This window comes from Anser cygnoides, chromosome 13, assembly GCF_040182565.1.
Source record: "Anser cygnoides isolate HZ-2024a breed goose chromosome 13, Taihu_goose_T2T_genome, whole genome shotgun sequence".
NCBI lineage: Eukaryota > Metazoa > Chordata > Aves > Anseriformes > Anatidae > Anser > Anser cygnoides.
In genome coordinates, this window is record NC_089885.1 from 20107882 (window position 1) to 20247994 (window position 140113).

Genomic DNA, 140113 nt, shown 5'->3' on the forward strand with positions numbered 1-140113 from the left:
CACCCCCACACGCGGCGGCGGCGGGCACCCTCACGGAGCTTACGGCACCCCGTGTTATGGCGCCTGTGCTGCGTGGACCTTACAGCACCCCGTGCAACGGTGGTGCCTGTGCTTCCTTGCACTTCATTCCCCGCTTTCTGGGGGCAAGCAGCGTGGTTTTAGGGCTGAAAAGGGACTTTGGCACACTGAGGGCCCCCCACACAGAGCCGGGCGCTCCCCCCCCCCCGCGCGGGACTGCAGGGGGCGGAGCTTCGCGGAGGCCCCGCCCCCTTTGATCGGAGGGGGCGTGGCCACGGCGCTGAGGCCCCGCCCCGCCGAGCGGAGCCCGTTGAGCGGCGGAACGCGGCGGCGGCGGCGCCATGGTGAAGATCGCCTTCAGCTCCCCCTTCGCGCAGAAGGACGGCGCCAAGAAGGAGGCGGCCGAGGCGCTGGTGGCCGACAGGGTGCGGGCGGCGGGGCTCGGCGGGGGGCGAGGGCCGAGAGGGCGAGGAGGCGGTGAGGGAGGGCGAGGAGGAGGAGGAGGAGGAAGCGGCCGCCGCCATTTTGTGACGGCTGCCGGCGCTCCGGGTGCGGGGTCCCCTCACGGCCCCCTCACGATTTCGGCCGCTCGGGCGGCTTCCAGGCGGCTTCCAGGCGGCTGCCAGCGCCTCCCGGCAGGGCTGCGGGGCCCCGGGGCGCGGCGCTGCGGGTACGGGGCCGGAGCTGCCGGGCCGGAGCTGCGGAGGTTGCGGCGGAGCGCTGGAAATAGAAACCCGGCGCCCTGCGGTCGGCTTTTCCTTCCCGGCCGCCCGCTGTCGCGCTGCTGACTCGCGCTGAACTTTGCAAGTTTGTGGGAGGCTTTGTTTTGGAGGTGCCTTGCGTAGCTGCCAGCGGTTTCAGTCAGCTGGAGGCCGGCCGCTAGGTAAATAAAGCGGTAGGTCTAGAAGAGCACCGCGGGCTGAGTTTATTCCTCTTCGTGGAGAGGAGCTGTTGTGTTCTGGTTTATAACCGACTGGTAACCCAGCACACACCGCCAGGAGCCGTGCCCTCACCTGGAGGAGCCTCCCCTCGACACGGGGAAGGCTGTGCCGTGGCGTTGCTGCCCAGCGGGCTCCCTCGGGCTGCCCGAGCCGTGCCCCGTACGGCTGCCGCCACAGCACCGGCTGCAGGTCGAGGAGGAAGCTGAGAAACTGCGCGCAGAGGGCAAGCTCCAAATTAGAGAGGTCAGCTAGTTCCTTGTGGGACAAACTCATCAGCTGCTCCTCAGGCAGCTTTTGCAGTGCGTGTCTTTAGTGGCCTCTGCCATGCAGCTTCTGAGCATAGCCCTAACGTTGTCTTATGCCCTCCCTTCTATTCTCACGATAGCTAAACTCCTTCAGTTTAGAAGCAGCTTACACCGTTTTGTCGTGCACACCACAGTATTCTCGGTCAGTCCGTGTGTGCATACATGTCTGACTATTTTTCTAATATCTCTTCACTCTGACTTCAGGGCATGCAGACAGCGAGGTCACAACTCTCCTTGAAGACAAACTTGTTCTAATGCTTATTCTTTTGATGGAATATTTGTGGAGAGCAAACAAGCTTAATGGCTAACAATGGTTGAAACAGCACAGCAAAAGTCCCCTAGACTACCTGCACCAAACCCTTGAGCTTGCAGAGTGCTCTCCTTGCGGATACTTTGGAGTGGACTGTGTCAACAGCGTCTCTTGACCTAGCTGCCCATGTTAACAGGAGTGATTTCTTTCCTCCGTTATGCCTAGTTTTCTTTGCTTGTCACTGCACAGCTTAGAACTGCATTTTCCTTGCAGGTATTTTATTGCTCATATTGGTTTTGAGCAGAGGCTGTGTAACCTGTTGGAGCAAAGTCTTGGAATTGTGTTCTCTTATCAGCTCTGTCGACTCGGTCGTCTGAGATCCAGGCTTCTGACATTGCTTTTTAATATGATAAATAGCTTGGCTTTGTTTGAAACAAGTGTGGCGCAAGTGTAGCTACTTAGCCCTTGACATCATCCGAGCGCTGGGACGTCTGTAGTGCTGGAACCTGGCGCAGGCTGCTGCGTTCAGCTAATGATAGGCCTTACTAACGATGAGTAAGGAACGGCGAGGTGGAGGAGATGGCAGAACACGATGAGAACAGAACCAGCCTTGATCTTAAAACCAAGCTAGCTCTGAAAGATGGCTTCCACATAACGACATGTAAATGTGGCGTAATTCTGACATGAAACTAGTTGAGTTTTTTGTTTTGACAAACACTTAACCAGCCAATTGGAGCAGCTTATGTCTTGCTGAACCAACGCTTTTCTGTTTGGAGGATGAGAGCGTGGAATGTAGGAGTGTTGACTTTCACTAAACAGAGTGTTTTTTTGTTTCATTAGTCGCATAGCTGATGTGTTTGACTTTTAACACTGCTATATCTTGCTGAGCATGGAAATATGCACAGCCTTTGTAAAAATACTGTGACTTGTTTTGATCACAGGTCGCTTTGATGTATTGTGTTGTACAGGAGTGCAAATAAGGGGACCAGAATTAGGAATGGCCGTGGAGGCAGCTGTGCTGAATCTAGGAACAGCACAGAGGAAAACCGTTTTTTTTTTTTCACCCCATGTGAAATCTTTTTTTTTTTTTTTTACATTTTGAATTGAAAGAGCAGGTTGTGAAAGCAAACTGTTAAATGCTGTAGTCGTGAATCATTAAACGGACTATGTGCCAAACATGTAGGTTATCTGAGTATTTGTGGCTTTTTTCTTTCTTCATAGACTAAAGAGTTTATTTGTCCAGGTGAATGTCTATTCTGTTTGCCTAGGATTTGACAGTGCTTTTGTTCTTCTCTCAACTTCTCTTGTGTGGGCTTTTTGACTGAAAGCCTAGGAAGGCACCTAAAGAACAGGGCTTTAAAATGTGTCAGATATCGCCCCTAACTCTGGATCGGCATTACACAAGTGATCACCATGTTATGTAATGGTGAGAGTTGTTTCCCTTGGCTGCAGTCCTCTGTCTGAAAGCGCACCAGGAAAAAACAAAGTCAGTGAACTATAGGCTTTTAGGCTGCTATATACAAAACGTTACTCAGCCTTCCACCAAGGGAGCAGGATTTTGAAGCTGCAAGGTAGGATGTACCACAGGAGTTTATTCTTATTTGACATAATTTGAGGCTGTGCTTGAGCCGATGAGTGGTTCTCCTTCACAGTGAATGTGCATATTCTGAGAAAGTTCTGAAACCCAAATGTGGGATTTATGTCAGATGTCTCTTTCCCAACTAACAGACAAAATTGCGTCTTAGCTTCCTGTGTTAGTCCAGCTCTGTTAAGAACAGTAATGCTATTTTTCTTCCATCTGATGGAGGAGGAGAGGATAGGAAGTAGGCTTTGGGAACACTGTGTTCCTGAAAATGACCTTGCTCTACAAATCTTGCTATCCTTGTACAATATTGTGGCTGCAGCGCTGTATCTAATTGTTACAGTTATTTAAATTTCTTACAGCTCAAATAGTTTTTTTTTTCAAATAGCTACAGTTTCTGGACAGAGGTTTGTCTAGAAAGATTATTGCAATGAAGGAAATATCCTCTGTTCAGTGCTGTGTGAAAACACATCTTGATATGATACAGCAGTATTTCGTGGAAGTGCTTTCTTACTTTATGATGCTTGACTTCTCAGCACACACCAGAGGAAATAAAATCGTCGGGTTGTAGGGCAAAGTGAAGCACTTGGTAGCTGTCTACGTTAAATTATGGGCGGCTACACTTTTTCAGTTCTTATCCTTCTCTGTTTAAAGGATCCGGAAGTTGCCACACACGGAGGTGAAAACTCCTCTGGAAGATGTCTGTTGACTCTGCTGGGCTTAGCGTTCATCTTGGCAGGAGTTGTCGTCGGTGGAGCCTGCATCTACAAGTACTTCATGCCCAAGGTAGTGTGAAAGTTCTTTTTAAGCATGGCTAAACAAAAAGTGCAACAATAAATGGGTTACCTCTGTAATAGAAATCTTTTGGTAACTGGGACCTCAAGGCTTCTGTACCCTTTATAAAAGCTTCAGGTCTCAGACTTGCACTTCTTTGTAACATAGGTGGTGGAAGTGTAGTTTTAAAGCAATATTCACTGTAAAAAAATAACTAGTCTTGCTCTTACTTTCAGCATAAGGTGTACCGTGGCGAAATGTGTTACTTTGAAAATGAAAACCGGGATCGTGCTGTGGAACCGTATTTCCTCCCTATTGCCGAAGAAGCTGACATTCGGGAAGACGATAACATAGCCATCATCGATGTGCCTGTTCCGAAATTCTCAGACAGTGATCCAGCCGCGATTGTCCATGACTTTGATAGGGTAAGTATGTGTGCAGCAGTAAGAAATAACCAGTTCACAGCTCACTGGGAAACTAGAGTGAATGCTAGTCAGGATAGCTCCAAGGTTTTCATTCCTGAGACCTGTAAATGCAGGTGATTCTGGCTGAGTGCTCTGCAAAGTTGTATTTAAAAAAAAAAAGGGGGGGGGGGGGGGAGGTGGCAGATTATGTTGGTAATTCTAGTCTCTGCATTTTTTGCACCCAGTGGTAGGGATGAAGTGACTAGGAAGACCTTAATGCTTTGTCTGAACAATTACTTGTAGAGAACAATCACTTATCAGCTGTTGGATTCCTCTTGTCTGTACTGTTCTTAATTGGACTCCTTCAGTTATGACAGCACACTGCCAAGTACTTTCTCTGTAGTGATAGAAACTTTACTCTTGTTAAGAATTAGGACAAACTGCTTTTATAGTCAGCTCCCAGTTCTGTTGTAAAGTGTAACTAACTTGTGATAAGTTAAAGCTGGAAAAGTGATAATAGCGAAGTTCTTACATTGGAGGCTTGTATCAAAGCAGTGCATTCGGCCAGCTGTTCATGATCTTCATCTTTTTGAAGTTACTTCTTAGACTTTGTAGAACTGTGTGCTAATAATCAAAAAGCCATGATTAATCAGTTGAAAACCTTTTTTCCCTCCAAAACAGCTTTTGACGGCATATCTTGACTTGCAACTGGGTAACTGCTATGTGATTCCGTTGAACACATCCATAGTTATGCCACCAAGGAATTTGATGGATCTCTTTGCAAAACTGGCGGTATGTGGAGACTTGGTTGTTTAGTTATGCTGATGAGAGAATTCCTGATAAGAATGCTGGATGTTGCTCCTGAACTACAATCTTTTGCTAGAACAGTCCTCTTGCCATCGAAGTACATAATCCCCCTGGCTCAGTCACTGTACTAAAGTTAAGGCCAGCTGTCAGTGTATATTATGTTGAGTAGGTTCATGGGTAATGCTCTTATTAATACATAGCTTTATGAAAGCTGAAAGCAACTAGTAAATAAGGTTAAATTTAGCTATTATAAAGCAATTTGATGAAGTTCCAAGTGTCATTGAAAGCCTAAACCTCAAAGTTGCCGCTGGAAAGCTCGCTTGCCCTGCGAGTTTTAATGAAAAGAACAATTGTTCTGTTTTACTGGCACTGTAGTTAGGAGCTCACCGCAAGCATTTTGACTGTCCAGTGACTAAAAATGGTATTCTTCTGTGAAGGCTTATCTTATGGGTCAATCTGATAGAGCTTGCTGCTACTTCCAAATTAAATGTGATACTGAACTATTGTGTGTCGAGTGTACTTTTTTAAAACAGTCATCGACTCCTCAACATCTAATGCTAGGTGCCACCCGATGTAGCTTAGCTCATTTATTTTTTTTTTAAGCTTGGTGAAGATCAGGTTTGTGTGTCCCCTTGCCCCTGCTTTTGGGAGTTGATCATGAGGGGTGGCAAGTTATTTCAATAGTGCTATAACATTTTGGTGAAGACTTCATTTTTCATGTTTGAGGCAATTATACCTAATACAAAGAAAAAAACCAGCATGACCTACAAAAGTTAAGTATTATGAAAGTTTCCCTGTTTTAACTGCAAACTTTGTTGCATACAAATAAACTTGAACAGGTTCTCTTAATGTTGACTTCATATGAAGCAAGCAATTTGCAAAGCACTTGAAAGCAGAGTTAAGATTAACTGCACTCTACTTGAATGTAATTGCAACTGTTTGACATGGCCTTTGTCAGTTTTTAACTTCTCTGGTGTGCAACTCTTCAAGACTAGCATATCTTTAATATTAAACTGATGGAAAGCTGAAATCTAGGCTTCAAGTCCTTCCAAAGCAAATAAAAAAAGTAGTGTCAATTGTTACTGTTATAGTATATCTCAAGGTATTTTCTCTTTTTAGACTGGTTCTTACCTGCCTCAGACTTACCTAGTCCGTGAAGAAATGGTGGTTACGGAGGAGATAGATAATGTATCTGATCTGGGTATCTTCATTTACCAACTCTGTGTTGGAAAAGAGACTTTCAGACTTCAGCGCAGAGACCAGATAACAGGTAAGTTTCCTTCTGTTAAAAAACAAAACAAACCACTCCTATTGGAGTAGGGAAAGGGTAAATACACCGTCAGGGTTTTTAGACCTGGAAATCAGCATGTTCAGCATAACTTCTGAGCTGAGGCTACTGTTAGAACTGATGGATATTTTTTTCCCTATTTTCAAATACAAGTCTAAGTTTCAGTCAAGCATCGTGAGAGAAGCTTCTGGTTACAGAGTTAGAAGGTTAAGTGCCCAAAACAGGTTTGAACATAAGCAAATCTGTTCCATTTTTGTGGTTGAAGCCATGGATTAGTTTGGCCTAAAAACTCATACAGCCCATCAGATTATGTGGGTCTCTGTAGGTGTTGATTACTCTTTCACTGTCCTTTCTGAAACTGGGTTGCAGGAGCACCAAATAACAACATCATCTTCTCGTTCATTTGCTCTGAAAAATACTGAACACCTAGATCTGGACATCCCAGACTTCTCCTCTGAAAGAGGAAGAGCACATCATGGGAACTTCTGAGCTCTATTTCTGCTTCGCATGGCTCTTTGTGCCACCCCTAGCCATTCTGTGAAAAAGGAATGAATTTGTGTCAGTGGTTTGACATATTGGAAGGAGGCCTGAAGCGCAGAAATGTGATGCTGTGGATTTTAGTTCATTGTAGCTCTCAAACCATTTAGTCTGCTGCTCTCATCAAATGCAGAGCAAACTAATCCTTTGTCAGTTACTGCCTTTCAGAATGCAAATGATGGGTTTGTCAGAACTCTCTGCTCTAGTTTTCCTGCCAAACTCTTGGGCAAGATTTTCCTCTCCCCAGTTACAGCTTGCAGCGTCAGGAGCCACATCTGCTGTTTGCTGGAGACTACGTCCTGTTACTACAAGACGGAAGGCTCTGTATGTGGCAACATAAAACAGTGGTCCTAAATAGCAAAAGCAGATGAAGAAACAGTAAATGTTCCTTTTATGGGAGGGAGAGGCATGTGTCAGAGCTGTTGTGAACAAGTCTGAACTGACTGCTCTTGTGTCTGAAAGACTGTAGCCTACTGACAGTACTGCAGCGAGTGTTTTGCAGTGTTTCCTTAAGATCGTCTTGCTATAGCATGTTTCAATTCATGTTGCTGACAGCTCTGCTGCACGGTAAATGACTTCCACAGAATACTTCCACAAAAGGATTCTAACAAGCGAACAATGCCCCTTAGTACAGTTTCTTTCCTGTAACTGACCTTGTTTTGCTCTTGGTAGGGGGAGAAACTTCTAGTGAAATGGAGGAATGCTGCTGAGGAGAAAACTGTTCTTGTTCTCCGGATTAGATTTCTAGTACACCTTTCTTCAAGTATGCACAAAACCAGGCCAACTTAAATAATTAGACTGCAGTGGATAAACTCCTGTAAGCCGTGTGGAGAAGACTGTTCACTTAGCTGATGCTGCATTTGCACTCAGATTTTGTGGAGTTTGTGGAGTGCTTTGTTAGATCAGACAGTTCCCTGGAGGCCTAAGTGAAGGCGTGAGAGACTGGACAGGTCTTCCTGACTGTTCGACATGTGTATCCGGTTGGATAGCCATCGGAAACTTCTTAGCTAAGATAGAGGTGAATTGAGGAGCTAATAGTCCAGCTGTTAAGTGTTTACAAAACGAAACAGTACCCTGCTGTGTTTGATTTAGGAGAATGCTTGTGGGCTTCTATGGATAGCTCTGCTCGCATACTCTGAACAATTCTGTGCTTATTAAACAAGCTTAAAGCTTTCTTCTCTAATTCTTGTATACCGATGTGCTTCAATCAGCTTGTCTTTGATTTCAGGACTACCGTGTTCTCTTGTCCCCTATTAAAGCTTCACAGCTGATAGAGGTAAACTGCCTGTATCAGATCCAGTGCTGGCATGTCCCAGAATAGAGAAAATCACCTTAATAGTGTTAGGAAAAAAATTCAGTAAGACCATCAGCTGAGTGGTAAATCCTCATCTCTCTTCCCATGTGAAGACTGTGCTATAGAATTACCCTTTGTTAATGCATACTGGGGTGGAGAGAAGTGCTGATAAAGAACTATTTTTTTAACTTTTTTTTTTTTTACCCCTCACCTTTTTAGAGTTTTTCAGCTCTTTCCCTGTAATTTCAGTTGTCTTTGCCTTACTTTCCTTTGTGGTTAGGAAGGGCTATGAGAAACAATCTGTTCAGTGTTCTGTCACTAAAGTAATTACAGGATGCTAGGTAAAATGACAGTATCTTGCTTTATTCTCTGTCTGTATCTAGCCCCCTCTTAAGTTGTCACTGTTCTGAGAACGGGGGAGGTTTTCTGATGGAAAACCAGCCCGTATCCAGCTCAAATGGTAATTCGTGGGTGTAAAAAACACTCTGCACAGAATGATTGTATTTCATTGTTGTTTGTGATGACTTAAACAAACAAAACCTGTAAATACTTGCTGCAAAGTTACAGGTCTCTTGCTTTACTTAGGCTCTCATCTTGTCTCGTCCCCAGGTCTGCAGAAACGTTCAGCGGAGAACTGTCACTCAATCAGACACTTTGAAAACTCTTTCGTTGTTGAAACAAAGATCTGTCAACAGTGAAAGGCATTGGATGGGAGGTGACTAGTTCACACCTTCATTGAGAAGTCTCACCATTAGATGTCGACTTCTTAAATTAAAATGTGCAGTGATAATCAAAAGCCTTATGCATTTTCTGTGTATTGCTTGTATTTCAGAAGACAGTCACCATTTCAGCTTTCTTTGATCCTTGGTATACCTATTCTTAGTTTTCTGTAGAATTTAAATTTGAGTAAGGTGTTTTGGTTTTGTTTGTTGTTTTTTTTGTTTTTTTTTTCCAAAGGGTAACATCAATTTATCCATTGAATGTGTGTGATCTACAGTAATCTGGGAATGGCAGAAAAACATATATACAGAAATGTTAACCGACTCCTTGGCTGGAACCAGTTTGTTCACCTTAACTTTCACAGGATGATTAATGTATTAATAATCTGTGGTTTGCACATCTTGTGTAGTTCTGTAGAGTAGCTCTGCACTCAGTCTCCTGGCTAAAAACCTCCTGATGCATATCATTAAAGGTTTATTTTAACATCCATGTGTGAAGCATGTAAAATCCAACCTCAGTGATCATAAACCTCTAACACTACCCTTTCTTTTTGTGCAATTACTGTATTGAATTCGTATGTATATTTGGAACCTTCCCTGAGCTTACACTTAATTCTTCTACCTTTGTTTGGTTTTGTGGTATTTAGTTCTTAGATTCAGATAGAGTTGCTCTTAAAGCTTGTCAGTATTTTGGTTATGAGTTGGTTTATCCTGTAACTTTCTATTTCAAGAATCTGTTCTGGTAATAGCTCACTTGTGAACGTGACTGTAGTTGTAAACTTAAACTACTGGCTTATACAAGCTTTTTAGATCAACTTTTTATGAGCAAGTAGCAGTTACTACTGCAGTCAGAGCATTGTTCCTTTTTTGAAAGCTGTAGTATAAAGACAGCGAAGACATAGCATCCTGCAGTTGATGAGAGTTTTATTAAGGGACTTTATATTGGCATAAATTCTGCAACCCTGTAATAAATGTTTCTCTAAAAATTCGGTGTTTGTGTGACTTCCTCGTGCTCAGAAGCAGAGGGCACTGCGCAGGTATATGGGCCGTGAGGGGGAAGTGAGGGTTGTGGGTCTGGGGTAGCATTCGGTTTTCTCCCTTCTTCCCCGTACCTCCTTCAGTCCGTGAAGTCTGATTTCCTCTTCCTGTTAACTGTGGAAATGCTTTGTGGTGCAAAACAAACTTGAGGAACAGAGGGAGGAAGAGATGCATCACTACAAACTTGATCCCCCCTGGTGTAGTTGTTAGTGAAGCTTAGTGCTACTAGAAGTTGAATTACTTACTTTTTGAATTCAGCTTACTAGTTGAATACTGGAAGTTGAATTCAATTCAGAAGTTGAAAGAGGGCAGCACCTCTCAGTTGTGGTATGGTGAAGAAAACTGGGTGAATTACAGCACGCATCTTTCAACGTTGTTGAGGAGGCTGGTGGCCAACAGTATGCTTGTGTTACTGTATTTATGGCTGTGCGCATGAGATGAGTCCTTTCAGTGTATCATAACTCCAAGACAGCAGAGGATTAATCAACATCTTACTGAAGCACCTTTCAGCTTTTTCCAGCTTTAAGCACAGAGCTAGGAGGCAGTGAGGTTTCTATTAGTCTGATTGCTCAAAGAGCTGAAGTATGTATTGAACCCTTCTGGCTTTCCTGGAAAATATGTGACTTCTACAGCTGTAAGTAAAACAACAAGCAGGCTTTCTGCGCTGAGAACTAGTGAGTAAAATGCCACTACAGGAGAAGCTCCTCTGTCATTGTGAAAGTGTGTGGGGGAAAGGAGGAGACCAGCTCTGGGGCAGTAGGGAATTTTGTTGTTTTGTCTTGGAAATTAACACAGCTCTTCTCCCTAGGTATAGGGCAATGCAGAGCACGTGTCCCAAAACCAGAGCTTTGCTCTCTTTGTAATCAGAGCATTTGTCTGTAAAATAGCGAGTGTAGTGTGTTTGTGTCCTTAACTTTGTTACTGAGCTACAGTGCTGTAGAAACCTCTTCATTTGTTAGAGTGCTAGGTGTGTTTTACGGGGGGAAGCAGTAGAAACTTGTCAGTGCGGCTGCAGACTTGCTGTGTGCTTGGACAAGTTACTGTGGGGAAGATTTCCGGATCGTCTGAGAGGATATCGAGGGTGGGGTGGTTGTCTGGGTTGGTTTGGTAGTGGGAAGATTTATAATGAGTTAGTTGCAGAGAGCAAGAGCATCTGACTGCAGCATTAAGCTTTGGCTTTATTGAAAACAGAGACGGTAATTCTTCCTTCCAGCTCTGAGCAGCTGTTTGGGGAGAGCTCTCAGCGCACGAGCCTTTAACCTGCTGCCTATCTTCAGACACGCAGCAGGAATGCAAGAAATGCTTCCAGATAGGCTGCAGCGGTTTCGCTTACCTTTGCCTGGTAAAGACTTTAGAAGAATGAAGTCAGTTCCTTAAAAACCTATTAGATGTTCTAGGCAGTGAGCCAGCGTATTGAGAGGAACGTGGTGTTCTCCTTACCTCCCTAGTGCTCCGCCTTTGAGAAAGCAGAGCTGCAGTTGCAGCCGTGCGGCCCTAAGCGCTTTGTGCTGTGGACAGGCGTCCCGACCAAAGGGCTGCCGCTGCCAGGTGGCTTCTGAGAAGATCCTGGGAATGCTGCTTATTTCCAGATCCCCTATCTTTGAGGAGCTCCTGCGTTCAGCTCTCTGGCCTGCAAGAGTCGGAAGGCCGCCTTGGACCAGTAGGTGGCACAGTCAGCAAGGCCTTGTGCTTCTGAGCTGCCTGGGGCTGGGCTGTAAGGTGCACATAGCGGGTAAAAACTCGGTGCCTCAGCACGAGCTGGGCACTGGTGGGTGACTCAAACTGCCACTGTCCCTATTTAGACTGAAATAGGGGTTTCCAAGTAACTGCTGTAACTAAACATAAACGTGGTTTGGTGCAGGCTTCCTTCAGCTGGTGTTGAGCCTTTGCTTTTAGGCATAGCTCATCTTTACTGAAGAACTACTTGGTAACAGTAATGTGTAAACGTGTGAAATACTACTTAATATCTGAGTAAGACTGTGCTTCAAACATGAGTATCGCAACTGGAGGGATAATATTGCCAAGATGCAAACGCAAACTCATTTACAGTAGTGGCTTGTTTTTACAAGTGTGCTGACTAAAAAAGTAATCAGCGTGCCCAGGACAATCAGCAGCCTCTGTGCACTTGCGTACAGACAATTGTCTTTATGCTAGCTTGCAGGTTATCTTTTATGATATTGTTTTTAAACTAAAGCTTTAAATACCATTACGAATGTTAAAATGGATTCCAGTGCTTTGGATGATTCATCTTCCAGCACTACCTTTGAGTTTTTTTCAAGTTTATTTGTTCTCTGATCAGGAAGACACATGAGAAGACGGCAAGTAAGAGCAAACGAGTTTGTTAGTCGGAGCAGGTGCTGTTGACCATTGCAGAAGCCTGAAGGCTTTCTGTTTGAATGTGACCCGTAAGATGCAGGCAGCTGGTGGTGGTGTGAGTGGCAGGCAGACATTGCCATTCGAGGAGATGCTACCCTACACTAGAACTTCAGGTTCTTCTTCATCCTGATTTTGTGGTTCAAAACAAAACAAACAAACAAACAAAACCATAGGAATTAAGTTGTTTTTTGCTTGTATAAATACCTTGAGATGAAGATCCAAGGAAGGAAAAATGGGGACAGTGATGAAACATTCAAAAGACATACAGAGGCCTCAGCATGATATGAAATTAATTAGAGCTTTAGCACCTCAGACTTGTTAAGCCGTTTGGCTAAAAGTGGGACATATTTCACCATAAGCTCAGCTCTATACCATGGGCTGTTGCAGCACAGCCTTGCTAGCAAGGGTGTGAAAGGCTCGCCTCACAGCTATATCGAAAGTCACGGCGTGCATGTAGGCACCCAGAGAAAAGGAATCTGCTAGGACTTCAGCAAGACTGGGCTGACTTCTGTGGACTTTATTAGTTCTTTGCATCACACGAAAAGCTACCAAAAACACAGGCGTGCTCAGAAGAGTTTATGGTGGGTGATGGCAGAAATATCCCAGCTCTGAAATCAGCACTGAATTTCCCCGAGGAAGTTTTACTGTATTTTTAATCCTCCTCCTGTGCTTGGGATTTGTTCCTCCCCGATTGCTTTGGCTCTGCTTGCAGCAGGGTGGGCTAAACTGGACACTCCTCTTCATAATGGCAGAGCAGGTGCCAGCTTTAGTTTTTGTAGGTGGACAATTTTGTTTCTTGGCCCTTTCCAAAGTGCTCAGGAAGGCTAGAAAGAAAGAAAACGTTATCGTTTTTAGGTAAAAACGTGCCCGATCTGTTGTGTTTAATTTCACATTCTTCTAACGTGCCCCGGGCTAAAAATCCTAGAGCAGAAAAGAACACATATAGGGCCAGATACATACAGTGCGGTTAGTTCGTGAAGTCCCTGCGGGGGTACATGCTAGCCGTGTGGCTCAATTACCGCTTCTGGGAAGAGTGCGCTTGAGGTAAGGCTTGGAGGAATTAAAGCTGCTCTGGCTGTCCTCGTTTTAAGCTGGATGGGGGATGGCTTGGCTGCCAGCTATGGCACGGTGCCCAGATGCTAGCATTGATTGAAGCTTTGAGACTCTGAGCAAAGTAATTATACGTATATATAATTATAGTCACACTATTTCATTAAAATGATTTCTTTATTATGTGTTTATCTTCATTCTATTGCCTAGGCAATAGAACTGGGTGTATTTCCTGTCTTGAGAATAATTAAAGCCTTGCCACCTAGCACTCCACCTCCAAAGGAAATCAGTTCTTATAGCTCCAACTATTTTGTTTACTTAAGCTTGTTTTCTGTCATTTTGTATGGTGGCGCCTCTCCCAGGTTTCACACTGACAAGTGTGAATTTACTGTCTCAAGAGCCATGCTGACTGTGGATGTAGGTGATCTGTGTGTGTTACAGACGTGTTCAGCTTCTCTTGAGCTGTTCCATTTTAGGGCATGCTGACATTTGAAGTTGTTCCAGGTTAAGCCCGTATGTGGACACCTTATTCTGGAACAAGAGCTTCCTTCCTGTGAGCCTGATCCCTTGCTGGAGTGGAGCCAGGTGCTCTCCTGCTGGCGTTAGAAGTGCCTGCCTGTGGGATCCATCAGGAACAGCTCCACCGATAGATAACCCCCCAGTTTGTTTGATGATCAACAATCCCTCGTTTTGGGTCGGCGGTGTGTGTGCGCTTGCTTTCTTTGGGGAGGTGGGGCCCTTTATTTTATTTATTTATACTTTTTTTTTTTTTTGTGAGATGATATCAGTTGTAGCTACGTTCTCATTTGGAGATCAGTAATTCAGTACTTTGGCTTCCCTGGGCTTGACAGCAACAGCTGCTTTGTCACCTCAGATCCTCAGGAGCCCCCCTCACTCGTTAATCCTTAATGCTTAGACAAATAGGAGAGATGTAGGAGCTGCCATTCAGGCCGCCCTGCCCGTACCGGTGTGCCTTATCACCGGTGCAGCGTGAAGCTGGCAGCACTTAGGGCTTTGCCTCCTCACCTAACAGTAAAAGAGGAAGTCAGACTTTTTCACACGAAGTAAATGACAGCGCTTCCGTGGCTGTGATCTGAGTTTATGATCTGAGCTGTAACTGCTGTTTTTCACATAGGTTTGCACCCTGAAAAGAAATGAAAGCATTCATCCTTATCTTGTACATCTGCGCTGCAGTATAAGCTGCTTTCCTTGATGTCCTGAGTTGTTCTGCTCTTGTCAAGACTCTGGTATTATCGCTTTGGACAGGTTATAAGCCATGGCTGAAGCAGGTGGGTAGCTGCGACGCAGAAACGGCCCTCCAAAGATGCCGCCTCCTTCCACTGCTGACGGTCTGAAGGCGCGATCTGTGGTACGGGCTTGCTTGGCTGGAGGTGCCTCGGAGGTAGAACTGTCTATGGGCTGAGAGGAGCTTGCATCTGGAGGTGCTGACTGCCACTGTATTTCTGGGGCCCTGTTTTCGTGGTAGATTACAACCCTAGATTTTTGGAAGGGAAGTGACTCACGCTAACAGGAGGGAAAACAAAGTGTCTGGCTGAGCGCCTCGAGTGTGAGAGAAGGAGCTCCGTATCTCAACAGCTTCTGTATCTCCTATTTATAAACACCCTATTTGCAGGTACACTGGATATTTTCATATCCTAGACTCACAAAATTCATTGTTCCTTAGTGGAGCTAATGGTTTCCCTATACAAAACCTTTTTTTTTTTCTTGATTCTCTTCCTCTTCTGTGTTTTCACCCGTGGAAGAGGCTGCACTGGCTGTGCCATGGCACTGGGGGGCATGGGTGCGTGCTTCAAAGCCCTACTATCTCAGCCTTGCAGCGTTGCTTCTGTGTCCATCCTTTTGCCTTTGGATGGATGGTGTTGTAGTCCCCGTTTGCTAATCCTACCAAGGGTTTGTCGTGCAGAGATCAGATTTTTGTTCTTGCTTTGGGCTGTGCTGCGCTGGAGCGGTGGGCTGAGCGCTGGGTGCGCTCCTTCCAACCAACGTGTTTGGGGCTGATCAGAGGAAGAAGAAAGTTAAGAGAAGGGTCAGGGCTGTTTTCAGTCAGTATTAAAAGGTCTGTTGCCAAAGATCTTAAACTCTTCCAGGTAGGCAACGTGGGGCCTCAAGGAGCAAATGACCTTGGAACAGGAAACCGAGCGCCTGGCTTTGGCTGGAGGGAGACGGTTGTTGTGCCCCAAAGGACAGAGCGAAGGAACTGAGTGCAGAGCATCCTGCTGGGAGAGCTCAGGGACCAGAGATCCAACGACCGGCTCCATCAATGGCCAGCTCTGGAAGCAGTCACTAAAACCAGAGGCTGAAGGCAGAGCTGGTGCCAGGCTGCCCAGCTCCCAGATGCCCACACCGGCAGGCAGGGTGCCCTTGGAGGTGAGTCTTTGGTTCCAGGGCAGTGGGTGCTGCCCCGCCGTGGGGGTTCAGGGCTGAGTTTTGTCTGCAGGTGCCTGACATCTTTATCACTAGGAGCACGAGGAGTTAAACTGCACACCTATCGTGATGTGTTGCCCTGGGATTTACATAGCGTTAATCTGGAGCTTCGCTTGGAGGGCGGCACAGGATATCTCTGGAAGGGTCGCCATGGAAAACCCACCCTGGCAATGGCCACGTCTGGAGCGCTGAGCAGGCAGTGAGTAACCTGACGCGGCTTTCATATTGCAAGCACATCTCTGAGAACAAACACCTGAGTCCCCAAAGTGAACTCGTTCTGCTGAATGAATGCAAATGCAGGCAAACTTGCCCTCACATGGCCCTTGTAAATGCTAACAAATCCCTGCCGAGCTCACCCGGGGGGTTGGCACTGTGCACATCAGGGCCCTGCGCTGGGCTCAGACGTGGCCTTGAGCCAGCACAGGAGTATGTTCCCGTTGCAAAACACGATCCAGAGTAAGCTTCAGAGGTGTGTGGATGTTCAACGGGAATCTGAGGGCAAACCCCATCAGCAGTGAAGTCATCGGCAGGGCTTGCAAACAGGATTTCTTGTGCGTTTAGTTCAGTGCTCACGTGCCAAATTCAGCTCATTTATTTCCCTGCTACTCACTGGGCTGTCCCGTAGCCCGGTGAGTAGCAGGACTATTTGCCCCACACCAAACCATCCTGCTTGCCCATCCACGGCAGCTCTGGCGGTTGTCTCCTGCCTCGGTGACAGGCAGAAGTTCAAGATGGTGCCTCTGGCCCTGGGGCCGAGGCACAGAGGGGTCCTCTGCTCCCCGGCGAGACCATGTCAGCCGCCCCACATCCCTTTTACTGGTAAAAGGGAACTGTTTGACCCTTGCTTGTAAAAGATTTCCTGGAATTTGTAGCGTTATTTCTAAGGATATCCTTGTTCTATGGCCGGTGTGTCCCCTGGAACCTTTTGTAGCCTGTGGCTTGCTTTAAAGATAGCAACGTAATGGCAGGGTGGAGGGTAAATGCCTCCTTTACTGTCCTATAGAGAGAGCTTGGCCCTGTCCCAAGCCAGCGACTGCTGTAGGAGATCCCCCTGAGCCAGGAAGCAGCTGAAGAGCTTTTGAGCTAGGTGCCACCAAGGGTTTAATGTCCCACAGGAGAGCTCTGGGCTAGGTCTGCTGGGCAGATGAACCAAGAGAAACTCAAGGTGAGGTGGCTGGCAGAACGGCACGGTGCTGCTGGTGCTGTCTTTGGGCTTGTGACGGTGCTGCTCCGGACTGCTCGCCAGCGGGACCAGGCTGTGACGGAGGCTTTGATGGTTGGTGTTAACTCAAATAAGAAACCTCTCATTAAACTAGAAACTCAAAGCCATGTGATTCTTAGCTTCTGTTTTACATAGGTCTCCTGGGAACTTTCTTTCTAGCTGCACAGCCCTCTGTCTGACCACAAGGAGTTACCATTTCTTTAAATATCAGCTATGTCATGTAATAGTGGGGTTTGGGCAACGTATCAGCCCTGTGATTCAGTGCCGTTATGCAGGCTTCCAGCAGATTAGAGAACCTAGTCAGCAAAACAGATCTTAGGGGACTCGAGAGTTTGAGATCGATTTCTTCCTTTAGGACGTCTGGAAGGGAAGCAGGGAGACGAAGCTGGGCGTTCGGTGCTTGCAGCAGACCACCAGTGACTGCACGTCGTAGCTGGTAAAAGCCATGACCTTTCCTTACCTGGAGCCCCAGTGATATATCGCCTTCTTGCATCACAGTTGAGCTCACTGGGAAAATGGGTAGGCAGAAGAGCTACGAGATTTGTTAATTCTCACAGTACAATATGAGAACCCATTATGTTACGTTCATCCTACCTTTGCTGGTCGTTTGTTTTTCTATTTGTTCGTATGTTTTCCCCTCCCTGACTTCTAGGTTTAGGGGGGGGGGGGAAAAAAAGGCAGGGGGAGAAAAATTCATCAGACCTGCATTAAAAATTGTAATCCTGACCACTGTAGCTCAACCACCTGCTTTCCATGGAGGTAGCCAACCTCCAAGAGCCTTCATTCTCCCCCTCACTTTAACTTTGTGCTGCCACCTCCGTGTCTGCCCAGGACTGAGCACGAGTTGTGACCAGGTTGAGAACTCCTTGACGCCTCCTGGTGCCGCAGCCTGAACGGGCTCTGGGGACATCCGTGCGTGTTGCCAGCCTGGCTTCCTTGGGTAGCCACCGCTCAGCCATCACGCCCCCGGGGGCAGGGTGGAGTTCCCTTATCGGGGAGTGCCAACTGCCACCAAAAAAACCCCACATCAGCCCTCCCAGCAGCTGGTGCTGTTTACGGATCGTATCCAGTGTTGGTTTGACGCAAGGTACAAAAATAGAGCGTGCAGCAGGAACAAGCACCTTCCCCTTTGAGGAGACAGCACTAACCACTGAAAGTCATGTTTGGGTCTGTTCCCTGTACCCAGCACCAGCTACTGGTCTGTCACCTTTTCTTTTTCCCACTGCTTTGATGTGAGGAGCAATGCGTCCTCATACAGAATGGCCAAGGGCATTTTCATAGCAAGGGAAAAAAGGAATTAAAATCCCCTCTTGGACTGAGGAGGAATTTTGACCACTCCTCTTCGTGTACCTACAAGGAGGGGCAGTGACAGCTTTATCCCTTCTCTGTGTCTTGGGACCAGGACCTGCTCCTTCCAGGGAGATTCAGGTGATGCTAAAACCCCTTTACACTTAAATCTGGGCCTGAGTATATCAGACGGATATGCCTGGCCCTGGGCTAGGCACCCCCTTCTGTTGCCTGAAGATTGCTCTCTGAGCAGAAGGAGGATGACAACCACAAAGGAAGGTGTACCAATGCCCAGAAGTAGTCTGTTACAGCTGGAGATTGTTAAATGCAGTGCAAGGCTTTAATAGAGCAGAAAACAATGAACACTGGAGGAAAGATGTGGTAAGAAAAACAACGATCCCCATCTCTGACTGCATATTTCAACTAGAATGTCATGTTTTCACCCCAAGTTCCTCCTAGGGCCGTCTAGCTTCCCAAACGATCTCCTTTGTGGCACGTTTTTTTAATTTTTGAGAATCCTTGGGGCCTTCTGCTTTATATCAACAGTGTTACCCCTGCAACTTAATTCATTAGTGCAAATCACTATAGAGAAGGGTGAGTAAAGCGCTTTTATTAGGTGGTAGCTGTTGGTCCCAACCAAATCATCACAGCAGCAAGTGGTGCTACCAAAACTGCTGGCGAGGATGTGGTTTTGGGGGCTATTTTATTCTGGATGGCTTTAAGTAAAGGAACATTTTTCAAAGCTGGATCTGGAAACTCTATCTCTTGGCCCCTGGTGTATAGCATATGGCTTGTATTTGCATAGGGCTTGGTTTATCAGCCCAAAATCTAGAGCCCCACCGCCCTGGGTGTTAGCTAGCAGCGTGAACCCAGGCACTGCTGTGACCGCTCCAACTTCTCTGTTCTTTGTCAGGGTATTCATCAAACCACCTCTGATGATATTTTATCTTCTTTCTTGTTTTTGTGTTGGATGGGGTTGATTTGTATCTGGCTCAGTCACTGTGGTTTTAGGGTATGTCCACGAGCTGAGTTCCAGGCTGCCCGGCCAGCGGTGCGGGCTTTTTGTGGGGGTGCCGAGCTGTTCTGGGGACGCCGGGGGCGATGCTGATTTTTGGCCTCTAACAGCAAAGCAAAAAAGGAAGCGAACAGCGAGGTGTCGGAACTTGCTGCTGGTGCTTGCTTGATTGCATCAGAAAAACCTAACGCTGAGTACAGAGAAATGGGGAGCGTTCGCTGGGCACTGACAACAAGATGACAAAATAACGAATAAATGCAGTGCTGATGAACGGAGGGAAGCACATTGGGGAGCAAAAACCGTGCTTAGGTAAAGAACTGTACGGAAGGGGATCTTTGAGTTACGTGGAGAGCTCACAGCGCTTTCTTCAAGCCCACAATCAGCAACGGGCTCCTGGCTCCAGTGGCCCCCGACCTGTCTCAGCCGTCTCGTGGAGGTCTGAAAAGGAGGGCAGGAAGAGGGGAGGGCGCACACAACCCCGCTTCTGCAGCAGCCCTGGCTCGCAAGTGCAGCTTTAAGTCTCAACGTGCAGGAGCCCTGTCACGTCTCTTCCTTTGTGTCATTGTTAGCAGGGGAAGCTGTGCGAGGCGGCACCGGGCTGTGATGAAACGGGCCACGGCTGGGGCAGGCGGTGCGTGGGCTCGGAGGCGCGCGGCTGCGGGGGAGCTGATGGAAACGGGGTGGCGAGACGTTCACAAACCAGCACGGCCAGAGCTGAGAGCTCCGCTCCAACCCATGACCCAGCCATGCTCTTCTCATGCTGGGCTTCCCCAAAAAACCCTGCCTTGGTGCTGCTCCCAACACTCAAAGGTCCCCAAGCATACCCGAGTTTTCCAGGAAAATGCTTTGCCTTCACTTGTGGAGGGTTTGATTTTTTTTCAGGGTGATGGTAAAGGCTCCAAAGCTTCAAAGTTGAGAATAAACTTAATCCAACAATCTGAAGAAAAAGATAAAGTGTGGGGCAGTAGGCATGCCTTCCAGCCTCGGGGTGAGTCCTTGGAGGACTCTTCTTCCATTGCCAGATGAAGAAAAACTCCCCTGAGATGTAACTGCTAGAAATAAGAAGAGGATGCACCTTTACTTTGGGCCTAGCACGAGCTGCACCTAAGCAGGGTGTTGGGAGGACACTGGAGCATCCCTCTGCTCCGAGCCAGTCCTGAGCCACCCCTGGGCATGATGTATGCCTTCTGCTCACCTACGTGAGGCATCGTCTTTGTTCCCCAGGTGTCTGCAACACCGCTGGCCAAGTGCTACGAGGTGATGGAGAGGGCAGCTGAAGCAAACCCTGCCTGGAGCAGAGCTGCCACGGATGGCAGGGCAAGGCAGGCAGAGCACCTGAACCCGGCTCACGCGAGCTACCGCGACCATTGCAGCAGACTTCCTGTAAAAAGAGACCGTTAATAGTAATATGAATAAACCACACCGTGGAGGAAATGGCTGCTCTTGCGCCTACAGTATTTTCTAAGTGGGAAAATTGAAGCACGTTGAGTTTTTTCTCGTCTGATTATTTCTGAACTTCTGACACTCTTTCATGTGATTTCTCTCCCCGCTCCGAAGCTAAAAGTGGCTCCTTGGGGTCGTGCTGGGCCGTCCTGCTGCCTCCCACGCTGCCAGGGGAAGGAGGTCAGTGGTGAGTGCGCATGCGGCTGGCACAGCAGAGGTCGGAGATTCGCCCTCTGGTGCTGGGGGCTTCATTCCCATCCCAAAGAAAACACCACGCAACTCACAGCCTGATGGACCTAAGGGAAAACACTCCGTTTGGGGTGGGTCTGAAACATGTAGGTGTTCATAAAATGGCACAAAAGCTTAAAATTGTGCATTATCTTAAAATACAAGCACTGAACTGATGCGTGCCTGACGTGCCTCAGTCAGCTGGAAGCTGTTGTGTGTGCTCGGTTGTGTTTTCTCCAGGTGCTTGGGAGGCAGCGGTGCTCCAGGAGCTGCCCCGCATGGTTTGTAAGCAGGAACTTACTGGTGATGCAGGCAGCTGAAGGTTTGAGAGCAAGCCAAGAATTGCATTTAAAATTGGGAAGAAAAAATAAAAAAAAAAAAATAAAGAAAAGATTTATTACATGCAACAGGAAATGCAAGCAGATACTGGAAAATAAATAGTTTTTTTTTTATTGTTGTGAACAAATTACAGTGTGCTGCTCGGTTTCTGCAAATTAGTGGTGCATACTCAGCTGAACGCATGTACAGACACAGGCTGGCAGTGTGGGTGGGGTGGTTTATTATATAGAGGGATTTTAAAAGTTTTAAAAAAAAGTCTTTCCGTGTTCCAACAGTCTCTGGAATTCACATCATTTTTCTACAAAATGTTTTCATAAATAAAATCTATAAAACAGTATTTGCATTAAATAAAATCTAATATCACAGTATTTTTACATTTCAAAATGTAACATTTCAAACGTTCACATAACAACAGATTATACAAGAAGGTGCAAATAAAGTATCAGTGGAGCACGAAGCTTCTGTTGTTTGATTTTAAAGATCTTACTATTAAAAATACATCCACATTTGAATATTTCTCTCAGATTTTTAAAGCCACCTGCGAGGTAGCTCCTTGCACTCGGCATACAGTGAGTTCCCATCACAGTAAACTTCAGAAAGCTCGGCTTCCTGTGCCCCGTCTTAACGAAGCTGGTGCTAATGACTTGAACTTCACTAAGGTGGCTTTTTTACGACTACAGGAAGTTATCCCAACCCCAAAATCATCGACTCCTGGACGCAGGGGCAGTTCACCGTAATACTGATGATAACACCACAGCAGGTGTTATGGTGCAGTCTCTTGTCAGTGAAAGGGGAACCGTTTACCCCGTTTTTGGAGAAGAAAAAAAAAGGAGCTGAGAGGCTCACCGGACCTTTACCCTGACTAAATACCCTCAAAGCAGAGCCCTGTGTTTAAGGCTTGTCACAGGCAGCAAAAGGGGCCACTCGTGGCATTTTGCTACTTCTTACCCTGATCCAGAAATGACCTGATGGTTAAAAATGGCTGATGGTAGGGAAAAAAAATAGTGTCTGGGCACTTGATTGGCACTGTGATTTGGGGAGCCGTCAACTGATGCACCCCCAGGATCGAGTCCTGGGTGTTTACTGACGCAGCCAGGCCTTCGGGGCGACCTGAGGCCTCAGGCACATGTAGACATTAAAGTTGTTGTGCCAAAACGTTGCTTCAGAAAAATATAACACTGGGCCACGTGCTAACTTTAGGACTGAATTCTTGCTGGATAGGGAAACTCCCAAGTCTTGGCAGCCTCTTGCGTGGTGCCAGGGTGCGTGACCGGGATGTGTGCGGGTGGCAGCGGGGCAGGGCTGCGCGGCCTGATCCTGCCAAGGCCCAGCTCGGGAGCGGGGCCTGTGGGAATTACATGGCGGTGCTTACACAGGGAACATTTGCAGCCAAAGTATTAAATCATCGGGGGGGCTGGTCAGGCTTTTTTTGTTGTATTTTTAGCTCAGATCCTCCCTGGGGCCAGCAGAAGCATGCCTGAGGAGCCGCTCTTGGTGTCACAGAATCACAGACTGGTGAAGGTTGGAAGGGACCTCCAGAGATCACCGAGTCCTGCTCGAGCAGGGTCACCTGGAGCACGTGTCCTGGGGGAGCAGATCAGCCAGAGGCTAGACCTGCATGAGCACCTGCGGTCCGGGGCCGTGCCCGGGGCAGCCAGCGCTAGCAGTCCGTGGCCTCCTCCTGCAGCGTGGCCTGGGAGTGCTTCTTGCCGCAGCTGTGGCTGTGCAGCTGCACGCTCTCCTGCAGCTCCTGCCGGGACAGCCGCCTCCGGAACTCGTCCGTAGTGAAGTAGTAGAGGATGGGGTCCACGCAGGAGTTGAGGCTGGCAAGGCACAAGGCTACGGCGTGAAACAGGGAGATCACCTCCTGGACGCGGCAGTTTTTAATCTTTTTGGTTTTGACAAAGAAATCCAGTGGAAAGCTGATGTGATAAGGCGCAAAGCAAATCAGAAATACCAGAGCGCAGGTGAGAATCATCTTCAAAGCCTTTTTTTTCTCTCCAAGATCAGGCGAAGCGACATTTTTTTCTTTTAATGATAAGATAGTCTTCCACGAGCAATATACGATGATAAAAAGGGGTGTTATGAACCCCACCAATTCACCTAGCGTCATCATTGCAACGGCGGTGGGAAGGTCAACTTCCCGCACGGGGAGGTCCACAAAGCACTTGTTTGCAACATTCGCTTCTTCGCTTCTCAGCAGAGGGAAAGGCAAACAGCCAATGCAGACCACGATCCACCCAGCAATGCTGATGTACACATCACAAATGCGTTTGCAGTCGCTGAATCTGAATGGGTACATAAGAAACAAAAGCCGCCTCACGCTGATGCAAACCAAGAAGTAGATGCTGGCGTACATATTGACATACTTCAGGTAGAAACAAAGCATGCAGAGGCCTGATCCAAACTCCCACGTCCCAGTCAAGTAGTAGAAAATCCTCAGAGGCAAGGATAAAACCTGCGATAAGTCAGCGATGGCTAAATTGATCATAAATATTACGGCCCGTTTAGTCTCTTTCATGTACCCGTAAAAGACCCACAAAGCCAATACGTTTCCTATTAGTCCAGGGACGAGGATGAAAGTGTACGTAGCTGCATAGTAGGGCTTGAGGTTGGTGCTGTTGGAGCAGGTTGAGCTGTTCTCCATGGCTGGGCTCTAGATTCGTGCTCAGCTCTGGTTCCTTCCCCCAGAGCCCCCAGGGGCTGTGCGTAGATGGCGAGCAGAAGAGCTGCGAGCTCAGAAGCACCTCTGTCCCAAGCCGTTGCCTTCCTGCCTTTCGGGCACTGGTCACCTTTGCTCTTCATGAAGTCTTCTGCTGTGCCAACGTAGGCATGTGCGGTCAGCACTCCAGCACAATAACATGGTCCTCACAAGCACTCTGCAGCCAGGTTGTCCTGAGGTTGTTGGTGCTTAAATAAACAGGTGTAAACCTCCTTCAGCCCTGGTGTTTGCGCATGAGGCTTCAGCTGGGCGATCCTGTCCCATCTGGTGAGGAGCTCTGCTCTGGATTCATTCAAGTCCTGCTTGTATTGTACGTGTCCTTCCTGCTTTTTCAGAAGTTACCCGACCTTAATGCAGCTGCTTGCAGTGCTGGCAGAGCTGAGATCCCCGTGGAGAAATCCATCTTTACGTGTTGAAGCAGTCGACAGTCCAGCGCCAGGTCTGCACCCTCGGTCACCTTTTGGGTGGCATTTCAGCCCCTTCCCTCAGCGCAGGAGTCTGACGGCAGGCGCGGCCCCGCAGCTGAAAGACAGAGAGGTGCAGTTACAGCGCTGCACGGAGCCACGGGTCGCACGCAGCAAAGCCTGCAGGAGGACTGCAGGAGAGGGGGGAACATCCCTCTTTAACAGCAACCCCTCGCTAGCAGCACTGCGGTGGTCAGCTCTTCGCCCCTCTACCCCGCTCCACCTCTCACCCAAGGGAAGCCGGTGTCAAACCACTGAGGAACAGATAGAAAATGGGTTTAATTGCTGCTGCACACAGCCCACCCTGCAGCAGCTCCATCATGGGGCAGATTCAGCTCGTGCCTGCTTTCTGCAGCCCACAGCCCCAGGACCGTCCTCCCCGTGGGTTCGACACTCCCGTGGACTCCGGGAAAGTCCTTCAGAAACTTCCCACACTCACCACGGCTACGAAGAACTGAGAAGATGACGGAAAGAAATGTGCTGCTCGTGTAAATGGCCCTGTGCATTTTCATGTAAATCTTCCATCAGCACAGACGCCGGTGCTGCACCTCGGCGGCGTGGGAGCCCCGGGACGGCGGCTTTCACCAAACCGTCAGCATTTGCAGGCAAAAGGGCGGCGTGGGCGGCGCGGACGGCGGCTGTCAGCTCCCTGCCAGGGCTTTCTCTTGGAAAGGCAGAGAAAAGGCTCGGCCTCCGCCACTCATAAGGTGCACCAGCACAGGTGCTGCCGCAAAGCAGCACGTGTTTTTTTTTTGGGGGGGGGCCAACTTTTTCATTTTTCTTTTGAAAATAAGACATTCGTACTGTAAGCAGGGACAAGTTGCCTGTTTATTAAATGCTTTTTGCCACAGAACAACACACACTTTCTCCCAACGGTGTTTTCTGAGCCTTTCCACTAGCCACCTTGTGAGCAGGCGTGCTGCGGCCATCGGAAATACCAGGTGTCATTTCCCCGTAAACTAAGCTGACTGTAGGATGACTTTGTTTAAAAATCGCATAGTGGGCAGCTGATAATATCTGAATATGTCAGACCAAAAAAAACAAAACAAACAAACAAAAAAACCAACCAACCAACCAAAAACCAGATCTAATAAATATAGAGGGAATTCAGATCTTTGATCGGCCTTTCTCCAGGTCACCTTTTGCTTCAGCATGAAGAACCAAACCTACAGGTCCAAGTGAGGAAGGTGTGCTACCACGTGATGTGCACAAGGCACATTTATAGATTAAAAATTTCATCCTGCTGCAATCCGTGATGCTTGTTCCTGTGCTTTGAGGCACAGGTGCTAAAATACGAACTTTTTTAGTGAGGCTGATGTTCAGCACTTGTCGGTGTGATTGCACCGCAACTTTGGAGTAGCTTTCTGTGAAACTACAAAATCTGCCAAAGGAAACTGTTCTCAGGGCAGCTTTTATGTGCCCATTTATTTTATTTCTCTTGCCATACCATTGAGTGATGAGTCCAAAGACACTGAGATGTTTTCCTCTTTCCAGGGAGCCCACATCCAACTCAGCCAGTAGAGCAAAAGGGCTCAAGAAATAATCTCATTCAACTCCAGAGGCGCCCATTAACGAGCCGTGGGGTCAGCTAGCCTCCTCTGCGAAGACTTTCCAGTCCTGCTATTAATTCTGAGGCTGACCTCCAGGGCAAAAACCTGCACGATTAATTCTAGAAATGTGAGTAATCTCTCAGTCATGTAGGAAAACTAACTGGTGCTTACCTACTCGTTGGTTTATCAGTCATGGGTGGGGAACTGGGGCTGAGGGCTTCAGTTTCCATTTGCTTTACTGGCACCAGTAGCCGAGGTGCGTGAGGATAGGACAGGGTTTTGGCAGCGCCTGGTGCACTCCCGTGAGCTTCCCAGGGGAGGTTCAGCATCGTGCAGCGTGGGTAAAGACCCCTCCAGGACAAACCGTCGCTGGGTACACAAGCTGCCTCTGTAGCTGCCCGTGTTTCGCCCTCCCCACTGCCCAGGGACTTTCCTGCTACCCCCGCCTGGGCAGAGATGCTGCTGCGGCCCCGGGGGCCCCGAGAGCCCCAGTGCAGGGGGGCAGCATCACCCGCCCCGTGGTGGTGAGAAAGTGCTCTTTGGAAATCCCGGGCAGTCACATTGCACAGCGCAGTGGTTCAGCCAAAAGCGCTGCGTAAAAACCAGCAGGAGGCTAAAAAAAGCTTCAGAAAGAGGAAATTTTGCTTCACGTCATCTGCACTCGTCTCTCGTCGGCTCAGGGCGCCTGTTGGGGGGGGTGAGGCTCTCCCCAGGCACGACTTCCTTCTTCCTCCTGACCTTTTTTCCCCTCTTCATTTTGCCAAGGAGACCCCACAGCCAGTCGCTTTAGGGTGCTTGATGAAGACGGTTCGTTTGTACTTAACGAGCCACGAACACCAGGTGAGGTTTGCAGCCAGCCGTTTACGGGCCAGGACATGACAGAGCCGGGCACACGAGTCTGCAAGCTCCACCAGCAAGCCCTGCAGCCTTCACCCCAACAAGCAAAGGCAGCGCAGCTGCTAAAGCCCAGCACAGCTCCTAAAGCCCAGCACAGCTCCTAAAGCCCAGCACAGCGGGGATTTCAGCTGGCAGCTCAGGGTCCTGATGAAGCCATGTGGGTGGAGGTGTTGGGGTGTGCGCATCCCTCCCATGGGTACCAGCGAGGGGGCACAGCATCACTGCCCGGTGCCCGGGCTTTGTACGGCCCTGGAATTGTTGCTGTCCTGTTGTGGCAGCGGTAACCACCAGTAATAACAGTAATAATAGTAATAATCATCATCATCATAAGTAATAAATAAAAATATAAGTTATGCAAATATAAACCCGCTTCTGGGTTTAAAAAAAAAAAAAAAGTCTTCTCTCTCCTGAAGCAGTTTTCTGGTAGACATTTGGGTTTCTACCTCCTTCCCCAGGGGCAGTTTTACCTCCTGCTGTGTTAACTGTGGAAATTTCTCTCTTTACTTCTTTGGTAGCATCTGCCCGCGGAAGCCACAGTGAGTTTTTGTTGGCCATCCTCATGGTCTCATTTACTTTGCCTCTTCTGAAACTTCACCGTGCTTGGCCCGAAGCAGCACAGACCCTGCCTTTCTGCGTTCCTGGTTGCCCTGGCACAGAGCAGACACCTCCAGGGTTACATCAGGAGCTGTGTGCTGCGTCCCAGCCCTGGGTACCGGTGGCCTCCCGAGCATCCATCTGCTCGTGCAGCACCCGTCCTGCATTGAGCACCAGCCGCACGGTGGGTTGCCAGAATAAATTTGCCAACGCCGTGTTTGCGAGGCGATACCAACACAGCCAGCTTGTTTTGATTCAGCTGCAGAGAACCCGAGCAGGTGCCTGTTCATCATCGTCTGTGGTTACTCCAAACACGAGTCACTAAAGTGCTGAATGCTCATTACGGGGAAAAAGCAGGGAAACAGCCAAGATGTTACAGGTTGGGGCTGTGGGGCATTGGCACAGCAGGATGAAGAGGTTTCTTTCTGTTGTTCATCCTTCACATCTTGTTTGCTCCTGCTCAGGGTATCGGTGCTTCCAGCCTTGCCTGTGCTCCCCACGTTCCCAGCCTGTGTCCATGCTGGCTGGGTGTGGGGGGATGGAGAGGTTTTGGCTGTCAGGTAAGCCAGCAAGGTGCCGAAACACCCCTGAGTACCATAAATCCCCACCACGCACTCCTGGGACTCCTTTTGGGAGGGATTGGGCATTTCATCTGCCCCAGAGAGCTGGCTGGAGCCGTGGGTCTGCCGTGGGACAGTCAGCCCGGCCGGCAGGGGGATTTCAGTTGGGTAAATCCCACAAATGTGCAAGAAAACATAAACACTCTGGTTTAATTCCTGGTGACATATACCGCTTGTATCTTTTAACCATCTGCCCAAGCTCTTCTCCTCTTTTGTTGGTATTTATCCCAGCTAAAAATGGAAAATGTACCCCAAGCAGCAGAACAGGCTGTCAGCCTGGTGCCCACACCCTTGTGCCCCTTCCCTGGCACCCACCGATGGCCCTGGTAGGAAGAAGCGACATCGAACACCAAAGCCACAAGTTTTCCACCCAAACTGTTGGTGCACACCCTCGGGGCACAGCCACATGCCCGTGGCATGGAGCTGGAGCAAGCGGAGCCAGCGCTCCCGCAGTGCCGGCTCTATCCCAGCACCACGCACCAGGTTCGCCGGGCACCAGCAGGGACAGAAGCCCTTTTTCCTTTTCCACGAGGTTTTGCCATTGGGTGGCAAAAATTGCTGGTGGAAAGTCAGCATGCTGCATGCTGCATGATGCAAAGAGCAGCCCATTTAGTAACACTCAGACATGCTGAAGTGGGACCTGAAGCAAGGAGTAAATACACCGCTTGTAGGCACGTGCTGGTGGAGCCCGCGCTATATGGTCCCCAAAAGCCCCCCTCGAGCTGTGTCCCTGCTCCCGTCCCCTCCTGGCAGCCACCAGCTCTGCCCAGGCTGGGAATCGCCCAAACCGGGCACAGGACCTCAGGGTGCTCCTGGGGCAGTGCTGGGGAATGGGGCTGGGGACCCGGCGGCTGGGCTGGAGCCATGCCCCTCTCGCTGCCGTGCGCGGGGCCTGCGGCCAGCACTTGCAGGAACTTCTGAAACATGGAGACGGCGAGCGGCTCCTTGCCCTGCCCAGGGTCACTTCCTGAGCACCAGCTCACCTGCCCAGCCCAGTCTCCTTGATTTTCATCGCTTAATTCTGAGGACCCGTGGTGGTTAATTTGGCGCCCCACCTGCCTCTCCGCTGGGCACCCCCAGCCCTCTCTTAATGCAAGAAGCACAAAACCCACATGGCGATAATAACTAAAGAAAGCGCGATCTAAACTTTGAATCGAAGACAACGGGGGATGAGAAGCGTGCTCCTACCTTGGCAGGCTCGGCTGGCTGCGCCCCTGGAGCCCCGCTGCGGGTGCGCGCTTCCACCCCTCCCGGCACGCAAAGCAAAAGTGCAACTGCTGCGAGCGTGCAGCCTGCGCCGGCGCGGGGCCCTCCCCGCCAGCCCTGGTTTATTTCTGCTCGTTGTGCCAACAGGTCAGAGCTGGACCTGCTCTTTTTTTTTTTTTTTGCCCTTTTCTTTTTTTTTTTGTGGTGAAGGGAGGTATCGAGGCGCCGCTGGGTTTGGTGTGTTTTGGAAACTGCCGCAGCGGCGCGGTGGTTCCTGCTCAGCTCGGCGGGGCTGTGGCCCCAGCAGGGCTGGGGGGACCCCAAGGGCTTGGTGGCCCCAGCAGCGCCCCAGTGGCATTGTGCAGGCACCTGTGGGCACCAGCAGGGGCTCTGGGCACCAGCAGGGGCTCTGGGCCAGCACCTTCTTGCAGAACACCCCTTCTGCGAGGACACGGAGCTGATGAGACCGAAAGCTGTACTAGATGTTTCATCACTCAGTTTCTTTTCTCTTTCCCCATTCTCTCCTCTGCCAAAGGAAATTATTTCACTCTTTTTTCATTCCCCACCACAGGGGCCATGGGCACGGGCCAGGGCTGCTTTCCCCGTGGGTTCCCAGCACCGCTCCGCTCGCTGGTGCCCAGCACAAACCCGCCTGGCCAGGGACAAGACTTGTGGATTCACACGTTTCTAATGCAGAAACACTTGCTCATCTCTGTATTTAGTTCTTCTTCCCCCCCTGCTGATGACAAATACAGAAATGGAAGATCTGAAAAGCCATGAGAAAAACGAGCGTGTGTGCTAATTGACGTTTTCTTGGCCCTGGGTGGGCGCACGTTGGGGTCAGTGGGCAGAGGGCCAGTGACCGAGGGTGCAAAGGGAATAAGATCTCCTTATGGGAACTCAGCGTTGGCAAAGGGATTCCTGCCCTGGGGCAAGCAGTGCCAGGGCCAGATCCTGTTGGGAAACCACAGCCTGGTGCACAAGGGGGTAAAGTCTGTGTCACCCCTGTGCCCTCCTGTTCTGCCTCTGCGTCTGGTGCAGGGCACTCAGGAGCCCTTTCCATGTTAGCTACACGGGACGTCATTCTGGGAGGCTGCGAGCCCAGATAACTGCTGCTTTGCAGGGATCTGCCAACATTGGGGTGGCCGTCGGCTCTTCCATGTCCATCTCCCGAAGCAGAAAGGTGGCAGAGCCCAGGTCTGAGCCCCTGTCACCCATGGTATCGCCAGAGAGGACAGTGCTGCCCGTGGAGGTGGAAGGAAAGGGACTGCTGGGGCAGGAGACCCTGCACCCCCTGCATCAGGGGATGCTTCAAAAACTCCTTGTGAAGCTTATCACGGCCCCATTTGGGCTTCCTCAAAAGAAGGAGGTTCTCCAGGGTCATTGCTCTGCTCTGCAAGTGCTGCGCTGAGAGCAGCCTCAGGGACACAGAGGTGCAGGGACACAAGGTCACGGGGACACAAGGTCACAGGGACAATGCTCCGGTCCCTGCAGTGGCACAGCTCCTTGCTGAGGAGCATCACCAGAGCACAGAGGCACTTGCCTGTTTGAGCAGCTCACGCTCCTGCTATATAAAGCTTACAGCCATTGTTTCGGAAGCCTGGTGATTGCTTAATGTGGGATAATTAATCTTGTGTGGGAGCCGCTGCTTTCAGCGCCGTGCTAGCTTCACCACAGAGTTGTTCTCTTGGGCTCTGGGGTGGATCAATCTGCTGCTTCTTTTAGAATAAAAGCACCCGGGAGGTTGGTGCTTCAGCGGGGCTGGTGGCCTTGTGGCATTGCCCCGAGACCCTGCTGAGATGCCGGCTCATTCGCGCTGCTCCCGCAGGGTTTCTGTAATTGCATCGAGCGCTGGGAAGCTTCCCCGAGCGCGCTGCGCCTCCTGGCAGCTGCCTGCGCACGGTGCTCTTCGCAAAGGGCTTTCACCTTAGCAGTTGCAAAAGAACCCTTTTTCCCTCCCCAAAACCATGTGATGTAAAACCGGGCGATCCCCAGGCTTCTGAATCATAGAGCTTGCCGAATAACTGCCTGACAATGGGGCTAGCTGGGCAAAGCGGGAGCCAGCCTGCTGCCGTGTGCTGCATCTCAGCTGAGCTGCACCCCCTGCAGAGCCTGCCCGGGGTCACGTCACGCCTCTGCCGCCTCGTGCTGCGGGGTTTGCTGCTGCTGCAAGAGACAACAAAGCGCCAGGAACAAAGGCAGCACCAAAAACCTCTCGATTCCTGAACAGCGGCCGGGTTCCGAAAATGTTACCTTTCCTTTTCCTGCTCAGATGTGCAGCGGGTGCTCAAGTTTGCACTCTCATTTCTGCGGAAGCCGGCCCGTTTATAAGAAAGCATGGCCCGCCTTTGGGGTGGCAAGAGTGCTTACTGTACAGACAGGCAGCTTGTTTCAAAAACACCTCTTGGAGCATAACCATATCCTGTTTTGCCAGCGCCCCGCTCGGCGCACAGCTGGCGCTCGCGCTGCGCCGTGCTGCGGTCGTCCTTCCCATTTCATGTCACGCTGCAGCCGGCGCAGCCTCACCTTTACCGGCAGCCGAACGCAAGGCTGGAAATTAGGGTGGCTGCCTGCCCGTCTGCCCCAGGGCTGGCCCGGAACACCCAAGGAAGAGGCCAGGGAAGGGCACCCCCGTGGAGCCGGCCGTGCCGCTTTTACCATCCAGTGGCTCAAAAGTTCTGGCTGCGAGTGACTTTCCTCCCCAGCCTCCCTGTCTGCCCACATCAGGGAAATTCTGTCTTTAAAAAAAAATAAGAAATAAAAATCCCCTGTCGGGAGGAGCGGGACTTCAGTGTGGCGGCTCGTGCTGGAAACACCTTGCTGGCAGGATGGGGCTGTGACCGCGCCGCAGCAGAGCTGACCCACGGCAGCCCCGGGCTTGCCAGCACTGGCACAGCCCAGGCTGGGTGGGCACCCAGGCATTTTCCAGGCCCTTTCCCTTCTGCCGTGAGCAGGCATTTGTGGTTTGCGCCGCATCGCTTCGGCCCCGGAGCTGACAAACAGCCCCACATTTCTAAAACCGTGCCACCCCGATAACCATCAGTGACCCGATCTTCAGCTGCTGGCTGAGCCGTGAATCAAAAAATTGGCCTTGGGTGGGATGAAATCACCGCCGTCTGGGAAGCCACTCCCTGGCAACAGCGTTTGCTTTCCGTGCATCTGGGTTACCCTCGGCGCTCAAGCCTGGCTGTGTCTGTTCCTGCGCCAGCCGCGGCACTTTCCCCTCGCTGCAGGGCGAGGACGGGAGGATCACCAAGTGGCCGGGAGCGGCGGCAGGGAGCAGGGTGCCAGCACTCACCGAGCCAGCACTCACCGTGCCTGGGGATCAATCCTTCCCGGGTGTGCAGCGCAGGCTCTGCCACCAGCGGGGTGCTTTTGCAGAGGTGAAGTTGGGAGGCACGCGGTGCCGGAGGCAGGACAAGGTATTTTTAGCAGAGCGGAGCAGCCTTCCTTCCCTTCCTGCGGTGCCCCATAAAGCATTGTGCGCGAGGGGTATCGCCTCGGAGAGCCTTTATTTAGGTACTGGGGAATTTTGTGTGTTTAATTAATTGCGTGTGAATGGAACGACTAATTGCATGTGAGATTTCAGGACACTGCGTTGCCGCAGCTGCAGGCAGAGCTGGGGGTCCCTGGCTGAGCAGCCGGGTTTGCTGCATCCTTCTCATGCCTGCCCGTGCGCCTTGCTGGCCAGGAATCACCGAAGCCAAAATTGTCCCAGACAGCCTGCAGGCTAGGGCAGGCGGATTTCACCTGCGGAGGTGAGCCTGCTGCTATCAGCCTGAGCCCTTGCCCCTTCCTTCCCTTTCTCTCCAGCACTGCGCCTTCCCATTTCAGCAGTTAGCTCGTTCTGGTCCTAAATCTTGCTGGGGATGCCGCAGAGCTGCCGGCCGTGGGACAGGGCGGGCTGGCAGCCACCCGGGCTCCGGCAGGCAGGCGGCAGCAGCCTGCACAAGAAGGGAATTTCCTTGGGTTTGGGCCGGGTTTGGGTAAAACCCAGCACAGCCTTATCTGCCGAAGCAGAACCAGCAAGAGCAACAAGAAAACTTTCACTTAGTTGAAGTTGGGGATGAGAACCAAGTCCTCTCCTGGCATAGCTCTGGTCAGGGAGTTATTAAAGCTGTTATTCAGCAGCAAAATCATTGCTATCCTGTGCGGGTAACCCCCAAAAGGGGGGTTCTGCTCTATTTCCACTGCCAGCCGCGGTGCAGGCAGGGCTGCTCGCAGGAATGGTTGCCGTTATCTGCACGTGACAGCTTGCTGTGAGTTTTTATTTTGCTTTCTTTTTCCTGTTTTCCTCTCGGAGGAAGGGCTGTGTTGCAGAAGCTGCCACAAAGCTGCGCAATCTGCAAACAGACTGGTGAAGCCCCGGCGGTAACGGGAGCTGCTGGGGCAGCTCCATGGCTCTGCCAGGAAGGTCAGAGCTGCCGTAGGGGCTTTGCCTTCGCTCAGCGGGATGTTGTAAATGCCCTGAGAGGTCACCGAGGTCGACCTGGACGTCCACCCCTGGCTCTCCAACGTGCCCCTCTGAAGCAGCTCTTTGCAGCCCTAAAAAGCTTTTTTTTCCCAACCCTCAGTCAAGGGAGGAAACCGCATCCCTTAATTATTCTCTTCTTTTGTGAGAGGAGGAGACTCAGGCCAGCAGGGGACGGTGTGAGCTGGAGCACGGAAAACCCCAAAAAGCATTTCCCCAGGTTGCGTGGGTCTCCCCTCCTCTGCCTTTGACTGGCGAGCAGTGAACTGCACCGCCTGCATGCACCTTGCCAGGAACGCCACATGGGCTGGACATGTGCACCCAATTATCAATAAATCTGTTCTCTATTAAAAAAATCCTCTGCCTACGTTTACTTATGTAATCCTCTGAGGGTTTTTGGCACTGCAGTCACCAACGCCTTAGTGCACGCGAGCAAACCCCGCAGCCCACGGGGCCGTGGTGGTGGGGCTTTTCAGAGCTGCTGGCAGCCCAAGGGGGGCCAGGAGCAGGACAGGCACCCGCTGCACCTCGTGCCATTGCTTTGAGAGAGGTGGCAGTACAGAATTAGCTGATAAAGAGAAAAAATGCAGCTGCCCAAGAAAAAGGTGCTATGGAAATGCTGCCAGGGGGTGGCCGTCAGGGCTCATTGGGGTTCTTTGGGAGCGGCTCGAGTCGGTCCCTACAACCATGGGAGTGTTTGCGAGGGGCAGTGCTGAAAATAACACCCACAGTGCCCAAAGACGTGTTGAGAACATTTTATTTCCTCCCGAGTTTGAAGCCCGAAGGATGCGCTCGGGTCAGGTTTGTAAACGTTTCTCGGTCCCAGCGAGGGCTGGACCCACTTCTGGTTTATGAAGCAGACCCGAGGGGCTTGTGTGACGTCTGTCGATGAGCAGAGGCTTTAGCAACACCCCAAATAACACAGGCTCCTAGATGGCAACACCAACATCTCATCCTCTGCTGCAGTCCCAAGGTCCAGATTTAGTGTTGATTTTCTCGGAGGAGAGAGGTTTGCTCTGCACGCACACCATTACCCATCCTGATCCGGAGCCCGCGGTGTGGAGGGCACAGGCCCGCCCCGCGCCACCCCCGGCAGGATGCAGAAGGGCTGCCAAACACAATAAATGGGCACAAACACTGAAATGACAGCAAAGGCAGGGCACCACACCTAGCTGCAGTCCAGCAGGGGAGAAACACTGATGGTTGTGGCGGCTGTTTGCGATATTTTAGCGACAACACGACGGAGAACACTGTAAGGCGAACGGTCCCTGACACCAACAACACAGCACCCGAACGTCCTTCATCAAAACGTCCTCCTGGGCCCGATCCCAGCACCTGCTGCACACAGGGGTAATTCAGCACGTATGTGGAGACCCAACACGATCTTCACTCAAGCTACGGGAAGCACCTACGCGGAGGGGAACGTCTTCTTTTCAAGAGATGGACTCCAGGAGGAGCTCGTCGGGTGGCACCGGGGGAATTTCCATGCTGTTTATCCGGCCAAAGAGCTTGGGGAGGGACCAAAGCCTGAAGCGCGGCAGGTTTCTCGGCTTGGTGCGGATGTCGTGGCCGGCGTCCGCCACGGAGAAGCTGCTGCGGCTGCGCGCCAGGCGAGCCCGCAGGGCGGCACAGCCGTGCCGCAGCAGCTGGTCCTGGAACTCGGAGGTCATGAAGTAGTAGAGGACGGGATCCAGGCAGCAGTTGAGGCTGGCGAGGCAGAGGGAGATGGGGTGGAAGCGGAGCGTGCTCCTGTGCACGGCGCAGTCCGTGATGATGTTCTCTATCACCATCATGAAGAGGGGGAAGTTGATGTGGTAGGGGGTGAAGCAGATGAAGAAGACGGCCGCGCACATCAGGACCATCCGCAGCGCTCTCTGCTTCTCGCTGGCGTTTTGCAGCTGCGTTTGGCACTCCCGCAGCGACTGCCTCATCTTCCACGTGCAGCAGGCGATGATGCCAAAGGGGATGATGAAGCCAAAGAGCTCCGCCACCGTCACCAGCGCGATGGAGGCTCCCGGCGCCAGCTGCTTCACGGCCAGGTCCGAAAAGCAGGTGTTGGTGCTGTTGGACAGGGCCGGGCTCCTGACGATGGGCAGGGGCAGGCAGGCGGCCCCCACGAAGAGCCAGACGGCTGCGCTGATGGCCGCGTCGTAGCGGCGCTTCCAGTCCTTGGCTCTGAAGGGGTGGAGGAGGAAGAGGTACCGCTGGATGCTGATGCAGGTGAGGAAGCAAATGCTGGCGTACATGTTGAGGTACTTCAGGTAGAAGCACACCTGGCAGAGGAAGCTCCCGAAGGGCCACGTGTGGTTGATGTAGTAATACATCCGCAGCGGCAGCGAGAGGACGTGGGCCAGGTCGGCCACGGCCAGGTTGATCATGAAGATGACGGCTTTGCTCTTCTTGCTGATGAAGCGGCACAGGACCCACAGGGCAGCGCTGTTGGCCAGGAGGCCGGGGATGAAGATGATGGTGTACGTGGCTGCATACAGCGTGGACTGGAAGGCCATCTGCGGGTGGGTGCAGTTCCCAGAGGACGCGTTGCTCTCCATCTCGGCCGAGTCTCCTCGCTCCGCGGCGGATTCAGGCGGGTGGAGGCTTTCTGCGGGCAGCAAAAACAAGCGCTGTGATGCCCCAAACCTCCCAATATTGCCCCTTATTGAATAAATGCACTTCAGGGTGGAAGAACAAGCTGCATATATACAAGGGATTTCAGTGGGGCTGCAAATAAATAGTGGCTTTGAGTGGGCTGATAAAATTGTCCTCTTGGATCCGTGCAGAGGTTCGGGGTAATTAGCCTCAGCAACCGATGGTGCTGGCAGCAGAGCGGAGCAGAGGCCAGCCAGGGAGGTGCAGACAGATCTATCACAGCTCTGGCTCCAGATCCAAGGCTGCTTTCCTAAGCTAATAGCCAGCCGAACGCACGCCAGCCCCTCTGTCGGTCCTGCTAACTCAATTTGGGCGCTCACGGCACACTGTGCAGGCATCGTGTTGTAGCAACAGAAAGGATCTGCCAGCAGCAGCCCAGGCCCTGCAGGAAGACAAATACGCTTGTCTCAGAGCTGCGGCAGGTTTTCTTTTCCCCATTTGCCTGATTCACCTCTCACCACCAGCGCGGGGGCACTGGCGGGTCGTGCGGGGCTCACGGGTACGTGTGGGTCTCCGGAGGGTGACGGATTTGGCCGTCTGGGAGCAAAGCCCCACGCCGTGCAATTTGCCTCCGGGAGATGTGGTGCTGGAAAGGGAGCCTCGGGCAGCCTGCAGGGTGTCAGGACGCCTGTGGTTTCCTTCCAGCAGCCCAGAGCCTGCTCTGGGACAGCCCCAGCAGCTCTGCCATCGCCACCAAGCCCCTCAGCAGCGGTATTTAATTAGGAAGCAGCTTCCCACAGCCCCACACCTGGTGCTTGACACAAGGATGGGTTTCCCAAAGCTAAAGCACCCGCAGCGGGAAGCAGCTCCTGCACACGAGGTGTCAGGGTGAAGGCTCCGACCCTGCTCCTCCTCTGGAGGCAGCTCTGCAGGGGGCTGGCATGCCTCCTGTGCAGGAGGAGGGTGCTGCAGAGAGGGGGTGCTCTAGCCGTGTACAGGGTGCTCCCTCCCTATAGATATATAGGGGGAGAGAGAGAGAGAGAGAGAGGATGCTCCCTCTCTAGATATGTCAGATGATACATATATATATATATAGGATGTTCTCTCTTTCTAGATTTATAGGATGATATATATACATAGAGGATGCTCTCTCTCTCTAGATATATAGGATGATACATATATATAGGATGCTCTATAAAGATACGTAGGATGCTATATATATATATCCCATATCTATATGTTTGTATCTAAAAGGCTCTATATCTTACAGAGTATGCAGGCAGCAGCCTCTTGCTGAGCTGCCCACTGCCCGCACCTCTGCCAGGAGGGTCACCTACCTCCGAGCCCAACCTGGCCGTGGTGCCGGCTGCTGTTTGCTTTCTCCAGGGTTCAGCTGCAAGAACACGAGGCTGAAGTGAAAGCCCGGCGGTGCTGCAGCTGCCACGCTCGTGCACTTTTTGGCTGCTGACCGCACTTGACCCGGCAGCCCCGGGTCAGGGTGTTTCTGCTTTCTCTGCCGAGCTGTGGCAGGGAGCGGGGGCGTCGGGCACGAGGGGACAGCGGGCAGCAAAGCCCCTTCCCTGCGGTCCCTGCAGCATCCTCGCCTGCCTGGAAACCCACGGGAGGCTCGTGCTTGATGCCAGCCTCGCTCCTGGGCTCGTCCAAAGGGTTCCCCTCTCCTGCCACAAGCGTCCAGCCCAAATCCTAAGAGACGTGGGGAGCCGTCTCACCCATTTTCTCCATTTTTTGGCTTTCTGGAAGCCCAGCAGTGTGTGTTTCTCAGCGGGGGGGCAGGACGTTGCTGTTTCAGTGTTTGGTTGACGTCTGTCAGCACCTGGCAAGAAGCAGCGGGGAGCTTTCTGCAAGCCACCGCCAGCTCAGGCCCCAGCCAGAGCTCCTCCAGTGCAATACTTCCTGGCAGAGCGGGGATTTTAATTTATTGGTGCTGGTTTTCTGTTTTCACTGTGTGAGGAGCGTTCACTGCGCCTTGCCCCAGGCCCCTCCGGCCCTCCCTGTCTTTTGCCATCGGTGATGCCAGTTTTGGGGCAGAAACGCTCCCGTGTTTTGGCCGGGCTGTGCCTCAGCGATGGCACCAAGCTTTCACAAAATATTCCCTGCAATTCCTTCATTGTTTTGCTATTCCTTATTTACTTATTTGTTGCTATTGGTGTGACGGGTAAAGCCCTCTCTCAGCCCCAATTCACACACGGCCAGGAGCTGGGGGGCTTTTTTTGTGCGGCAAAGCTGAGTTTTATCCAGCTGTGTGCTGAAATTAATTCCCGTCCTGGCGGGTTTACAGGCTGGAAACACAGAGAGAGAGGGGCAAGGCCATTACTCGTGGATGCAGCACTGCGGTCACTAAGCATCAGTTAGCTTTGCAGTTCTTTAGGACGCTAAGGCAGCTATTACAACACCCACGTTGCCGTTTCCGAGTGTGTTAGCAGTATATTTTTCTGGATGCGTACATGGCTGTCATTATTGGAAATTGCCTGGCTACTCTGAATCACTGCATGCCCCACCCAGCTCTACATTTCTGCGGTATTGCATTTACTGCTCCCAGAGCCACTGGCAAAGGCACCCTCATCTTTTCCACAGGTTTTTTGGACAGACAGTGCTGGACGGGGCTCTGGCCACAGCGGGACGGCACGGCACGGCACAGGACAGGATGGGACAGCAGAGCCTCGCTCTGGTCTGTTCAGTGCTGGGATGCTGGAGGGAAATACAACCAAGTCCAAAAATAAAATAAAATAAAATATAAAACAACGACAAAAAAACTCCACAATTTTGGCTTGGAATAAGTTTTGGATTTCAAGTAGCGGAGGCTTTTTGGAACTTGTGCTTTAAGCAGCAGTTTTGTTTGTTTAATCCAGGCACTGATAGGAAACGCATAAACAGAGCTGATGGGTTACAGCAGCTTCTGTCCGCAACGACAAAGTTTTGGTATTTTCTGTAAAAGAGGCTTTGCCCCGCGCACTGCCACATGCAGCAGCCTCCTGCCCACATGCACACCCCCAGCAAGGCAAGGACACAGACACACCGACGCTGCTGAGGATGTTGCACTAGCCTGTCTGATAAGATCTTGGTGAAAAGAAAAAAAGCCCACCATGACAACGTTGCTCGAAACTGCAATAGCTTCTATCTGCTGAAGAAAGCACGTAGCAGAAACCAAGCTTACCTCCCTGTAGCTCCCATCCTTCAGGGGGAAGACATCCATGCTAGAGAGCAGGAGGAGCGAGCCTTCTGCTGCTATTCCCTACCGGCTTTCGCAGCAGTCCCAGCCCCAGAGGCTCCCCTCCGAACTTCCACATGTTTTCGGAGCGCTGGAATCCTGCCGGCATCTGCAGCCCAGCACGGTGGCTGCAGAACAGGAAATCCTGTAGTTTGTTTCTCTTCGCCACACAAAATGTGTACAGCCTGTGACGTTAAAACAGCTGGAAGGACGATGACATCAGTGCATCCAGTGCCGCGGGACCGAGCCCGCGGACAGGGATTTCTTTCTGTCAGCTCAGAAGTTGTGTTGCACGAATGTGCCCTTCAGTCAAGCTGCTTCTCCTTTTCCCTGCTGTCACTCCCTTGCAAAAAAACTATAAAATACAGAAACAATTTATTTTTCCAGTAAGTACTCACTAAAGGAAAACCAAAAGCTGTATCAGTAGAAACTTACTGAAAGGTAGTAATTTTCTTGCATTTTCTTGGAAGTTTTGTTAACCTCAGACTATTTAGCCTACAGGCTAAATCTTCTAAGGGTTTGGACTTTGTTTCTGAAATAATATAATGGTTTCAGGTTGAAATTTGCCCCTAACTGTATTTTTACAAAAACATAGTGTCCATCATTCCCAATTTCTTTTTTCTTTTTGCCTCCTTTAATTCCTTTCCCATATGTGTAAGTATATATATATATATACACACACACACATCTATATAGATATATATATACTAATTCTTGTACTGCCTGCTGAGAATGACCTTCCTCTTTTGGATTGATGAAAACTGGCCCGCCTGCAGCACAGTGAGACTTCTTATGAGTTGCCTCATTTCCAGCTGACCGATTTTACATGATATACAGTGCCGCAGCTTATGGCCCAGGGCTTGGGAAGATGATACAGCTGCTGGCGTGTTTCCCTTTCCTGTTGTACATAATGTACAGTAGAATATAAGTGTTCTTAGATGATCTTCATCGGTCCCTTTCAAATATCCTATCCTATCCTATCCTATTCATATTTTTTTTTCTTTAATTAGTCCTATGACCCTGCAAAATTAACAGGAACATAACTGTGGAAGAGAAGCGAAAAAAAGGAGCTATCCTAACACGTAACTGCAGTGTAAGCCCCGGCCCAGGGGTGGTGACCTTTCCCCATGGTGTCTGAGCCCTGCCACGAAGCTTCGCTTCGCCACAGCAACGTAGCAAAGGGAGAAGAGGATCCTGCACCTGGAGCTGCCTTCATCTGGTGGATGTGGACTTAAATCCATTAGCCAATGTCCTCAGGAAGGCAAAAGGCAAGGCCACTTTCTACACCAGCCTTTGTGGACATGTCTATGGGCTTATTCATGACTGATTGCTTTCCTTTGAAGAAACCCTACCAACAAATAAGCACCTGAGAAGCCCCGTGTTCGTTGTCTCAGGTGAGAGCAAAGTGATTTGGAAAATGCAAGAGCTGCTTATCATTTATTTTCAATTCCTATGCATCTTTTTTCAGCAGCTGATGCTGACCCTAGGAAGAAATACTGATGCACGAGCATCTGCAAAACGCTGACAGATTTGTAAAAGGGAAGCTGGCCTTCCGCCAGCACATCTCTCTCCGGAGGTGAAAGGTTTATCCCGAAGTGAAGCGGCTGCTTTACCAGGATATCCTGCCTAGGACATCCTCCTTCTGGACTGAGGCTCACAGCCAGCCCTGCACCCAGCCTCCGCGGCCCTATTTTTAGGAAGGTGCCTGCAGGGGGTAACTGGTTCCCGACCAGAGCAAGGGCCAGGCACGTCGGGGCCTTCCCCTGCTCATCGCTCGGTGCTCCTGCAGGAGACAGCAGCCTTCCTCCCTGCTCGCCAGCGCTGGAGGGTCAGCAAGCCTCAAGCCTCTGCCTCAAGCATCTACTGCACCTCTCCGCTCTACTTTCAGCTGCACGTATATTTTTGTCTAGCGTTTCTGCCTCTCTGGCTCATTAACAATACCAAGCATGCCTTTTACTCTGCGCACATTTATGTTTTTAAAGGCAGCAGGCACAAAGGAACTTCCAAATAACTGCGAGACTTTATCTAAGGCCTCCAGATAAAGGCTGTCTTCACTTTTAGACTGGTATCCTGTGGGCAGAAGGCCAAGCGCAGATAATCAGCATCTCTTTGAGCGCTCGGCGTTTAGAAATATCTGACAGGATGCACCTGAAGGATGTATGAAAAACAAGCGTGGGCCATTCGGGAGGAGGAGGAGGAGGAGGCTTTAGTCACACAAAGGGCACCTCGCCCTGTGCTGCAGCGTGCCCGGGGCCATCAGCTCAGGGTCCCTGGGGCTGGGCGAGTCCGTGTGCTTGCCCTACAGAGAAACACATTTTCCTTTGCTCACGGGTGAATTGCTCATGCGCTAGGGGAGGAGCATGCCATGCTCTGGTGCTGCCCAGTTTTCTGTGCCCACAGAGAGGCTGGAGAGAAGGAGCCCTTCTGCTCTGCCCTCTAAGCTGGGATGCAAACCACCAAGGAGGGCTGAGGTGCCTTTCCCCATCGCCGCTCACCTAAGACCCATCTCAAGCCACGCTGCTGCTGGCTGGGTCTGCTCTCATCCAGGGGAAATCCAGCAGGGAAGGGAGGGCACAAAGCCTGGTGTGAATCTTGGGCTCAGATCTTGGTGCGGGTGGCTTGGAGACCTCACCGCATTTCCACCCCGGGCAGCTCCCCTTCAGGATGAGGCCTCGCGTTAAGGTGGCTCCAGCAGTAGGCCCCAGTGGAGCCCTTCAGATCCAGCCTTCAAAAGCCTGCATAGGTGCATCCAGCCTCTTCATCTGGTTAACTCCTGCCTTTGTGGCATCTCTGTTAAAAGAATTTTCTTGTGTTTGCCCGAGAAGCATGAAGACATCTTCTTTCTCACTTGCTGGCAAGTCAGGGCAGCGGGACCAGCGCAGGAGATAATCCAGGAGCAACATCACAAAACGATATTTCTTCCTGCCAAAATAATAAGCACATTGTGTGGTCACAGGAAACGGGGTGAATTACAGGAACTGGAGCTGGGCACATTGTGCCTTGGGTCGTGTGAGAGCGCTGGCAGGCAAAGCCAGCACCTGCAGCACCTCCTAGCCTGAGGGCAGCTGAAATGCTGTCCTCCTCGACCGCTGCGTGCTCTTCTCTTGAAAGACGCTACTGAGAGTTCAGAGGACTTGAACTAAAAGCTCTGAATTTCCCATATGAGTATGCGGAGGACACACTGATGGTCTTTGGTGTGCAGATTAGACAATGCGGTTAAATGGTCTCTTCTGGTGTTGGTGTGTAGGAAAGTTAGTCAAGAAGGTCATGGCAGCCTAGAGTGCAACAGTTCAAAGTGAAAAGAGATTAAGGAGAACTTGAAATTTTCTGAAAGCAGATAGGAAACCAAAGAGGCCTTGACTCGAATGGTTGCAAGTGTTAAGCGTGTGACATTTCTGTACAGGCTGGGGCTGCAGTATGCCACAGGGACCGGCTTTGTGGGAGTCTGAGGGGGCTCAGAGAGAGCAAGGCAGGGGGACGGAGTGACAGCATGAGCAGTTGAGGCTGAGGTGCTCAGGGATGTTGCTGTGGTGACAGGGAACGTTATCTCTTACAGACCTACCAAACTTGTCGGGGGTGTCAGCACTGACTCGCTCATCACAGAAGTCAGGGGAGATAAATGCAAAGTGGCCTCAGAGCAAGCAAGAAAGGAGCGAGTGCTGCTCCCCGCAGGGCTGTCCTCGTGTTGGGAACCTCAGGTCTTGTATTTCCCATGGCGTTCCCCAAACAAGCCTTTCTTCCTGAGATGCAAGGTTAATGATGGGAAGGTCACCCTCATGCTTCAGAAACGCAGAGGCTGGAGCAAGCATTCCCCTGCCAGCTCCACCCTACAACCTGGAGTACGTAGAGGACTATAGTTACCAATTTTTTGGTAACCAATTTTTTACTTTACCTCAGTACCAATCCCATCTTAAATGATGTGAATGCTTCTTCAGGCTGCACAGATCTGGATCTGCAAAGTGATTGCTGGATGAGATACAGAGAGCTGGTTTCCGTGGTCCTGCCTGCAAGTAAAGGCGAGAGCAGCCGCTCCTCCTTACCCGGGTACATCAGGCAACAAAGCTACTCCCACCAAGGATGGGCTGTCCTCTGCATTGCACCCTCCTGTCTTCAAAACACACTTAAATCCAGTGTAAGTGTAATTAAAATAATAATAATAATTAACCACAGTCGAGGGGGGAACGCCTTTCTGTTTTGTATTTAAGAATAACAAACGTTGCTAGTAATCAATGCACTTCACCACATGAACTCTGATCGATGGGAAGGAGGAAGCGATCCCATCCTGTTCTGTAGGTGTGACAACTATGAAACTCAGCTTACACTTGCAAAAACATGTTTATTTTTTAAGCATCAGTTTTGGGAAAGAACAATGTAGGACAAGCTACACAGTTGCCATAACAGTGACTTCAACTTTTTTTCACCTGATAAATGGAGATGAATAGCATGAGAGTGAAATCACAGTAAACAGCTTCCAGTCGCATGCTAGCTGATCAAAGCCTACAAGAATCTTCAAAACAACAGTTGCAAGTAAAATCTCCTTCACTGATGACATTGTACAATGCCTAGCTTATGAGACAATTGTTACCTTGACAAAAACTTCATTATGCATGCTTTACTGTGTACCTGAGGCAACCTCTGCTCACATTTTTCGACGGACCACTTGCAGCATGTAAACGTGTATGTATATCATTGTCATAATCACTGCCAGTTAAATCGGTGAAAACATTTCCATTGACTTCAACAGCAGATGGATTGTTTGCTTACTCTGCAGCTTTCTCACTAGAAGTCTGCAGTAATACTCTCTTAATGAAAGGTACTTCATTCAGATTGGCATGTTTTGGTATTCTCACTTGTCTGTATGCAAGATTAAGTTCATCATACTGTAGACCATAATTATCTTTTCACAAATGGGAAGAGAACTGTGATAGCTTATTGTATTTAATTAATAAGTTTTCACTGCCTTTTCAAGGAAGTCCAGCATTATGGTTATCTAAACCACTCTGTTTGCTTTTTCCCACTTTACTGTGAAACAGACAATTAAAAAACAGTAATATTCAAAAATTTTTGATTAAGTCAAAATGTAATTAGGTGAAATTGAGTAGTTAGATTTCAAATATACCCAGCAAGCGTTTCTGGTATTTTTTCTATTTTGTACTGACATCTAAGATGCTGCCACTGGTGCTTACCGAGAATTTTACATGCTTACTTTGGACAGTCACCAGTTTCAAAGGGAATAAATCAGTTGTATCCCTAGATATCATGAGGAAACCCTTGAAGTTACACAAAGTGGGTGAATTTGACCTAAGAGCTACCACTTATTAAAATAAGGGGTAAATGACATTGTTTCTTGTCACTGCTTTTAACATCTTTATAGCTGATGAAATTATAAAAATGTAAACATTAAGATCAGCAGAGGAGCTGATGGTAAAAATCACAGCGAACAATTTGCTGAAGAAATTAGCCTTTGCTCTCTTACTGAAACCACCTCGGCAAGGGCACCTTTCTCTTTTAAAAGACGCGTCAGCAGAACCCATTGAGAAGAGATTTCACAGCGTGATTCCACCACAGGCACCTCCGGGCTGAAGAAGCCACACACCAAAGAGGGCGAGGACCTAGATGGTACCACTGGGGGCAATAAATCTAACGGGAACCGATGCTGAGTCTGGCTGCACACAACCCATGGTCGTGGCAGTGCTGCCCCTTGGGGTCTGAAGGTGAAGGCTGGGTGATGAAGCCCCCCGTGCTGATGGGGACAGCTCAGAGGGGAAGACGGTCACTCGGAGCAAGGAAAAGTCCCACACTACAGAGTGTTTGAGGAGCCATCAGGAGAACTTGTAGAGGGTGGCCCCCCCACCGCAGTACCAGCTGTAGGTGTAAGGTACAGGATGTGTCCATAATTAAGGAGCAAACTTAGGGCTGGGTGAGGAGGAGGAATTGGTGGACAAGAGTGGGAAAGAGCAAAGCAGAGGTAAGCATGGTGACCAGTGGAATTCACTAAAAGTCAGGAGCAGGCAGCAGCAATCTGGGGCTGCCGGGCTGAAGCAAACAGCCATCCTTCATTTGTCTGCGTCCCTGAGTGGGGAGACCAAAACTGCCATTTTTTTCTACCGGTCACCTTCACATTCTTGCATAGATTGTGTATTTTTAGCAGAGAAGATATTTCAACAGATGTCGGTGTATGGATGAATGGTTGGCTTTGGTTTGACCATAGAGTCAGTGGAGTTGGAGAAATAGGAAAAAAAAAAAAAGTTCCTTGTATTTTTCCACCATTTCCCAGCAAAATCTTTGTCACTCCCTTCTGTAGGTTTTCTGGTCCTGCTAGGTCAGGCATGGGCATCACAGTGATAGGTGTAGTCACACCCGTTGGGTCACTCATCGCCTTCCAACACATTGGTCTTAAAGTTTTATCTTGTACGTATCAGAAGATTTCCACTGCCACAAAACTCCCCTAAATACACGTGCAGAATTTTGGCAATGGAGTTGGTAATCGAGTATCACAGAACAGTCCTGGATTTCAGATGAAATATCTTAATTGCTTTAAGCTGTCTTTCCTTTCATTCCTTAATTGATGAGGCACTCTCTTTGCTCATGAGCCGACTCCTGATGACCATGCTGCTATGTCTTGATATCTGGTCCTGAAACTCTGAAGTCATAAAAAAATACAGGATTGGATCCAAACAGCAGTCCAGACTTGCAAGAGCTAAGCAAAAGGGTTGGGTGTGGAGCGTGATGCTACGCAGGAGGCAATCTGTAATAACATTTTCTTTCACCATCATGTAGAAAAAGAAGTTGATGTGATATGGTGCAAAACACACAAAGAACACAACGGCACACATGGAAACCATCCTTAAAGCTTTCCGCCTCTCGCTGTTGTTTTGCAGTGGTATCTGGAAGTCCCGAAGAGAGTCCTTTGTTTTCCAGGTACAGAACAAAATAATGATGAGGGGGCCAATGAACCCAAAGAGCTCCGCTGTGACTGTCATCGCCACAGTGGCCACATTGCTTTGAATCTGTCGAACTTCAAGGTCCGCAAAGCAGGTTTCGGAGTTGTTTACATAGCTCCGCATGATGGGGAACGGGGAGCACGCCGCCCCGACGAAGAGCCAGACGGCTGCGCTGATGGCTACATCGTACCGCCTCTTCCAGTCCTTGGCTCTGAACGGCTGGTACAGGAAAAAGTACCGCTGGATGCTGATGCAGGTGAGGAAACAAATGCTGGCGTACATGTTGAGGTACTTCAGGTAGAAGCACAGTAAGCAAAGGAATTTCCCAAAAGGCCACATGCGGTTGATATAATAGTATATTCGCAGCGGCAGCGAGAGGACGTGGGCCAGGTCGGCCACGGCCAGGTTGATCATGAAGATGACGGCTTTGCTCTTCTTGCTGATGAAGCGGCACAGGACCCACAGGGCAGCGCTGTTGGCCAGGAGGCCGGGGATGAAGATCATGGTGTACGTGGCTGCGTACAGCGTGGATTTGTACGTTACATTGGAATCAGAGCAGGTCCAGTTGCTCTGCATCATGTTGGGGCTGCTGGAAACATTTGGCACAGGAAATGGAGTGTAGGTCATGCCTGTAGAGAACAAAAACGAGAGCTGTAACAGCAAAGGCACTGCAAAAGTTGTCACTATTCACATTTCCATTTCTTATTTGACTATTCAGTATGAAGCAGAGGCTCAGAAATGTCCTCTGTGAAACATCCCACTACCTTCTTCAAAGCTGCCCCCCCAAAGGTCTCCTCTTATTCGTGCAGAGGAGGTGGGGCTGTCCCCATGGTGTCAGTCCCCTTGCCATGCTCTCTAAATTCCATGGGGAAAAGGATAGCAGGCTTGAAAAGTTTGACAGGTATGAATGCAGCTGCTGCTCCTGAAGCGTGCTGCCGCAGGCAGAGACCTAATCTGATCACCAGCTTCCATTTCTCACTAGCCTCAGACCAACACTTTTTCTTATCAAATAATTTTATTCCTAGCTACTTCTAATTTCTGTCTCTTCTTTAGTTCAGATGAGCAGAGATGTGCCACAATCTAGGCCACCTTTCTTTTGCCAGCTTTTTTAACTGGAACTTCTCTTCAGGAGGGCAACACAGGCAGGAGTTTGGTTTTATAGGGTATTTCCCTGTAGGGTTACAGTTCTTAGTATAGTGATTTCCTTCTATGTCTAATATGATGGTTAAAATTGAATATCAGCTTCCTATTTCATGTGGTGCTGCAGACACTGATTCACTGCTTCTGACTCATTTCCTCACAGCACCACTTGCAAGGGGCATTTGCCAGAAAAAGTGTCTCTGTAGGTAGATATTAGTAACTCACCCCTGTTACTAATGGCTCTTTTCTGCATGTTATGAAGAGAGAGAGAGAGAGAGAGAAGAAGTTAGAGCCCTCAAATGACAAAGAACACAAAAAGCTTTTTGTTCTCAGCTTGTTAACCATAGCAGTACCTGAACTTGGCCGCTTGTACAGACACTGTTCAAGGCTGCTGTGGAAGTGTTTTAATTCAGACCCCCAAAACTCCCAGACGTGGCAAGGTCTCAGCAGAGGACAAAGGCCACCCTCGCTGCAGGTGGCTCTGGCTCACACACTGATGGCGAGCAGGGCCACCACTTAATGTTGGCATCTGCAGGCTTTCCAAACAGGCACTGCTGACAACTTTCTTGCTTTTCTTTTTGTCTCCTTCACCAAGACGGCACGAGTGCACCAAGGCGTCCCAGGCACACCTCCCAGGCTGGTTTGTCCCTCTCAGGCAATCTCTCCAGTCTGTAATTCACTCCCAGTCACCCTCATCCCAAGGTGGCTCTGGGACGAGATGCCCTGCCCTGCAGTGGGATGTCCCCAGCTGCCCCCAGCCCAAGACACCACAGCCTTGCCCCTATCACAAGGCCAGGACGTGTCCATGAGGAGGGAAGAGGGCTCAAAGGACTCTGAAAAGGAGGGGGAAGGATGCATCAAGCCTGTCGCTTTATCTCCACCGGTCTGAGGAGCAAAGCTGGAGGCCTCCCGCTCTCCTTTCTGGTGCTTCTCAGAGGACTGAGGCAGGGAGTGGATGGGGCATGGAGATGAGCGCCGTGGTGTTCTCTCAGAGCATTGCTTCTCAGAGCAGTAAATTTGGGTTACATCCCATTTCTTGAGAGTGCTGTGAATTTCTAGAGCTCTGGAGGTTCGTGAACCCTTTCCTCCTGGTCCATCTGCAGCTCTAGCTGGACACGCTGCCTGCTGCCCCTGTATCTGGTGGGAGCACTGCTCGCTACGCCCAACTTCTCTCCCTTCAGGTGATCTCCCACCTGCCAAGAGGGAATTAAGCAGTCACTTTCATAGTTCCTAGCTGCCTGGATTCCTCTGGAAGACAAGGTTAGGCTGACTGGCCTGTGCTCCTCCAAAGCACAAGCACCAGTTGACCATTGAGACCACAGAGGGCTAGGTGCATTTGCAAAAGTTTCCACTTTAAGGACATGCACTTATTCAAATGCTGGCCAGCAGACACGTGTTCTTCAGTGAGCCTGAGTTCAAATGAGTCATAACAGTTTGCCTATAGAGGTTCCCAAATACATTCATCCTTTTTTATGTTTCATGTGACAAGTCAGGACAAGACTGCAACATCAGCTCTCAAGAATAACCAGGCTCAGGCTGCTGACTCAAACTGGGCCCTGAATGGAGATCTTTAGGGTAAACGTACATGTCCAGGAAGTACCTGCTGTAACATGAGGCTGATGCTGTGTGCACACATTTGACCTCATCACTCAGCCTTCATTCTGATGGCAGATAACTGCACCCAGGCCTGCAGATGGGCACAAGCCTGAGCAACAAAGACTAGAGCGAGCCTGAGCCCACGGGGGAGTCCATAGCATGGAGACGTTCCCCCTCAGGCTTCATCTTCATCTGCTAATTGTCCACAAGGTGTCAGAGTTAATCAAGAGTTTACTCCCGTGTCCTCCTCTTTAAGGCAGCTTTCTAACCCCTACAGGGAGAGAAGGGGCTGGGGCTGGAGGCAGAGCTGGTGGTGTGGGCACGTTCTCATGACTTTGTGCTGCTATCTTCTGGGGTGATCTCAAACTGAAAAACTCGTGTGTTACTGATATTAGTGAAAGAGCACTCCTGGGAACAGGCCTCATATTCCTGGTGTTTACATGGAGGAGGGTTCTGAGAAGCTGGAGACGGGCAGGCTGCTTTGAACCCCCGGAGCCAAAAGGTTACAGAAGCCACCCCGTGGAAAGGCAGGAGATATCCCAGCCCCACCACCCCGAGCAAATATAACGCAGTGACTCGTGGGCAGGGGATGGATGGGCCAGAAGCAGGGCCCGTGGGGCCAGTAAAAGCCTCTCCTCTGCCTTCAGCGACCCCTGGGTCAGGCCATTTACGAAGAGGTCTGAGCAGGATGACCTGGCTGAGTGCAAACGCATAAATGCAATTAATATACACATGGGTGATGTCTGCTGCTCATCAGCACATGGTGCTTTCTGAGAATGGTGACTTCATTACAGAGTCATAAAAATATAATGATATTAATCCTTCCCTTTAACTAAATTGCATCCAGGCACATGCACAGGGGACCACAAAATGGCTGTATGGCTGCACTTCCTCCCACTTGTTCAGATGGGAGAGAAGTCCTGCCCTGTTCCCCTTATCTTCCCGTCTGAGCACAAAAGCAGGCACGCAGAGGTGCCACTGAATGTCTGAAACTAGATTTTCTACCTGCAAAGCTGTTAAGAAGGCAAAGGTATTTGCTGCGTGATGTATGTACAGCACAGGTATAAGGCTGAAATCCTCAATAGCATTTTATCGTTAAATTCTTTATCATTATTATTCTTGTTTACATGCTGCAGGGAGACAGCTCGTAATGTAATATTGTATTCAGAATATGCAATTTCCAAAAAAAAAAATAAAGGTAGTAAATAAATACAGTATTGCCTAACTACAGTTTTGTACACTTAAATCAGAGTCTGTACTTCTGAGGCTGTTGCAATAAGGAAAGAATTAAGCATGCACGTAATTACTTGTAGCTGGATGTTTGGAAACCAAACAAGGCATTTCCAGGAAAAAAAAAAAAAAAAAAACGTTCATCTTGGTAGAACTGAGAAGCACAGGAATGTCATTGCAGAGTGCTGTGTCTTTCTGGTGCCTCCATCAGCAGGCAGGTTGATTTGTTTAAGGCATAAATGCCTCTGAACTCTGCCCTCATTGTATGGCTTTGAATATCTAAGGCTTTTGCACTCATGCTTCAATCTGAAACCTCTGAAGTCAGAAGTGGAAAGTTCTACAGTTATGGGTACTTTTTCTGTTTTTCTCCTTCCACAGAAAAGAAAAAAAAAAAAAAAAAAAGAGCAGATCTGGGTTGTGTGATCTGCTGCGATGTTTTCGTTTCGATGTTTCATTTCGTTTCGATTCTCACTTCTTCAGCCCTGGCAGCTGAAGAAGCCAGGCATGTCCCGGCGGCAGGAGGCTGGCAGCCGGGTCAGGGACAGGGACAAGGGCTGTCCCACACACGGACCAGCAGCACGGATGCTATTCCCTGGGCTGCTGATGCTTGCACCGGTCCCAGCGCTCCCATTGACACATAACCTGACAGCAGAAAACCTGTCCTTGAGCAACATTCTTCTTATTTCACGCAGCCCACTGCTCCAGCGGAACTCCTCTCCTACACAGCCCTGTGGCAGGCTGGTTTTGGCACTGACTCACCTTCAGTGCTATTCCCTTCTGATTTGCTTTAAGAAATCTCAGATTTTTTTTAGACCCAAGATGGATCGTGTCTATAACCGCCGAACTGCCTCTGAGCTGTTTTGCTGTGCTCCCTTCAGAGCTGAGCTGCGAGTGCGGGTGCATGCTATCCCACCGGTAAACCACGTTTTACAAAATACAGTTTAAAAGCGTCAGTCAATGAAGTAAGCTACGTTTTAGCCAGTGACTGCAGCCTGAATTACGATTCGAATCTGCCTCAGGACTCTTGAGAACAAAACCACATCCAAGCCACCTTCTTACATTGTCATACTGACTCTAACAGTAATGTCCCGCTATTGCAATTCTGTCAAAGAGCAGAGCGGATGGCACAAGACAGCATGTAAATTATTTATTTATTTATTTTTGGTGGCAATATAAATTGCTGTTAGAAAAAAAAAAAAAAGAAAAAAAAACCACAACAGATTTGCAACAGTGAAGTTGTTTACTTGACCGTTAAGTATGATTTCCTTAAAGTAAATCTTACTTTCAAGTAACAATTAAGTCTTACTGTCAAGTATGATTTTGTAGTAAAAGATATCCTCTGAGAAACCATGAAAAAGAAGGGATCTGTGCCTACAGTGACACTGGAGAACAGTCAGAGAACCGGTAATTGCCCACGCTATAAAGTTTTGCTTCATCTAGTGACAGCAGCTTCATGCAGCCACTGTTTTCACTCCTCCATGTGTTCACACAGAGGATTGGCGTGCAAGGAGAACTGCTGTCTCGAGATACAAGAGCTCCACAGATCTCCTCCTGGCTCCTAAGCCCTAAGGAAAAGCCCAAGAAGGGCAACGCATTCATAGGAGACCGTAAAGGCTCATTAACGCTTGTTCTAGATCGGAAAAAGAGAGCTTAAAATCAGCCTTACCTTGTCGGGCAGAACCCCAGCGGAGTGCAGCCCTGCAGGCAGGAGGAAGTGTGCTGGCTTGACAGCTCCGCACCAGCCTTGTTTACACCAGCCTGGAAGCCTGCATGACATCGCCGGGTGCTGCAAGGTGCCGCTGTGACTGCGCCCGCTGGCGCGCGTCTCTGCTTGGGTGGGATTTGCTCGCTCAAGCTCCCAGCCCCGCCGAGCCGAGCCCCGGGCAGGCACACGCAACGTTGTCCCCAAACCAGGTCCGCGTGCCTTCGTCCCCGGGGTTTTGTCTGCTGCTGCTCCGCCAGGACGGCTCGGCACCCTCGGGATTCTGCAGGAAAGGGTCCTGAGGGGAGCCGTGTGGGGCTCCCTTCCTCTTCTGCCAGCCGCCCTGCTCTGCACCCTTCCTCCCTCCAAGCACGACTCCAGGCTAACCACGGAAACCCTCAAAGGTTTCTGCTCTCAGCTTTGCCCTCGCCTCCCGACCGAGGGGCTGCGCACACGCATCGCTGGGTGTGAGCCTCGGCTGGTGGTTGCTCTCTCGCACCACCTGCTAACTCCTGTTGCCGATGGAGTCCAACTTCCCAATGGCTTTTTATAGCGCTCTTTTGAGCCTTGCTTGACATTTCTCCTGCACTTAATACGCAGGCTGCTCAGATTACAGATGCTGGGGCTGCTGCCAGCAATGTCAAACGGTGGCACTTCTTAAAATGTTTCAAGCAACGGGGTTAAGTCTGGCCTCACCTTTATTCCAGGGGTTAAACACTTTAGTGAGGCTCAGACCTCACCCCTTAGAGGGGGTCCAGATTTTCAGAAATCCACCGGCCCCCTGCTTGGTCCTCTCCACATCCCAGGAGCAGGGGAAAATGGGGCCAGCCCACAGCAAGCTCTTTGGTTTGCTGGCCATGCCTTGGAGTCCAGCGTGGGCAATAAATTCTCTAACAGGACTTTTCAATTTCATTACCGCTACTGTGGCCCTCTGGGCATCAATGGATCAAAACCTAATGGCTCTAATTCAAACAAGAATGACCCACAATGAACACCCCTTAAAATGCACTGCTGTGCTTTACAGGCGGCCCTGCTTCCATGAATTGTCAAAGGAACTTGCTAGAAGTTGGGAGATTGTCAGGTGTTTATTTTAAAACGATTTAAATGGGCTTCATGAAAAGCAATAGTGAGCTTTTGGCCAATATTGCAGTGTTTATCATTGCATCCTGTTTAGCTGATTTTTAAGTTGGTCGTCAGCAGTGGGAACGTATTTACTGGAATTTATCCAGTCACAGAGCTGTCTTTTACATTCAGTCACCTCACAGTAGCCCAGCAAGCTAAGCGGAGCGTGACTTGGAACAGCAATTCAGAAGCAGGTCAGTGATTGACCCGAGTAACATTTATGAAAACAAGTATTATCTCTTCTGCAGATGTTCTCTGGTCTGCATGAGCTTCTGCATATAACTCTTTCACCCCTCATGCCGCTAATGGGCTTGATCAATGTGAGCAAAAGCCATATTCTTTGGACAGAGGAGAGATGAAGTTAACCATGGCTGCACTTGTACATGTTGGTACGCATTGACGAGTTGCGAAAGTAAGCCCTAATGATACAAAACCTGGTCACAATGCACTGCATGCTTGTGAACAGCTCTGCTTACAAAACAGTTGCAGCCACTGTTGCTGCCCTGTGCCTACGCACACAGATTGTTCTAAGTTTAGTGCGGACGGTTATACGAAAAGCCTGGTGACACGACAGATTTAAAGGCGCAAATCACAGCACCTGCAGAATAGTTCTGCCGAATTTCTTCATGCTTGAGTTTACCAACCTGTAAACGGGGATAACATTTTCCTGGCTGAACCACAGGGCTGTTGTCTGGGCTTTTGGACGAGTTGGCTAAAATAATATGCACAGCCAAAAACCTCCTGTCACCTGTCCAGTACCAAGCTACCACCCCTAAGGCATGTTTGGCACTAGAAGAGGACTGTGGCATAAGCAGCCTGGAGGATTCAAGTATTGCTTGCCTGTATCGCATATCCATTTCCTAAGCATGTTATCCTGCAGGCAAGGAGTGAGGAAGTGGGGTTTTTGCTGATAAAACCAAACTCACGCTAGGGATTTTGCAGACAGTTACACTGGTTACAGATGTACTTTCCCCATAGATCTATTTGTCCTAATTATATTGTTAAAATTTCAATTTGCATACCATGCCTAAAATTGTTCCTGCTCTTGGTTTTTGCTTACCAGAATGACGTGTTTACCAGAAACATTCGCTCTCAGAAGTACCTGCATGAGAGGAGAGCTCGGTTCCTGCAAAATGGCACAAGCAATAGCTGCAGGAATTCTGCCCAGCGGCTCAGCCTCAGCCGTATCTGTGCCTCCTGGGGCTGGTTACTGGTGGTGCAGGGTGCTCTGCAGCACGGCTGACTTCTGTGTCCTCCGCTTTAGAGATGAGAAACCTGTGTGTGGAGCAAGGTCCCTGGCGAGAGGATCCCCTAAGGTGCCGCAGCCCCGGAGCTACCTGCCTGCTGGGGTTTAACCGCAGAACCAGCCTGGACGTTAGAGGCTGCAGCACTACGTGCCTGCGCCGCCGCCGCCACACGGTGCTTCAGGAAGAGTTGAGCAATACCTGCTCTTACTGCTTAATGCAAAAAACTACTTTCAAATTTGCCTGTTTGGCTACTGGGAAGCTTGTTTCAACGTGCAAGAATGACCGCATGTAGAAGCATGCTACCGCACCTTCTCCATGCTTCTCCTTCCTTTCTGAGCTCCTTTCCAAAATCCAAAATAAAGTCGCTACTGTGTGTCTTACTGGGCAGGAACAGCATTCAGGCGTTTTACTTCCCAGAACATCCGAAGCAGTTTTTTTAGATAAGGATGCTTTCTGCACACAAGGAAAAAAAATCAGTCTCTGATAAAACAGATTACAGCCCTTTAGTGGGAGCGAGGACAAAAAGCAAAAACATGTCTAAATGATTATTACTATGATAATAATTTTACATAATTAATATTTTATATATATTAATTATAATGGTTATAATATCCTTATGTATGTATTTTTATATAGTATATAGAATATATATAATGTATGTGATACTTAACATGCAATATGCAACATATACTATTTAATACATAGTATATAATATTTGTATATATTGTACATGACATTATATAACTTATATTTTTATCTATATATAATCCTTATATATTATAAAGATTTATTTAAAGAAAGTAATCACTTAGGAAGTGAAAAGCATATGTGGACACTGAAGTACATAAATGTGTTGACTATTCTAAAACCCTCTCGCATGCTCTGAATCAGATAACAAAAAGAGGAACACGGAACGACAAACATTTCAAAATTTTCTACTCCCCCTCCTCCCTTCCTCCCCCTCCCAATGATGATAATTTTCCCTTTGAAGAAGAAGAAAAAAAAAAGTTTAAAAGAAGGTAAAAACTGGGTGTACTGTGAGAAATAATTTCTAATTACCTGACTGTATTTTTACGGCAGCTCAAACACGATTGCTCATTATTGACTCTTTTGCTGTTACAGAGCTAAATTACATAGCACAATTACATCATGCAGTTAATAATTTCCCCTGGTCCTGGTACCAGCACACATGCTACTTCAGTCCCAAAGGAAAGCAGATTCTGTTGGAAATAGGTTTTTAATTCAAAAAAGGAGCATTTGTTAATAGAGAAGCCTGCTAGCTCTTAGTTCATCACTTACAACATCCCACAGCACTCATTCCCTTCGGTAGAATATTGAAATTGTAAATAGATGATGAACTGAAAAGATTCATATTTCAAGAGTTTCTACAGTAACAAAAAAAGATCTTCTCCAATAGCAGAAAGAACATCTTGTAACATCTTGGAGACGCACAACCTTGGAAGCTCACCCCAGGTTTTATTCAGAGCAGCTGAGTACCTTGAATCTCTGGAACTGAACGAAACTGGGAAGATTTTCTCATGACAGATTTGGGGTTTGCCAATACCAGCCACAAATAGTTACCTATCAGAACAGTTGTTTTTTTTATTATTGTCATTTGCTTCTAAAGTTCTGTGTTTTTTTCAGCAGAAACTAAAAAGGAGGAAACATGTCTTACAATCTAACACACCACAGCCTCTGATAAGTATTTTCCATGCAGCTGATACTAAAAATAGGTTCATCCGTTGTCTTTGCTAAAACTTCTTTGCCATCCTAAACAATTCAGAATCCCTCAATGCGTAGAATCCAGTAACCTCTGGCTTTTTGGAATGCATGAAAGAAAATTTATATGTTGGAGGGACCGGGGGAGAAATGCTTGCTTATTTTTCACATCATGGTAGTTTTAATTGCTTTGCCCAGTTTGTCCAAGAGGATTGCAGAAGTTCTCTTTCCAAAGGTGCCCACATAGCAGCAAGTAGCCCATGCTCTGGAGCAGCTCCTGCAAGCCTGCACGTGCGACCCCTTTTCCTTATCCACCCAATGTACTGAACACATCCTGAACTTGTCTTTGGGAGCACTGTGCTAACTGCCATCACTCACCGGCGAGGAGAAAGACTGGCATAGTCTGGTGAGATCCAACTAACTGTAAATGTTACACAACTAACAGGCTTTAGAGCTCTCTGCATGAGGATTCAATTCTCATAGACTTCTGCAAGGAGATTTTTCCTACCTTCTAGTACCAAGTCATCATACCAAGGGAGCCAAATCAACTTTGAAGCAATCATCTGCTAGAGTTGTGTCAACTCTTACATGCCAGTGCCTAGCCACTTTTGTACTGGCAAGCTAATTGTAAGAAGAGTGGTAATGAACATATGCAATGCTGGTGTGCAGTTGTATGCCCCCAGGTTGTTGCCTTTGGGAACTTACATGAATATAGTAGCTGGCTTTCAGAAAATGAGGCTTTCAACCTGTGTTGGAACCTTTGGGGCATTCCCGTGCCCACAGCTCATACTCTGCCCAAGACAGCAGCTGTGATAACTGTAAAGAGAGATAGTGCCTGGGTCTCTTGTGGAAAGCTCACGAAACCAGTGTGGGAAGATCCACGGCTCTGAGCTCAGGTATTTGCATGCTTGCATTACTTCCTCTCAGCAAAACAGGCCAAAGAAGTTCCCATCCTTTATGTGACACTGCCTACAAGAGCACACATGATGGTTTTGGTATGCATGGAAAGGCGAAGAAGTGAGCACCAAGAAGGCTGGAAGGAAAATGGTGCAGCTTCGAAAGCCGTTGTCCCATATACCATCTGTGATGCTGCAGGCTGCTGCACCCCGCACAGGACAGCTGCACGGTGAAGGGCAAGCATTTTCATGTGAACTGGAACACAAAAACAATGCGCTCCATGGGGGATTCCTGAGGCTGGAAAACACCCTCCTAACAAATATGAGCCACATCCACTCATGTACTTCATCACGTAAGGCTGTGCTTCCCCTTTCACTTCAGCTGGGTAGACAGCAGCAAGGGTTTCAGCAGAGAACTCGAATACATTTAAAAAAAACAGGAATAACTTGATGAGAATGAGGTCAAACTGCTAACATACACAAATGAGGTCAGTACGCAAATCAAACCATACAAGAGAAAAAGTCAAAGCAAGTCAACTAAATGGAATATATTGATGGTAGGGGCATGACACTAAAGCTAAAGTCAACTAAATGGAATATATTGATGGTAGGGGCATGACACTAAAGCTAATCCCCTCTAAGAACCGTTCATATCTTCTGCCCTAAACCAAAGCCAGCTGCAGCTGAAGGAAGGATGAAATCCTTCCTAACGCCACTGACTGTCCTTCAAAGTAGTATTCAAGCGTGTGCAGCCAGCAGGGCATGGGCTAAGACCCAGCAGCCATACGTGCTGCTGGCAGTCCATAGGACCTGCAGGAGCCCAAGCTGGAAAGCTCTCCCCAGGGTCCAGCAGAAAAGGGGTTTATGGGGTGCAGAAGGGCGAGCAGATACATGGATGGAGAAGGGTAGGACTGCAATGGAATCACCTTGCCTTCACGCTCTGTGGGACAAGGCTGAGCTACAAATGAGTTATTTCCCAAGGGAGGCTAGCAGATCCCTGCATCCCCAGGCACTGTGCAGAGCTGGCAGCATCATGCTGGATTTGTGCAGTGAAAGGGCTGTCAGGTGAGGTGTAAGACAAAAGAGGTGTATTGAGAACATGAACACACGTTTAGGCATGTGCCTAGCTATCAAGATGTAAACCTCTTCAGAGAAAAAAGAAAAAAAAAAAAGTTAAAAAAGTTCAGTGACATCAGCAGCTACCACAAAGACATCAGCAGCAGAAGTCACACTTCAGCTGTGCTTTGAGCAGCTGCTGTCTGGTAAAGGGCTCTAAGGGGAGTAATTCACGAGAGAAAACAGGTTCATGAAACAACTAATTTGTCATTTCATTAAGATCAGAAACAGCACTGACCACACCTACAAAACAAAGCATCTACCAGAAGGATTTCACTGGTGGGTGGGAAGAATGAAAAGGCAAGGTTTGAGAAGGTTTTGTTCCTATCACTGTTTTCAATGATTCCAACACAGCAGGATAAAGTCCTGGGAGCTTGTTTAATTTCCAAAGGTAGAGGTGCAGGGATGTGTGTACACAAAGATAGAGTGGCTTTATCTCAGCGCTTCCTGAGAAGCATTGTATTATCTAAGCATACTCTGATGGTGTTTTTGCTTATAAAAAACTTATATGAGCTATCACTCTTGCACTATGTGTAACAGACTACCAGGCTGCCTCGCTGTGCTTGGACTCCGCTGATGCTGAGCGCTGCCACTAGGAATGCCAAGGTTGCTCCTCCCTGTGGGTACGGAGGGAGCTCTAGTTGAAGAGCTGCAGTACAGCAAGTTGTAGGCAGCTGGGCAGAGGAGAGCTGGGAAGAGGCTTGGAAAGGGGCTGTGGCATCCCACAAGAAGGTGAATTTGATCTTCTGAAAATGGTGGGAGGGAGCAGAGCAGGAGCCAAGGGGAATGAATGCGTGTCGGAGCTGGGGCCTGCTTCCCGTTCTGGCGAACGCTGTCCTTCTCCTCCATCTCAGGAGGGCTGTTAATAACTCCAGCTGTGTTTTGGAAGGAATGAATAAGCCAGTGCTATTGCAAGCAGTTTCATATGGACAGAGGAGTCAAGATTTCCTTGGCAATGACAATTCATTGGCCCTGTTGATTTTTTTCAGTCACTACTTCTACTTGTGATGATTTCTCCAGTATCTCTATATTTAAGTTGTCTCTCTTTTTTTTTTTTGTTTTCTTGTTTTAATTTGTCTTTCACTCACCAGGCACTGCTTTTCTGTGACACTTGGGGAGGAAATGCAGCACAATAATATCTTAATTACATCAGCAGTATTCCGCAGTTGTGCCATGTCTTGAGCTAGCAGAGAGCATCCTTCAGATGCTGGGATGATACAATAACACAGATACATCATGCTTTTCTAAAATTTCATCTCCATTTTCTCACTTTTTTAGTTTCTCACCTTTTATTAAGCTACAAATTCCTTAAGCAGTATTGCTGAAGATTGGATATTTGTTGCCTTTAAGTCAGTCTAAGTTTATTTTTCCCTCTGCATTACAGTTGTGTCTGGAGAGGGAAAGTGCAAATACCAGTTGCACTATACCTGAACCACTATCTCAAAACCCTTATCCTAGGGTTTAAATACAAGCTTTAACTGCCAAAATACCATGCAAACACTCCACACAGGTTCCAGGGCTGGTACAGTGTTTACATTTTTGCACAGAAATCAGGTCTGCTTGAAGCGCGTCTGAGCTGTGTGCGCAAATATTAAGAGCATTTACCACAAACATGTCTTGCAAACAACTTCCCACACACACTGCGCACATTTAACTAAGATTAGGGAGCCAGGTCACAACAGTTCTACGTCCCCTTGAGGAACCAAGTGTCCTACAAATTTCTAACTTAATTATAACATTCAGTTTATGCTGCTTTAAAATTGAAACTTTTGAGAATGTTTGGGACATTTGAAAGAAAGCCTTTGAGACTGGAATAATCCCTCTTCATTTAAAACCTGTCGAGAAACCGAAGAATACAGTCAGGGAGGCTCCACATGTAGAACATCCCAAAAAATAGGCAAAGAGAGAAAAAATTCAGAACTGGCTTCTTAAATATAATACCAGACTGAAAGCAAACATTCTTATTTCCCCTCCTCCCTGAAATCAGTGGAAGAATGCCTTGTGGTCATGGGGACACTGCCTTAGCTCCACATTTCCAAGAAGCACATCAGTCCTATGATGCCCCATAAAGCAAGCCAGAGGGAACAACAGTTTGCTTTGGGCTCTGACAGAGAACGAAAATTGGCTTTGAACAAAACCATTTACACTTTCTCATTTCAGGCTGGGAAAGTGCAGTTGGTGTGTTTGGTTGTGGGGGTTGTGTGTTTGTTTGTTTGTTTGTTTGGCTTACTGAGCTTTCTTGAAACACTTGGTGCTGTGTTGTTTTTTCTGTTTACTCTCTGTAAGCAGAACATGGACATTTCACAGATCTGTTAGCAATTCTCAGGTTCCTCCTCCAGATCGGCATCACCCCCATCTCTATTTCTCCCAGGGCTTCTTAGCATCTTTGCATCTAGATATTTTTATTTTTTTTTTTAGCCACAGTAGATGTTAAAATATATTGTCTTGTACAGCTGCATCTCCTAAACTCATGGTGCAGCCATATTTTGTTCTGAGAACTATTAGACAGTTAAAAAAACAACACTGGTTTGTGGTCAAGGCATGCACAGTGATATGAGAACTTTTCTCAATAGAACAAAGGTGTCAGGGTGCAAAGATCTGCCCTGGTGATTCTCTTTTCTTCCTTTCTTTCTAACTGGAAGGAGAGTAATAACTGGAAGAAGCACTGAACAGTCACTGTATCAGGAATTTCAAGTTAGCTCCATTAATGTGTATTTATTAGACTGACATGGAGCAGAAGATATCAGCCTTCATCAGAGCAATATCCTGCCTTTTGTCAGCAGTCTCAACAGATGCTTCAGAGGAAGGAAAGAAACACCTTCTTCAGTGTGTGCGCTGCAAGACAGCATCTATTAAAGTGGGAGGAAAATTCCAATGAGGGCATGAGAGGGATGTTGCGAGGGCTGGGGAGGGTTTCACAGCTCCTGCTGCAGCCGTGTGGTGGCCAGTGCATGTTTAGACAACTCGGGTGAGAAGTGCTGTGCCCTGAAAGGTGGTGCTGCGGGAGAGGTGTAGGAAACAGAAAGGGATAAGCACACGCTGAGCAGTTCATGGACCGGCTTGCAGGAGGAGGGAGGGATGGTGACCACATCGAGCCTGGTGCTGAGACAGGCGAACCACAGAACAGGCATGCAGAGCAGGGAGAGAGAAACAGGACTGACTTCATGTGCTGTCCGGCCAAATCTGCAAGCAGGAAATGCTCGCTATTTGCTGACAATATGTTTTCTTGTTAAAACTGGCAGAAGTAATTAAACCTACTCTCCTGGGTGGTGAATGGGCAATGGCAAAAAATATATTTTTGCTTCCTGAAACATAGATTAAAGCTACTGCAGAAGCCAGAGGAGCTCTCCAGCTGTGGAAACTCATTGTTTTTCTTTCCTAATTTAATCCTCTCTGTTGAGAAAAGATTACCAAAAGATGGAGGGAGGGCATTTAAATTCCACTGCTGTGCTGCTAAAATGTGAGCCTTTTCACATCGAGGTCTGAACTCATCTCCTCACGTATCCAACAGCCTCTTCTGTTACATCTGTATGTTGAAAATTACATGTCTAATGCCAAAACTCAGCTATCCTTCATCTCATAGCTATTTCTTCAGACATGGCTATATATAACTTTCTTCTGAAACCAGCCTAGAGCATATGCGACTGCTTCCTGCTCGTGTATGCTGGGGCTAAAGCCAATGCATCTGCACATCCTTGGGCAATAGGCATTGCCTCGCCTGATGTTAGAACACTGAAGCAAATGCAGAAGCTCTGTTGTGGCTCATGGGTTCTTCTCCTGCCCCGGGGCAGCAGGCTCCACAGGAGAGCAGGCGCTGCAAGCAGGGAGGAGCTCAGAGGAAAAGCTGAGTCCATGATGTGATCTTTCCCTCCTTCCTTCAGCTCCGTGTATCTTGTATTCTTGGCTGCACAAGTGGAAGAGCTGAGAAAGGAAGGGTGGAGAAGGCACCCTTCATTTTTACAAGGAATAACTGACAAGCACAGCAGTTAGGGCAGTTTCCCCTGAGGTGTGAGACATGGGTGGGAACCCACATTAAATGCCTGCTCAGAGCCTGAGCAGGTTCTCCAGCCACGTGGACATTACAGACAAGGGGCAGCAGTAGCACCACCGCAACCGTGCATGCATTTGGTTTCTGTTTGTTTATTTTAAGCACCTCTGCAGCTGCTGTTTGAGAATAGCCTGCTCCCGTCAGTGCACTGTGAGCACAGAGACTGGGCCAACTAAGCTCTTCGTGAGGCTTGAAGGAGCAGCTCTTTTCTGGATTCCAGCTGCACTGAGGCAGGAGTTGAGCTGGACAGGGGCAGCTCCAGGCTTGTGACACAGTTCCAGGGCCATTGGTAGCACAAGTGGATTGCAAAGTGGCTGCAGCGCTTGGTCTGATCCAGGGAAGAAGTGGTGCCGGCATGAGACTGCAGTTTTGGTGCCTTTGTTCTACCAAACCCACTCTAAAGAAGCCCAAATACTTTGTTCAAGCTCTTCTTTGAGTGTTTGGGAGTGGTTGCTGATGGAAAGCTGATCACTGGTGAAGACAAGACATTTCTCCTTGTGGGTCACCAAAGAAAACTTTGAGGGGAACAAAACACTCTTCTCTCAATCTATTTCGCATCAAGATCTCAATCTGTTTCTAATCAAGAGAGTAAATTTGCACAAAAGGCTGCTAATGCTAGAACACCAACCAGGCAGCTGTATGACATGCAGCATTACCCAGTACAAATTCACTGAGGTTTCACATTCTTGAAATTTTCACTTTGGAGCAACATGGTTGGGAACTGACCTGTCCTCTTGTATAAACTTGTCCTCTACTCCCCGCTGCAGGTCCTGATTTATTTGACTGAAGTGTGACTACCCCAACCAGAATCCAAACCAACCCTGGCCCGCTGGAAAATCCCGTGTTGTACAAGTCCCCTTCACGCAGTCACTGCAGCATGCATTACCTTCAGACCTCTTAGCTCCAGCATGGAGAGCAGTGTGGTTGTAGCAGCGTAGTTCCTTGCATGAGCTGTCTTAATATTTACACAGCTTTGTGGGCAGGTTTTATAGCCCACACTGTTTCGTGCAGCTGCGACTAGACCGTTATTAGTTCCCCAGACAGTGGGTCTAAAGGCTCCTGAGGTATGAGATGAAGCACAGACACGTTTGTATATTTATGTAACTTCAGTGATGACTTATTTGAGCACGCTGTGGCCTTTAACATGTTCAGCATTAGGCAGGTCAGTGTTATTAGCTCTGTTTTATAGAAAGGGGACCAAGAAACAGGAAGGAATAAGAAAAAAAGGCTTCTGATTTCTCATGTTGGTCTTGGTCCCTTTACCTACACAGCCCTTCATGTCGGTGTTTATTCAGCTCTGCCTCTGTAGCTGCCTGCCCTAGCCAGAGAAATCCATTTGCTCTGCAGCTCTGCTGATGGGCACATTGGCCAACTGCCCTCCAAAAAGGTCCTCACAGATTTTAGGGCCTTTTACTCTTCATAAAGACTAGAATGTGCCCTGCACACCATGGCAGTCTCAAATCAAACACTTCCGAAACAGCAGCTTGTTCTCAATCCATTCACTGTTCCACCCAGAGAGAGACAGCTGGCGTGACATTGCTGTGCTTGCTGCCCCAAACCTCACAATCACTAGGGCTGGCTCCTAGTCTGTGCCATCTTTTTCCTGTTTACTTACTGATACAGCACTCTGGCTAGAGCTTTTTTTTTTTTTTTTTAAGCAGTCCTGGAAAAGAGTGTGAGAGGGGATAAGGCCAGGAAAGGCAGCTGGATGGAGAGCTGCAATGAGCACTCAGTGCATTGCGCTGCTCACATCCAGAGCCTTGAGTTCAGCAGGGTGAACTTCTGTCACGTCAGACGAGGCTGCTCCCATCACCTAGGACCTGACTTTTCAAGCACTCCATGTGAGAAAGGGCTACAGATGAGGTGGAGGAAAGACATGTGCCAAGAACCACTGAATTTTGGGAGTTGCTCAGAGGCCAGCCCTGGCGCAGATGCGTTGGCCAGGGAGAAGCGGTGTGGCCAAGTGAACCCCAGCCAGTCACCTCGCATGGACCTGCTCCTCACACCAACCTCACCGCTCTTTCAGGCGCTGCTTGGGCCTTGGCTCTTGCCTTTGCCAAAGCTGTGGTTGATGGCTCCTGCAGTGGAAATCCACTCTGCTTTTGTAGGCCCTCCTCACCACCACGGGGCCACAGGGCACACAGGGTGCACAATAGCATGCAGATGGGCTGCAGAGACACAGGGACGGGAGGTGAAGACCATCAGCTTCTGTGTCCTGTCCCTGTGCTTGCAGAAGGCCAGCAGAGACCTGCTGAGGGGAGAGGATCAGACTGGGATTTGCAAGACCACATTCCCACACTGCGGTCAGCAGTTACGGTGGTGGTGACGAGAGGGAAGAGGCCTCTGCTGTGCAGACAGAGCATTGGTTTACTGGTAAAGGAAGAAGGGTTTTCAGGGGCCTGCTGAAAGGAAGTTTGGTGCGAGAGTGACTCAGTGTCTTACTATACAAGTCTGGAAGGCTGCAGGGATCTACAAGCAACAACCTCAGAGCAGCATGATTTGGCAGCAGCTACATGCAGTTACTAAATCATTACACTAAGTCAATACTCCTTAACAGCCCTGAAACAGTTTCACCTGTGCTCCCCACACCTGCCCACGGCTCCATTTAAGCTCAGGTCAGGGGCCTCTGCTCTTTTCTGTGCTCAGTGCAGGCATGCCTGTCTCTAGCCTCCCTCTGGCCGTGCCTCTAGGATGGACACCAGCCATGCTGTGCAGGTAATTCCTTTCTGAGGAGGGCCCTTGGATGCACATTGTGGCTTATCTTGAGCCCTGTCTTTGGCTGGGGCTCCTGAGGGGCGGTTTTGTACCCAGGCTGTAGCCTGGTCTCCAGCCATGCCCCTGGCCCTGGTTCCCTTTGCTCCTGCCTGGGCTTGCTGAATGGACTCCGGGCCTGGCTTGGTGCTTGCCTTGTCTGGGACTGTGGATGGGATGAGCCGCATTGCCAGCTGCCCTCTGTGCCTGCCCTGGGGGGCTGCACCCTGTGGGTGAGGGCACCCCTTCTGCTGGGGTCAACCTGGCTCAGCTGACCTCAAGTCAATAGCCACCCTTGTGTCCTCTGTAGCCTGAGGTTGTACAACTCCCTGAGAATGCCTGAACATCTCCTGCTCCTCAAATAAAGGAGCTAGAGCAAACGAAGGACTTACAGGCTTTAAATCTCAGTGTTAGAGTGACTAGCTTGGTTTTTTTGTTTGTTTTTTTTTTTTTTATGCTGTTTGCTTATGGAGTGGATGCAGAACTGAATAAGGTGTTGGTTCTTCCTAAATGGTCCCTGGCAAAAGCAAAGCATCGTATAATAGCATCTGGAGCAGCCAGCATCCTGTGCAGATAGGAGACTGAGATGAGGTCATAAAGAGCACTTAGGCTAAAGGCCCTTTTCAAATTTCACTTCTAAAGAAAACACTGCCTGTGCTGCTGTGTTGAAGGTCTGATGGCTCTTGCCATCAGGAGGGTATAAACAAAGCATGTCCGTTGTACTCAGCATCTCCAGAGGGTCTTTAGGGATCTTGCTGGAGCTCAAAGGAACATTCTGCACTTGGTCAGGACCGCAATGCTGAGTTGGTCACCTCCTGTGACTTGAGGCATGTAGCAGAGCTCTGGGATCCTTGTTTGGCTACCAAGAAGAAATGAGTATGGTCAGGGTGTGATAGTTTTAGACGCCTGTTCTAGAAGATAAACTTTGCTATTGTAAGTGCTTGTTTTTCTCCAGTGACTAAAGGGAAGTCTACATGACTAATTAGTATCTAAGATTAAGCAAGTTGTGCCCCATGCCCTGTCTGGAACCACTAAAATGTTAAGATGAGAAATGTCTATAGAGTTCAGGCAGTAGAAGTACAAGAAACTGCAGGATCTCAGTTTGGGATTAGAGGCTCTACCTGTGTGAGCTGCCAAAATCCTGTTTGGATCTACCCCGGCATACCTGGCTTAAAGGTCAGAGCAAGACCTGGGCCTCATTCTCCTTTTACCTAGTGCCTTTCCAGCTGCTGAACTGCTTTTTCTTCCTTTCATCTATGAAACCACTGCTAATGGGGCTGTGTAGGCGCCTTCCCTGCCAACCTCTGACCCATTTCTTGCTCTGTGGCAGCCACGGCTGTGGAGTTCATTTCAATTTCATACAATTATATTTGCAGGGTAAATTATTTTATAAATGGCTTATTAGCTTCTTGGGCTTACTTGCTATTTTAAGATTATTTTTCAGCAGCTTCAAACCCTGGCTAAATAGACTTTCCTTTACTGAAAATGTGCATTCAGAGCAGGAAGGAGCTTGACTTTGTAAAGATTTATTTCCTTTTTAACCTAATTATGTGACTATTTGTAACAATAAGCTTCAGTTCCACTCCAGATACTAAAATTTCTTCTGTAGGCAGTTATTTGCCTCAGGCTATAAGGTATCTACTATTGAAATGCAGTGAAATGAAGAAATTTAGACACACAACATTGAAGATGTGTTATTAAAGACTGGGCCCTGTCATGAATTTTTTGAGAAGTCTAAGGAGCTGGAAATAAAATGCATGTGGATTTATACAAAAAAGTTCATTTCTAAAAATCATTTATGGTAATTAAAAATTAACTTTAAATGTTTTCTCACTGAAATGAAGATGAGTGGGAAAAAAACTTCTGTAGATGTGTAGGTGTAGGGAAAGCAGAGAATTATTCCACTGTTCAGAAAATGTGAAATGAGGAAAAGATGTCACTTTGAAACAAAGAACCTTATGAATTTTTGGTACAAAGTACTTCAACCATTTTCTCTTACAGATATTAGAGCCATTTCCATCAACCTGAACTTGCTTTTAGCAGTAAATATGTATCTGAAAGTTTTAAACAAAATTAACTTCAGCAAGTGCTGCATCTCCCTGTTGCTTCATTTCCCCTTATTTCTTGTTCTGTGCAGCTGCTGTTATTGTAATTAAAAGTATAACCAGGTGGGCACTGAGAACAAGCTCTCCTTGCTGCTGACACAGTGCGGTGCCTCCATGCTGCCTGGCCTCTCCCTCTCAGGAAATGGCAGCTGAGGGGCTGGCAGCACTGTTAGCTGTGGCAGTGGCGGGGCTCCCAGCTGCCTCCAGCAGCAAGAGAAGTCCCTGCCCTTTCTGTGCATGTCCAGATCCTGTTCTGGGACTGTGTCCTCCCTCAGGTGCTGCTCGGCCCCAGGAACCATAGCTGTGCTGGAGCCTCGTGGCCTCTCACGCATGAGCTGCAGGCTGCTGACACACATGGTGGGTGCTGTGGCAAGGACTTGTTCTTCAGTTATCTTTTTTTCCTACTTTTACTACTTTTTTTTTTGCATGCTTTTTTTTTCCCTTTGTAAAATGGACCAAAAGAAGTGGTGGGCTGAGCTGTGCTGCTTGCCATCGCCAAGGCACGGGGAGCGCGGGCGGGTGGTGTGCCCTCCATCCCTCCTCGCTTCCTCGCAGGTGCTGTGACTACTGGTGCACAGCACATCGACTTCATGCAACCACAAGCCCTGCTGCTCCCCTGTGGGGGGCTCTTTTGGGGCAGAAGGGTCTTGGCAGCACTGTGGTGGCAGAGGGGAAGCAGCTGGGTGTCTGTGGTGTGGGCTGCTGGTGGTCTCATCCTTGCCAGCAGCCCCTGCGCTTCAGCAACGGTTGCTGAGGGAAGGTGTCTGTTTCTGTTAACTGAACCCAGAAACACTTCTCATTTCTGTCTCCGCTAGTGTAACAGCCCCGTGTGTTGCTTTTGCCTTCTGTACACACTTCCTGAGAATAAAGATGTTTTTTTCTGCCTCCCTCTTTTCATTCTCTACTGTCCTCCCCCCCACCCCCCATCAATCTACAATCCTCATAAAAGGCCCCCTATCTGTTCTATTTTTTTCTAGCCAGTAGTTTTGTCTCCCTGTTCTCCTTGGTTCTGAAGACCTTTTTCTTATGTAGGCAGGTCATCTCCCACACTTGTTTCCACTACTATTTTTGCAAACTTGGCTCTTGTTTTGTTCATTTCCTGCTTTGTTTCCTTTACCTCTCCCCTACCTTTTCCTTTTGTCTCTGAAATCTTTAATCTGTCTCTAGATAAAGTCATTCTCCCTCACAGGCACTTCAAATTTCAGTCCTCCAGGCTGTTTCTGCCCTAGATAATGTTCATTTTCACCTCCTCACTGCTACTTTCCACCCCACCTTCACACACCCTTTCTCCTCCTCCACCCACTGGTTGTTGACAGGGATCTTCACTTAGCTTTTCCTCACCAGCTGCGTTCTCTGATGTTGGTTCGTATTTTTGTCTTCTCTGCAATCTCCTTCTCCTGTGCTCTGTGATCTCAAAGATTTGTCTTGCACTTTGGCTCCTTCCACACTGCATAGTCCAGCTTGACAGCTCCAGGCTCTGCCCTTCATCCCATCCCCTTCTGCTTTCATGTATACCTGAGAAGAATATCATTGCCTTTCTCCACTGTGTTTTGTGGATTCTTTCTCAGAAATTTTGTTGTACTTAGCAATTCTTCTCTGGGTTAATCAAATCCCAAATCCACAGTTCTGACTGCTGCTTGTCACATTGATTTATCCTGCAAACTCTAGCCTCTTCCTGCCTTCAAACAACACTTCTATTTTTCTCATATAAAAATGACAAAATGTGACTACCAGCTGAGACTACCTTGCCTGTTCAGTTCTTCCTTATTACTTACTCTTGACCCTTCCTTTGCTCTTGATAATGTTCAATTCCAAGCGCCATATATCTTTGATAACTACCATCCTGTCTTCAGTCTTGGTTTGCCCTGTCAGCCAGTACTTCCAGCTGTGCTCTGCCTGAATTTTGGCTTCCCTTAGCCAGAACTGTGTAGTTATGTGGGTTTCTCCTGTCTCCAGTCTTTCTGAATGCATCTTTGTCTCTTCTTCAGTCTCTTCCAGATAATCTCACTTAGAAATATAAAATCTTTCTCTATGCTGAGCAATGTACAGAGCAAACCCCTCAGGTGCTTTTGGCCTGACTCCACTCATCTGAATTAGCACCTCAGGTGCCCATTCAGCTCAGTGTTGTCCTTGCACTGCCTTTTCGAACTCATCACTGTATCCTTTTTTTGTCACAGGAGGTAGCACAGAAGTTTTTATCATTTGATATGGCTTTAGCTGTCACATCACTTAGCAAGCTTGTTGGAAGTTCATGATTACTCCTACTGCCTATGGAAAGCAGTGAGCTGGCTGTCTCTTCATTAGGGTTTTTACATGCTTGAGTAAAAGCGGGGCCTTTTTCTGTTGGGTTGTTGGAGGAATGGAGACTCATTAGTAATTAGTTGATGTTAATGACTAACTGACCTCCAAATGTAGACAAGTAATTTCCCAGTTTTTCACCTTCCTCACCTCAAGATGGTCTTGCCTAAAACACCCAGCTTTGTTACCACGAAAGTCTTCTGGCTGCTAATGTGTAGCTCCTGCTTCCCTGGAAAGAACCATGCAAGCTAATCTTGTCCCTGAAGTTTCCAGTAAACCACAAAAGCATTTCAGCATGTGTATGAGTAGAACAGGATGGAGGCAAGCTGGGTCACTGCTTGTAGGGGCTCAGGGCTGTGCCTGTGCTTCATTAGAAAAGGAAAAAGCCTACCATCTGACAGTGACGTGGGGGTCCGCACGAACCACCAGTGCTTTCAATTTGGAGTAACATAACTTTCTAAGAGGTGTGAAAGTGGGGGACAAAAAGAGCTTTGTTCTTATAAACCTCAAAGGCTTATAAGAACCAAAATAATTTGGTTTAGGTTTACATTTTAACAGATGGTTCTTCTCTCAGTTTTAACCACTTCTGTGTCTGTTTGGAAGCTCAGTTTCACATCAGCTTTTTTTTGTAAATCTAGGGGTCCCTCAGATTGCCTCTCCCATTAATATTCCTGATCATCTTTCTTCAAAATGAAGATAAGTGTTTTAGCCTTTTGTGTCATCATCACTGTTGTCCATCTTGTTGCAATAAGCCTTTTATAATTGTTTGAAAAATCTCCTGTAATGACCAAATTTCCTTTCATGGCAATGACACTCTGGATCAGGGGATTAATAAGGAGAGCCACCTGAAAGTATATTCAGTACCTCTATTTGAAGAGCCTCATACTACTAATTCCCAGCACTTTTAGAGGTCACTGCCTACAGAATTGTCTCTACCATCATAATGAGTATTGTCAAATGATGACTCTGAACTGCAATTTCAATTTGATAATCCATGATTAAGAGAAAAAGTGGGCACAGTTGGAGTTTTTTCACACCTGAGCCTTGTTCTGAGGACTGAACCAGGATGGGGAAGCCAGGAGAGGGCAAGCCTGTGTGAGGAGCTGCTTGAATGGTTTGATTTAAATTAGTTCTTTTTTTGCTGTTATTTTTACTTTCATTTTGTTTGATTATCTCAATTTCTATTTGAGGAGAATGTTCTATTGCGTGCCAGTAAGTATGCTGAGGAAGTGTATACAGTGTTGTTGGTGTTATTTTTACAGAGATAGTTTACAGCTTAGTTGAGAAAATGAGCTTGAACTGCATGTGGAGGGGTAGATGAGAACCAAGCACTAATATATAGGAGTAGATGATACATGATGGCTTGAAAACCTAGCAAAGCAGTGGTTTCTCACCTATGGAGCTGCTTAGGTCACTGCTTTCTCTTGGTTTCCCTTCTGAACACACGATGGCAGTATATGCCTTAAGCAGTAGATACAATATTTTAGTTTAGAAGCTTGCTCTCAGTTATTTTTAATCCTTTTCTACAATGGCGTGTAAGAAATTAAAAAGTATTTATTTGCCCATGCCTAAAGTCTCATCTTCCTTCCCTTTATAAAAATGCAGTCCATTCCTGATTCCTCCCTTTTGGTTTAGTTCTGCATTTATGCCTAATACTGCTGAATTCTCTTCTGATGCTGTGTCCTACTGCTCAGAGTCAGTGCCTTTTGTGCAAGGTGAGGCTTCCATTGCGGAGATAATGCAGGTCCGGGGTTCCAATAGCTCAACCTGGAGCTCAGGGTGCTGCAGTGGGAAAAGCAATTTTTCACATCGGAGTAGCAAACATTTCATCCAAGGAATCTGCCAATGGTGGGACAAGGACAGCGGCTTGGGGAATGAGGACCTTCACAAACGGCTGTAGGGAAATAAATTCTTGCTGTGAATGTCATAAGGATTTGAAGTGTCTCAGTCTGTCCTGGAGAAGATTTCAGATGAGCTGAGCTTCTCGAAGGACTGTTATGATTTTTTTCCTTACCTTTGCTTCACCTACAGGGTCATGTGGGTGCTAACAATATTTTTCCTCCAAGGATACCTTCAAGTTCCTATCAGGAGGTGGGTTTATGGAAGGAAGCTCTGGCCCAGCTGTGTTTTAGCATCCCCTGTGAGCTCCTTGGTTGTGTTCTGTGTCCCGCGACTGCCGCCCGGTGGTGCTGAGGCTCCCAGTGGGGCTGGTCCTGCTGCTGCTGGCGAGCTGCGTGGCTTACGGGCTTCAGCCTGGAGTTACTGTGCCTTTTGTTTCATGTCGCTTATCTTTTGCCACTACCCCCGTTTGAGGGTATGATTCTAGGGGCTAGACTTGCATTAAGCCCCTAAAACAGATAAGTTTTTGTTATAGCAGACGGCTGATCCAAGCCTCGGTTCTGATTCCTTAATGCAGGGTAATGCATTTAATTAGGTAACAGCAGGGTTAGGGGGCTAAGAGGCAGCTCGAGGAGATGCATTTGGGGAGCACAAGTTGCCAGGCAATATCCAGGGGGATTTCCAAGGGCAGGAAGATGGCTGCAAAGCCAGCACCAGGGCTGATTTTACCTTCAGAGGTGGCATAAGACTCTGTAAGCAGGACATGCCTGAGAGCAGCTGACATCTCTATGCCTGCCAAGTGACAAGTGTCCAGATGCAAGTGGCTAACAAACACATTCTGTTTCAGGATTCCCCCTCCAGATGGTGGGCAGAAAAGTGTTGTGATGATCCTCCTACCTGACCCTGTCTCACCAGTCCTGCGATGTGTGCAGAGGAGTGGCTGCCTGACAGCACAGTGTCACCCAAGGATCGCATCCCCCTTCTTGCTGAGCATCATGACTTCGGATCAGAGGTAAGGAGACGGCTGCTGGCTGTGCAGATCTCACTCCTTTTCAGATATACCATGCTTTTAATGCTCACAAAAGCTGAAAGGAAAAGGTGCTTTGTTCTATAGTCTTCTGAGACGGCATAATCTGCATTTTTAGTTGTCACAGTGTCTAATGCGCTATCCCAGTGATGCTTTAGAGGAGTGGGGAAGGAGCACTGGAGCACTCTTAGAACTGTCCCTGGGCCTTGTATCAGTCAGTATCCAAACCTCAGCTCTCACTTGAAATGAGCTTTCAAAGTGCTTCAAAGACCAAAGAGAAATACTAGCATTGTCTATAAACTAAATTCTTGATATTTTGAAATAATTGTGCAGCTGTTGCCTTAGGGATCTAGCACTGAAAAATGTCAGCAGTGTTTTTAGCATCACATGGCTAGGCATGTTTAATGGACACGGTAGGGTGACTGGCCCTCTGAAGTGAAACCCAGCACACCTGGATATTCACAGCCAAATAATGCCCAGCTGCCTCCTTCCTGCTGCTAGATTTGTGTTGAGTTTTCAGGGGGAAGAACAGTGTTGTCAGCACTCAGCTGTGAAGGAGGTGGCCACGGAAGCACTCATGCATGAAGCCCTGTGCAGGCAGTGGTTTGCTGCTTCAGGTGTCCAAACTGTAGGAGTTTGCGGACTCTAGACTATGCCTTGTTTTTTTGGTTTGGCGGTAAAATCCAAAATCAGGTTTTTGTTGCTCTTTTTGTTGGTTTTTAGGGAAAAACTGTCTGTCTCACTTCCATGGTTGGTGGAAAAAAACACCCTATGCAAACCGCTTCAGTTCTGATCCTGAAATATAGTGTGCGGGGAACGGGCATCTCTGCATGACCCCTGAACTAAAGCTCACTTCTTTCAAGCCTGTAATAGCTCATGGGAGAGCAGGGAGCTCTCTAGAGCTGACTTTTCCCTTTGATTTTGGGATGAGGGGGTGTGAAATTTGTTTGGGGCCTGCTTCAGTCCTACCTATGTCACAGCTTGATCTTAGCTGGAGCATCTGATGGGGCTGTGTTTTTTCAGAAGCAAAGAAGTGAAGGTGTGTAGCATGCTGGCCAAGTTTTCTTCTCTATTTCTAAACAGTGTAAATGTTGGTCCTCCAGCTAATGAAGAAAGTCTGGGCTGATCAAAGGGAGATTAGTTTCTGTGTCAGCCATCTGTCCTGCCTCTTCCTCTGTTGATTGGTGTGACCATAAAACAACTGCTACAGCACAGAAGACTAGCTAAAATGTTCCTGCATGATTTCTCACCACTGGAAATAAAGCCAGCTTAGCTCTCTTGCTGTATACTTTCAGCAGAAAGCTCGCCTCTTCCATCAGGAAACAGAGCATTTTAAGTGATGTATGGAAATGTTTCTCACAGAGTGAGAGCAGACCAAGAATGTGCAGATCCTAAAAGGGTTTTTATGCTAGAGGAGTTCTTATTTTTAAATAGATTGATCTTAAAAAAAAAAAAATCCAGTTGGTTTTGCACGTTTGGCATCCGATTTCTTGTAGTAGCAGCAGTAACAAGCTATTTAAATAATAACCTTTTCCCTTTGCCAGCTTTCTCTGCTGTCCTGAAGCTAGCTTAAAAAGAGTTGCTATGGAAATTCAACTTTGCCAGGCCATATGCATGGGATTAGAGCTTGACTATGAATCAAGAAACAAAAGGAACTGGATGAAAAGTCTCTTTATCCAAATACACATCTTCAGCAGTGATCACTTCTAATCAAAATTCCTTCTCTGATTTTTCTGCTCGAGGCACAAAACAGCAAGTGTGGCTGCAGTGCAAGAAGAGCTAACACGAACTAATTTTCCATTGCGATGGTACTGGGAATAAATAGCCTTTTTTAGGATGGAGCTTGCTAGCTGATTCAATTCCTGGATTATCTGCATCCCTTTGTATTTCAATTTCTCTTATCTCCATATAGAAAATATTTTAACATGAGTTTTTTTCTTGCTTGCTTTTCATGTTTCCAGTGTGAAGAGTAGCACAAATCAAATCAGCTACCTACAACCAGGTTTTTCCATGAGAAGTGGCAATCTGGCAATCTCAGTAATCACTTGTTTTTTTTTAGCTTTTTGGGGTCTGGAATTGTGTGAAATGGTGTGGCAGGCTGAGCTTCATTGCTGCACTACTGACTGGGGTGATAGAGGTTTTGAAAGGATTATTTTCCTTAGCCCTGTGAAATAACTGAGGCAGGAGGTCTCTTTCCATAGTGTGAGGTTGCAACCTGACTGCTGCTCTGTGCAAAGTTGTGACCTTGAGCTGCACAATCTGACTGCTTTGATAAGCACCTCGCAGTTCTGGCTCTGTTATAAAGCTGAGACAGGCAGCTTTCATCAGCTCTGTAAGGGGCCTAGAGGCCTCTCACAGGGTCCCTGGCCAAGCACATTAAAAATGAGCTGGTTAGATTTTTCCTGTGAGCGTGTCCTCTAATGTATCTCAGGAACTTTGTGATGCGGCTCAGCCCATCCCGTGTAATGTCAATGATGCAGACAGATACCAGGCCCTGACTCTGGTCTTTATCCAGAGCAGTCATGCATGGCTAATGCAAAAAGAAAAAAAAAGAATAAAAATGCTTGATATGTTTTCATGAGAGAGCATTGAAACATGCTCTTTTGCTTTAAACCCTGCAAGAAAAGGAAGTAAACTTGATCTCTGGTCCTTGCCTAGAGCCCTTAGGTTTCTTTCTGTAGCAGTCAAGTGAGACAAAGCCAGTAAAAATATATCCTGTTGGAGCCATTGGTCTCACCCAGCTCCAGCTGCAACTGTCTGTTCAGCTCTACCAGATGAAATTTCCCTGCTGGAGCAGGGGCTACAGAACTGAGTGGTTTTTATGAGGAACTGTTTCAAATCTCCTGTGCTACCCATCTCCCCCAGGTGAAATATTTAGCAGAATAGCAAGGGAAGGAGCAGCCCAGGAGAGGTGTGAAAAGCAGCAGCGGCTGCTGAAGATGTCACTGTTTGTTCATAGAGCCCGGCATGCTGTTTTCTTAATTTCCTGTTTGAAGCACAGACACAACTGTGGTGCTGATTAGTTACCAGATAAAGGTCGCTTCTAATGCAATGGTGATGGTGTAGCTCAGAAGCACTGCATGAATTGGGGTGATGGTACTGTTTGTACAGGGACTGGTGGTTCTTTAGGGAGAGCACTAAGCACACCCGTTAGCAGGGGCCATGTCCTCCTTGAAAGCCTCCAGAGAGAACCTTCCTGTGAGACTGGCCCGTGGCAGCTCTCGTTTCCCAAACAGACCTCTGTCTGGGACTGGGACTCTCTTGCCCTGGCTTCTCCCTAAATACAAACAGGAAGATGCGAAGATAGCCGAGGCCTGCTTCTGAGAGTTCCCATGCAGAAGAAAAGTCATTCTGGAACTGCAGGGTAATTCCAGCTCTCGCTGGTAGCTCTGCACCACAGACATCCTTCCATTATCAGCAGCTTGTTCCATACGTCTGCTGTGTAGACTTGCTCGTAGCATTTCCTTCTTACTGAGATGTCCGTATATTCCTTTTTTTATTCCCTACTGTGATAGTTTGATATGTCCTTTCCTGCAAGCACTCTCCACTGCTGTATCTGAACTGCAGCACGTTTCCCCCGTCAGGGCCAGGCGTTTGGCTCCCTGCAACCCCTGCCAATTCCACTCCGCAGCTCAAGTGACTTGGCACCCATTTCCCACAGAGACCCCCTGTATCCTACACCTCCGCGCATGCCCCTGATACTTGTATTTATCTTTGCCTGATTAGGGCTCAACTGCAGCGGAGTTTCTGCAGATGTTTCTTTATTTAAACCATACTTTGCGAAGGGAAGGAAAGGAGACGCAGAGGAAGGAGGTGTTTCATAGTATCACATTTATTCTGAAGTGGCTCTGATGCCAGGAAAATGTGCACATCGCTCATAATTTTTCTCATTTGTTCTTCCCTCTGACTTCCCCCCTCAGAAAAACACCAACAGGAATTCCTCGCTTCCTTACTTACTAATTAAATCTCTGCCTACAATAAACCAAGAAGGTCTATCAATGAGGCAGTATGTGGTCAAACACTGGTTGGAACCGCTCAGCAGGAAATTTGGTAGGAAAATACGACTTCAGCAGCTTAGCAGGCTTTATTTTTAGGGCGCGTGAGCTTGTTTAACTCGCAGATGCGAACTGCCAGATTTCTATTGTTGTCAGATGGCTCACGTCCCACCAGGCTGAGTCAAACTGGTGACTCACCGCAAGGAGGAATCTCTTTGGCAGTAGGCTGTGATTGTCTTCCCTCCTCCAGTCTAAGATGTGCGATAGATAAAAACTTGTTTTGTAAGGAGTTTCCAGCTTGCTCTGGTTAAAAATCACTGTTCGTAATCATAAAGCATTCGGGCTGCAAGAGTTGTTTGAGAAGCACCTGATGTGTTGAGGTTTGGTGCTTTTGTGGGTGGACGTGGGCTGCCTCAGCTCATGCTCGGGGCTGGCCAGGTGCAAGCCAAGCCCTGAAGGGAAACAAGGGGGCCGTGTTCGCTCGGCGCTGATCCTTGGCCAGCAGCCCCTGCCGAGAGCTGGGATTTATTGGGCCTGGAGCACAGCGCTGTACTGAGCCTGGGATGGGGCTTTCAGGTGGGAGCTGGCTGGCATCTGGCCAGCCTGGCAAGTGGATGTAAATCCGAAGACTCAAGTCCGTACGTTGTTTGGGGAAACTCAAGTTCTAGCTTCAGAGTGCAGCCTTTCCTCTCTACTCCCTGAGCCCTGCTCCTCCCAAATCCTTATCGTCCTCTATAGTACAAACTACTCAAAGAAATCACCAAATCCATTGAGATATGTAAACATAGGATTACCCTGGACTTCTTAATGTGCTCACTTCTTGCCTTTCTGCCGCTAAGGCTCTTTAAAACCTTGTGTGCAATCAGATACTGGCTTGGATATGTGGAGAGCAGCTTTCAGGCCATTGCCCATAGGGATGGAAAACCCTTCGGGCACTTCTGGTTGGTCTTGCTGTGTGCTCCAAAGCAGCAGGAGTCATGGCTTGATCAGTCTGTGTGTACCAAGCTGGAAGGCTTTAAGCCATAAATAAAGGGCGTTTCTGTGGGCTCACAGCACTTTGCAAAGGTTTCGCCAATTCAGTCTGAAGTTACTGATGGGGAACAGCATTAGAGCATTTTGTTTCCTGTTGTCCCAGTCACCAAGAGGCATTTGGCCCTAATGACTTGTCACCTTGCCTAGTGGGCACATTGTCCAGAGCCTCGGTCTCCCTGCATGTGAGCTTCCTCCTCTGGGTTACAGTGCAGAGGGCATTGCTCTCTAGCAGCTGTTCGAGTGCTGAGGAGCAGGAATTTTGTCAATGTTGGATTACAGTCGAGCATGTTCCTTAAAATGGGGAACAAGACTCTTCCTAATACACCATTAGGTGTTCTGTAGGCCTTGTCGATGGGAAGAAAACAGATGGCCTTAGGAAAAGGTATGATTAAAAATTAGTCAGCCTACTACTGCATGGCATTTCTGCTTATCACAGGCTGATGTTGGTTTAACTTTACTGACTTAGGTACTGACTGAGGGCTCTGTTATGAGTTCATAGTTTGGTGACTAAATGAGGTTTTTTGTTTATTTTACTTTTAAGGAAATTTGCTTATCGTGAGTTTTACTGTAGCATGTCCTCAAGCCCATCACTGAAGTGTTAGATCACACAGCCTGAGGTTGTGGTGTTGGCCAAACCCACGTACGATTTAATAACCCTAAATGGACTATGTCCAGTCCTGCAGTTTTTCTGTCAGTCTGGCTCAAGGCCATGGCAGTCTGTCATACACAAGGACTCCTCAAGAACTCTGCAATTGTACTCACAGCCTGACAGTGATTATCCAGCTTGTTTTTTCCTCTTTGGCCTTGTAACTGATCTGTATGCTCAAACTGTCCTGCTGTGTCTAATGGGGATAAGGTGATAGCTGTCCCTCCTCAGCTGCAAGCTTGCTTGTTACTTTAAAGCCTGCATTTAATGGTAATGCTTATTTCTTTTCCAAGGACATGCTGCTATATCAGCAGAATGTACTTTGATACAGGAGCTGGTGTGCAAACCCAAACAGGTTAAGATAACCATGTAAAAACGGAGTATGAGTCAAGCTCTGGAAGCAAGGAAGGTGACTGCTTGCTGGGGGGCGTATGCAGCAGCTAGGTTATGCAGTGGGAATCATGTGAGCGATGGGTTCATTTCTGTTGTGAACTGTGAAATAGTGTTTCAATCACCCTTGATAATTATGAACTGTGTTCCAGGTATGTTGCCTTTGCAGTAACCTCTAAGGGTGAGACTGGCTTTGGTCAGGCACTAGCCTCATCAGCTAGGTAGTTTAAACATTCAGCTGCTGTATGTTTTGTGTGGAAATCAAAAAAGCCTTCATTAAATGCCTGGCTTTTAACCTGGGAGCAGGACTCTGTGATGCACTGACCTGAGCTGCAAAGCTGGCTTTACAAGTTGCTGTCATCCTACACCCATGGGTGCCCTCCCTCAGTTATGCCGGGACAGCCACTGAGGGGATGGAGCTGTTAACAGGAACTGTGATAAATGATCCATGTTAAAAATACTGACCCCCAACCTTCTGAGGGGGAGGGGGGATGGAAATAAGGGCTATATTTAACACGTCTTCTTGTGGTGATCTGGTAGGTGAGGTGATCTCCCAGTCATTTGCTGCAGAGCTCGAGGTGGTGGAAGAGCTAGAGAGGTGTGAGAGAGGAGTAGGTAGCTGCCTCTGAGACTGGCTTTGTTTGCCACCATAGCACCCACCCCCAAAAAAGAAAGGATTGAATTGTGAACCCTGGTATCAGAGTATTGATTGATCATCGCCCCTTGTGTTTGGAGGGGGAGTTATTTTAGAGTAAATACTTGGGAATTTAAGCAACTGCTGCATGACAGTGAAATGTCTCACGGACCTCCCACATCCTCATTTCTATCTGGGGTCCCTGGCTGCAATGCTGGTTTCTGATGGTGAGATAATGTATGGGAACAAGATAGGTATCGGAACTGCCAAAGGTCAACCATGCTATGGCTGTACCAGCAGAGAAACAAACAGCTCTTACCGACGGTCCCCTTTCTCTTGGGTGGGATGGCTCCATCACACAGCTACGTCCTCTTCCATACACACAAGTGGGAGCGGGATTTGGGAACCTGTTCCTTTTGTTTTTCCTGCCTACAAATAAATATTCCCATGGGCAATGCTGAAAGCAGATAGAATTCAAATGATCAATCTGCAATGGAAAATCTTTAGGTTCAGTGGATGAATTCTAAGTTGTTGTTTGCCCCTTGATCTGTGGCTTCCAAGCTGTGCATGTGCTAAGTGACCACAGCCAGCAGTGAGCAGCTACCCTGCGTAATGGGGCACCACAAATCACCTCCAGATAGATCTTACTGCAGGAAGAACATTTAGCAGGATGTGATTGTTGGACCTGAGGCTGAAGCTTGTCCTTTAATAAATTAGAACTGTTTTTCCACACAAATCTGAAAATGAATCATGGTTTCCTCAAATTACCTTCTGGTTGGGCTGCAGAGTAAAGTAGTTACGTACATGGCTTTAGACTGTTTAAGTTATTTTGTTTACTTGATATTGTCTCACGCGCAGGAAATCTTGTTTCTCTTCTGATAGCTCTGCAGTTGCACGAGTGGATCTCAATTCTATTGTCACTTCAAGCTGAATATGAGGGGCACTGATGATGCTATTTCTGCCAGAAAATATTCTCATGCTAAGATGCATTTACAGCCTTACCTGGAGCAGCATGGTCAGCATCTGAGCTTGCTAAATCATGCCCTATGCTTACACAAGATTTTTCTGGTATTTTTTTGTGATGTTTTTTGCACAAGGCTGTAATGTACAGTTACAGAGCAGGCTAGTGTTTGTAATGTTAATAACAGGATTTATTATTAGAAAGTAAGTTGACTTTTTTACTTGTGTGAGCTATACAAGCTGTAGAGCCATGGGATGGGACATTTGTTCTACATCTGTGCTGTAGAAAGCAAGGTCCCTGGATTAGCAAATGAAATAATACCTCTGCTGCCTGTCAGCTCCTAAATCGGTGATGTTCAGGTGTGCAATGCAGATGCCCTGGGTAGGATCTCAATACTCACTTTTGCCAAGATCACTTTTCTGCCGGTTCACTTGCAGGGACAGTGCAGCCCGATGCTAGCTTTGGAAGCAGCCTAGTGGGCAGAAGACAGGATTAATTTTATCCTGTTAGTGTGAGCACACGAGCTTTGTGCCGGGGTTGAGTTTGAAGTTAATGTAAGAGCCAAAACACCAACCCTAGAGATGGATGCATTCCTTTTCCCTTAGAGAAGACGTCTGCCCTTATCTTCCTTTTGGGATGAGTGTGTTCCAGTAACCTGTTTGCCAGCAAACTCCTCCCATGGAGAAGGAATGGGAGTGGGAGAGAGGGACTACAGATGTCCTTGCCAAAAGGAGGACAGCTGCAGGAGGCACAAGCAGAAGGGGATTTTGGCAGCCCAGGCTCTGACTTTGTTGTCCAGTGCTGGTGAAGGGAGACAGGATGTCAGGGAAGCAAATCTATTATAAAGAGGTTCTCCAGCAACTGTTCTGGCCTCATTTGTCAGTTGTGGTCTTAGGATGCTGGCTTTCAGAAGTGCCACAGTGAATGGGTTTGAAGGAAGCATGGCATGACTGCAGGGACAACCGAGGTGGTGATGCACTGCCTCAGAGGCAGCCGGGGTGGGATGTGTAACAAAGGAACAACCAGTTTCCCATGCTTGTGGCTTCCAGGAAATTGCGTGATGGATGTAGCCAGCGTTTCTCAAGAGCTCTACAGAAAACCTTCAATTTAAATATTATTCCAGTTAATGTGTATTTATAGAAGTCAAGAAATGAGCATACTCACACATGCTGTTTTCCCGGAAAAAACTTTCCTTTTTCATTATGCACGCACACACACGTGCGCACACACATGGATTTATAAAAGAGCAAGCAATGCAAAACATGCACGTTGTTAATTTCTGTACAATATTTATGTTGGTTAAAATCCCACAGATAGAACAGCTAGTGTAGGGTTTCCTTAGGTACTTGACAGTTAAATATTTTGGAAAAACATGCATTCAGTGATCCTAAAGAGAAAACTACCCGACTCCTTTCTTGTCCCAGTGTTTTAGGTGTGTTCATGAGTCCTGTTGTTTTTGCATGGAAGAGATGAAATCTAAGAACTGAGAGAACAGCCAGCGGCATTAAATATTATTTTTAAGTGAAGTGACATTTTCCATAGAAAAACAGGAATAGCACTGTTTTTCTTTCTTTGCTGTGAAATGGGGGTAAAATCACCGCACTAAGTGATGGGTTTAAGACTGCCTGCCTGTTTTGTTCTGCCTTTCCCCAACCCCAGACAGCTCCAAGGGTGCAGCGGCCCCTCACCCTGCAACAAGCACAGCGAGGGGCAGAACCAGCCCCTACCCATGCATGTGGGTATCAACAGGACAAGTGATGAAAGATTCCAGCAGCTGGAATCAGTGTCTGGAGGAGAGGATCTGTAATATCTGTGGGAAGTAAGAAATGTGTTCTGCGCGGATCGTTCTCACTTTCAAGGCTGTTTGAGCACATCATCTTGAACCTACCACAAGTCTTGTTTTGAAAATTCAGCACCTCTGTGGCACAGCACCTCGCGGTGGTTTGAGCTGTGTCAGAGGCCTGATGCACTGATCACACCCGGACAGGATTCTCGGATAAGCTTGAGGTCACACTCAGAGTTTAAAAAAAATACCTCTCTTCGAGCAGTAGATGGGGGAGAAACAGGGTTTGGACTTGTAGCCTCGTGAACAATAGCTGTGCCTCTTAAGTTAATGCTGAGCAACATAATCTGCTTACTGCAACAAGGACTGTTCTGTTGATGACCTCACCTCACACCCAAAGAACCCCTTGCAGTCCGTATTTTTGGCAGCAGTGTGGGGATTTGGGGTTATGCTGTGCTAGGGGTTATGCTCGCTCTGCAGGCGTGGTGGCACCCAGCCTGGTTCTGGTGTCCCACCCAGCAGAGCAGCACGGGGCGGCTCTGCAGGACGGCTGCCCCCGTGCTGCTCTGGCCTGTTTTGCTTGGACTTGTCGGCCTGGGCCGATGGCAGCTTGAGCATCTCCGCAGCGCGCTGTGGAAACAGCCTCAGCTGCTGCATGCGCGGCCCAGTTCCTCCCTGTTACCACGCGCCTCCTGTTTTCTTTCTCCAGACAGAGCCCTGTGTAAATGCTCCTTCACAGGGACCGTTGTTGTCTGCTGCTGTTCTGAGGCAGCATTTCCAAGACAGTCATTTCCTGCCCGTTTTACAGCAAATCCACCCGCTGGGGAAGGGACATGGAGTGGTGCTGGGGAGCTGTGTAGGGACACCAGCCTTCAAGATGATCATTAAAGGTGCTGTAAAAATTCATCAGCATGATCGGTCCTGTTCTCCTTTACCTACTGTTTGTCAGAGGGAAGACCTGTGGTCTACGCAGCATGTTTCCTCTGGATAGAGAGCAGAGCAGGACTGGGGCTCCCCATCACCCCTGCAGCACCACAGGGAGGCCTTCCAAAAAACATCCTGGGGGTGTTCTTAGTGGCTGAATCCACACAGCAGGTCTGTGAGGGATGAGGTTGGGGGGGGAACAGCTTTGCTGTCTGAGGAACAGCTGTGTATTTGCATGGGCAGCACAGGGACTTTTCATCATCACTTGCATGAGGTGCCTGGGCACGACTTCTGTATGTGACTTGTGCTGCCTCCTTGCCCTTTTGTGCTTCATGGATTGGAGCCTGGGTAACTTGCACTGGTTCTACAAAGGTGGGGAAGATTTATGCTGTCACACAAACAGTTGGCACCTTTCATCTGATGCAGAGCCTGCTGTGTTACCAAAAAATCCTCCTGTGAGAGGAGGGGCTTTCATGGTGGCTGTTGTTCAAGGCTGTGCTTCCTCGTGTCGTGACACCTACCACGGGAACTCGGACTGGCACGGCGTGTTGCACAGCTGTGCATATGCAGAGGTAGTTTTGGGCAGAGGCTGCTTTTCAGAGCTCTGGCGTGCCAGCAGGGAAAGCACTGCAAAGCGGTGTGGTGAGCTTACGGCGAGTGAATCGCGTAGGGAGGGATGGGGAATAGGAGAAGTGAGCTGTCTGGGAGCGATAGAACCATTGATTAATACTGTATGTTTAGCATCCGAGAGCACTGCCACATCCTGTCTCCTAGCTTCAGCTAGATAAAGGCATTAGCTTCTAATTTGATTTTTTGCTTCTAAACTCCTAGTTCTGGTGTGTGCTGTTTGCTGACAATAGCCCTTTGTTAGGCAGAAGGAACGCTGCTGCATGTTAGCCAGAAAAGCTGTGAATCCACTTTTCATTTACCACCATCGTTCCTCCCAGCCTGGCTTTACCAGCATCTGAAAAATTACTTTTCCTCTTTCTGAATGCATAATTGGTTATTTATACACAAACCGTAGAGCATTTACTTGGTATACCTGACCTAGAAAAAAGATTAGTCAAGAACTATCCTACCAGATGTGAGTGTCAGTCAACATATGATCTCCATATAATTTATAAGGTATTAAATTACAAAATAATGAATCTTTTCAGTTAGCATTTTGGCACATGATGACAGTATTACATTTTATGTGAGAATATCGACCGCAGCTCTTGCCCCATAAAACTGCAAACAGAAATTTGTAAGCATTGGCACTAGTTTCACTTAGAAAAAGACAACCATTATGCTCAGATTACAGTCAAGCTATGTATGTACAGCCTGGAGGTTGTCCAGTCACACACAGTTCTTTCCCCCCTCTCTTTTAACATTTCCTTAAGAAGGCTAGACAGTGGTTTCTAGGGTAGATGTTTTTTTCCCCTGGCTTTTGCTAGAGGAAGGTCTGCGGAGCACAGAGCAGGTCTTCCAGGATCCTTGCAGACGAGATGTTTGTCAGCTCCGCGGTGCTGGGTCTGGTTCTGTCTTGCTAAGCCTGGAATGACCAGGTGAGAACAGTTTTGTCCCACAAAGCTCCTAACCCCTGTGTGACGTGGGGATGCTGGCTTTCTGCTCCTTGTTTGCGAGTGGGAAGCAGCAGCTTTAAAGTTAAGGTTTACAAGCTGACAGTTAAAGGTTGCCCATTGTGAGCAAGCTAGCCTGTAAACAAGTTTCTAGTCTTTGTAAAGCTGAAGAAAGAAGGCTTTTTGCACTGTGTACAAGAGCATATACTCATGTGCCATGTATTTTTCTTACCAACAGGCTGAAATGAATCTTCAGTACTGTAACCTTGGCTTTTTAGTGTATTCTGTGGTTTTCTGTCTCTCTCCCATCCCTGTGAATAGAGCACTCATCTCACCCAGTGCCAATTTCAAGTACCCATCAGTGGCGGGGCAGCGGGGCTGAGTGCCCCAACCCTCTCGCCCAGCTTGGGATGTCTCCCAGCCCTCAGAAGGCAGTGCTGTGCATGGGGAACCCTGCCCCTCGCCTCGCTCTGCGTTTCCATCTGAAGTTATGGGAACAGCTTCTCTGAAATGTATACATCTCATGGCAAGTGTTGAAACGGGCTCATCAGCCAAAGGAAATACAAAACTTTAAAAGTTTAAAATAGTTCAGGCCTGTATGGGAAGGTGAGGGGCATGGCATGGACTTTCACGTAGTGCATGGTTAAATGACTGTGCCGAATTACAGGGCCATGCTGGTGGATTTAGCGAGGAACATTGGGAGGAGGCAGATGAGAGAGCAAAGCTAGTTAAAATCAGATGTTGGGGTCTTGTGTTTTCAGTGTAAGAGGACAAGCAGAGGTGTTCAGCAAATACTGATGCTTCTGAAAATGCAGCTCACTGCTTCTAGTTGAGGTAAACTTTTCCCAGCTGCTGACAAATTTATTGTAATTAATTTATTGTAGCTGTGCCATTGTCCTGCCACACCTGTTTTATTCCACCAATGGGTTTGAATATCTCTGCTTGTTTTCACCTTTCTTTTCTGCTCTAAAGTGATGTCTAAGTTTGATGCGCAGGAAAAAGCTCCTAAGCCAGTCTTGTGTGCAAGCTTCTAGTGAACAGGACCATAACTCAAAGCTGAGGTGGAATAGTTTGGGTGCTGTAGTACTCTGCACATAATGAGTTAATCATATACTTTTCTGCAGTAAGAGCCAACAGCTGGGGCAGTAGATAAATGGCAGCCATTTAGGGGTTAAATAGTGACCTCGAGGGCTTGTTTTAGGCTTGGTAAGCTAGTTTGGAAAGACTTTTCTTTTTTAATTCAAAGTGAATGTATTAATAAATATTCCCTTTAAAGCATAACATATTTTTTTTTGCAGCTGAATTCTTTTCACACTTCAGAAAAACTGATTGCTTTAAGAAGCAATCACACTTGTGTAGCTCAGTATCTCATGAGACTTGATCTGAGGGAAGTAAGATAAATGGCTGAGTGGAAAACATCTGTTCAATTAATATTTTGTCTTTTTTGGCCATATAGCCCTAGAAGTAGTGTTACGCTATACTGTGGAAAATGTAGGTTACTGATCTAACAAGTAATAACTTTATACTTTTTCAAGTTTACTTGGTTTCCTCATTTGTCTTACACTTGAGAATGAATTGGCCTATTAAGGTCAGTATAGCTTGAAATGTGAAACAACAACTGGAGAAATGAACCATGTAGTAAAATGCAACAACAGATGGTTAACTTTCCACATATTTATATAATCTATATCTATAAAAGGAAATGCAGGCTATGTAATAAATTAATTGCAAAACAAGAAAACATTGCTGCAACTAGGAAGAGTGTGACTAACTTGTTTTTACTTACTCTTCTTTTGGAGTTATTTTGAGACCTTGTTTAATTAGTTGATTGTGTAGCCAAAAAAAAAAAAACACAAACCAGCAAGCAATCACAAGATCTTCTGTTAATTGGATGCACTGACACCAATTTTCTGTATCCAAACATGCTTTTTTGTTAGGTCAGTACTCCAAGGTTCTTCAGCCCTTCAGCTGCATGCAATTTCCATATAAGAGACTTGGCCTGGCAAGAACTCTGGGGTTTCAGGCCCTTTCCTTCAGCTGACTTTATGGGCTAAGTCCCATAATCTCCTGGGATGTAAAAACCCAGGTGCAACAGAGCAGTAATGTGCTCTTTAATTCTCCCTAGAGATGTCATTTAAAATAAATTACAAGACATGTTAATCTTACAAAAATGAAACTTATTTCAAAACCGCATCATTATTACTTTTTTATATCAAGTAACTGATCTGCCTACTTTCAAAACAATTATTTACATTCCAAACCTTTTCATACAATAAACTTAATATGCCTGTACCTAGTAAAGCCAGGATCTATATACTCTTGTGGTGAAATAAGGAAAAGCCAAAAGCTTTTATTATGCCTTTTTAAGCAAACATACATATTGTGTGAAGTTACTGAGTTAACATATGATGATGCGTTTCCAGAAGGCATGAAATATTGACAGATCTCTAAGAAAAAAAAAATTTATATTTCCCAACTGGTCCTATGTTAACCACTGGGGGGAAAAAATACCAAATGTTGGCATATTAGGTTAAGGAATCTGTTCTGTTCCTTTCTTAGCTGGTGCATTTGTCAGCCATCCATGCCCTCCAAAGAGGTCCACCAGGATTTTTATGTAATGCTTGCCTGTCACATCTGGTGGGGCAGTCCCAGTATAACAATTTGTCTACCTGTGTAGTTATCCCCAAGTAACTTTTCTTCATTAATGCCATACAGGAACCCATATGCTCTGAAAGAACTAGTTCACACATGGCGTTAATCAAAAAGTAATGGGGGATAACTGCATGTGTAAACATGGCACTAGAAATGTGATTCAGATGTTGGATCTCCCCCATTTGTAATAGCTTGGTCACTTATTTCATCCTGTGGCGCTGGTAGTGCAGTCTTTGTTAGAGGGGTCTCAGTCTTGAAAAGAGAATCCATTTTTATCTGGGTCTTTATGTTGAAAGATTTCTGGAAAGATTCCGATGTGAAGTAATAGATGAATGGGTCAAAGCAGCAGTTCATTGTTGCAATGCACAACGTAATTGGGTACATTGTCCTCGCAAACCTCTCCAAGGAACAGTTTGCTATTGCTTGGGACCGCACAAGGGCATACAAGAAGAGTATGGAATTGTAAGGCACAAAGCACACGACGAAAATGGCCACATGCACAATGATCATTTTCAATACTTTCTCTTTGTTTGTCCCGATCTGAGACAAGGTGGCAGGTTTCCGGAGAGTCCTGAGAACTAAAGAAGAGCACGTAAGGTTGAGTAGCAAAGGAATTATGAATCCTACCACTTCAATAAATATAGTGATCTTAGACAAATAGGTTTTCCAGATACGTTTGGAAAAACCTTCGAAACAGGTGGTGCTGGAGTTGGAGATGTTGGTTGTGGAAAACAATGAAGCTGAAATTCCACCACTGAGGACCAATATCCAAACACCAGCACAGACTATGGCTGAATTTCTTCTGGTCCTTATGGTACGAGATCGGAATGGATAGACGATAGCGAGGAAACGGTCAACACTAATGCAAGTGAGAAACAGCATGCTACCGTAGATGTTGGTGAGAAATGCTGTACCAGAAATCTTGCACAGGCTATCTCCGAAAGGCCAATGCCTGTTGAAATTGTAAAAGATCTTAAAAGGCAAAGTGAACACAAACAGCAAGTCTGAAACTGCCAGGTTTGTCATGAAAATGGCCGTTTCGCTTCGCATTTTCATCCGACAGCAGAAAACAAAGAGGGAGGCACAGTTGGTAATTAAACCAAGGATGAAGACCACACTGTACACAGCTCCATACAAGTTGTACTTGAAGGAATCATCTGTCAAACAGGTATGATTGTTGCTGTGGTTTCCCATGCCAAGTTTGTGATGTGCTTCCAAAGAACTTCAAAGTCTACTTCAGTGCCATCCATAAAACAAGGCAGGGATCTCTTTTCTTCCTGAAGAAATGCATTCCAGGAAGGTTGCTTGACACCCTGCTACCATGTCTTCATTGCAACTCCTTTCATCCTAAAGAAGAGAAGAGAAATAAAGCTGTCAGTTTTGCAAACTCCTGTCATATAAAGTGCCTGTGAAAGTGCGCGTACTCTTTTTCCTCTCCACGTGAATGGGTGTGCAAACAAGACCAGTAATTTATTTACCAAGTACCCTTCCGAAGTTCCACCATCACTGGGATTTTTTCAAAGTTGAACACAGCAATTAAGATGTGGCTTTTCCCTTCCTTCCCCTTTGCTCTCTTGTTCTCTGATTGGAAGGAGAGTGGTAGCTAATTCCAACTTTCCACTTGGAAAGGTTTTTCTTTAAAATTTGTGATGGAATTGGCCCGGTGTGCTTGGGAAGAAATTGAATCACAGACCCATGATGCTGCCCAGGTATAGAATCAGATAATGGTCTGAAATGTTCACCTAAACTTGTGACAAGAGCTGAATGAGCTGAAAGTTTTAAAGCCTGTTTTGAAATGTGCAGGAATGAAACTTCTATGAATTTACAACTTTTTTTAATGAAAAAGCAGTAAAACCTTACATTGACAGATTGCTACTTTGTCTTTTTTCTACTTGAAAATGGGAACATACATTTTTCATAGTGAAAAATATTTCATAAATGTCTTTCAAAAATATTTTCCAAATTTATGCTTGTCACTTTGAAAAACGTTGGGGTTTTTACCATTTTCACAGAAATAAAGCATATAGTTTACTGAAGGATGGCTTTCAGATGTAAAATTATCTGCAAAATCAACTCTAAGTTGCACTGACAGTTTTATTTCTCCTTTGTCAAGTTTCAGAACTTGAAATTTGTGAAAATTCATGAACTATGCTCTTGTAAAACTTTGTCCAATTCAGTAAGCTTTAGAGAAGCGTAGGCTTGAAGTAAACAGTGGTGTTTGTTTGAAATAAGTGTTTAATGAACAATAAGTGCTTTATGAACTGTCCTGATGTTCTCATATCAGCCTGTGAGCAGAAGCAAAGGGAAAGTCTCTCCAACTGAGCTAGAAGGTGGGCATGGCAGTGGTACGTCTTGAAGCTGTGCAGTGAAGTTGGGTAACTAGGACAGAGAACTTTGTCTCGTTAAACAAAGAAAACGAAATACAAAACAAAGTTTGTAATCCTTTTGTAGTCTGTAATCTAAGGAACATCTTAGTAACTACAACTGCAGAGTAATTTAGAGATGAAACCACTGTGAAGAGTAGGATCCCTTCCAGGAAGTGATTGTCTGACATGGTTACAACAGCAAACACGAAATTGAATGTGTTCGTGTTAAAGGTTGAAATGGCAACATGTAAACAAACAAACTGGGGGAGAAAGCACGGAATCAAGACAATTTAAGATGCAAACTGATAAAAAATCAAATGTTTTCCTACTGGAAAAAAAAACTCATGCTGACAATTATTCTTATGTGCTGCCAGTGAGAGAGGTGGTAAAATGTCAAGTGCTGAGGAAGATGCAGCAGCCACGACTTTGCTTGGTGTAAGGTACCAGTTCTGCTCACCTCTGGGAGCACCCAGGCAGCAGCAGGCTCCGTGTATGTGCCCCTGAAGCCAGTGCTGTCACCCAGATGCTTCTCTGCCTGTTGTAGATCAGCTGGGTTTGAAGCAGAACAGGAAGGGAGGATCCCCCAGATCTCGCTTGTCAGATGACTTTTGATTAACATTAATTTTTTTGACATTCAAAAAGATGTTTTGATACTACTATGTGTATCCTGTCAGGGAGGTTTCTTGCCCTCTGCAGGCTGGGATGTGTCAGGTCTAGGGCAGCAAAGAGGTGCTTTGAGCTGGTTTGCTGTCCTGGCTAGATCTGCTGTGCGCGCATCAACTACCGCAGACGGCTTTGGCACAAGCTCTTAACCCAACTTAGCAAATTCTTCCCTCATTTTACTTGTGTTTTGCACTGCATGTTTCTGATAACGATATCCTGCATTAGCAAATATTCAAATCAGAAGTAGATGTCCCCTTATCTGATTGCTGTTGATGGTGTGGCAATGGCAAATGAGATCAAAGCCCAGGTTCGGGCTGTCTCTAGAGCAGCCGTGGGCAGATGCTTCCTTATGTGTTGTAGAGGGCTGGGGGTGGACAGTGTAGGAACGGGCTGTGTGGGGGAGCAAAATGTTCCTTAGGCCTCTTTGGGCTTTTTTGCTCATCTCAGTGTTTTTCCTATTATATTCATGGGAGGTAGATGGAAACCCCGCTTTCCGATCTGTGCACGTAGCTCGGGGTTTCGGTTATTCCTCAAAGCAAGGCCTGACACGGCAGGTTTAAAAGACTTTGAAATTCCTACCTTTACTACTGACTGCTTTACTACTGGTCTTTGCCAGCAGTCTGACCCAGGTGCTTGTTACAGAGGAGGAAAGGTGCTTGATTACTGGATTCTTTTCCTGTTCTGTATCAGACAATTGCAGGGGCCAACACCAGTTTTTCTGGTGTATAAGTCTGAGAACTGCCTGCCAGCAATTGTCTAGCTAAGTTACAGTCTTGAAAATATAAGCCTGTGCTGTTTACTTATCTAACAGGGAGGTGTTTAAACAGGCTGACAAGCTGCTTTCAAACTGAGCCATGTGCTTTAAATTCTGCAGCATCAGTCTACAGATTTGGTTTGCTGGATCTAAGACTCGCTTTCCTTCCTTTCACTAAGGATTAAAGCAGCAGGATGCTCTTCATGTATATCACGTTCGCTGCTGTTGCTTTGCTGGGAAAGAAACAACCACCTAGCAATGCTTTTTTAAAATGCTAGTTCTCTCTCATCTTGTGAGATACAGGCTTTATAGGACTAAAAACCGACAGATCAAAAGGTGGGAATACTGTTTCTGGGGTGTTTTCAGTAGGTTTTATCCTGAAATCTCTCTAGGTTATGGCAGCACTTGTTGCGTTTTGACAGACTCAGACCCTGACCTTGTAAATAAGTATTTTCCCTGGGCCCAGCACGTGCTTTAAGCCTTGGCTCAACAAGAACTCCTTTCATTAAGGGGTTTTCAATTCTCTGTTACCCAGGAGGTACAACAACTGCATGATGTGCAACTTGCACCCACCGGTGAGCCCAGTGTGTGAGGGTTTTACTCCTGCAAACTATCTTGTCTTCAATATCTTGGTGTTTATTTATCTCCTTCATTCTACTTTAATTATGCAGAAGGCTCTGAAAAGCTTTTGTTGTTGTTGGGGCTTTTTTTTTTTGCTTGTTTCTTTGTTTTGAAGACTTTTGTTTAGGTAATTCTGAATAAAGCTGTAGGACTTGGATCCTTCTAGGCAGTTATAAGCACTATAGAGTAAGGTGAGATGTACTGTAACCGTTCAAATATAGATTTTATAGACAGAAACGTCTATTTTCTAGCTGTAAAAGTGAACGTTTTTGATAATTCTGTGGCACTGCTAGTGGGCAATCATAAAACCCAAACGATCATGTGTAAAGGCTTACAGATATTCATTTGAAAACCACACAATGTGAAATCAAAGACAGCAAAGCAACAATGGAGATGCAGCAATGCAGCCTCACACTGAGCCCAAATGGCTTTGCTACTCCCGCAGTATGTGTAACCACAGCAGGGTTTCAGCTCACCAAGCGTCTCCTCTCAGTGAAAGCTTTGCTAGGTATTTTTGGTTGCAAGAACAACTCTGACGACATTAACCGGAAGCAATTTTACAAACAAATTTCCAATTTGGGGGGAATCTGGCTGCTGGCTTTTCCCTCCCTGAGGCTGACGGGACAGTTGCTGTCACACACGCTGGCTCCGTTCTCCCGGTGACCCGTGGCGGGGGCTCACGGCAAGCTCGGGGACAGCTGGCACTGACGGACCTGCTGCTGCGGGGAAGGGGTGCTTGCAGCGCCAACCGCTTTCTTAATGGGACAGCAGGTCTGGGTTTGGCTGTTAAACCGACGGCTTTGAGCTCTCCATCTTCCCAAGCGCCTCTTGCAGTCTTAGGGTAACCTGTGCCTGCGTTTCCTCCCGGCAGGGTGGGAGCAGGAGGAGTTATGCGACGGGAAGCGAAGCAGCTGCCTGGAAACAAAGCACCCCTGACCGTCCCTTGGAAAGTACGAGTGCTTTAATCCCTTTCATTTACTAATCCGAAGTGATGTAGCTGAGAACAGTAGGAAAGAAGCAGGCCGAAGTGTGACTTTGAAGTCCAGCGAAGGTTTCTGTAGCTTCAAAGGGCCGTTCTTCCCAGTGTTTTATCAGAGGGAATGCCTAGGCTGTGCTGGGCAGGAGGGGATGGTTTCTGGCGATTAGCATAAAAGGCAGCAGAAAGGCTCTTATTCATGACTTTGACACTTATTGTGGCAGGGTCTTCAATGCCAGCGGTACCTCGATTCCCCAGTGTTTGCCACCGGCGCAATGACATCTCTCACACCTGCCGGGAAGGTGAACTCACAAGTTATGCTTGGTCGTTTCAGTCCATCAGGTTTCAGCGGTGGCTTTCCCAGTCTTGGGCAGAGGAAGAACAAACTGGCGTGACTGTGCCAGCCCCTCCTGTCCTCCTGCCACCGCCGCGGTGGCTCTGGCTCTCCGGGAGCCTCGGCAGCCCCTGGGTTCGGCAGCCCCCTTCTCTTGCCTGGAAGCCAGGACGCGAGGTGTAGCAGGGCCCCGGTTTCGTTCCTCTCAAAGATGGAGCTGGGAAGTGGAAACCTGAGCCTATCGGACCCAATCCTAATGGTGCCCTTTTTCTTTTGTTGTTAATTGGTCAGCACTGCCGTTGTCTCCTAACTGTCCTTTGAGACCCACAAAGCATTTCCTGCTCATGGTGACTTCTCTGTGCTGTATCTGTTTTGTATTGAGCTAATTAAAATGTTTCCTTCTGAAGAGAATAGTGAACTGACTTACCCCATATTCAGACACTGATCCTCAGGGCATGACTCTCTTTTTGTTTTCACTGAGAATGTCTCTCTCCATTTACATCACCCCCCTTAACCCTTGCAGTGCTTTGGCCTGAACATCCACGACTGCCTTCGGAAGGCCTGGCCCATAGCCCAGAAGCTGGAAATCACCCCAAACTTCCCAGCAAAGTCTGCGTTATCTTATTCCTGTAAGGGGGACGCTTTTGCTTGCAAAGGAACCTCACTCTGATGATGGAGGACTCTAGGAATGCTGCCCTTCTCACTCTCAGGTTTCTTTCTAAAGGGAGATTGCTTTATAATGGTATTGCTAGATTCAGTAGAGAACGTGGTAACAAGGTTTAGATGCAAAGAAAAAAATGATTAATTGATGAAAAGCGTCATTGCACTGTTTGGCCCAGTTCTTGAAGATTTACAGGTTGTTTTCGCTCAGGAGTAGAAACTGGTGATGGAGGTAGCTGTGCCTTTGATGTAGCCCTGTTTATTTACAAAGCATGTTTAAGAAAAAAAAAATAAGAGAGTCCTGTTTCCCTGAACCGCTTGGGAATCCAACAACAGAACTCGGTTTATTTGCTTACGCTTCTAAAACTCTTTCCAGTCAGCGTTCTGCCCAAAAAGCTTCCTTTCTTTGCCTTCTCTGACACAATTTCCAGTGGTTCCTTGGTGATTGCTTGGCTTTTGGGCTCCTTGTTGCCTTTACCCGGCTCCTCGCGAGGCGCCTGCAGCTGCATGAAGCCCTCCTTTCACCTGAGCATCGCTCCCGCGGTCTTGCCCAGGGCCGTGGCTCCAGGCTGGTTCTTTTTCAGTCCCTTTGCTGAAGCAGGAGAGCTGAACTTTCACCTCTGTTTATCCAAAAATTATAGGCTTTTTTTTTTTCTTTGCATATATTAGCATCAACAAGCTTCCATCCAGCTGCCAGCACCGCAGCACAGATGCCTATTTCAGCTTTTGCAAGCTAAACCTCAGTACAGGGGAGGACAGCTGGTTTCCTTGTGGGTCCACATCCATGGAAATTAGCAGGACAGAAGACAACCTGTATTTTGCTCCAGCACTCAGGACCTTGAAGGATCTGTGCCCCGCATTCATTTACTGTCTGGAGTAGATAAAATAGGGCTTTGTTCTCTCTAAATGCTTTATTCTGGGTGCAAAGGGGAAGGTCTGAGTGCTCCCTTCTGACAGGAGTGTGGACTGGGTGGACGCAGACAGCTGTAGTCTCATCTGGCCTTGGGAGCACTGGAGCTGTGCCGTCCCACACCGTACCACCCTCACCACCCCTCTGGGGAAAACATCAGGGCCTTGAAAAATGTTCACTGATGTATAATGGGAGCACGTGTGGGGAAGCACAGCATGCAGCTACGCTATTTTTCTGTAAGAGCTACAGGGTAACGCATTGCAGCAGGGTGTTAAAATAAACATAAGACAACTCCACAATGCAAAAACATCAAATCTCAGCCAGTGAGGGAAGTTCCTGAAGTTGCTTAGAAATCTTTTTTAGGGGAGTGACATTTTGGCATGATACAAGGCACACTGCTTTCACTGGGGGATATAATTTCTCTTTCCCATGTAAAAGGAAATGCTTTCTGGGGCAAAGGATGGTACGTTATCTGTGGGTTCAAAAATGAAAATAGGAATAATATTAGATAATAGAAGAGCTTCATTTGTGGCTATCTATTTATGGGCGTATAATAGGGACTTAAAATATTGTGACAGTGACATACAGAGAAAGCAATCTGCCACGTTGTTAGCATGCGCCTTTGTGTCAGGACTTAGGGACCAGTGAATGCCCTTCATTTTCACTTGCTAAGGTAAAGAGACTGTGTTTTCTACAAAACCAAGCCAAACTGTTACAAACGGTTCAGAAAACGTTCCTTGCAGCTAGGGTCAGCTCAGGCTACTTTGGCTCCGATGCCGTGTGCATCTTTATCCCCTCTTATGGGACTGAGCTCAGAAGATGGTGCATCAGAGGAAACCTTGCAGAGCCACTGTCTGTTCTCGGGAATAAAGAGCTCCTCTTTTCAAGGAGAGAATTTGCCTTTTGTGAAAGGCAGCGAGCTCCCCTTCCCCGAGACTAAATCAGGTCCTTATTTATGGAGGAGGTGCAGCGTGTGAAGGAGCAGAGTCTCCGCACGCACACTTGACCTGGAAAGACCTACTGGGCAATGGACAGGAGCTCCAGCAGCCACCCTCACCCAGGCAGCCCCATGGATGGGGTGGCTCACCAGCATCTCATTTGTGACTATGGGCCATCAGAGAGCGGCTACCACGTCATCCATGTACACCTGGGCAGCAACAGCCAGACACCAGTAAACAGAGGCCCTGACACACGGCTTTAGGCAGAGTTTGCTGCAGCCTGCCTGGATGCATCACAAACATCAGCATAGGCAGACGTGGCCCTGGGGAGACTGAGCAGACTCTAGTTCATCGACTCAGCAAATCTTACATGATTAATAAAATATCAATAGCAGTCTGAGGTTATCTTACATGTAGGCATCTTTACCATACCACTCCTCCTGATGCTCCAGAAGGCACGGCAGGCCACCACTGCCTGGGTGAGCATGGGGCAGAGGAGCTCTGGCACCCCTCTGCAGGGCACCCGGGCAGCACCCAGCAGGGCCTTGAGTTCTGTCTGCTGCAAGTGGCCGTGTCCCGAGTGCTAAAGCAGTGCCACAGGAACAGAGTCCTTGGCTGGGACTTCCCAACGGCTCCGCCATGTACCGCGCTCCTCAAGGAGCAATCTCCTCTCGTTCTGTTCCAGTGCCAAGCATAGAAGTTACCTACCTTCCTATCCTGCTCCCTTTCCCCAGGATCTGGCTGAAGGTTTGGGTAAAATTGCCTTAATTCCTCCTCTTGTGCTCCAGCCATGAGGTCACAGGCTGGAGGAGGGCAACCATCTTACAGCTGGGGGTGCGTCCTCTCTCCGGTGCGGGCTGCAGGGCTCAGGCGCAGCTAACGTTACCGCTGCTGTCTCTCAGAAAACTGGAAGGTGCAGTTTTTCACATTTTCTGTCTCATTGCAATACTCTGCAATGAAAGCGAGCGGGTAATCACGTTCAGGCATTGGTTCCGTTTGTCTCTCTGTGTACAAGCTCAGCTCCTCACTCCAGATTTTTATCAACTGACCTAGCCCCAGCCAAGCAGGAGTCTCATTTTTAGTCTCAGAGGATTAAAGTGAAATGCACGCTCAGCTTCCCCCACCCTTCCTCCCTCCCATGTTTTTCAGGACCTTCTTTCAAAATGAATAGGCTTTGAACCCCCTGAAGTAGCAAGGTTAGTTTCCTGCCTGTTTTATTTTGGCTTTCAGAATGCTAGTAAGGGAAAGAAGATGAAAAAGTGCTACGAGGGGGGAATATCCTTATCACCGACTCGTGAACTTTGCACTTCCCATCATCTTGGTTTTACTATTCTGTTCGTGTAGGGGAGCAGTGCTAAATCACACAATTGTCTCCTCTCAAAGAAAGATTAAGGACGATCATTTAAAAAAAAAAAAAAAACTTGCAAAACTTTCTGCAGTGAATTTATACTGTATTAAGTCTTATTTCTTCCAAATGGCTGCATCTTCAAATTGTTTTCAGTATGTTGTTCATCGTTCATTTTACTTCTGACAACATTAGTTTTATCTGCTTAGAGCTCTATAGGATTTTTTTCCAGCGGAATTTTGCTACTGAGATTAAAAGGAGTGCATTCTGGCCATAAATGGAAGTCAAAAAGATAAGCAAAATGCTACACTTTTGCAGTACAAAAAATGCAACGTTTCCTAATTTTAATATAGCCTATAGAAACCAGATCTCAGAGTACATGAAGCAGAAGGCATGTATCATTGTAAAATCATTAAGTTTATGCCACGTTTATTTATATAGAACCCTTTCTTAAGCTCATATTAAAGTGTTTTTGCAATTCTAACTTCAAGTACAAAAAAAAAAGCCCTCAGCCAGGCATATTTTTCACAAATCTGCAACAAACAACAGGGATGGAAAAGTCCTTAACGTGTCATCTGCAGCAACACAATGAGAATTATGATGTGAATTATGATGATTTCCACAGCAACAGTTGGGACAAGCAGCTTATCCAGTAACTACTTTCCAAAAAGTTGGAGAGATCATCTTTTTTCCCTCTAAACAGAAACATTCACCTCCTCCATCCAAATCACAGCACAGCTCAAGAGGAATGAGATCTGCCTGTACAGAAAAAACACTGCTAATCTCCATTGAAATGCACAACTCGAGCCCAGCCGGCTAGATTTATACCCCAGCTTTGTCTGAGCTGGCAGCTTTTAGAAAACGCTAAAATCATATTTTTTTTTTCAGAGTTGACACGAAATCTTGGAGGCTTTTCTGCTGCGTTAGCGAAGAAGCAGGCACTTACCGGGGCAGAGCGGCCGGGGCTGAGATCACGCCCGTGGCACCGAGCCGCTCGGCGGATTTCGGACCGATTCCCCCCTGACAGCCCCCATTTATCCTTTTCTTGTGCGTGGAGCCAACGCCGAGCTAGTCCCACGCGGAAGATCTGCGTGCTCTCCCTCCTAAAAGTTTGCCGTTCATCTTTAAAACGCAAAGCTCCCGGCAGCTCTCTCCGTTCCTTTGTTCGAGGAGGGAACAAAACTGCTGAAGGCTGCAGCCGTCGTGTCTTGGGAAACGGGACACAAGAATGGGCCCAATGTCTGTGCAGGGGCTGTGGGCAGGGGGAACCCTTGGGGGTCTCTGTAGGAAACGCTTTCCATTGGGCAGGGATGTATTATTGGAGCCAGAGCCCGCCCCGCGCCTGGCTCTGTGCTGGGTCCCTCTGGCTGGGCTGCTCTCCCTCGCTGAGCATCGCCCAGCTCCGGGTGAGGGTGAGCGGCTCAGGGGCAGCTGGCGATGGGGAGCACCGAGGCTGGGGTGACAGCAGCCGGACACAGCCTGCGAGAGTGCCCACGCCGGGCAAAAGCTCTACAAAGCTCGGGTTTTCCTTCGCATGGCTGTCATTGTTTGTCCTTCCGATTGAAAAATAAAAGCGAGGAGGGGGTGGGAGACAGGGAGGCATTGGGTAGCACCAGGGAGCTGCAAAGCAAAGCCTTCCATACAAACAAAGTAGCTTTCCAAATCTGTTTCGAAAGATTGTTTGTTTGCTTGCTTTTTGTTTGGGAAAACTTCTCGAAGGAGCTGCCTAGAGCTGCCTGGACTCTTTCTCCCCAGCAGTTTGCTCTGAAAGCCCTGGGTTCCTGCTGGAAAACCTGTGGGCTCTCAAAAAATGTAGGGGCATAACTCTAAACACTGCCTTCTGCAGGGAAGCACTGCTGCTCTTCCCTGTGCAGCCTGCCCTGAGAGCTGCTGCTGCCTTTCGGTGAATCTGCCTTCCAGCAGAGCCCCTAGCTGCAAGCTGTGTTTTTATCTCTTACCTTTCATATCAGCCCTCCAGCTAGGACGGAGGATCTTCAGGCAGCGGGGAGGAGAAATGCAGCAGCCGGCTTATTTGTCTCAGCCTGTTTACGCTGTGCAGCAGCCAGTGCCCTTTTATTTCTTTTTCAGCCCTCTGCAGTTCCATAGGTTTGAAATCCTGAGTGTGCTTTCAAAGCCCAGCCTCCCACCTAATGTGTCTCGCTCGCATTGTGCTCGTCTGTCCTTTTCCTCCGCTCCTCTTGGCTGTTCCCACAGGCAGCCAAGGCCAGTAAACAACTCATTGTGAAGCTGGAACTAATGTTATTCCTTGGGCTGGTGGCTGATGCAGCGGTCTCTGTCTCGCTTCTGCAGCACGCCCAGCTGCCACCGGCTTTTATCCAGTCGATTCAAATAACTTCCTGAATATCTCATGTAACAGCCTCGCTCCAGCCTGCAAAACCTCATCCTCTGAGGGCTCGCAGTTTACATCGACTGTAAAACGCAAGTGTGGATTTAAATTGAAAACGCTGAAGGTGCAGATGTTTCCTATTCCTGCCGGTCAAAGGGCCATTTTTTGACTTTTTCAGCCGGCACGTAAAGATGAGAGACGATCTGGGTAAATTGTAAAGGGACGGCCATCGCCACACATCACTGGTGCACAAGTGCAGGGGTGAATATAGGGGCTGGGGGGGGCTCAAGATGCGAAATCCACCGGTGTGAGCAGTCGGTTCGCGTGCTGTGGCTGGGCACGGAGCCAGCAGGATGCCCGTGGGCTGCCCCTCGCTGCAGCAGGCCGGCCCGCTGGCTTGCCACGCCGCAGCAGGTAAAGCCTTCGCAGTCAGGAATTACCAGCTTTCCCCCATCCTTCCTAAAACGTGTGACCAGCAGTCAGCTTTGGCCTTTTCTGGCTTGTGGGCATGCTCGTGCTTTCATGGCAAGGCTGATTGCTCGGGTATAATGCTGCAGCTTCCCAGCCTCTGGCACCATTCTTATGTGAGTGCGAGTGCTCTTGGTGGGGACTGATTAAACAGCGAGTCTGCATTTCAAATCCCTCTGTTTGGGGAAAGAAGCCAGGTTTGGATGGTTTGGGGCTGGGTGTGCTGCAGCAGTGATGCAGGGTAGGATGAGCGCATTGAAACCCTTTGTGGATGGATGTCTCGTGGCTGAGCCTTCAGAGGTACGGGTCCCCGGGCAAACCCGTTAGGGAGGAGGCTTGCTGTAGTTCTGCTGAAGCTGGAAGAGGGCCAAATTACTCCTCGAAGAATAAATACAGGATAATTTTTTATTCCTTTATTTTTAAAAAACCTTCTGTGCTTCATACAGTATTTGGCCAGAACGTAGCAATTATGCCAACTTTGATGCTTTTGGATTTGAACCAAGCAGCTGTACCTAGCTGGCATGTTTGCTTTCTCTCTAGAAAAATTGGCTTAGTTAAACACTCCTGACAAAAATCTTCAGCTGTTGTGAACTTCAAGGGCTCTCAGGAACTCCTCCTTATAATGTTACCGCTAACTTAACAGGAGATTGGGGATGGTATTTTTGTCCTTTATGGAATTCGTCTTTCTAATCCATTGCAGTGATTACAACCTGCTCTCCATCCAGGGTTACCACTGAATTCAAAGCATCTCTGGTGAGCAGGGTATTCAGTCACCTTGCCCTTTTTTTTTTTTTTCTTTAAAAGGGGGCATCTTTTTTCTGCTAGCTATAACCAAAACTAGATGGTACATAGTAGAACCTCTAGGATGACCCATGATGCTACTCTTCAGCCCCTAGAGTTCATTTAAAAAAAAAATCTTTTCCCCTATGGAACATAAAAAAGTTTTTGGTATTAAAGAGAAATAAAATGTCCCCAGAGCAATATCTTCCTGGTCCCGTCCACGGGACATTTCGCAAAGCAATGCACACATGCTTTTGCCCTTCTTGCCACACCAGTTTAAATAGGCCAAATGCTGTGCTATCAATGTGCTCTGTATATTTTTTTAAACGAATAAAGTACAAACATTTCCAACAAAGTACCCTTAACGTAGGTTTATTTGCCAAACATGAAGAACGGAGGTGGCTGCCTCTCTTCTTGGTTACAGTTACAGGCAAGTGTTTTCTTTAAAATGGAAAAACAATGAGTAGACTTCGTGGCTCTTCATCTCCCCTCTCTGCACCACTCAGCTGCTGTCCCCACCCTGATCCCATGGTGTTCATCTTAGATTTGGGACAGGGCGAGATGTAGCAAGCTCTCCTTGTTAAAACATTGGCAGTACATCAATAATCTCTAGTTATTTTGGAAAACAAGGCAAACTGGACTGTTGTCTCATTGGAAACCATGGCTGCTGAGAAGGCATAACATGTTTAAGCAGAAGTTTTACCCCCTGTTTATAGTACTCTGATTTTCTGCTTGTGCACAGAAACCCTACTGGTGTTTTTCTTCTCTTGTGTTTCTGGTTGTGTGTTGTGTCAGTGGTCCGGGGCTGTAGGACTGGCATACAAAATTTCTGTTGATATGAGCCAGGCAGGAATACCTGAACTTAGGCAAAAATGTACCCAGAAGAGTAGCATACTGCATTTCTGGACGATTAACGGTTAATTCTTACGCTGTCAAACATTTTCAGTCAATTGATGCTTTATTGTGCTGAGACTCCTACTTCAGGGCACTTACAAGCTCTCAAAGGAGCCAAAGAGCAGAAACTAAATCAAAATTGCATTTTAAAGGCCACTAGAACGTATATGATATAGACATTAGCTTTTCCCCTTCCTCCTCTGTTCGTTGGCAAGGCTTATTTCCTTTCCTTGCTTTCATACGGCTGCAGACTTAATTTGTCATTTGGTAGCTAAATATTGCATGGCTTTAGTTCATCTGGGTACGGCAGCACATCCCAGATGATGGGAGGCATCGCGGAGCCCTCCCTGCTGTGCCCAACCTGCTGTTAAGCTGCAGTGGTCAAAATGGACCATCTAGGAGTGGCTTCCCAGCATCTGAGCAGCATGGGGACCATGCTAAGTGAAACAGGTAACCGCATGTTGCCATAATATCTGCCCTTTGAGCTTTCAAAGCGATGTATTGAAAAATGCTGCCTGTGTGCAATGCATCCTTACGACGTCCTGTATCATTTCCTCAGCCTGCGAGGCTCACGGCTTCCTAAGGTCTCAGGCTTTTAAAGCAGCAGCCTTAGGACAGCAGCTCCTGTGGAATGAGGTTAATGCTGGGGTGACCCCAAAGGAAACATTTGGATGATTAAAAAAAAAAGGTTCAATTCCGTTTTTGAACAGAGAAATTCATTCAGATGTTCCCCAGGAAAATTAAGGAAAAAAATAGTAATACTGATATTTTCCTGGGAAAAAAAAAAAATGTCACTTTACAGAAACGACAGTCTCTGCTGGAAAAGATTTTGAAGGAAAATTCCTGAGCAGATGTAGCAGAACCCATCAGGAGCTCACTAACGTTGCAGTGTTCACTAACGCTTAATGGTTTGTCAGTGTTTCCACTTGAAATACTTTTTGAAGAGTTTTATAAAAAGGCTATAAAATCATTTTGGAATCAAATGAAAATGCAGAGCCTCATCCTGTTTGTGTATTTGTTTTTAAATATGCATTTAGAAGGACATTTAAAAATCATTTTAAATGCTGCAGATAGGTGACCAAAAAAAACAACAAGTGCCTGTTTGAATCAGTGTCCGTGCAATTTTAAGAAGCCTTCATTTGTAAACCCTGTTTTGTTAACTTGCCTGCACTTAGAGTTCCATTACTTTCCTCTCCAGCAGGGCTTTTTGCTAATAAGGACAGCGTATTTCTTTTCCAGCTGTTTATTGAAGTCAAAGCCCTTTGGGGCAGGGGGCAGGTGCTGCTGGTGCTAGCACAGCGACTGAACGCCCAGCAAGCCCCCGCTGCTGCCAGAGCTGGCAGGTTCCTGGTGAACCCAGCCTCCTCACACGCAGGTTTACTGCATCCAGTGAAGTGTTGGATTAACTGATTAATCCGTGATTTATTTCTCTCGCTTTTAGACCCATCAAATAGCAGCTATTTTCCTTCATGAGTCCTGAGGGCCCTGCCTTTATTAAGTGCAATTAACTTGAAGGGAAGGCATTAGAATATGAGCTGCTGAAATGTGTTTCACTGAGGAAAAAGTAGAACAGAAATCCATACTGTGTGCTTGGTCAAACAGAAACCTCCTGCGGCACCAAGTCCCTGAACCTGAATATCCCTTCAAACCAGGCTTTTTTTCCTAAACCTCTGCATTTCTTTGCCGCACAGCATCATCAATAAGCTAGGAGAGTGTCAGTCTTTTGGACGGTGTCCTCACCGTGCCTCGAGGCACGCCTCTCTTTGCTTTCCATGTTTCACAGTAACTTAACCGGGCTCTTCCAAGTGTGTCTCGGTAGCTTCAGAGTCTTTAATTTTTCTTGTCAACAGGTTCTTTTTGCAGCCTCCCTACTCTTTAGTCATTTTTTCCCCGTAACATGAAGCAATTTCCAGTTGTGCATGACCAAATCTAGCCCATGATGTCTCACTTCAGAAACTGCATCCAGGACAGGTTTAGCACACAAGAGATGCTTCAGGCAAGAACAAAATACCTGATTATTCCCTCCTCCAGAACTAGTTCAGAAACTGTCTCTGTCCTGATTTGGGGTGGGATCTGGGTTTGCCGACCCTCTTTACCCAGTTCAAAGGGACCGGCTGTCAGTTTTGCATGCTTCAGGATCCCCGCGTTAATAAACAGGAGGTAATGTATACCATTGTTTTGACAAGAGGCACCGGCGATGCCGAAATCTTATCCCCTGGAAAAGGAGCAGGTGGTTTCCAGCAAAGCTGCTCGGCTGCCGGCGCGAGCCCCTGCCAGCACCCGCTGGGAGCAGCCGGCTTTCGGGGCTGCGCCGCGGCGGGGACACTGCGGAGCAGCTAGCTGAGCCAGCAGGGGACAGCGGGTGGTAGCGGGGGATATTCGGGTTCAACGACACGAGCCCAAAGGACACGAGAAGCTGGTGAAGCTCTGGGTTCCGATGGCAAAAAGTCAGAGTTTGAAAGGAGGCTGGAGCACCTCAAACAATTGAAGGCACAACCGGGCAGGAGCTCGCAATTCTGCTGTGCATGAATAGAAGGAAGAAGCAGCTGAATATCAGGAAACGTTTCCGAACAATGCGGACCATTAGGCTTCAGTGGAGACTCCCGAGGGAAGCGGGAAAAGCCCGCATGGGCTGAATAATGGAAAACCAGACAAAACCATAGCGCACATACACACCCTTCAGCACGGTGACGTACAATTCACAATACCGAGAGAGCACGGCACTGCTATTACTAATAACATCCTTAAGATGCATTTTCTGACGCAGAGATTTGGAAGAGCTGTGGCAGACGGGGAGGCCGTGAGCTTTGTGTGGGGCATCTCTCCCTGCAAGACAGGGGGTGAGGAAGGGAGGGGGGCTGGGGATGCACTGTCCACCCCGGCCCGCAGCGCCTCTGCACTGTGCTTCCCAGCCAGGCCAGGCAGTCATCCCGGCTGCCCTCGTCCTCCAGAGGAAGCCTGTTTTCTGCATTTTCTTAAGGAATCTATTAATCCCGGTCCTGCTCCCTCTAGAGGGCAGCTGCTTCCCTTAAAATGGCTTGGGAGAGTGATCTCCCCACCGGCGTTTTCTGGGTCTCGCTTTCCATGCAACGGGTTTTGGGTGCTCACAGGTTTTCGGCTGTGCCTAGGAAGGCAGGATGAAGCCCCGTGATTCACAGCCCCGTGGGCTGGGGAAACATCACCCCCCCTGCGGCTGCATCACCCTCGGGGGACGGAAACGGAACTCAGTCAGTGAGCTCCATCACCGGCTGGGGCGGCCCTCGCAGCATCACCGCGTGCGACAGCACGGCTGTTATCAGCGAATTTGTTAACGCAACAAAAAATAGGCTAGAAAGGACGAAAAATTAAATACTTCCAATTCTCAGTGGTACCCCAGCCACTGCAATACCTAGGAGTGGGCACAGCCAGCAGTTTCCCCCTGCCTTCTCAGCAGATGACCCTGGAGCACATCTTAGCACAGAAGGTGCCCGCTCTGGGCACGGCGCAGCCCACGGCCACCGCCTGGCTCTGCAGCGAGGCCCAAACCCTCGTCCCCGAGTGCTGTTGGTAAAGCGCATTAACGGGGCTAATCTCGCCAAGCCGTGCGCTTTTCTGTTGCACAAACTTAGAGCTGGGCAGTGTCATGCAAACCAAAGCAGCATTATTCACGTTGCACCACCACTTAACTCCTGCTCTCTACCAGCCCATTGTTGATAGCGCTTTGGCATCATGTCAATCTGATTGCAATTAAGCTTTTTACAAAGCATCGTTCAAGGCTGGCTGTGCGGGTTTTGATTGTTTGTGCTCTGAAAGGTTCTCCACAATGGAAGTTCGGGGTAATATGCTCCCAGCTGCATTGGTAATGCCCTTGTTTGATAGTTTTAGTATTTTTTTTTGTATTTTTCTATTTTGGTACCAGCTCGTTTGTTTTTCTGATTGAAAAGTGGTTTCCGTGGAGATAAAATTATGTCTTTAATGCCCTGGGGTAGTGCATTTTTTCTTATCAGCAAAAGAGGTTCTCAAGCTGTTTTTTTTTGTTTGTTTGTTTTTTGTTTTTTGTTTTTTTTTTTTTTTTTTTCCCAGAGACTCCAAAAAGGTGCCAGTGTTCCTAATGAGAGGAGGATGTTACGTGTAAAAGAACAGTATTTTGTCTAACTTTGTGAACCACTGTTTGCATCTGTGCTAAAGCAATGTAGAAGTAACATTGGGTTTGACACTACAAGCACTGGCCAATTCCCTTCTATTTTAATTTAAAAGCGTCTTGCAGTAATTCACCTGAAGTTGGAATATGAAGGTTTCCCTGATGCGAGTGAAGGTCCCTGCTGTAGCTCCTAGCAGACGCTTGGCACTCGGTGGAAGTTCAGCCTGGAATTACAAGTTAATCCCCAAGCTTCAAGTTCACAACCCCAGATCCGCACTGGTGCTGAGGAAACGTGGCAGGGGAAGGTGAGCTGTGTGCGGCCTGGCTCCGGGAGCGGAATTCAGCCAGGTTTCTGTGCGGTCACCTGGAGAGCTGTTAACGGGCCGAGCACTGCAACACTCCTCAGTGCCACTGCTGTGGTTTTTATAGCAAAGAGGGGTGCCGTCAGCAGACAACAGATGGCCTCTGTTCGCTTCCTTGGAGTGCCCAAGGTGCGAGGTCGGGGGGCTCAGCGTGTGACACCCGGGCTCCGCTCGGCTGCTGCCAACAGGTTGTGGTACGGTGAGGACAGATGTCCCCCTGCCGTGCTCCGAGGTCCGGGTACAGCAGTGCCCCTGCGTGCCTGTCACGATGCATATTCATTTCTGGTAGCAAGGCTGCCATGGGGCACTTCAGCACCAGGGGAGTATTTGTTCTAACAACGATGACTTTCTGAGACATTTGCAGCTCTCGGCTGCTCATCACGCGGATAGCCAGGGCCTCGGTCACACAGTGGCTGAGATCCAGCCCTTTTAGAGGATAAGGGCATTGCTGTGGTGCCGTCAGGTTGAAAAAGAGCATAAAGACAAAAAAAAATATGGAAAATGCACTGAAAAAAAGCTGCTTGTCTTAAAATGTCTGTGCTCTTGAGGGGACGAGGGGCGTGGAGAAGCAGTCGGCCACGCCACGGGAAAGGTCACCCTGTCTAGGAGCCCCCTAGATAAGAATGGAAATCCTTTTGTAACATTTTCCATATCAGAGGGGAAGAAACATTTCAAAAAGCATTGTTTTTCCAGAGGAAAGCAACAGCAGTGGGACCGTGACTTTTTTTCTTTAACCTTTTCTCTGTTGACTGGCTGACACCAGTGGTGTCCTTCCAGGCTGAGCCTGCAAACCATCCGACACCGCTGTCCCTTCGCTGCCTCCGCAGGCTCTCCTGCTGCTCTCTTTGGGTTCAAGCAGTTCCTCTTGCAACTCGTCTGATCTGGGGGAGGTTTGGGCTTTCCTGCTCTCCTCCCTCCCTGGCCTGAGCCTGCCTGCCCGGGGTGCCGGGGGGCACCCTCACCTCGTGTCATTGCTTCCCAGCACCGCAGCCGTCTCGCAGGCTCTTCCATCTGCTTTCAGGGCACCGAGTCTTTTTTTTTTTTTTTGCTGAAGGCACCTAAATGTTAGTTAATTTGTGTGCCGCAGGCTTGGCTCGATGGGCACAGTGCGGGAGCCAGGCTCTGGGGAGCGTTACCGATGGCAGCCTCGCTCGTAACTCGTGGGCCTCCTCCTATTTTAGCATCACTAAATGAGTGAAGAAGGACAAACATATTTCCTGTGACTTGGAGCATGGTGTGCTGCTGGATTCCTGTCTTCCCTCTTTTGCTGTCACTCTTGTCAAGTGGGAGAGGATGTGCTCCACGGAAGGATGTTACTGAACATTTGACACGAAGCCTCTCCCCTCAGGGTGACAGGCTGGAGTGAACAGACCCCTGTAGTTTTGAATAGACTGACTAAAGGCCTTTCCTGCTGATTTCTGAGAAGTTTCTTGTTTCTTGTGCTGTAATTTCATGAATTAGTTATCATCATAGACTCCTCAGAGGCAAATCAGCTATGAAACGGGTGCAGAAGGGATGCTTTTTGTGTAAAACAGCTAAAGAAAACTACAAAGTTAATCCATTTTCAAGCTTTCTTTGCACATTGCAGAAAACTACAGAGGGCATGGGCCCTAATTTCCCTTCCACACTGCACGTCGCTGACCTGAAGCCCCAGTTCTCTTTCTTCCCAGAGCTGAGCGTGCAGGTGGGCCAGGAGAAGTGCTGGGGGCTTTGCTCAGGGTCCTGCCTCAGTGCTGGTCACTGAGCACTGCCATCGCCTGCAGGATTATCCCAGCCATTCCCTCCCACTGCTGCCTTTGTCAGAGCTGCGGATTTGATGTTCAGCGAAAAGAAAGCCAGGAAGATTCTCACTGAACCCAGCTAGCGAGTGATGCAGTTCACAGCCCTGCAGGCTTGCTTTGATGGAGCTGTTCTGTGTGTCTTGGAAATGGTTTTTATTAACCTCGTGCAACCAGAAAGCTTCCAAATGACCCAGCTTCCCAGCTCCTTCGCTGCTGGGCCTGACTCCGTGCTGCATTCGTTCCCCAGGGAGGGCTGGGAAGGTCGGGGAGCAGAGGGGCTGCGATACCCGCTCTGACTGCAGCGCACGTTCAGAGCCCGACGGCGTGCCGAGGCCGCGGAGATGCGCCTACCCGCAGCGAGTGCGGCGTGCGGCCGGATTGCCTCCCCCATGGCAGAGGCACCTCCCTGCTCCTGCAAATTGCCCTTTTTGAACCCTGGCCTGCGAGGGCAGCTCTGTCTGTCTGGGGATTTGGCTGCTGACAGGCGAGCTGCAGCTGTGCATGCCTGCCAGCAGCACGGTGCCGTCGCCTCGGCACGCTTTCCATGGCAAAGGCAGGGCCCCAGGCAGGACCCCAGCCCCGCAGCTAGGCAGCTCTTCTGCAGCAGTTGTGGATGCAGTTTCCTCGCGGGACTGGAAAACAATAAGTTTTCAATCAAGCCACCATCTCCTAGCTCTGTGCCTGGGGGAACGTGGCTCCAGCTGCACCGCGCTGCAATTCAGGACAGGAAGCAGAAACCAGCACGCCCAAAGGGAAGCACCGGAGGAATTCGGGGAGACAAAAAGCAATTAAATACCCTGGCATTTGGCCAGGACCTTGGGGTTGTCACCCCATCTCCTACAGCACACTGACAGCCACACGTGGCCCGGACCTCCTCATGTCCCCGGCGGGGCGAGCAGCGCGGGTGGGCACGGCGGCAGCTCAGGGCGGTCGTGCTTTGGGAGCTCTCCCCGCAGAGTGGCATAGCTGGGCTCTGCTGGGCCTTGTGACAGGTATCCTCACGGGAATTTTGAGCAACTTCTCCGACTATTGCTAGCAGATAACTATTTATCCTACTACGGACACATCTTTAAATAGCGTAGGTTACGTTACAAGCTCCCTGTTTGAAGAGTTTACCACGATCACTTTCACTGAGTGCACTTCTTCCAAAGCAGTTTGAAAAGGAGCAGAGCCTCCCTAAGCACCACTTTGATCCTACTCACATTTTTAGAAGCAAAAACAGTTGCCAGAGACTCTCCCCTCTCTGTCAAGTCTTTGTTATACCTCTTGTGTGAACATTTTTCCTCTCCTTTTGTTTTCCTTAGCCTTCCCAAGCCACCTTTCCTATGGTCTCCAAAATCCTGCTGAATCGCTTCCAAATTGCTCATCACCGCCCTTTCTCGACACAGCCTTTTGGTACAAGCTGCCCTCAACTGCCAAGCTCATGGCCCTCTGGCTCACCTCGGAGTGAATGACTTCTTTCTAAGCATCCCTTGAGAAGTATGATTTCACCTCTTTGGCTGGGGTGCCCTGCTCCAGTACTGGTGGGACATCTGTTTGCAATGTGAGTGATATAAAACTATAGCCATTTTTTTTTCCTTTTTTTTTTTTTTTCTCTTCATGTTAATTCTTCACACACAAACTTGGCCTCTGCTAATTCATAACGATGACGGATGCACCTTTAATCTCAGGAGCACTTTGCACGTACCGCTGGCAGCTGCTGGCTCTGACGTGTGCCCGTGCTCGGAGAGCTGTGGCCAAGGCAGAGCAGCAGCTGCTGGCCCTGCTGGTGCGAGCTCAGCCCAGGGTTAAACAGACTGCCTGTGTTTCACAATCTCATTCTTTTTAACGTACTTCCATTTTTTATTTTTTTTACTGTGCTATCTTTTAATGAGGACAGTGTTGCCAAATGACAGTTCAATCTTAACTTTCAGCAGCACTGAAAAAATACCATTCGTGAAATGGATGAACCAGAAGTGGACCAGGCTTGAGGCCTTCTTGGGTCTTTTGCTGCAGTGGCAGCAGCAGCTCTACAACTATTTTCAGTAATGGTCCTCTATTTGGAGAAGGAGGGAGGCAGAATAATAAAGATTCTCCTTCTGATGGAAGGAGTCAAACGTACCCAGTGCACGGGCTCAACTTTGCCACCATTGTGGTTGGTTTGGGTTGTATAAGGGTCAAGTGAGAGCAAGCTGACTTTAAGAGCCTGGATTTTTTCATCCTCCGAGCCCTTTGCAGGCAACAAAGCTTTCAGTTTCTTAAACGTTTGCTGCAGGCTGTGGGGAGGGGAGGTAGGCAGCCAGCCTCGCGGCTGTGGCTCACCTTCCTAAGGAGAGAAAGGGAAAGGAGCCACCGAAATGGCTCCTGACTCCTTTGAGAGAATATTGCACACACAGAGTCCTGGAAATCACCGTAACTTCTCACCACTTGAGAAGTTTGTGATCATCTACCCTGTTCTTCATCCCCACGCTGCCATGTATCGAACAGGCGTGCTCTCTCCATCCCTGCGAGGGGCTGTAACCCACCTCTGGCTTCTCTTCCAAGCTGCTGCTCAGTTTTGCTCTCCTCTCTGGACCCCTTCTTAGTTTAGTTTCGCTGTGAGCACAAGCTATGACCATTCCTGTGTCCTTGCGGCACCGGAGTTAAACTTTCCCCTTATTTTAGAAGAACACATGGTTTTGCTTAGCACTAGCTAAGGAATTACAAGCCGTATGTCTTGAATATGTATCTGCCAAGGTAAGTAATCTCTGCTGTGAACTTGAACAATCAAAGCTCATGGTTATTTGTTTTCGTACGTATAGATTTGCCAGCTGCTGGTCTCTAACATTTATGGATGTTTTCTTTTTTTCTACCCAAGCCCCCGCTGCTGTGTTTGGGGGGGCGGTCTGTCATCCGACGTGGGGTGGGGACCTGGGGACAGCGCAGCCCTCCCGCACGCCCACGGCTGGCTGGGCAGGAGTTGGCCAGCTGCCCTCATTTACCATTTCTGCCAAAGCTACAGTGCTGGGGCAAAGAGGTGCAAGCCGTGTTTTGCACATCCAGTAGTCAGCTCCCCAGAAATGGGCTGCTGGAGTCCCCAGTGCCGGCTGGTCAAAAAGCCAAGGGATCTTGATGGAAGCGACTGGATAGTTTCTAGCAACTTTTCTGAAATGTGCAGCATACACTGGCTTAAAGGAATTAAGGAAAAACCTGTCTCTAAAGGTGTCTATCATATTGTGTGAGATTCCTGAACATTTTTTGCAATTCGCCTTGATTTATGCATTAGTTACGTTCTGAGTGACAGCTCTGCAGAAAGAGCATACCCTGGAGCCGTCGTGACTTGATTTCAGATGTTGTCATTCCTGTGCAGACGTTTGTGTTCACGTGGGACAAAGTGTGGGGTAACTCTCAGATGTTCCTTGCTGGCTGTGTGTTGCTCAGCACTGCCAGCGGACTCCATGGCTGGATTTGTACCAGCATCCACGGGCTAGGCACACTGGATAAGGACAACTGGAAACTATTTGTGCTGTTTATGAGACAAATCAGCAGTTCTGCATAAACCTTACACTGAAAAAATGTTACGTGTTTTGAGCCATGACTTTCAGAATTACAGTATTAAAGTCTCTGCAGAAAGAGTATAAATTATGGTAGGAGCTCCTCAGTAAGGGATGAGGAAGGGTTTACTGTAAAATTTAATTGTTTTGCAGGACTGCCTTGGCAGCACAGACAGTGTTTTGGGATCATTTTGTTGCTTTTACAAACAAAACCAGTTTCACACACTTTGTCATTTAGGATTTGCCTCTGATCTTGTGGCTTACGCTCAGACAGGTGTGGAGGAGCAGTAATGCCTCTGTTTCAGTTGTCTGCATGATTTCTGCAGCTAGTATGTTGCTTTCTTCATGAGCTGCCGCTCGACTTCAGTGCACTGGATGATAAACAGCAGGTTTCAGGACTTGAAAAATTGTCTTAAGTCTTTACAAAGGGTTTGTCAAGCTCAGAGCCTTTTTTTCCTTGCCAGATTTTGAAGGCTTCTTCAAACAATGCCAGCAAGAGAGATTCTTGGGGACATTTGCTGAGAAAATTTTAAAGTAGGATTTGGAAGCTATTATAATGTGCCTTTACAGTGCAGAAAAAAAGAGATTTGAAATGTGGGCGCTAGCTGGTAATGTACTGCCTTAAATGACCATTTGTTTTAGTCCTGTGTTATTTACTCTGCATGCGTACAAGCACAAAGCAGTCGCGAGATCTCTCTTCCCCAGGGAAGCCCTGCGAGCAGACCCAGGCTCAGCCTGCCCTGCAAGCTGGCTGGACCCAGCACCTCGGCTGGAAAACCTCAACCTGTGCTGCTGGCAGGGGCTGCACGCATCTTTCCTTTGATCCGGAGAGCCGCAGGTGAAACAGCGACTGGCACAGAGCCTGGTGCAGCTCCGTGTGCGAAAGCAGGGCCAGAACCCAGCAAAAGTGCAGCCAGAGAGCAAGGCGTCGGGTGCAGCGAGGCACGGACAGCGTGATGCTGCTTTTCCTGGCTGCACGCAGCGCCGTGCTTGGTCTGGCAGAGCGCACGAAGCCTGTATCCCCCTCTCTAAAGGGAGGTTTCAAATTGGGAAGGGAGGAAGGAATGAAGGTGTCTGGTCCCTTCTCCCCAAGGGAGGAGCTCCCGGGGAACGAGCAGCAGGAAACCAAGCCAATGCAGCAGGAATGGCCATCTGCAAGTGCTCTGGGTCCCTGGCAGCACTGCTACACTAAACCAGGACAAACAATACGGAAAAAAAAAAATCCATCAACTGCCACAAAACAAGCCCTGGGACATGGAGCAAAATCTCAGCTCACCACCCTCCCTGGGCCGCGACCTGCGTGTGATCTCCAGCTCAGCCGGGGAGCAGGCAGGAATCCAGCTTTCTCCGCTGTGTCCTGAGGGTTTCCTCTAGTCGGTGGGGCACTCGACACTCGCTTTTGTTTGTTTGGGGCTCCTTTTTTTCAGTCTACCTGGGAGGATTTCCTGAGCTGCATCTGTTCTGAGCTGCGTACTGAGGGCGCTGGGCACAGCACCCAGGTCCTGCTGGCTGTCAACACGCAGGGCGCAGCAATCCCCGTGTCAGCTCTGCTTGAACCTGACGGTCAAAAATAGCCCCAGCAGAGGCTGAGAGATGAAAGGAGCCCACAGCATGTCCGCAAAACACAACCCCCTCAATGGAAGAGCAGCTCGGTGAGCGGAGGGGAATCCAGTCGCCAGCGTCACCGTGAATGGGCTGCTTGTAGCAAGGCTTGCGTGCAATTTGGACAAGCAGGGAGACTGCGCGAGGAAAAACAAGGTTCAATGAGATCTTTTTAAAAGCTCTGCTTTTTCAGCCCACATGTAACATTTAAGCTGCAATGAATTTGATACCTCCAGATTCGAACTCACTCCAGTACAGCAGCACACAGGAGAAGAGAAAAACTCGTTTGGCTTGGTTTTCGGGTAAACTTAGACTTCTTCATGAGCTTTTTTTTTCCCCTGGTTCTCCATGTTAGTGAAAGCAGATAACAACACATTCTTACAGCCTCACAACAGTGACAGTGTGTTAGCTACCAGCAGTTCTGTAGATAGCTGGGAAAGAGTAAACTGCAGTGTCAACATCGTGGCGAGGGAGCCACCTCTGCCCCAAAGCAGCAGGTATCTGTGGTTTGGAAGGGGATTTTCTACAGGGCAGAAAGCTGCCAGAAGAGCTGCGGGGGAGTTTGCAGCCCACTGGGTTTCCTCTGTGCTCCCCAGCCACTGCCCACCCCTCCCATTGCTCAGCAGGGAGGGTGGAAAGCACTCGGTCGGTGTCTCAAGTGACTTATTTAAGGAGGCTTTAATTACCGAATAGGCAGTCCATTAGTTCAGCAAGATGATGTCTACATTTCCCAGTTTCCAGGGGACCCAATTAAACTGCTGGATGTCAGGCAGAGCTACTGCCTTTCTGTGAACCTGATGTGAAGCTGAGAGATTTTTTTCCTAAACCCAAGCACACTGGGAAAAGGCACCTGAAACTGGTGCCAAGCACAAGGAGATATAAATAATACGAATTAAGGGATGTAGCCTGAGCAAGAGCATGATGTCCAAAGCCACACATTTGGAGGAAGTTCACCTCGGTGTTTTGTGGCCCTGAGATGACTGCAGGACAGCATGAACATACCCTGGCTGGCTCTAACTCCCATGGGGACCCGCAGCCACCACCACCCAGCCTGCCCAAGCAGGGGGAAGCGGTGGAGATGGAGGTGGAGGCGCGGGCACAGCCGTGCCTGCAGGTTACTCGTCTCTAACATGCAGGTTGTCCAGCTGCTCCGGAATAAAAATAAAATTAAAAATCCATAGAAAGCATTACGTTTCTCCCTTTCACAATGAAAGAAGCTCATCAGAGATGTGCCCACAGCCTTTCTCTCGTTGCTGTTGCTGACCCGTCAGCCCTGGAGGCAGCAAATGTCATCTCCCTTAGAGGACTGATCCAGATGTTCCTGGTCTCCTCTTCAACTCCGCTTATTCCCCCAGATGAAAGATCCAGTGTGGCTGACATTCAGTTATTAGGGTGCTATTCTTGCTGCTTTCTCTATGACCCTGCACGAATGTGCTGTCACACAGCAAAGTCTTTCTCCTGCCTCTAATGAGATAAAATAAGTAACGTGATACTGTGCGTTTCTCTGCCTGATTGCCTCCCTCTTACATACAGGGCAGAAAGCAGCAGTGTCGGGGGCCATTCAGTTGTGTCTGTCTGGATTTTGAAGGCTGATTGCCTAAAATCAGTACCAAGGATACTCAGCAGGAGGTTGTGGGTGTGTGTGCTCAGCACCTGAAGGGCAGCCCTTTTGTCAGAGCTTTTTAAGCATCTCTGAGTGGTTTTGGGGTGTTTTTCTACCTGTTTTATATGCACTTGCAAACATGTCCTTGTAATTAAAACAAATACTGCAGATATACCTGCTTTTATGGCTGTGATGTCCTGGATCTGTCAGCAGATGACTCTTACAAGGCAGAGATTTGAGGTACGGCAGAAGCGGCAGCTCATCCTGTGCTAATTAACTCTGCTGAGAAACGAAGCGTGCCAGCCGGGGGGACCAGCCTGCCGACAGCCCTGCACCGTTCCCCGGGCTGAGGTGCTTGGTTCAGCTCAGGTGTCCCTGCATGCATCTCAGCTGCCAGCAGCAGCCCACGCCACGCCAGCGTGCACAGAAACCCGTGTCAGGCAGTGCAAATCTGCTCGGTCCTGCAGACCCCTGGCTGCGGGGAATTTTTTTTTTCCTAATAAAAGTTCCACGCTTCCATTCCGGCTCACAGCGGTGCAGACCTTCGAAACCGGCCGATTACATGCACAACTTGTTCAAGTGGATGTGTTTTGCCTGCGCTCAGAGCTGCGCCTCTTCACAGCTGCGGCAAAGCTGGCCCTAGAGACTCGCAGCAGCGTGCAGGTGAGCAGGATGCGGCCCACGCTCCTTCATCCCCAGCCGAGCAGCCCTTGCCACCCAGCTGCCTCTCCACGAAGCCAGGGCTTTCATGAGGGGCTGCTCCAGCTGCGGTCGGGGCTCAGCCGTTCTTTATAAACACCCCTTCTCTGTCTGCGCACAGCTCGGGCTCTGAGTCGGCAGAGCATTTCAGCACATGCTCCATCATACTCTGGCCCATTACAGAAGTTAAACGCCTGCTTGTTTTGAAGCTTATGCTTATGTATTTTTTGGAGGGGGTTGGAGCAGAATTGCCAAGCGATGGGCAAAGCCCGGTGCCGATACCAGTGACTTCGGCTGTGTACCTGAGCTCCAGGTGGACCTGGCTGAGTCGCCTCCTGTTTTGATGCTTTTAAAAACTGAAAAGTAGTCCAAATCTGTAAATATGGGAATATACATTCCCAGAAGTCATCTGCTGCTAATTTACAGTTGAATCAATTCATTTTAATCCAAAACCAGCAGAGCAGTTTTCAGTCTCTGAAGACCCTTGAAAATTATACCTGATATCATAAGCAAAAGGATTGCAGGGCATGTCTTTCCCCCAACTGTTTTATTTCACCAAGAGCATTTAGTGCTTCGCCAACTTCTGTCTCTGAGGGTCACTGCAAATGTGTTCTCCTTCTGCTTTTCATATAAAAGTGAAAAGTGAGCTGTGCTTGTGTAACTCATTAACTATTCCTTACATTTTAGCTTGGGGGCTTCTCCTTTTCAGTGCATGTGTACAGCTTGCTCTCGCAGACTCATCTCCCCCTAAACCAAGAAGCGTATGAGCAACCTGTGCAGAGTGGTCACAGCAGATTGTTATGATTTATCTCAGAAGCCAGAGCAAAACAAATGAAATAGACGGACGCTTTGATGTCCTGATCTTCGGAGAGGCTGCTCGTGGCAAGCCGTCAGCGTGGTCAGCTTTAAATATGAGACCTTTTTTCCAGATCACCTCCTGATAAGTCGATTCCTACCTGCGCTATCTGGTACTCAGGGTGCTCGCTGGCTCAGTTCTCTGTGTGTCAGTAATGGGAATCAGTTGTTTAACAGCAGAGGAGAAGATGCAGATAAAGCAAAGGAGCTTACCCAAAACACTGGAAGGTGTCCAGTGACCAGAGAGCGATTCCTCCCTCTCGGTGCTTGTAACACGGCGCAGCAGATGGCCGCGGGCAGGATGCCCCTTGGTCTGATTTCATCCTCATTTTTACCAGAGCTTTTGGGCACTGGCTGTAGGACGCATCTGGGACAGTGCTGAGGGCTGCAAGATGCACGCTGAGCTCCGGCTCATGTGTATGTAGCCATACACGGGGTGCAATCCTGATGTGAATACACGGGATGAAATCCAAACCCCCGTCAAATGGGTCTCACTCAAAACCCAGGTCTCAGGCCTCACTTGACTCTGCTCTGAGAAGTTACACTGTGCAAGTCATGCTGCAAGTTAAAATCGTATCGGAAAAGAGCAGATGGACATCGCCTGATTTATTTTCATTTGCCTGTTTTTTTTAGCTTAATGTCAAGGAAAGACTTTGGTAGGAAACAGTAATGTTATGCATCTGGCTTTAAGCACTGCTGGGTTCGGTGTCTTTTGCCATGTTTGATTTCTTGCAGCTGCTTGGGCTTAGTTAATTATCTCCTTAAAAGAGGAATTTATATTTTCACAGGATGACTAGAAGGCTGATGGAAACGTGCAAGAGAGCAGAAACACAAATGTTTAGGCAGACCTGGAAAACGCTTCCCACAGCCGACCACGCAGCTGCAGCTAATGCCAAATGCCCTCTGTTTGCTTTCCGGGTGATAGATTTTTCTTAAGGGATAAGTTGCTGGAATAGTTTGAAGCGAGCATCGCCTCTCATTTGCACAGTCCTGGGCATGCTTCCGTACAGGGCTGCTCTGAAAAGCAGCGCTGGGTGCTGGAAGGGCCAGGGAAGGGGGTGCACACCAGGCTGCACCGGGTGAGCGCCAGCACGCTTCTGAGCAACATTTATGCTGAGACAGTGGGTTCGCGGTGTTGGAAACCCCACGGCAGTCTCAGGACACCGCTGACATTGCCGTGCTGGTGTCTGGGAGGGATGTGCCTGACAGCAGGGACCTGGCCTTGGTCCCCGTCACATCGAAGGACACTGCAGACCCCGCCGCAGGGGCTGTCCTTACAGGCATGTGCAGAGCCGTGCCGGAGCCCGGCGGGTTATCTGGGACAATGGAGAACTCTCTGGGTGCAGAAGAGCGGTGGTTTCGGAGGATACGAGGTCTTCCTGCAGACTTCCTGCAGGCTGTGCTCCGAGTTCTCCAGGACCAAGCAGCGCGGCTGGCCGGGCAGTGCAGACAGTGCTGCAAACGCAAACGGACCCACCACTGCCCTTTTGGGGAGGGAGAGTCCAAGCCCCAGGGGGGAAAATAGCACCAAAAAAGGACTCCCTTCTCCCATTGCCCCCAGCAGCGGGTTAGCCTCGAAGGCTGATCACACGTGCTCACGCTGGAATTCCAAAAGTATATCCACTCTTGTTGTGCAAAAGTGTGACATGAGATCTAGCTTTGTTCAATCTTTCCCTTCCTTTTAGCCTTTTCAGCTAATAATAGGCACATGTAAGTGATTAACGTAACCTCGTGTGACTGTTCCTTGCTGTTTGTGCAATCCTCAACATGTGCTTTATCTTCTGAGCGCTAAGCGAGCGCGTTTGGCATTTCTCACGTAAGGGACTTTGCCAGCCTGGCGGGATGTCGCGCCGCCGCAGCACCGCCACGGCCACTCAGCTCCCCCTGCGCTCTCCCCAGACCTCACTGTCAGAGGGAATCACTTATTTCGTTCTGGTAATAAATGCTTTTTTAATTTGTGACCTTGATTTTCAAGATCGGCTTTATCTTTGCCTGTGCCATGCAGATGCAGTCCTTGTTTCTCTTCTCCATCATGAGCACACCCTTCTAACTCCACGTCCTTGCCATCAATCAGCCAGTCTGGGTGGGTCCATGTCAGATGCCAAAACTGAAGTTAGACGGAAAAATCAATTAAAATCTTAGAAAAACTTTCCGTATCCCCAAAGAGATTTTGTTTTCTTTGAAAAACATTTAATAGAAAGTTGGATCTGGGTTCTGCATGCACTCCAGCTGGCAACCAGTTCATAAAGAAATACAAAAAATTGTTTTGAAGGCATGTTACTGACAACTCAACCATGTAACACCCCAACTTATTTAAAAAAAATAATACAAATATGCAGAAAAATATTTTTTCATGTTTACAACATGGCCAGTTCTAGAGGTTGTGAGCCCCTCTCTGCTTCGCTGCCTCAGGCCCGTGATTGCTTTCCCCACGCTTTTCACCGTGAGACATCTTTCTGTCCAAACTTCCACGAGCTGCTTCTGCCTGTCGAGGCGCACCGCGACTTGCTGGAGGCCCTGCGAGGCTGGTGGCACTGCCGGGTCCTCTTGGGCTTTGGTTGCGTAACTTTCTCTGTGCTCTTTGGGTTTGGAGTGCTCGTTACGATCTTTGTTTGGGTAATACTTGGAAGTGCTCGTCCACGATGCGGTCTCCTGCGGCCTCCCGGGCAGCAGAGCGCCGAGGAAGTGCCAGCAGCCAGCCTGGCTGTGGGCAGTGCCAGCTGGGCTTTTGGGGCAGCTCCCGTGCTCTGCTCCAGGGTTGGGGTGTTCTCCATCTCACCACTCGTGTGTTCACTTTGAGGTTCTCCTTCATGTTTGCTCGTTTGTTCATTAGAAACAAGGGCTACCCTTTATTTCCCTTTATGGTGCTGTGTGGATATACCCACTTGTAAAAATATCGCTCTTTTGGAACTTTTTACATCTTTGAAATAAGGACAAACGTGTTGTTGGTTTTAGGTTTGTTTCTTTGTTGGGTTTTGTTTGTTTGGTATTGTTTGTTTTCCCCAGAAGGACTATTTAGGGGGAAGATAAAACAATCACCTTCAGCTGTACCTGGGAAAAAGGGTGGCCCTAGTGCTATAAAAACTGAGCGTGGGTGCAAGCCCATGCAGAAGCAGCATGGATAACACACGTCCTGCTGGAGTCCCATTTCTTTGCAGTTTGACCCAAAACACATCTGTGCACCGCGTCCCCGTGGCTGCCGTGTGGGTTAGCTCGGTGGGGCTGCACCTGCTAGGAAATACGAGGAAAAGTGGCAGGCTCCGTTATATGGGAAAAAGAAGTCACACAGCTTCACAGCACTGCGGGGGGGGCACACGTTAAGTAGCCAGCTACGCTGGTCTGTGAGGACAAACAGGGTCTCCCCACCTAACAGCTCCTCTTCCTGTCTGTTGGACCACAAAAACCATGCTCGAGAAGCACGGCGCAGCACCTGGTGCTCCAGGGGCTGCTTTGCAGGTTACCAGCAGAGGAAGGGGGCTGTTGATACCCACAGCCAACGCACCGCAGCACCCTGCGGGCCGCTGCGCACCTATTTCATGGAAATCTTTGTGCAAAGTAAACCTTAATGTGTGCCGAAGTGGTGCTTGTGTTTAGAGACAGTAACTAGTGGGAAGGAGATGTGGTTTGAGCCCTGGCCCCTTCACACCCCCAGCCGGACTTGGCACGAGTGCAGCGAGCCACAAGCACCCTTTGTGCAAACTGAAATTCCACTTAAAGCATCAGCGTAAGCTCTGGTCCTTGTTCTCCTTGCTCTGAGAAACTGCTTAACGCTTTGGAATGGAGTGATGGGGTGTCCTGGAAATTCAGTTAATTTCCAAAAGCACACAGGGTCACAGGGTAGTTTTAAGACGGGGAGTTAAACTTGTTTCCTTTTCTTTTGTATTGAAAATCATTTTCATTGTGTACAGAGCATATCTGAGATAAGCATTTTTACAGTAAACATGCACAAGTACCAGATTCTGCAGGGAAGCATGGTTTTGCCCTTTTTTTTTTTTTAAACTAGGGCTTTAAATGGATCCTTTTATAATTCTCAAGGTCATTGTTAAATATTTGAAATAGTTGGTTGAATGCCAACATATTTTCATTGCTTGAATTTCTCTCCTCGGAGAATTATTGCAGACAATGAAATGTGGCATCTTCAACATTCGTGTCAAAGAGAAAGCTGCCCTGGTGAGCAGCTTTGTAACTCGGGAACCCGACTAAAGCTTTATGTTTTAGGTCAAGGAGCTTCATGGTATATTTAATTGCCAGGACCCTGAGGCATCTTTACTGCAGTCTTACAGCTTTTATGTATCATGGAAAAAAGAGATCTCATTTCTGGGTTTTGTAAGAAATTCGGGCTGAAACCTTCGGTGGTCCTTAGCAATACTTGGCCGGAGTGACAGCGTGCAGCGAGGGGCTGAGCTGGCATTCCTGCTTCCAGCGCTGGAGCACTCTCCAGCAACATCCCCCGAGCTGGGGAGGCAGCCAAAGCAAAAGGAAGGGGAGGTTTTGCGTGTCTTCGTTCCCAGGCGTGCCATGCTGATTCCCAGTGAAAGCCTGTATAGGGCATGGGGAAGAATCCTCCGTGGTTTGGATCAAACCTGAATCCACAGAGGAGTACTTGAGCGAGCCTTCACCTGGCCACGCTGTTTGGTTTTATGTTTTCTGAACTTACAATGGAAACAAGCTAATTAAGCTCCTTCTGTGATCCCCTCTTCCCCACCACTTTCCTTAGGGAAGGAGCTGAGGGGTTTTACATGGGGCTGGCAGATCGGCAGCAGCGAAGGAGCCGGTGTCAGGCACACAGCACAGCCGCGCCGTATGTGAGGATGACCCAAAAGGTTCAGATGACTAATGTGTTGTTTGCCTGACCGTGAACTCGTATGTGCTCCAAGGAAGAAGTAAGCAGAATTTTCTGAAGTGGGATTACAAACAGACTTGGCTTTTGTCTTCCTTTTGCAAGAACGAAGCCGGAAAACAGATGAACCCGTGCTTGACCGAACAAAGCACAGTGATTTTGGTTTCCTTTGGTGTCGTGGCTTGGATTTCTGGCCGCGGCTGATGCTGAGGTTCCTCAGTACCTGCAGAGAACTGGGTCGCTGGCACCATTGCAGACCCATGGCAGGACTGGATGGTTCACACGTCTGACAGCTGGAACGAGAAGCCACCAGTGGGTTTGAGGGATTTCATGAAAAACACGTTTTTACTTTTGTAAATGAAACAACTTTTATTCTGCAACTAGTTAATCCCCCTTCTTTTCTCATCACAGGTGATTTTTTAAGGGGAGAAAAGAGCAGAAGCTTTGATTTATTTCTCTTTCACTTCCTTGCTCGTAATGAAAATTCAAGTAGACCGTAATCCAAGTAAGCACATCCCATGGAGGGACGGGGGAAGAGTTCTGGCAAAGCAGGGAAACTTGGAAATTCGTGTGCGATTCCTCTCTGTTCAGCCAAGTTTCTGAAACCGCGCAGTGCACGAGCGGCACGAACACAGCCCCTGCCGGAGCGTTTGCTGCTGCAGAACGAATCGTGCCGGCGTTTGTTTCAGCAACGAGGGAGTGTGAAGCCTTGCCTTGCACCTCAGGCACTGAAAAATGATTTTTAAGACTGGAAATCGGGGTGAGGGGGTGGAGCACAGTCTTAATCTTTTGGACCTCACAGCTTTAGCAGTTCCAAGCTCACGTACCTGATGCGTTTAAAGGTGACCGTGTTCGTCTAGAGGCGGCGTATTGTGGCTCTCTCGATTTTCTTTTACAGGATCTACACCTCCAAGCGTGCATTTCTGTAGGCAGTAAACAATGCAGAGGGGATGGTGAGGTTCACAAGATTTATAAAATGATTGAATGCTGAATGCTGGGGCATCGCCTGCTGTGTGCACCCTGGGGGGACTGGCGGGGTTACGACTGCCCAGCTTTAGCAGGGAGGCTCGAGGTGGTGGCCACAAACCTGGCTAACTAAAAACCCGGCTGCTATCAACAGAGGTGGTGCTGAGAAGCGCAGAGCTAGGGATGTTATTTCTTTATGATCTCTTTTCTGGCCTGCTCAGTATTTGTTTTACACAGCTGCCTCCAACATCTGCTTTTCATCTCTGCTCTTTGTCTATGTAGGTATCCAGAGATGCCTTTCTTTCCTTCTTTCAGCTGCTTTAAGTGTCTCCTGTCTTGCCGACAAAACATGCAGATAATTGAGTTCAAAAATCATTTTAAAAATAGGCTGTTACAAATTTTACCCCAAAATAATTACAGGTAGTAATTTCAGCTGCCTTCCACATAAAGGCAGGTGGGGAAATACAGCAAGATGAGCCTGAAACTGCTCGGGAGCCTGAACCTAAGGTGAGCCCATTTGGTAGTTTCAAGCTGAGATCTTTTCCCTCCTTTCTACCTGGCAGCTTTGAAGCAGCTTTCCCAGCCTCGAACTCTCCCTTCGTCCCTGGGGTGCTCAGGACCCAAGCTGTGGCTCGTATTTTAGCCCAGGATCCAGCTCCAGAGCACCGGCTGAGCAGCGGGCTCTGGCTCGGCAGCTGTCCCTGATGCCAGCAGTGGCTGATGCTTTGCCTTTTGTTGGCCACTGGCACAAAAACGCTGCCGAGCTGCAGCCCTGTCCTGCCGCAGCTGGGTCTCTGCAGCTCGGCTTTGCCCAGCTGTGACCGGGATTTGCACGCGCGGGACGGCCGTGTTTAAACAGCTATTGTGGCTGTCTTTGCTTTTCTCTCCCCTCCCCAAAAAATGCAGAGTTGTTGCTTTTGGATAACAGAGGCCAAAGCTCTGAGGCACTTCTGGATAAACAAATACAACTTTTGCCCTCAGCGAGGGGCAGAGTTTTGCCTGGACTGGAGGCCAGCAGCTCCACGAGCCACAGGGGCCAGAGACACCGAATATCCCTCTGATATTCACTACAACCTCCTCGAAGAAAAGCCCTTTTTCTTCACAGAAAATCCCAATCCATTTGACTTTTTTCCTATTCTGTGTTATTTATCTCCTTGGCCAAAGCTTGCCCTTTGGCTAGCGCCTCTTCATGCCGCAGTCCCTCTGTATTCCTGTGGCTGAGCTTCCCCCGCATCCTCAATCGGCCACATAACAGGCCAGGCTGCATTTTATCACGTGGATTATCAACAGCGAGGGTAGCCGCTGAGCCCCACGAGTGATTTGGGGCAGTCCAAAGCACAACCCACCCTTCCGGCCTGGGTTTGCTTTGCCCTCTCCTTGCCAGGGCTCCCTCTGCACCTCCATCTCAGCTACCTGCTCTGGACAAAGCTACCATCCGCTCCATCTCGTGTCTCAAAGGGCTTTTCGAGGACAGAAACGCTGAGCAGAACTGGGCCAGGCAGGATCTGGGTGCAGTCGTGGGGCAGCACTGGAGGTCCCAAAATCTGGCCCTGGGGTTGGGGTCTGCCTGGATCCGCATCCACTGGTTTTCTTCAGTAGATGCAGGAAAATCTGATTTGTTTTCGCATGCTTGTACATCCGAAAATGTAAACTATAGTAAAATATCTGCTTATAGCGTGACCTCTTAACCTGAGGCTTTTTTTCTGTTCTGGGGTGAATTCCAGCGAACCACTGTGCCGCTGTGTTTACAAGAAAAATGCGTGTTTTCTGTGTTCTCAGGGCCACAGCACGCCTCGTTAAAAATGCTCTTCAGGAAAAAGAAGGCGAGCTAGCGTGGCCTAGGATGGGTTCATCAGCAGGGCTCGGGAGGGACGGACAGACAGCCCTTCCAGAAGGGTGCTGGCTCCCCACCGTGGCAGCGAGCACGAGCTGGGCGTGCGGCGGTGGCGGCAGCACGGCTGCAGCCGAGGTGGGTGCACGGTGGGTGGCGGCGGGGTGCCAGCACCCCCAGCCCCACGCCAACCCCCCCAGCCTCAGCAGCTCCTCTGGCAGGAGCCGTTTCGGCAAGTGGCCGCGGTAAATGACAGTTCCTGTAAGTCGCAGGCAGGGTCCCCCACTTCCCGATCGCTGCCACGCTCTGTAAACAGGCTTCTGTGTGCCTGGCAAAAGATCAGAGCCGCGCTAATCAGCCCGGCCAGCTCTCGGCAAAGCTCTGCGGCTCTGTGCTCAAATAAAAGCCAAAAACAATATGTTTATGAAAGCAAAACATCGCAAATACGCTTTATTTACACTGCTGACATTGAAAAGAGAAACAGATGCCTCTGGTTTGGGTGTCTGTCTAGCCTAATTTCAGGAAAATGTGTAGATCAGAGGGAGGAAGGACAAAAAGGACTAGAACCGTACAATCTGTCACAGCTCCAGCTTTAAGTGTTATAAATCGTCTGTGCTCTGCTATGGCAAGCAGAGAGGTGTTGGCATTGCAACATGCCAGCAGGGTGATGCCACCCCAACCCACCGGCGAGGAAGAAGAGACGTCATTGAGCGAAAGGGCGAGCGCTGGAGCTGGGTGCGAAGCAGAAGCCTGGAGCCCTCGACCAGGAGATGCACAAGTGTCGCACACAGCTCTGATGGGCCCTTGGTGCAGGGGCTTTTGCTGGATAATTGTCCTCGTTGCCATAAACGGTAAAAATGGAGCGATATGTTAAGCAGAGCTGCTGACGCGCTGATGGTCTGACTGAGAAACGCCTGGAGAAATGGCATCTGAAAAAAGGAGCAGGGCAAGAGCCAGCGTCTTCGTAGCTCTGACACTTCTGTTGGAATAGACAGCTGGCAGGATTTGCATCATGACATACATTTCATTAAAAGTTATCCCCAGAATGGGGTTGGAGAGCATTCATTTCCAAGCAGAGGCATCACGAACAAGGAGAGCCAAGCACACTGTAAGCAGGGCCACATCCAGCCCTAGGGCAGTGGGGGAGATGGCTGAGCTGTGCTTCCTTCCCTAAATGCACACATACAGGCACGAAGCCGGTGTTATTTGTGCATCCTCATGCTTGCCGTTGACTGGGATGATTAAACGTAGGACCTCTCGCTGAGGTTTCCCCACGTTCGGCCTCCACCACCCCACTGCAGCATGGGGAAGTAAAACTGGAGAGGCGATTGGGAGACATGAAGGAAGTTCCTCTGTCAGTTCCTCTGTTGTGGGGTTTGGGGGCTTGTTTGGGGTCCTGCTGGCTGCCGCTCGGCGTGTCGTGGGGCCAGGGGCTTCGTGCAGGCGCTGTGTTGGGACCAGAAGTCCCAGCAGCGCTGCTTTGGGGCACATTCAGACCTCGCAGTAAGTGCTGAGCAGTTACCGAGGCTGCCAGCTTTGGCCAGTATCGCCGTGTATCTACAAATACATAAGTAAAGGGAGGATTTTCTTTTGTCTAGATGAAACCAATTGTGTTTCTTAGTCAAAAGGATTCTTAACGAGGGATTGGGCTGAGCGATGTACGTGGTGATTAATGCGCAGGTAGATGGCACTCGTTCACCACCTTATGTCTTCTGGGACGCCTGCCAAGGCTCCGCGGTCCTGGGCAGCGCCAAGTCCCCAAGAAAGAGCCAGGACGGGGCCACAGGACCCCTCGCAGGACAGCAGTGCCCACGCTCCCTCTTGGACGCACCAAGCAGGAACCGTCCTGACCAGGAGGCTGCTTAAAGGTGCTCCAGTGCCTGCCCCGAGCAGGGGCAGAGCACAAACACTGCTTGGCTCTGCGGGGAGAAAATTGAAAGTGTGTGGGTTTGGGGTTTTTTTTTTTTTGGTTGTTTCTTCTTTTTTTTTTTTTTTTTTTTAAGGAAGCAGCTTTTGTTCTTAGTTTCTGGATGAAAACTTGAATTGTTAATCCATGCAAGGATTTATCTAGTCAAAAATGCAACTGTTTGTTGAAAAGAAAAGTCTGGAGCAGAGTGTCAGTCAGCCAGGGCAGGACTTCATGGTTAAACATACGCTCGTGCACCACGAAACGGGGTAGGCATCTTTTACAAGTGCCAAAATTTTCTTATTTATTCCCTAGACCATAGATACCATGGGGAGGGCTGAATGCTGGAGCAGTCCTGAGCCACACTCAGGATCACCCACACGGGTGTTTTATAATATGCAGATCTTAAAAAGCATGCTTCTAGTATTTTTGCTTGAAAAAAATCTTCCTTCTTTAAAAGCTTTAAGTGACTCCTTGTCCTTCCTCTTTTCCCCTTGGGGTTACTGCGATGGTGCTGTTGGATTTAAACTAAATGCAGTGAATCATTGTGGTTTGTTTCTTGTTTATTTGGAATAGTTTTGGGAAACATGCTCAGCTCGAATGCTTGCTTCTTTCCATTTACCTGTCATTAGGCAGGATTGCAAGACCGGATGGCAATGAAAGGGAGGGTTTTTCCCTGCCTTTTAGTGTATTTAACCGATGAGTTGGAAGGACCGGTGGTGGTTTCTGCTGCCCCGATGAGCGGCTCACTGCCACCTCCGTGTGCTGCTCGCGGTGGAGCTGATGCAGTGATCCGGGGTCACTTGTCTCAAAGGTTTCTCCCGTGGTTATTCCTGGGCACTCAAGCTTTCAAAATTTGCTCTGAGCTCGGACAGGTCTCATTTTGAAAATGCTGCTCTCACCCCCCGCATGTTCCTATTTAGCTCTCTGGGATCAGACAAGCACGGCCCCACGCCGACTTGAGCACAGGCTCCTCGGAGCAGACAGCTCAGCACCTGCCCGGTGTTCAGACAAGTCCCTCGGAGCCCCCTTCTGTACATGCCCAGGCCCAGGGGTTTGGCAGCTCCGGAGCTGCTGGAGGCTTCATAAACCCCCGAGCAGCGGAAGCATGCTCCAGGCACGGCCGGAACCGGTCACTGTGTGCAGCCAAGAAAGATGTGCTATTTTTCTGCTTCTGCTTTTGTTATCAGAGAACTGGAAGTAAAATGCTCACAAATACCAAAAGTCAGAATGCAAATCCAAGAAGCAGAAAACAAACCCATATTTGGGCTAAAAGTTTAAAAAAGAAGAATGGTGTTAGACTAAACTATCTCTCTCTCCCTGGTAAATATTAATTTCCATGAGTATCGGTATTTATTTAACACAAAATCAGCGTGACAGATTTATTCCTCAGCACTGGCTTTGCAGCTGTGTAATTTCTTGACCTCACTCAAGTAACCCCTGGGGCGAGGGAGCGGGGACTCAGCCCTGGTAGGAATTATTCGACGTAGCTGCGGCGTGCGGAGCATCGCTGTGAACAGACGGGCACGGCGTGGCAGAGGAGCGAGGTGGCAGGGGGCAGGTGACACGGCGGTGACAGTTCTGGCAGCATCGCGACGGGCAGGAGGTCGTCCAGCTGCGTCGCAGCATCCACCAGAGCAAAGCAGGACCGTGTTCGTCTCATCTGGCCTGAGCCGTTGCTTTCCCAGCAGAGGGCACGATGTGCAAGTGAGAAAGGTGATGGAGAGGCGATTTCAGAAGTGACACAGCACAAACGAGCCGGAGCCCAGCCAGAAACCCGGGGGCAGGATGCGCCGGGGCTGCTCAGCACCCTGCGGAGGGTCTCGCTGCCTCTCCAGGCACTGCTCCCCAGCCCGCAGCCCTGGTGCCCGCGTACCTTCTGCACTTTAGAGGACGCTCAGTGTCATTATTAAACACCCTCGGAGCTATTTTAAGCGTACTGGGGGGGGAAAAATTCCGTGGATTAAAGAAAATTGAGCTAACATCTGCTTGAAGGGAAATAATTGCTCGTTTTCCAGAATTTCTTGGACACCGATGTCCAAATAGCACAGTTTTCCAAGATAACTCTGTGTCTTCTAGGAACATAATTACTGCAGGTAGCAAAAGCATCTCTTCAGCTTGATCTGTTCGTGTGGGTTGTGTGAGGTCTGAAAGTCCTTTGTTTGGGTCCTCAGTGCTTGAGAAAACAGATCTCTGAAAGATGACCTATGTATAGAAAAATACTTTCCTGTCTGACTGTCTCTTTCTCAGAAATGGCTCCTTGGATTAATTTCAAGCTTTATTTGTAAGAGGCGTCTGAGCAAAGGCATGAGAAAGGTTCGGTTCTTGTAATTATTAAGTGAGGAAAACATGCTGTTTACCCTCAACAGTATATTTTAACAGTACCATTCCAGTCATTCCCATGACCTGGAAATTTCCCTCTTGCCGCACCATCACATATCTATTCCAAATTTGCTTTTATTCCAGCTTCCTGCTCATACAGTAACACTGCAGCGATGTGGTTCCTGCTCGACCCAGACTTCAAGCACTGAATCATTTGCATCTGTCTGCTCCTGTGCTGGGTCCTCCAGGCCCACTCGCCCCAGTACTTGCTGATCTCTTCTCCCTGCGAAGGGACGGGGCTGCGTTCCTAAATGCTCTTATTGCTTATGCACGGCTCCCTTGGGAACTGTGTGCTACAATTGCTTATCTGCTCGTGGTTACGAGACAGCCAGACGGATCCACGAGACTTCAAGGAGCTCGAATGGCAGATAACGATATGCTCTGTGAGGATTTCACACCCCTGCCCGCTGGGGCTGACATGTTTTGCAATTTATTTTATGCTGCTTGGCAGGTGTTGAAAAAGAGAACTTGCACCAAAGACAGCACTTGAGTTGTTCACAACCTTCACACAGTAATGCAAAGATCTTTGCACAACCCAGATTGTTGGCATTTCTTTTTTCACCCTTACCCCATTTTTTTGGATGGTCTCCTGATGAACAGCAACCCTCCTTGTTTTCCCAGTTGGCCCATTAGCTTGTAGCCAAGGATCTTTTCCAGCTTTGGAGAGATTTGTCCAAGGTTGCCAGCCCCTAAACAACAGACAGGCTGTAGATGTGCTCTTGGCCTTCCTGCCCTGCTTCCTCCATCACCACCAGCTCACCCTCACCCTGTGGGGCTTGCTGTTAACAGCACCTTCCCCAACCACTGCTGCCTTCACGCCTGGCCACCTTTTTCTTAGTTTCCAGAAGATCTACCATGGACGTCCTGCCATTCACCTGGGCTACACGTCACTTGGAAAAGCCCTTAAAAGCACCGCAACACTTCTTTAGAGCTCTGAAAGGATTCCAGACTGCCCAAAATGGTGGTTTCTGTTGCATCTGCGAGCATTTGGTGTTAAGATCCAGTAAATCCAAGCTGCAGGTCTGGCAGCTGGACGAGTACCCCGTGTAAACACCTGCCTGGCGCCGGGCTGCGTACTGCCCTCCCTCTCCCATCGATATGGGGAAGGTCTTCCTTCCTCGGCATCCCACAAAAGGCTTCTGCGATCGGGGAGAGGAGAGGACGAGCTGAATTTCCTCAGCTTCCAAGGTGACAGCAGTGTCCGCAGTGCTGATGAAGCCAGGGGAGTGCATGCTGTTGGTTTTCACTGCAGAAAATTTCCCCGAGCTCCTGACAAACACAGACCTGCAGACAGCACCCTGACCTCACTGACACCGCTATGTGAGTGACCAAAGGGGCTGATCGTCAGCTCAGGCCACCAAGGGAATCGTACTTCGAGTGCAAAGGAAAAAAAGGCCTGTGTCTACTAGCAGGGCTGTGGAGAAATCCCCTTTCTTGCAATGATTTAGAAACTTCATCTGAAGAGGTAAACAAAGGGAGTGCAGGATCTGTCATCAACCACAAAGCGATTTGGGGATTCCAGCCATGCAAAACCATGGGTAATTTGGGCCGCTGCCCAAAGCGCTGCCCCAGAGGACAGAGCTTCCTTGCGAAGCATCTCCCTCTGCTGCAGCCTGGTCGCCGCGAGGAAAGCCCAGCCCACGGGGAGGACGGTGCCGGTGGCTCCTGGTGGCACAAAGGGCACACCAACGCAGGGAAAAGCTACAGACCCATCATCCCCTTGAGGACTCGCTTCAGACCATGGGCTGAAGGGCATGCAGAAAGCAACACTTCAGACACTTCAGCCTTCAATAACAGGAAGGGGGCTCCTCTCGCTCAGCAGCCAAATTCGCACCGAGTCTACATGTAGACCCTGGATTCTCGAGCTCCCTGGTGGCTTTCTGCTGACGGGGGAAAGGAAATGCTTTCTATTTATCAGTTTTATCATCCTGTGTAAGGTTTGTTTCCTCTACACTTGAGAAGGTGATCAGAAGTGGAGGAGATGTAGGCAGACCGCTGGTAAGCGTGCAACAGCAGAACATGAATTTGCTTTTGGTTGCTTAGATTTAGGACAGGAGATACAAGGGGGTGGCAGCGTCTCACTGTCCTTTGGGTTTTCTCAGTGTCCCCGTTTGCCTCATGAGGAGTCAAATGTGGTCTAAAGGTTCACTAATAAAAATCTTGCCGCATTTGACCATGGTAAGGTAATCAACTTTTCTTTGGACCTTAGCTAAGCAAGTTCAGTCCCTGAAATTTTATTGTACCCCCGTCTCAGCTTTGGTGAGCAGATTCGGACTTCGCCGTGGATAAGGAAATCCCCCCAGGCTGTGGTGTGTTCTTCACCCCTCAGGGTTTTTTTCTTGCGAACCCATCGTGGCAGAGGCGCAGCAACCAGAGCAGGAGGAGCAGCCGTGGTTATGGGGCCTGAGGTTACTTCTGCAGAATGACGACAGCCCTAGGAATTTGCATTTTTCTTTATGATACGTTTCTCTTGTTGAAGCTTATTTGAGGGATTCATTTGCCCTTCAGGGGGTGTGTGGTTAGCAGAGAATGCAATAAAATCTGAGAGCCACGAGATTACTTGTTTCTATGTGTATATTCCTCAGGTTTTGAATACAAAGGATCAATAAATAGGTCACTGCTCCTTAATATGCACAAGAGCAGGCAGCAGGATAACAGATCACTCAGGCTCTACCAGAGATAACCTGGTTTTATTTGTATTTTGGGGCAGATCCCCATCAATAACTCCCCAGAAACTAGAAATTGTCCTGAAGATGTATCCAACACAATATTCTGGGACACAAACCATGTTCAGACATGCTGCAGAAAGATGAAAACCATTACTGATTCCTTTGCTTTTGTAAGGCAGTGCTGTAGTATTAACATCAGCTAACATCCTTTTGGGTTTTAGCTTACTTAAGATTAGTGAAATGCTCATTCATAGGGTGGAAATGAGTCACTTGGAAGGGAGAAGAAATGAAGTCTCATTTTGCACAGTAAGAGAGCCTCAACTCTGTTTAGTCACCATTTTGTGGAGTGTCTTGTATTAAATGATTCACTTTTTCCAGAGCATGTGAGTTCTTGACGTTTCTGAATGTTAGAATAACAGTTGCTTTGGTGCTCAAAGCACAACAGAGACAAGTGGATGGTATTATTTAAAGCCTGACCTCACAGTCAGATGAAAAGCACGTCCCGGTGCTTGAGCCGCTAGGATAAACTCATTGCCTAGGTGTTTCCTATGCAGAAGATCTTGAGGCAAGACTGAGAAGACAAATAGGAAAGGCACAGCACAGCACAGCAGAGCTCCCTGAAGGGGGGTCCTGGCTCTTGTCTGCGCCCACAAGTACTTCCATTTTGTTCTCTCATTTTCTAAAGCTGCCAGGAGTGCCAGCTGCTGGTCGTTCCCTTGCTGTGGCAGACGGGGAGATGGGCAGTTAGTTAGGACAGCCTCCTTTTGCTGTTATTTAAACACTGCCATGACTGACACTGAATGTATCGGATGCGGAGTAGACATCCAGGAGATGAACCTAGTGCAATAACTGCTTTATTAATCATTGCCAATATGTCCGGAGAGAAAAAGAATTATTTAAAACCTTAAGAAAAAAAAAAAAATATTGCAGTGATCAGAAAAGGGTTTCCCCTTGCTATAATCACCTGTCTCCTGACGGAGCATCTGGGCAAGGCTGGAGAGCCGCAGGAATCCAGACAGGGCAACCAACCACCCGGCCAAGGAGAGGGAATGGTGTGCGGCCAAAGACACCGAGCTACAGCCTGGTAAATGAACCTCAAAGAGCCACAGCCTGGCCCCCACAGGACAGGACAGTAAAGCAGGCAGGCAGCATGGTTTCCCATTGCCCATTTTCCTCCTGGGCAGGGAAAACAGCACTGAGCTAAAGCCGCTTTAGTAAAAGGGCTGCTAAAAGCTCCGTGTCCCCATGTCCCCCTGGCAAGAGCAAAAGAAAGTGCCAACCACTGCAAATGCTCGTGCACGTGCAGCTTGGTCAATTGGGATCCCAATTCCCAGATGCCAGAACGATATCTGACGTGTTTTGCTGTAATTACCTTGTTTTTACACGCTGTCTAAGCCAAGTCATGCTCAGTATTTGCTTTCATTAACTTTTTAAGAAAAAGATTGTCCTGAGGGCAATGGCACTTGTCGCAAAAGCCAAGCAAAGAAAAAAAAATCTCGAGCCAAGTGATGAATTCGAAGATTAAAAAAGCTGTAAGCCTTATAGAGCAAAAAAAAAAGCTCCAATCCACTGGTGATTGGTCAGGCATCTGCTTGGGCTTTTGTAGGAAACGCGGGAAGTGTAGTGGTGAAAGATCCTTGGAAAGAATGCGCGTTTGTAATAAATAATGCGTATGCTTTAACAAACAGAATTTTATTTATTACGGCACTTCAGGTAGCATTTAGTTTCTCATGAAAGTAGTACTTCAGGCTTTCAAAATACAAACACGTCACAGTACCTCTAATTATTAATATGTCCTTCTTGCAGAAGAAATCGGCTTTGTTGGGCAACATCCTAGTTTAAGGGATTGCATCAAAGTTTTTTAAGTGACTTGATTATGTGTCTGTTCTGCTTTTGCTCGATAGCCAGCCCTCAGCAGTGCTTCCTTTGAGCCCTCTGAGAAACATCTCAGGCACTCTTCACTCGCTTCTGGCCCTGCATTGTCCACATCTCTGCGGACAGGAGCTCTGACACCACCAATATTTATCATAAATAACTGCACGTACACAGCAAACTTCTGTGAATTTCCGTAATAAAAATATTCATCTTTTTTTCCTTTTTTTTTTTTTTTTAGTCTGTTACTGCAGCCAAACTGATTAGACAATTTTAAAAGATTTCAGCAGTTGTAGGTAAGAGCTCAGTACTTTCACCTCTTAGAGCCAGCCAAGTACATCCACGTTATTACTGTTTGATTTTTGGCGTAGAAGCAACGATCCAGCCCTTTCTCAGGGAGTGTAACGAGGATCGTGAAGAAACGCAAAGAGAAGGAGGAAAGGAAGCAGGGAGGATCAAGTTTATTGCGGTGAAGGAGGGGAAAAAAAAAAACATTTCTGAGACCAAGTACGAAAAGTGTGATTGCGAAATTTAGAAACTAGCTGGTGAGAGGAGCAGAGCAGGAAACTCCTCCGCACTCACTGCTCGCTTTGTGTCTCTGAAGTCTCATCTCTAATTGACAGCTCCGGGGCCTCCTGTCGCCTTGGATCACAGGCCACTCAGAAAAGTGCCCACAGATCCAATTTGCAGCCCTGACAGTCTAATTGCCCAGGAGCTGGTGCTAGTGGGGCACGTCAGGTACTCACGGGTACAGGTTTGCGTGTGAGGACCTAACACAGCCTGGAGGGGGGCAGCTTGGAACCAAAATCCGTTGCACTTGGGCTTTGTGCCCCACGGTCTTTTCCTTCTCAGATAGGCAGAGTTTTACTGCTGTGTTCAAGCTGGCAAGGTGAATGTCTGGAAACATGACAGAGGGAGGCTGTATGCAGCATTTGGGTTTATTTCGCTTTTCTTTCCATCTTTTATGACCCCTGGGTTGCAGAACATGCCGCAGAAGTTTGATCTCTCGGCCCCCTTGAGAGGGGACAAAATGCAGTTATCCCCATCCCCGCCACACAGACGAGGAAACTGAGGCATAGATATTGAAGGCAAGGCAACACCGGGAGGTGTTCTCAGATGATTTAAAACCTTTCTGAAGCTGGAGGACGTCTCCCCCGCAGTGCAGGAGGACATAGCTGTGTGCTTTTGTGCATCAGGGAGCATCCGAGGTAGCTGGGGTACTTTATGTTCGCTGACAACCTCCCAGTGCCTCGAGGGGACCCCAGGAATCACCACAGCCGGGTAGCAGCTCTGTCACACATCCACCTGAGCTTCAGCGTGGTCAGAGGAGCACCCACGGCCCTGCTCTTCCGCACCCCCAGGGGGCCTGGAACACCTCTGCTAACCCCAGCGCGTCCTTCTCTGCCTCAGAAACCACAGCCACCAAAATCCCAGCTCCCTCCAGGTACAGGGCACGGAGTCCTCAGCACGGGGTTTTTCTCAAGCCCTCTCTCCAGTTGTAGGGCTGCAGCAAAGGATTGCATTCTGGCATTTCTGGCTGGGGATGTGCCAGACACTACCCTGCTGTGGTCACCTCCCAGGAGCAGCTCCATGGGCACACCAAGGTGGCAGCTCTGCCTCGCTCTGTCCCGGGGACTCCCGTGGTGGGGCCAATGCTGGCCACGGGACCAGCCCATGAGCTCAGCTTGGGGCTCGCCTTGTCTCTTGATCCTACCTGCTGGTCCCAGTGGTTCATCTGGGTTAGCGAGATTTTAGGACATAGGCAATGTCCTTAGTGTACTGTTATACAGCTCTTGACTCAACAGATCCCTGAGTAAGCCTCTAAGCACCCTTTTTATATAAAAATACTTGAATTTTTTCACTTGTTCCAACCCTGAATGAAATGTCGTTTGTTTCACCTGCACAGTGAACAAACTCTAACTTGAGAACGTGCAAAGCGGGACCGCGTTGTGCTCAGGCTGCTAGCACAAACAGCCACAGCAGAATGGTTTTCAAACCAATACCTGGAGCTTGCATTGAAGTGTCTTCTGTTTGGTGTCACAGCACTGCCTTCCCTGGCAATACGCACTACTTTGTTTTTAGTGTAGATCTGTTGGACATGCTGAAAAATATTTTGTAGTAGAAGTACACGTTGACGATCCTTAGAAGAATGCCCAGGAAGTAACTGAGGGACCTGAGAAGGGCTGCGGCCCTGCTGGAGAAATGAAACACCAAAGGGCTGCAGACGGGAGCAGGAGCGCCGCCGGCCTTCAGGAGGTCATCCGTCTGGAACAGGATGCACTCGGCGGCTACCAAGAGCCAGATGATCCTGGAAGTCCATCGGGCATTTTTCACTGTCCGCAGACGGCGAGACTCTGTGGGGAAGAAGGTGATCAAGTAAGCTTCGAGGGCAACGCAGCTCAGCAGCAAGGCGCTGATGTGTGCGTTTGCAGTGAGCAGGTTCTGCAGCAGGGCCGAGGCGAATGCTGGAGATGAGATAGCAACATCAAAGGTCCACGCGACCATTTCAGCAGCAACACTAACAGAAACCAGGATGTCTGCTTTTGCTAGACTCGCGATGAGAACTGTGGTGGACTTGGATGAAACCTTTGCAGACTGCAGGATGATTGTCACGTACAAGCTGCCCAGCAAGCCCAGAAGGGTGCTGACAGCATTTGAAGAAGACAGGACAAGGTATTGGATATATTTAAGTACCAGGTATCTTCTGAGGTCTTTCATGTGGTCTCTCTCCATAGAAATACTAGTCAGGGAAGAATACCTGGAATGCATATAAAAAAAGTTGATTACATGTAAGATGAGCGGAATAAGTTGCAGAAAATTAGCATTATATTACCTGCTTTCGTACAGGCAGCGGCTGGCATCCTGCACAATCCAGCATCATTGTGGCTTTGGTCAGTTACCCAGCTTCAGAGTCATTCAGTATGTGAAATCCTCACAGCTCATCAATTATTAAATGAATTGCATATAAAACCTGGGAATTATAGCGTTTTCTTGTAATTATTGCAGGGGTCATTTCAGGGAACTGGAATGACTTGACCGTTACTGGGAAAATTAAGGTCAGAAGAGGGCTACTTTCATTATGAAAGCTTTTATTTTTTTTTCTGTTTGCCTTTGTGGGTCAATAATTCAACATAATATCACTGGGAAATCTTAAAAGAAAAATTAAAGAAGCTCCAGAAAACATGAAATAGCAAAGGTGGTCCCTGACTTTCAAAGGGAAGAGCAAGAGGAGCTAGTTCCCGGAAAATGACTGAAATAATCAGACTCATTGTTATCTAAGAAATAGTGTACGTAAGGAAGACTAATGTGGTTTTCTCACAGATAAAGCCTATTAAATGATCTCAGCTTCCTTCTGTAGAAGGATAATAGATCTCACGGGGGAGAAAACAAAGACTTCCAATATTGCTTCACGAAGCATTCCTACAAAGGAACAAGCTAAGGGAACGTGGACTAGACGAAACAACAATTAAGTCATGCACAGCAAGGTGGGAAAAGAAGAAGAGGCTAATTATCAAAGATGGAAGGAATGCTGTATCAGCAGATCTTGCAGACATCTGTCCTTTTGTGCGTTCTCATTAACTACAACAGGTATTAGAGTTTGTGCTTATTAAGCTTGCTTATTAAGTCTGTTACCACGAATCCGCAAGTACAGTTTCAGATCTAGACGGGAGCTGGTGCCTGCGACGTGGTGAGCGAGAGGAGGAACGGAGGTGTGGGAGGGAGAGGGAAGAAGCCCGGGGAGGAGGACGGCTGCCGTAGGCGGCAGTGCCGACACACGCGGTTATCGGTACAGCCTGCACCTTGCGGTGGTTGCAACACCCACAGCTCGTGTCAGCAACGCTCGCGCTGGGAAAAGGCAGGGACCGTCCTGCGATGCACAGGCAGGAATGGTGTCTGGAAATACATGGGATGAGTCTTCGGTTTTGCTTGGCACAAGTTAAGTCTTGACTGAAGCGCTGAAACCAGTTTTGAGGTCAGCAGTTCAAGAGAGTATTGATTGCTGACGGTGTTTCAAGGAGACTGAAGACAGTGATGAGAGAGATAAAACGTGATACAGAGGGAAGGGAGTCGGGGTTGCGCAGTCTGGATTACAGGAGACGCTCGTTTGTTTAATTTACGTTAAGATAATTCAGATCACAAGTAAGGAGAGCATTAACAGGAAGGATGATCGAGCACTGGAATAGTTTGTCGTGAGAAATCGTGGACCCTCCATTACTGGGAGTGTTCAGGAGCACACTGGGTGGGTGTTAGGAGTACAGGGAGGAACAGACATCATCTGCCGGTAGGCTGATGGACTTCAGCTGCCTCTCAGCCCTATTTCTCACGTCACTGAAAAGCATTTAGATTACCAAATGTTAATAACCCCTACCTACAAATGAAATAATGTCGATTTTGTCAAGAACCATCTCTTCAGATAATATTAAAGTTACGGCTCGTGTCACACCTGAACGTTTATTTGTTGAGGACACCCTGGGCCACAGCAATGTACTCTTCGCTCAGAAAGCACTATTTCCAATCATTAAAATAATATCGCTGTTACAGTTACACTAACAATTTTGTTTGAGTCATCTACAAGGCTGTTTGTGTTGTGCTTCGAGTTCATCGTTTAGTTGTGCCTCAGTTGTTTGCTGTAATGCTTCCAAACCCATCTTTATCCAGATTCTGTTCTCACAAACCTTTGACAGTTATTCCCTTTTATTTTGAGTAGTGGCTCTAAAATTAGATCATTGGTGAGGTGGCCACAGATTTAGCTAAATGTAACAATGCCATTTCTTCTATACTTTAGCACCTATCTCCTTATGTAAGTTCCTGGTATTCCTAATATAAGCACCCTGGAGCTTGTACTACAAAGCTTTTCCTGCAGAGTTACCTAACAGGTCCGTGTGGCTGATTTAGTTCTTGCCTTTTTTTTTTTTGTTTTGGTGAGATGATGCAAAAGCGATAATTCTGTGTAATTCCTATGAAAGGTACTATTCAAGCCAACTTTTTTAAGGGTGGGATTCCTGTTGCTTGTTGAGGCTCGGTTTATACCAGTTTGACTCATCCAAAATTCATATGCACCTTTTCTTTTCTTTTATATATCTGAGCCAACTTGTTAGTGGAATCCTTTTCCAAAGAAGTAGGAAAAATTTAGTGCTTTACTCCATCTGAATTGTGATACAGTTCGTCTTACCCTAGTTTGCCACAGTGAATAACTAGAAAAAAATGATCCTTCAATTTCTGTAAAAAACAAAACCTTTCTGTTATTCACTGTTCTTTCCATTAAAACAAAGTCCTTTGACAGTTCAGTCCCTTTACTGTAAACTAACTTACAAAGAAGTGGCTTTGCTTCACTGCTGATGAAAGAGGAGGTGAAGAGAAAGGTTAATCTCTGAGCACTGGTTTGGCCATCTGTTTGGATAGAGAGCATTGATGAAATGAGGATCTACTATTGGAACAAACCATCCCAATCCACAGTGTGAAAGCTCATACCTCTCCCTGGCTAGGAGTGGAGGAAAGCCAAGCTGTGGTATGTGTAGTTGAATTCTGATTTATCTTGTTATTCAAGCAAGCTGCTCCTTGTTTGAACAGGTATTATTTAGAACATTTTCCCCTTTTTTGGATTGCAGCCTATTTTTTTGTATATTTTAATATTAAGTAGATTTTTGAGCAGACAAATGATTTCCCTCAAAGATTTTTGCTCATATTATGACAACTGGTCACTGCCATGAATTGTCACATGGTGGAAAGTACACATAACCTCACCCAGGCTGCTGCGTGCTGAAGAACAGCATAGCTGGCCACAAGACTTCAGCTAAACTCAAGGCTGTGATTCCCAGATGAAGAGTAGTAAACAAATCTGAACTGGTTTGAGCAGCTGAAAGAGTGAAGAAAATGTGCAGTTCATTAACTTCGGGCTTTTACATCTCTGTAAAATGTGGAAATAAAACTTCACTGGAAAATAAACTGCATCAAGAGGAAGTTTGCCATGTTGATAAAACCAGATTGCTCCAGTGAGCTTGTCCATTCATGTATTTCCTCCATCTTTTTTTTTTTTCATGGAAGTTCAAAACGAAGAAGACACCAAAGTTTGGATTTACAACAGATCTTCATCACGGCCATGTGGAACATTTTAACATGGAGCTTCTGGGCGTCGGGTCCTATCTTGCACCCCGGGTCTTGGTGATGAGCCACAGACTGTCGCAATGACGAGTGCTGGAAAAGGATGTTGAGCAGCCGGTACAGCCGGAGGACATGCCCAGAAGCAGCCGGTCCAGATGCTCAGGAGCTCAAAGTGTTTTTCACATCTTCCCTTCCTGAAAGCTTTGGTGATTTACGTAACGCTGCCAACATTTCAGGTAAGGTCACAAGGCACTTTGCAGAGGAACTGGAGTTTCCCGAAGGATGATGCCTTCCTGTTCAAGACGTGTCCATGGTGTCCTTCCTTTCAGGGAACGGCTGCTTCAGGAGATGGGATCATTGCCGTGGCTCCTTCCCTCCACCCCTTTCATGCTATGATTTAGTGGTTAAAGCTCCCACCCAGAATGCAGCAGAACTAGGTTCGATTTCCTCCTTTGCCGCAGGGGATTGAGATGTTTATCTCTCAGCAGCGTCCCGACCAGCAGGCTGCAGATTGTCCTGAGGCGGGGACGCTTTTCGTACCACCTAAGGAATCTGGGCACAGCACAGGAAAACAGCTGACACCCTGGGCCTGGGCAGGGATTAGGAAAGGCTCGGGGACCACATATGGGTAGCTGGGGGGAGTTCCTAGGGAAAAGAGCATCCCAGGTCCCAGTACTTGCTCTGAACGCTGCCTGGATACATCTACTCTAGTAAAATAAGCAGAGCTAGGAGACATTCCTGGCACTGGACCTTCATTAAGTTGCATTTAGAGCTTCAATGGCTCTCACCACAATTTTGGTACCTGCTGGTGTGCGCCCTCCTGAATGCTGAGTGGGCATGGGCTAGGTTTTAGGGGAAGGAGGGAGTGCTGCCCACAGGCACCAAGGAAAGTTTTAGAGTACAGTCCTCATTGCTGAGGTCCTGGCCTTATCAGTAGGCAGCCACAGCCCTCATATAAGATAAAAGAGCTTCCCCCAGCTGGCAAACCCTGCCGGCCCGCAGAGGACCACGGGGAGCGCAGAGCAGCCGCTCTCCATCACCAGACCTTCCTCTGTCCTTGCCAGGCAGGTGGGATCAGGCCCGGGATGGGGCCAGAGGGAAACGGGCACAGGGGCTGCTTCCAGAACAGCTGCCCCCATCCTGCCACAATGGCCAGAACCGGCACAGAAGGCAACCTGAGCCGAGTCATCTATTTATTTATGGTTTTCAAAGCAGCCTCTTGCGGTTTTATTTGCAGGTCATCCGCAGGCAGGTTGCTACGTGTGGACAGTGACACTTAGACAGCTTCTGTTTAGTCCTGCTCCAGGTAGCAGCCTCAGCTCAAACCCATGGCAGGTTTCCTGAATTAGCATTTTCATCCGTGCTGGTTTTTATCTGTACCGACATCGTTCTCCTGAGACAATTTACAAATTCCAGTTAACAATAGCTCCTCAACGGTCTTGGTTATGTCATTGTAGTCTGAGAGGTACATAAAATATCTCCTACTCTTAAACAAATAGTTCCTTTCAGAATTCTTCTTGGAATTGTGTCAGAGAACATATAGAAGAGGAGAACAACGTTGAAACCCAAATTACCACCGAATACCCTGACTGTAATGAAGTATGTTAGCTTTCACTTAGTTTAAAAGCAAAAATACTTACATTTGCTGGAAAAAGCAGCCAGAAATAGCTTTCTCCATCACTGTATGCTGTGTATGGTCTGCAGCAGAGCTAAGTGTGCCGTTTCCCTTGGATTGCTTCCTGGTTTTTATATATAGCCCCGTGCATAGTGCACCACGTCAGAGCGCTGGGCTACGCCGACAGGATTTGTTTGGCTAGGCACCATCCCCAGAGCTGGTTTCACAAGAACTGCTCGCCTGAATTATGACAGTTATTAACTTTCAAATGTCTGGAAAA

At 48.2% G+C, this 140113-nt stretch overlaps 6 protein-coding genes and 2 long non-coding RNA genes across 14 annotated transcripts; 3 read left to right on the plus strand and 5 right to left on the minus strand.

Moving 5' to 3' along the window:
• The first annotated feature begins 249 nt into the window (after positions 1-249).
• ITM2A (integral membrane protein 2A) lies at positions 250-9905 on the plus strand. Its single transcript, XM_048077607.2, has 6 exons — positions 250-443; positions 3751-3882; positions 4107-4295; positions 4956-5066; positions 6201-6351; positions 8810-9905. Exons 1-6 carry the CDS (start codon positions 360-362, stop codon positions 8896-8898), a joined length of 756 nt encoding a protein of 251 aa, XP_047933564.1. The 5' UTR covers positions 250-359; the 3' UTR covers positions 8899-9905.
• Positions 9906-15779: 5874 nt separating this feature from the next.
• Positions 15780-17715, plus strand: LOC136791840 (uncharacterized). Its single transcript, XR_010834687.1, has 2 exons — positions 15780-16027; positions 17406-17715. It is a non-coding gene; the product is annotated as an uncharacterized lncRNA (long non-coding RNA).
• Positions 17716-21256: 3541 nt separating this feature from the next.
• Positions 21257-29520, minus strand: GPR174 (G protein-coupled receptor 174). Its single transcript, XM_013192258.3, has 2 exons — positions 29398-29520; positions 21257-24606 (listed from the first exon to the last, which is right to left on the minus strand). The coding sequence occupies exon 2, from the start codon at positions 24007-24009 to the stop codon at positions 23023-23025; it is 987 nt and encodes a 328-aa protein (XP_013047712.2). The 5' UTR covers positions 24010-24606; positions 29398-29520; the 3' UTR covers positions 21257-23022.
• Positions 29521-34626: 5106 nt separating this feature from the next.
• LOC106042992 (putative P2Y purinoceptor 10) lies at positions 34627-40038 on the minus strand. 2 transcript variants are annotated; one of them, XM_013192253.3, is made up of 2 exons: positions 39648-40038; positions 34627-36485 (listed from the first exon to the last, which is right to left on the minus strand). In XM_013192253.3, the coding sequence occupies exon 2, from the start codon at positions 36433-36435 to the stop codon at positions 35320-35322; it is 1116 nt and encodes a 371-aa protein (XP_013047707.2). In that variant the 5' UTR covers positions 36436-36485; positions 39648-40038; the 3' UTR covers positions 34627-35319. The 2 variants fall into 2 exon arrangements, with proteins under 2 accessions (XP_013047707.2, XP_066860929.1); XM_067004828.1 differs by lacking the exon at positions 39648-40038 and adding an exon at positions 37810-39620.
• A 3979-nt stretch (positions 40039-44017) lies between these two features.
• P2RY10 (P2Y receptor family member 10) lies at positions 44018-52876 on the minus strand. The gene is made up of 2 exons (XM_067004829.1): positions 52278-52876; positions 44018-47274 (listed from the first exon to the last, which is right to left on the minus strand). Exon 2 carries the CDS (start codon positions 47270-47272, stop codon positions 46256-46258), a length of 1017 nt encoding a protein of 338 aa, XP_066860930.1. The 5' UTR covers positions 47273-47274; positions 52278-52876; the 3' UTR covers positions 44018-46255.
• A 12204-nt stretch (positions 52877-65080) lies between these two features.
• On the plus strand, positions 65081-73879 carry LOC125184334 (uncharacterized). The gene is made up of 3 exons (XR_007168227.2): positions 65081-65176; positions 72302-72466; positions 73565-73879. It is a non-coding gene; the product is annotated as an uncharacterized lncRNA (long non-coding RNA).
• A 12286-nt stretch (positions 73880-86165) lies between these two features.
• LPAR4 (lysophosphatidic acid receptor 4) lies at positions 86166-99199 on the minus strand. Of its 6 annotated transcripts, none has more exons than XM_048076290.2 (3): positions 98586-99101; positions 95991-96232; positions 86166-88407 (listed from the first exon to the last, which is right to left on the minus strand). In XM_048076290.2, the coding sequence occupies exon 3, from the start codon at positions 88252-88254 to the stop codon at positions 87208-87210; it is 1047 nt and encodes a 348-aa protein (XP_047932247.2). In that variant the 5' UTR covers positions 88255-88407; positions 95991-96232; positions 98586-99101; the 3' UTR covers positions 86166-87207. The 6 variants fall into 6 exon arrangements, 4 of the variants coding, with proteins under 4 accessions (XP_047932247.2, XP_047932249.2, XP_013047699.3 ...); XM_048076292.2 differs by lacking the exon at positions 98586-99101 and adding an exon at positions 97574-98563; XR_007168193.2 differs by lacking the exon at positions 86166-88407 and adding an exon at positions 91789-94305 and having other exon boundaries at positions 98586-99199.
• Positions 99200-132561: 33362 nt separating this feature from the next.
• Positions 132562-139973, minus strand: LOC106042984 (G-protein coupled receptor 183-B-like). The gene is made up of 2 exons (XM_013192246.3): positions 139859-139973; positions 132562-134874 (listed from the first exon to the last, which is right to left on the minus strand). The coding sequence occupies exons 1-2, from the start codon at positions 139894-139896 to the stop codon at positions 134184-134186; spliced, it is 729 nt and encodes a 242-aa protein (XP_013047700.1). The 5' UTR covers positions 139897-139973; the 3' UTR covers positions 132562-134183.
• Positions 139974-140113: the final 140 nt, after the last annotated feature.

Bases quoted from the DNA above. Each gene is read 5' to 3' on its own strand.
- LPAR4 (XM_013192245.3), bottom strand. From the start codon at position 88,254: ATGGGAAACCACAGCAACAATCATACCTGTTTGACAGATGATTCCTTC.
- GPR174 (XM_013192258.3), bottom strand. From the start codon at position 24,009: ATGGAGAACAGCTCAACCTGCTCCAACAGCACCAACCTCAAGCCCTAC.
- P2RY10 (XM_067004829.1), bottom strand. From the start codon at position 47,272: ATGACCTACACTCCATTTCCTGTGCCAAATGTTTCCAGCAGCCCCAAC.
- ITM2A (XM_048077607.2), top strand. From the start codon at position 360: ATGGTGAAGATCGCCTTCAGCTCCCCCTTCGCGCAGAAGGACGGCGCC. The intron at 3,883-4,106 runs GTAGTGTGAAAG...TCTTACTTTCAG, and splicing joins ACAAGTACTTCATGCCCAAG to CATAAGGTGTACCGTGGCGA. The intron at 4,296-4,955 runs GTAAGTATGTGT...CCTCCAAAACAG, and splicing joins TTGTCCATGACTTTGATAGG to CTTTTGACGGCATATCTTGA.
- LOC106042984 (XM_013192246.3), bottom strand. From the start codon at position 139,896: ATGGAGAAAGCTATTTCTGGCTGCTTTTTCCAGCAAAT. The intron at 134,875-139,858 runs GTAAGTATTTTT...TATGCATTCCAG, and splicing joins GGCTGCTTTTTCCAGCAAAT to GTATTCTTCCCTGACTAGTA.
- LOC106042992 (XM_013192253.3), bottom strand. From the start codon at position 36,435: ATGGAGAGCAACGCGTCCTCTGGGAACTGCACCCACCCGCAGATGGCC.